Consider the following 144,179-nt stretch of genomic DNA (forward strand, 5'->3'; position numbering starts at 1 on the left):
GCATATTGCAATGGCATGGTGATACCATTGCAAAGCTTACACAGAGGTGTGTGATTATGGCATCTTCTTCCACTGAAATCCTTGATGATTGGGACCAAGAATATTTTCTTTGTTGTCTCTTCCATCACACTAACTTCATTATTCTCTTGCAATAATGAGAAAAAAAAGTGAGCCCCCCTCAATTACTTTTCTATATTGAACTTTCATTTAGTGGAAATTAACGCCCTGGATTAATCTCCAATTGTAGGCACTTGGTGATGCTTTTGCAGGTGGGAGGATGAGGACTGAGATGTTCTTTAGAGAGAATATGTGGGACCAGCACAAAGAGCACTGAGTTCCCACTGGAGAGCAAACCACGCCCATAAAATGATCACCAGATGGGCTAGGTTTTCGACAGATGAGCGCAGTAATAATTGCAAGTATTAAAAAAATTCCGAGAAATGGAAAGAGATGAGTGGTGGGAAAAGCAGAATAGGGTCACACTTAGCACCAAATAGGGATATGGAAGCAAATACTGGCAAGAGATCAGTTATTGCCACACCTGGCAGTGCTCAGGGCTTACCCCTGGCTCTATACTTGGGAATCGCTCCTGAAAGTGCTCAGGGCTTTCTCCTGGATCTGTATTCAGGAATCACTCTTGGCAGGGCTCAGGGGGTTTGTATGGGGTGCCAGGGATTGAACTGGGCTGGCTAGCTGCGTGTAGGCAGGCATCCTACCCACTGTACTCTCTCTAAAGCCCCAGCAATGTCTCATCTGATATGATTTTAGTTATTGATGGGGGGACTTGCAGGTGACTCCAAGGCTGAAGATGTGCTTTGCCTATGGGAGCCTTTGGTTTTATTCCAGCACAGCATGGTCTCCTGAGCACTGCAGTGCTGATCAAGTTTTGAAAGTGCACAACCATTTCTATTGGATGAAAGAGGTATTTGGGTATTTTGGCCTGAATCAAACACATGCACTTTGGATTTCCACCCACCTTTTTTTTGAGGGGGGTGGGAAGCACACCTGGTGATGTTCAGGGGGTCCTCCTGGGATGTGCTCAGGGACTGCTCCCATCACTGATGGGTCATGAACCCAGGGCCTCTTGTATGCAGAACATGTTCTGTCTCCCTGGAAACAATCGCCCTGCCCCTGTTCCTGTAATTTTTCTTGTTCTCGTCCTATGATCATCAGTCAATGTTTTGTATGTAGGCTGATAAAGAGAGATTACAGTGTCCTGCTTCTGGATAGAAACATTCATTTGTCTGGGATTTTGAAATTCATGTGAGCAGGGCCTGGGGGGGACTCACTCACGCTACATGCAGGAGACCTGGGTTCAATCCGTGGCTGCAAATATAAATACATAAAACAGGTGCAATGAGGTGTTCTGGGGAGTTGTCTCAACGGTGGAATAGCTGCCTTTCCTACCCAAGACCTTAATTTGAGCTTAATCTGACTCTGTCCCTTATTACCGAGAGCCCTCGCAAAGGACAATAGTGACAGTTTTGGAAAGCGGGCCGGGGGAAAAAAACCAGCGCTGTGAAAAAATGCAGTTGCTTGAGGTTGGTTGACACCATCAAGTTTCTATGGCCAAGATCAGACTCAGGAGGATACAAATTTATCACAGGAACAAATTGGATCCGGTCGTTTAGGGAGGGCTGCCACAAGGCTCGGGGCTTCTCCTAACCCAACACCAGCTTGGCCTCCTGGCAGAGTTTTTCCTTTTCAGGGAAAAATACATCATGTCGCACCTCCATTGCAGTAACACTCAACTGCACAAGCCTTTGCTCTTGCCACAGCTTTCACTCCCATACACAAACAGTGATATGATTTCCAAGAATTTCAGAAATGCCCTCAACGATTCCACAGCCTGGGGCCTAGGAGGGCATTAGCTGTGGAAGAGACCCGCTATGAGAGTGGCCTGCTGTGCTGAGCTGCCGGCCTCCTCCTGCTGGCCTGGTCAGCTAGGGCTAGCTCTACTCCAGCCTCCCACTTTCCATGTTTTTCTGATGCATTGATGGTTTCCTATGGCAGGAGAACAGGAAGATATTCATGAATAATCTGCCTTCAGCAAGGGCTGAGGCCCCTAGGTACTCCCATTCACACAGCTCCCAAGAAACACTGGCCAGAAAATTAGCATGAAAACATGCTTGAGGGGCTGGAATGATAGTACAGCAGGTAGGGTGTTTGCCTTGCACGCAGCCAACCTGGGTACAATTCCCAGCATCCCATATGGTCTCCTGAGTACTGCCAGGAGCAATTCCTGAGTGCAAAGCCAGGAGTAACCCATTTGCATCACTAGGTATAACCCAAAAAGCCAGAACAAAAGGGAGTGCCCTGACACAGAGGCAGGGTGGGACGGGGGGTGGGGGGGGTGGGGGGGGGTGGGAGGGATACTGGGATTGATGGGGGTGGAGAATGGGCACGGGTGGTGGGATGGGTACTCGATCATTGCATAACTGAAACCCAAGCACAACTTGTAAGTCTACAACTGTACTTCATGGTGTTTCACTAATAAAAAAAAATTTAAAACAAAACAAAAAAAATTAAATGAAAAAAATAAAAAAGAAAACATGCGCGATTCCTTTTTTTAAAAAATAGCTTTGATAACAATGAGCATATCACAGAAAATTTCTACAAAACTAGCTTTCAGGTGTCAGTCATTTCCCCAAGACCTTCCTCCTGCTGGGGTTGAAAAAAATCTTCTTGGGGGCCAGAGAAATAGTACAGTGGGTAGGGCACTTGCTTGGCATGTGACCTACCCACATTCAGTTCTTGACACCCCAGATGGTCCCCTATACCTTGCCAGGAATGATCCCTGAGCACAGAGCCATGAGTAAGCCCTGAACATACCTTGGTATGGCCCAAAAGAAAAAAATTCCTTTCACTTGAACTCCTTGGAAGGAGGTTCTTCAATAATATTATACACATTGGGATTACTTTCCTTTGGCTTTTTATGGTGGGGATAACCACAACTAGAGGTGCTTAGGGGACCACACAGTGTTGGGGCCCAATCCTGAAACTTCCTCATGTAGAATGTGCTCCAGCACCCCATCCCCCCAGAGCGAGCTCCCGGGCCCCAGGTTACACAGTGCAACAATGTACGGTGCAATTTGCCACCCAATGACGACATAATCCGCTGTTTGGTTTGAATGTGAGTTAGTAATAAAGAGTGCATAAGTCAAATCATTGTACTTTATAGGTCAGTAAAAATTTTTGTGATTACGAAATTAGATGATGCTAATGGTTAGAAAAAGTCAATAATAAAAAGCCTGTAAATTGAGGCCGGAGAGATGATTGTTCAGAAGGTAAGGTGCTTGGCTTATATATGACTTACCTGGGTTCAATCCCCCACATCACAGGTGGGCCTCAGAGTCCTGCCAAAAGTGATTCTTGGCAGAGGCAAAAGTATGCTCTGACAGCATGGAATGCGGTCCAAAACACCAAAATACTGTAGCACTGTCCTGTAGCACTGTTCTCCCATTTTTCATCGATTTGCACCAGTAACATCTCCATTGTGAGACTTGTTGTTACTGTTTTTGGCATATCAGATACTCCATGGGGAGCTTACCAGACTCTGCCTTGCGGGCGGGATACTCTTGAGAGTATTCTGGGCTCTCCGAGAGGGACAGAGGAATCGAACCTGGGTTGGTTTTGTGCAAGGCAAATGCACTACCCACTGTGCTATTGCTCCAGCCCAAATTAAACAATTAAAAAAAAACCCAAAATACTTTTTTAAAACTGTTTGTAAATCATTTTTAAAATTTTTGCAATACCGAGGATTGAACCCAGGGCACAAAGAAACCTGTACTCCGCTACTGAGCTATGTCTTTGGCCCGCTCCCAAAACACTTTCTTAAAAGTGAAAAAGAATTTCAGATTTTAAAAAAACCTACTCCCAAACCTTGATCTTAAAAAAAAAAAAAAAAAAAGAGGTAATCTGAGATCTTAGAATCCCTGTTTGTTTATTTTAAATTTTAAAATAAAGAGAAAGGACGTTAGAAAAGATTGTGTGTTTAAATAGTGTTCTTTGGAAAATGTCAACAACTTAAATATTTAAAAAGCTATTAACCACTCTGCAAAGAGACAGAAAACAATATCTTCTAGATCTGTGTCCTCAGCACACAGTTCGGAGTCAGAGTCTGAAACTGTCGCTACCCAAGAGACAGCACTGTTGATGTGTGCCTGGCACGGGGCTTGCCAGTTAATTTTGTCCCTGGAGAATGCTTTTGGGCGACAGAGTGGCGTCCTGGCTTCCCAGGTTGTTGCCCTGACAAACTGCAGTGGTGGTAAAGTCCAGGAGCCTGACAAAATCTCATTAATCATTTTAAATTAAATCCAACCTTCCTGTCCAAGCTGGCCAAGACGAAAAGCTCCCCACCCCCTCTTTCTAACAAATGAAAATTTCCTCAGTAAGGGCTTGGTATCTTTCTCTTGTTGGTCTTTAATTTGATGAGACAAAAATAAAATAAAACAATTCACTCTTCTAAGCCAGCAAACAAAACATTTGTCTAGATATGGTTTAAACAGATCAACCAAGTGTCTTTAAAAAATAAAACAAAGGTAGAATAAAAATACATGGAAAACTTTGGAGGAGAAACTATACAAGTAAAGCTTGGGACACCATTTATCTTTGTTTTCTGAAAAGTTCAAAGAATTCATTTTGTCTTATATATCTGGAAAACACATGATAGTCAACAATATTTGAAAGACAAAGTAAGAAGAGATTCCAGTATCTGTAAGTCTTTGAAATAGCTTCCTTTTTTTCTTTGATATATATTTGATATATTACATTCATATTTTTGCTTTGTTTTCCATAGTAGCTGTGTGTCTACAAATACATATGCAAACATTGATATTGTATAATATCATATCCTCTTAAATATACATTATTTATAGCTACTTTCCCATATAATTCATAAATATCAAGACCTCATAGTAATTGATCACGAGCATGTATATCTGTCTATGAGTCGGTGTTAGCAGGGTCTGGGATATGGTACATACTCAAAGATTCACTGGTTATTTGCTAAAAAATGACCTAATGTTCCATCTTTTTCTCTTTAACTAAAACAATAATGTGACGAAAGGTGTTCATGTTGCCTTTCTCTATTTTGGATTATTTCCCAAGGATCTGCTTGCAAAATGGATATATTCCTTTACAAATTCCTTTATAAACCTAGCTCCCAGAACCGCGCGGCCGCATTTGCAGCTGCGCAACATCTTATTATAACATCTTATTATCTCATTCCTACTTTGGACAAACTGGCAGGCTACCGAATGTAACCTGCCCACATGGCAGAGTTTGGCAAACTCCCCGTGGCGTACCCAATATGCCAAATACCAGTAACAATGATGGGTCTCATTCTCCTAAAGAGCCTTGAATATAGCACTTTTTAAAAAATCTCAGGGCTAGGATGAAGGAGACGTTACTGGGGCCTGCTCGAGGCAATCGACGAATAACAGGATGGTCGTGATTCATGATTCCCAAGGATCTGCTTGCAAAATGGATATATTCCTTTACAAATGATTGAAAAGAAGCTGCAGGAGTTATTAATAATGACACATACTTAATAATAAATTAGCACTTGATTTTGTTTCAGAACTTTAATTTTGCAGCCGCATCTGAAGGTGCTCAGGAGATACTCCTGTTACAGTGCTTAAAGTGGCTCTTGGCAGAGCTGGGGATGGAGGAGTAGGCACACATATCAGGGATCGAATCAGGCTCCTGCATGGAAAATATCTGCTTGAGTCCTGTGAGCCATCTCTCTGACTTCCTTAATATAAATAGTTAAGAAAAAATTCACTCTAAACACAGGAAAACAGATTCTAATTAGAATAAACAAACAAGCTATTATTTTAAATATTGAAATTCTGAAATAAGCTTAACAATAAAGTACCATATTAATGGGAAAACGCAAACATGTACAGAGTAAGATCATTAACTTAGATTCTTGAATTTAAAATGGTAGACAAGGCCGGAGCAAAAGTACAGGGGGTAGGGTGTTTGCCTTGTACGGGACTGATCCAGGTTCAATCCCCAGCATTCCATATGGTCCCCTGAGCACTGCCAGGGGTAATTCCTGAGTGCAGAGCCAGGAGTAACCCCCAAGCATCACTGGGTGTGACCCAAAAAGAAAAGAAAAAGTGGTATGTAATCTTAAAGTGCAGTGGCTGTGATTCATCCAAACATTTAAAATTAGAGATAAATTATTATCTAGAACATTAGCTGGAGCTTGATTTAATATCTTTAAAAGGGAACTCTGGATCTAGAGAGATAATACAAGACTTGATTGCAGTCTGATTGTGGGCACCACAGATGGTCTTCCAAGCCCTACTAAGAGTGACAGAACCAAGAGGAAGCCCTGAGCTAGTGTGACTCTAAAATCAAAACAAAAAAAGCAAACTCTAACATATCTTGATTTGTAAATTGTATACACTTGAAAACCTGGAGGCATTGATTTGGGGGATGTATTTTTTAAAAACAAAGAGTCTAGCTGTCTTTCTATATTCTTATATACAGACTGAATCACAACTAAAGGGATTCAATTGTGTTTACCGAGAACAGTTTCTCAGTAAACACAATTGAATTGGGCTCAGGTCTGTGTTAGATACTGAAAGATAGAAGAAGATTAAAGTTCCTGCCTGTGAAAACTAAGAAAACCATCCTGTGGAAGAAAAATCTGAGGCTTTTATGAGTTTGGGGTGCACTCTGCAGAAACCATGGGAAACCGCTTGCACAGTGTTTGGAAGTCATTCTGATATTGCTCCGGGGACCATGAGGTACCAGTGATGGAACCTGAACCTCTCACATGCAAAGCTATGTGTTCATCTGTTGAATTCTCTCTCCATCCCTCTGAGATGCTTTTAAAGGATAAATAGCATTTTGAGTGATAAATGTAGGAGTGGGGTAATCAGTCTACTCAAATATAACTTTATCAAGGCCCTCAAAGATTCTTCTCTCTAAATCATAACATTCTGTAATTTTTTATTATTCTAATAATCGTACTATATTTTCTGTATGTCTAACTCCTGTAATAGAACATGATCTTCTTAAGGTCAAGGACTGTCTCCAGCCTCCATATTCTATTGCAGTCTCACCTTGGCAAGTGACACAAGATGCACAGGAAATAAGTCAATCTGGAAATTTATAGGATTGAGTGATTTTAGAGTATTTCTGGTTACCCTATCAAATGGTAGTCCCAGAAGTGACTAGACATAGTGAAATAAAAAGAGAATGCCATTTCTTGGCTATTTTTGAATGTGAAAGCTTTGATTGGTGAGATAAAAGCAGATGCAGTCAAGAAATATCAGTGCTGAACAGGCGAGTCAGGGGAAAATATTAATATGTAGTGATGTGCAGGGGGTGGGGGGAAACTCAAACAAGTATGTTGAATAAAGTAATACTTGAGGGACTGGTGAGTCGGCGAGGGTAGTAAGGTGATGAGCTGCTTTTCATACAATACCCCAGAACCCCACAAGTTCCCCTAGGAACCACTAGCATTGATTCCTGAGAACAAAGCCAGGAGCCAGCTCTGAGCACAACTAGGAATGGCCTGGAGTCCTAAGACACTAATACCAAGAAACACAGGATTTCAGGTTTCAGTAGAGAAAAAGGAACAGCGATTCATCACGACGTAAGAGGAATGAAGAAGCATATCTCAGGAGCTTGAGAAGAAAAGCTTTTGGAAGGATGCAAAGCTTTGCTTGTGCTTGGTGCTGCCTAAGAAGTAGACTCCTCCCATGAAAGCTCAGGCATGTTTGAATCCACCTTTCTTCAAGGGGTTGAGGTCTTTGAGACCAGAAAATCACAGTTGTGCTCTTGATTTTTTCTTTGAAAGCCTGATCAAATACTGCCTTACCCACGTGTAAGCTGAGCTTTGCTGAAACCCACAAGAGGAAGTTATGGTTCAATCTGTCTACACCTTCCGTCCCACCTAAGGACCATGCTGTTGTAAGCTCAGAACACACCTCGTCAGCTGGGTGCTGCTAGAAATTCCCTCCCCCCACATAATCGTCAATTATGTGTTATGAGATCTTATTTTCTTTTAAAGACAAAATAAAAACACTTTAAAACATTTAGAGCCTAACAGAATCATCAATAGAGAGATTTCCTTGTACAAAATTCTGTTAACATTCTCACAGGTCAAATAGGGGTTGGGTCCAGGGTTTGATCTCCATACTGGGGTGTGTGGGGAAGAACAAAATTAGATACTTAATGAGTGTGGTTGACACAATACTAACATTCGCAAAACTCAACAAACCCTCTATCTTCATTCTTACTTTCATTTGCCATGTTTTCCTTCTGGAAAGCTGATAATCCCTTCTCTATATTTACTGGTAGAAGGATGATTTATATTACCCTTCAAAGTTCACTCAGAGAGCTGGAGGAAAAAGTACTTAGCAACAAGCTAGGTACTTTTCTGCACACTGCAAACCCAGGTTCAGTCCCTGGCATTGCCAGTGTGATCCAAGAACCAGAAACAAAAATCTCCTCAAGAAGTTTTTTTTCTCCAGGATAATTTTAACATATAACATGGATATTATATGATTATCAAGTAGGAAAATTCAGAAAAACAATGCAGAAAAAGATATTAAAGAATGCACATCCTGTAAAGGCAAACAAAGACTGACAACATTTGAGGAACGTTTAAAATCAGCTTAGGCCAGATGCAAAAGATCTTATGTGCCATTTCAAATGCATTTGAAATGGTAAAACCACCTTTATGTATTCTTGCAAGAAAACAGAATTAAAAATAATAATAAAAGTTTTAATTTCTTAGGGCCAGAAATGGGTTCAGTAGTAAATAAACCATGTTCCTTACATCCTTGAGATCTGAATACAGTCCCCAATACTACAAAAAATGAAGAAAAAAAAAAGAAAGAAAAATGGAATCAGAACTAAAGCAATGCAATTGCAAGTATTGAAAAATTGCTCTGGGCCACAATCTATATTGGATGTCAAGAGAGAAAAGAATTTAAATATACACCTTGCAAAAATTGAGAACTAGAACTGTTCATTTTTTGGTTGTTGTTTTGTTTTTTTTGACTATACCTGGTGATGCTTAAGGTTACTTCTAGCAGTGCTCAGGGGACCATATGGGGTGCCGGGGATCAAACCACGGTCAGCCACGTGCAAGGCAAACGCCCTTCCCACTGTACATTATTCCAGCCCCAAAAAGTAAATTTTTGTATAGTGCAGTTTTTATAACACATGGCATATGTACTGCATGTGACAGCTACAGGATGGCAGATGGGGGAACAGGTGCTCACTCCAACATGGCGACAAGGGTTGTCTATTTCATGTGACGTGGCATCATATTGGGAAAAGGATCGGCTAACTTGCCTCTCCTGATTTACACACGTGTCATTATAAACACACTGAAGCTCTGTACATTTCATTCCATGCAAATTTTATCTAAAATAGAAAATGAAGTATTTCTAAGTTCAATGATGTATTGGCTCCAAGTATCTGCATGGTATGTTTGATCCACAGCATACCACATTTGTGTGTGTGCTCACACATGACTGTGGCATACTGCAAACAAGTATGTGTGGCCCCCTGGGCACCATAACCAAGTGTGAGCCTTCTGGTCCACTAAAACACAGACAACAACAGGAAGGGAGCAGGGGAACTGGTCCTTTAGTAAGAAACACTTGTTGAGATCTTTAGGAAGGAAGCAATCTGATGTATGAAAGTATCAAAACACTGTGCTGACTGAAGGGCAGGAGGGTGAATTAACAAGTATTAAAATTAATGCACTAAAACTGAAGTCTATATAGGCTTGTCTATAAAAGATTTATTATCTTTTATGTGTTCAAAATAGGCATGGGCCAATGAGAGCTCAATAGGCAAAGCAGAGACAGGAAGGAGTAGCTCTAGAATGATAATGATGCTGGGTTTGGTCTGAAAACAGAAATTTTTTTACGGGGCCCCACCTGCTAGAGCTCAGGGCTTACTTCTGGCTCTACGCACAGGGATCACTCCTGGTGGGCTGAAGGGACCACGTGGGATAATGGAGATTGGACTGGGTTGGTAGCATGCAAGGCAAGCACCCTACTGGCTATATTACGGCTCCAGTCCTCAAACAGAAATTTTTATAATATTAAAAGGGCCAGAGAGAACGCATGGAGGTTAAGTCTCTTGTCTTCTATGTAGCCCATCTTGATTTTTTTTTTTTGCTTTTTGGGTCACACCTGGCAATGCACAGGGGTTACTCCTGGCTCTGCACTCAGGAATTACCCCTGGCGGTGCATATGGAATGCCAGGAATCGAACCTGGGTCGGCCGCGTGCAAGGCAAACGACCCACCCGCTGTGCTATCACTCCAGCCCCAGCCCATCTTGGTTTAAAGGCCAGCAATGACAGAGGGTTTCTCAAGCCCTACCAAGGAGTGACCCCTGAGCAAAGCCAGGAATAGTCCCTAAATGCCACAGGGTGTGGCACCAAGCAAAAAAGAAAAATGTTTTTAAAAATACTGACAATCTGTATTTGCAATCTATCAGAGCAGGAAAAGAACACAAAACAAAAATAAATAAATAGAAAATCAGAAATAAGAAAAAAAAAGAAAAAGTAGATTTAAAACATGGAGGTAGGGGTTGAAGTGATAACACAGTGGGTAAGGTGTTTGCCTTGCATGTGGCCGACCTGGGTTCAATTCCCAGCATCCCATATGTTCCCCTGAGTATCGCGAGGAGTAATTCCTGAGTGCATGAGTCAGGACTAACCGCTGTGCATTGCTGGGTGTGGCGGCCCCCCCCAAAAAAAATTAAATTTAAAAATAAATAAATAAAACACAGAGGTAGAAGGAATTGAGTAGATAAGAAAAAACTGATAAAAAGAAAAAAAAACAAAGACAGAAAGAAATCAAGAGGTGAGGACATGGTGCCACTAATTGGAAAATAAGAAAATAATAGTGTGTCATGACAACTTTGGCGTTTGAAACGGAATACATTAGTGTTTCAGGGGCTGGAGAGACTACTCAATGGGATGAACCCACGCTTTCCATACGGAAGCTCTGAGTTCCATGGTCACGAGGGTCCACTTGGCACTCGAGGTCCCCTGAACACTCCTGGGAGTGGTCTCCACAAACACCACTAGGTCTGGCTCCAATCAACAAGTTGTTTTGAAGTTAAAAATCAGATTACCATACAATTCAAAGTTCTGCCCAAGTAAACATGTTTTAGAATCATAGAAACTTTTCAGTTAAAAAAATATCTTTAACTTTCAAGAATTATAATTACCATACACTTAGTTCCTGAAAAACTGGTAATACATCATTCCCATGGTAATAGCACTAAATAAACACTGTCTGACACAGAATCTGATTGGGAAGGAACGGAAACTAGCAATCAGTATCTCAAGCAAGGGATTTTTTTTTTTTTCACTTTTTGGATGACACCTGGCGATTCTCAGAGGTTACTCCTGGTTCTGCGTTCAGGAATTACTCCTGGTGGTGCTTGGGGGACCATATGGGATGCCGGGGATTGAACCTGTTTTGGCCACATGCAAGGCAAATGCCCCATCGCTCTGGCCCTCGAGCAAGGGATTTCTACTCCCTAATTTTCTCCTTGACATTAGCAGTGACCTCTCATGTTGCGCCTCACTCCAAAACAGATGCTTTTCACTTACAGGAATTTCCAGGGCACTTCTGACTTCATGTAAAAATATTGTTCTTTATAATTCTGCTGCCAAGGGTTTTATTAGTAATGGTTCATACAAACATACTCCATCCATTTGCTCTGCATTAAGTAGTGTTTTCCCGTCACTCCCTTGGCAGAGGTAATGCTCATGTCTAGATAGCACAAGTCCTTACCACAATGCTTAGCACTTTAAGTTCCTTGGCAAGAATTTATGGGATGAATTAATGGACTAATGATCTAGAATTAATAATCTAAACAATCATTCACAGCACTCTTAACTGATCAGACATGATCAAAAATTATCAGACTAAGAGTTTAACTCATTTGTACATAAGCAAAGACCGATTACTGTTTGTTCTTATGGATGGAAATCTTACCTTAACGTATCTTGCCTTCCAAAATGATTTCAAGGATTTATTAAGATCAGGCTAACCCAGAAATTTAAAAAATGAAGAGCTAAGTATGAACATGTATGTGTCGGTTTTGCATAGTAATGTAGCAACAAATCAATACTCCTTTCAAAGTCCAAAGGAAAGAGACACTGGTATTGGTTTCATCTGAAGTTATTTGGTCAAGGACAATAATAATCATAGATCAGGATCAAATAAATTTCAGCACTCAGTTTGAGAGAAAATGAAAGATTTTAGTTAAAATCTTTACAATAAAATAATTATGATTATAAATCTCTTTAGTTAAATATGTACACATTACATGGAATTTTAAAAAAGAATGAAAATGAGTAAAGTTTTTCAGGCAAATCTAATGCACAAATATACCATCTCCTATCTTATCAGTTTAACATTCTTAAATAGCCATGTCAGACAATGGCTCTGCTTTGTGCAAAACATGATGAGCAAAATTAAGAATAATTCTGCAATATTCTTTAGTTCCCCAAGGAAATTATTAAAAAATAAAACGGTGAGAAGGAAAAAAAAAAGTTGTACACTCAAGCTTGATTGTATACAGAGGCTGGCATGCCCAGCACTAAGGGAAGCACGTATCTGCAGAAGAGTCCTTTAGTCTGAAGACAGAAGTCCAAAGTCCGAGCACTTGTGCTTTTAGGCAGCCACGTGGCCGATAAGGTAGATGTTGTCATAGAGGTGCCCTACGAAATCTTCACTGATGTTCTGAGCAGCGCGTCGGGTGTTTCGGATGAATTCTCTCTTTGACATTTTATTCTTCACGTGAGGGCTAGTGAGGTCTATGGAAAGGAGGATCAAGGAGTAGCACAGTACATAGACAGCATCTGCAAGAAAAAGGGAGGATTTCAAATTATTGGGAGGGGGGGCTTTAGAAATGTGGGCTGGGGCTGCAGAGAGATAGCCTAGCACATGCCTGGCACGTGGCTCGCCCCAGTTTCAACCTGGCATCAACTGGGCCCCTCCATGTGCAGCCCTGAAGATTCTTCCCCCAGCACCTCTAGGGCAGCCCCAGAAATTCCTGGCACACGGGGCCCTCCAGCACCTAATCCTCAGGCTCCTGGACTGAACATGTGGCCCAGCTGACTGAGAACTGGAGTGGCCCCGGGGCCACCTGAGCACCATTTATATGGCATCCCCTGTCCTCCCGCCCCAACTTGATTTTTAAAATACATACATTTGTTCCAAAGGCATTATATGGTGCCCAAAGATAAAGGGCCACCATTAAAATGTCCCCCATCTCAAGATTAGATCATGACTGAGTATAAGGTGTCCCTATGCCCATAATCTCACTTTGCCTGGGTCTGCCCCTGCTCTAACAAAGACAGTCAGTAGCATTGCACTGTAGCACTGTCCTCCTGTTGTTCATCGATTTGCTCGAGCGGGCACCAGTAACATCTCACAACAAATTGTGAGACTTGTTGTTACTATTTTTGGCATATCAAATACCTCACGGGTAGCTTGCCAGGCTTTGCCGTGCGGGCGAGATACTCTCGGTAGCTTGCCGGGCTCTCCAAGAGGGGCGGAGGAATCAAACTCGGGTCGGCCACGTACAAGGCAAATGCCTTATCCGTTGCACTATCACTCCAGCCTGACAAAGAGAGTCAGTAGTAATGGGCAAATGGATAACGAATCATTAGAATTCAATACGAACGTATTTTTTTTAATTCCAAAGAACTCTGTCTGTCTGTCTGTCTGTCTGTCTGTCTATCTATCTATCTATCTATCTATCTATATCATCTATTTTTTGGTTTTGGGCCACATCCAGCTGTGCTCTGGGCTTATGTCAGGCTCTGTGCTCAGGGATCACTCCTAGCAGGTCTCAGGGATCCCATGGGGTGCCAGTGATTGAACCCAGGCTGACTGTGTGCAAGGCAAATGCCCTCCCTGCTGTACTATCTCTCTGACCCCTTCAAAGGACTTTGAAACAGCTTTAGCAACTTATAACAAAAATCCATTCTAACACTTAGAATTTCTGATAGGCTTATTATTATCATTGTTTTCTTGGGGGTCTCCCCAGCAGTATTAGGGAACTTGAGGCAGGTCACTCCCAACTTTGCTGTTGGCAGAATGGGTTAAAAGTGAAAGTGTGAAAGTGTGGTGCTGAGGCCTGGAGAGCTACCCGCTGTGCTGGAGCGATAGCACAGTGGGTCTCGGAGAGCCCGGCAAGCTACCGAGAGTATCTTGCCTGCACAGCAAAGCCTGGCAAGCTCCCCGTGACGTATTCAATATGCCAAGACCAGTAACAAGTTTCACAATGGAGACGTTACTGAGCCTGCTCGAGCAAATCGATGAACAATGGGAGGACGGTGCTACAGTGCAGTGCATATTAATACTAAGTTGAGATCATCTATAATGGCAAGAAGTACTATGCTGGTAATAAAAGTAAGCTGTCAAAAACTCACAGGATTATTAAATTAAGATCTTCTTTGAGTCCTTAAAGATGCCAAAATATAAACACAATGAAACCCAATTTTTTTGTTTATCTATGGTCAGGACAATAGATCATGTGTAAGTATTAAAACTAACAAACATGATAATTGCTAGTTATACTTGTTATAGCTACTTAATACTTGCTACTTTTTTTTTGTCAATTAATGTTTTATTGAGGCACTTTGATTTACACAGTTATTCTTAGTTGACATTCAGGCATACAATGTCCCGGCACCAATCCCACCACCAGTTTCCCGAGGTTCCCTTCCATCCCAGCCTGCCTGTTTGACAGGAACATTTTTAGGTTCGGTTGTTGGAGTTTGGGTGTCCTGCTCTCAGCATTTCTGACTGCAGATTCTATATAGACATGCATCTCCCCTCTACACCCCGCGTGCGCTAAAGGCCCCCTACCCCCTGCTGCTTATCTTGGGTGTTCCACTTACTCCCACCCTTGGGTTTTTTTTCTTTCCCATCCTTCTTATCTCTTTTTGGTACTATTTTGGGAACTGGGAGTTGGGGGGTTGGGTCACACCTTGTGGGGTTTAGAGATTACTCCTGGTTCTGTGCTCAGGGATCACTTCTGGTGGGGCTCAGAAAGCCAAATATGATGCTGGAAATAGAATCCTGGTCAGCTGTGTGTAAGACAAGCACTCAACACGCTGTACTATTTCTCTGACCCCCTACTTGCTATGGTTTTTACTTAAAAAAATTATATTTAGGGGGCTGGGGGGAGTTTCTATTTCAGACTTTACTATTTTCGATATGGTGAAATGAGTAAAATTTGATTATGTGAAAGAAAATTTTAGGGGACCTGACTGTACCATACACACATACATAAACACAAACACGCAATAAAACTAGTTGTACTGAAAACACATTGTAGGTGAGGGAAATGAGCAGATGCAGAGCACATGCCCTACAGCTGAGGCACTGAGTTAATTCCCAGCTCCACCATCCCGAGTTCCTTCAGCACCCAAAATAATAAAGCACTTACAAAAATACGTATATAAAGTAAGCCAAAAAAGCAGTGTATAGAAGTTCGAGGTAGTTCTAAGTAAAAAGTGCCTTATCCAAAACATTGAAAAAAAATTCTCAAATTGTTAGTAGTTAGATTCACAAAAAACATCCGATACTCAAACAAGGCTAATTTTAAGGAACTGATAAAACTGTCTTTTCTCCCAAGGCAGAATGCTTTCCATAAATAAATGATAGCTAAGAAAACTAGCATCCATCATCACTGCTAGAAGTCATAAAACAAGTATCTGCAAATGCTGGCAGTGCTTTTCCCTGCAGTGAGAAAAAGAAAAAGTCTCCTATATGCCTATTTCTACCTGAAGGTGGAGTGGGAAAAGAAAATAATTCACTATTTTCTTACCAGGACTAAGGCCAAGTTCTCTCATTAAATCAGGGTTACAAGCACAGAATCGATGTGAGAACTTCGTTATAAGAGTTTCAAGATATTCCCCACGCTCTTCAGGGGCATGGATGTGACGAAAAAATTCTCTCAGTGCATTGGGTAAGAATTGATTTCTAAAATTATGCAACGTTACGAGGTCATCCAAGACATCTCTCCTAGGAGAAAAGAGAAAGACTCAGCTTTAGTTTACCTTTCTCTATTAAAAAGATTCATAAGAAAAGTCAGTCATTTTTTGGGATGGAAATATTTTATTATTATTTGCCACATTAGTCAGCATATAAGGCATACATAATTCTTAAATCTTCAAAAATTTCCCCTGGGTAAACTGAAATTAGTAGCTATAACCATAAATTAAAATAAAAATGAAGGTTTCAGTGTAAAAAAGAGTCATTTCTTCCTAAGCATCTGCTTGGCTAAATTAAGTAAGAAACATAATTCTTTATAATTTTTTTCATTATGAAAATAAGGAGAGTCCTCATCTTTCATATCAATCCACATAACCAGAAATAACAACTGCGATGTAACTTTTAAAAATTTATGAATACTTCTTCATCAAGAAAATTCTAATAATAATACTTTGTTATAAAATACTTCGACTCTTCTAAGTTCAACCATGATTGCATGAAAAATCTTTAATTTCTACCATTTGTTTATAGAAGGGATACAAAAACTACATTTAGTGGACCAGACAAGACTAGTACCTGTTTTGTAAACTATTAACATAAAGTCAAGCCAAAGCTGTTTGTTTACATCCTGTCTTCTTTTATCAAACAATGGAAGTTACAAGTGGCAGAAACAGAGAGAGAGAGACAGAGAGAGAGAGAGACAGACAGACAGACAGACAGACAGACTGACAGACAGACACAGAGAGAACAAACATGAAAGAGTTGGTTCTTTACTGAATCTTTACTGAAAAATGTGATGCTGATCATTTGGTACTTAGCATGTGGAGATAAAAAAGAGTGAATGACAGTATCTTTATGTATGTTTTTCTTTCTAGTTTGCTGCTGTGCTCTATCTAAACTCCCCCAAAGACAGGGCTTGTGCTTTAATGAACGGTGTACTCCTTATTCGATGGCAAATTCCTGGATTACAATGAATGTAAACAGTTGTTAAAAAGTCCTGATTAGTTAAATATTAATAATCACAATAAAAATGTAAACATGTGTTTGAACTATTCGCTAGATTAGCATGAGATCAACACTGAAATCAAGGTAGCTTAATGATGTGACATCCAAATGTTATCCTAATACTATTATGTCCACTTAAAACAATTAGGGAATTAGGGATTCACTCTATTGTACAATACACTATTAAATTACACATTCTTAGAAATTCAAACTTATATGTGGCACTTTGATGTAGTATCTACATGCAAACAAATACAAAAGTACCTTATGCCTTCAGGATTTATGAGTTTATGTCTGTAATTTGAATTAAATAAGACTTTTAAAAAAATATGAAGTTTCAGAATTTTTAGTTAACCTAAACCCAAATCTTTATGGCTAGTCATTAAGAAACAGGGTTTCCTCAAAAGTAGTGGATTTGTGTTTGCAATTACATAGATTCTGGGTTCCATTTTGCATCTGTACCTGGGCTAAAAACAACTTTTTTTTTTTTAAACAAAGCCAACTTCATCAGCAACTTAAAGCTTGTAAACAAATAACTTGAAATGAATAGAAATCTTTTCCTTAACTTTACTTAATTTTGCAGCTGGATGCCTGCCATGGAGCAGTCTTTTTTTTTTTCTTGACTGATGTGGTGCTTGAAACCTTCCCTCTGGAAGAGCCTGCCTCCCCCACCCCATCCCGACCTCCCTTCCAGCTTTTTAATTCAGTTTGACTGTTTACAACACACCAACAACCAAAATTCGAAGTCATCCTGCCACCAAAGAGTAAAACTTACTTAAAGTATCATTTAGCTACTGATGAAAAGTCAAAATACTCCTTACCTTTCATCAAGATAGATTCTCAGTTTTTTCCAATTTAGTGTTCTTGTACAGAAGATAAACTTTGCTATTTCCTTTGGCGAATCATCCAGGATACCCTTGGACATAAAGTAGTTCACTCCCTAAGACAGAAAGACAAATCTACATAAATGAAATTAGTCGTTATTTATAACTTCGACAATTAAGGCAACAGTGGAACAAAAGCTGATTTCCCTCTAGCATTAATAGACTTTTTATAGCTTCAACATGCACAACAAGCTCGAACTTGAACTGAAACTATTATATGTGTTGGATAGTTTACATGCAATGAAAGGTAGGAAATTCAAAGTTCAGTCTCTTAACAAAATCCTAATTCAATTTTCTGATTCATGCTAGTGAAAACTATCTATACAGACATAGGACCTAAACATGGGGGAGAAGGAGGAAAAGTAGACTTTAAAGCAAGTCTTGTCATAAGCATTCCTACTGTCTAGTAGGAAACATGATTTCTTGGGCAAGGGAGACCGGCTCACAGGGGTGATGAGTTTGCTCTGCATTGACCCCATGGCCCGGAAACTGGAAGGAGCAACTCCCAAGCACTGTTCAATGAGTAGTGGGGTATGAGCCAAAATAAAATTAAAAAAAAAAACAAACAAACAAAACACACCAAAAAACCAAAAGCAAACTAAAAAGGATCGTGATTTCTTAAATCTCATATTCTAAAATACAATTGCAAAGAAATAATTTCTTAGAAACAAAAGGAATCACCAAATGAAAGACCAATGCTTTTTATTCTATTAAAAAACAAATTTTGTTTTTTAAACATAAAGGGAACACAGTCACAGGCTAGTTTATGGGTAGTACAAACTTTGGCTTTTAAGCACTGCTACAGTGTAGCTCCAATACACTCTAGGGCACAAGAGAATAAGAAAAAAAAACAATTCAAATTTTTTTTTCAGAGGAGTTACCTTTGAATTTCCTTTTCTCTGCATGCAGTTTCCCAAGAAGCTTTATCTTAAGGTTTTACCTACTTTAGATTAAAATCAACAACAAAAACAACAACAACAACAAAAAAATCAAACACTGAAACCAATGTTTACTCAATTATGTAGAGGTCACATTCAAATAGATGTTGTATGCAGATTTGAATGTGTAGTTATTGAAATAAAAGTCAGGTGTGTTTATTTCAACTCAGTTATCCAGATACACGCATTCCCACAAATGCTCGTTTCTGGATAATAGCACACGGAGTGCAGGTAATTGGTCAAGAAAACAATGTATTATATACACACAACATAATGTTTTCATGCATAAGTTCCTTCAGTATTTTTTCTCTTTACACTTCCATAGTACTTAGGAATATTGAGAATTAAGAATTTTAAAAGCTGGAAGAAGTTTTAGCAAAGATGCTTCAATATAAAAATGCTCATAAAATTTTTAAATTAAAAACAGTTTAAAAGCACTTGGTACTGAGGTAATGCTTTTAAAAGGCTACAATTACCTGTAATTTATAATTCAAAGATAAGATTTTCTATATAAAGCTAATTTTATGAGCCATCAGGATTATATTCCTATAGCAATATCATCGAATTCTCATGTGAATTTTAATAGTAAAAAAGTAATGCTAGTGCACTGATTTTTTAAATACATATATAAAAAGAACAGAATGTGATAACATAAAACTTAATTGTCAACTCAATTGTAAGCCATATTTCAGACTGCATCCTGGATATAGCATGATCGAGATGGAAAGGCAAAGGTTTTGTTTGAAATGAGATTCTCAGCAACTGTCTGAGGGCACAGGGACCAGAGAAATAGGAATTTTTGTTCCATCCTTCCCTCCGTAAATTTAAATAATCGAGAGTTGACTGTATATTTATTGGATCTACTTAATAAAAAAAAACTTAAGTTAAAATATTCTCCCTCCAATTCTCCATTTTAAAGAATAACAATTTAAAAAGTTTTCCTTATGCTTAATTTTAACTGACCCAGAGAGAAGTCACTTAAGCATTATTTAATAGTTCTTTACTCATACCTATTTGTAAATCAGTATTTTAAGATACAAAACTCAGTCCAATACACTTTTTAAATATAAAAAATTTAAAACTCACTAAAATGATCCATTAAACAGTATAGAAATTCTCTAATCATACGATAACTGCCATTCTCATATCATTTGATATTCCTTGGTTATAAATGAATACTGGTGTTTGTCTCCTAGAAGCATTGTATGATACCTGTTTTTGAGAATTTAATCTAAAACTTAACTGCAGTTCTCAAAAATGAGTCAAAAAAGAGTCAGGATATGTAGGAAGAAGGTAAAGCTAAAACCCAATGAGATGATGGTTTGAAATAAGCCAACTCTTGATTTTATAAGGAAAGGAGGTACCAGATCCAAGACAAGGAATGCTCTTGCAAGGGATCACTTTGGTGGTGAACTAAGCGAAGAGCAAAGGAAGGAGAAACAGAAAAATGCACAAGCCAAGATTCAAAGGGCTGAGAGGCTGGGAAGCAGCTGAGCTGTGGTGTAAGCAAGGGAGCAGAGAGTCCCAGCCTGGGATCTGCCGACCAGCTGTACATTAATGCGTGGGACGCCCTGTTTAGTTTGGGGCGGGGGGTGGGGAAAGAATGAAGATCCCAGTGAGATCCCAGACATACCGAGTCAGCAACGTGTTTGTAATGGTGAGCGGAGGGGTTCCTCATGCAAAGGCAACTGTGAAGATGGGCCACCTTCATCCACAAGGGCCAGGAAAGGGAAGGCCGTAGCGTTCCCCATCACCTACTGAGTTCACCAGAACAACGTCCAACTCGAGATGAATTGGACAAAGTATATGGAAAAAGGAAATGAGGCTCTGGCAAGATTGCAGAGGAATCCAGGACTGACTGGACTATGTTAGGGAGCTCTGAGGGATGGAGGCGGATCCCTCTAAAGGAGAAACCTAGAAAAGAAGGGATGGGAAAAGGCAGAGCCACAAAGCTGACAGTCTGTGCAGCTTTAAGTGACAGTCTTTTTTTTTTCTTGCATTTTTGGGTCACACCTAGCGATGTTCAGGGGTTACTCCTGGCTCTGCGCTCAGAAATTACTCCTGGTAGTGCTTGGGGAACCATATGGGATGCTACGGATGGAACCCGGATTGGCTACAAGCAAGGCAAATGCCTTATCGACTATACTATTGCTCCAGCCCCCTAAGTGACGATCTTATGCTGACAAAAGCTGCACGACTTTCTCCTAGAAGAATGCACATATGCATTTTAAAAGTAAAAAGCACAGAGGGGAAAGAATGTTCCCCATGCTGCCCCAAGGTCCAAACTCCTCTGGGAATCCCCCAGGAGCACAGAAGCCTCTGAGCACTGCCGGATGTGTGCCCCTCTTGGCCTTCAAGGAAAGGGGGTTAATGCTTGGCGGGGAACATGGAGAGATTTGGTTTTGATGACTCAAGGAGACCAAGGTAGGCAGAGGGCACTAGACCTGGTGGCTGGAACAGAGAAAACAGTGACAGTTAAGGGTCTCTGACTGGAACTGAAGTCCAAGGAGGAAAGAAAACTAAGGGAACTGCTCAAGAACAGGAAACTGAGGATGACCCACAAAATCTGGAAATTGGAAAATGTATTAGCACAAAGGAGGAAAAGGGGCGGGGGCAGAGTTAAAGGGGGAGGAAAGGGAATGAGGGGGCCCAGGGAGATAACACAATAGGTTGGGTATGTGCTCTGCATTGAGAAATTCCTGGGTTTGTTCCCTGGCACCAGATGGTCCCCTGGGCCCCACTGGGAGCAACCCCCCAGAAACTGAGCCAGGAACAGCCCCTGAGTAACTCTGGTTGTAGCCCAAAACAAAACAAAAGAATCAGAGCATTGCATAAGAGCAAACTGAACAGGGCTTTGTCTTTTTTTGAGAGAGCACTTGTGAGTGTGGCTGAGGATTGGAGGATGTGGCTCAGTGGTAACCGACACGCTCTTCCATGTGTGACATCTGGGTTTGATCACCAACACCGCACAATACACAGATAAACATTTAAAGGCTAAAAATAGTCCTGGAGCCAGATAGGACAGCTGGTAAGGTGTTTGCGATTCATGTTGCTGGCTTGGGTTTGATCTCAGGCACTTTTTTGTGGTCCCCTGAGCCCTGGCAGGAGTGATCCCTGAGCACAGAGGCAGGAGTATGCCCCAAGCATAGCCAAACGTGGCTCAAAAAACAAACACAACATAATAATCCTTACATTTTGATAAATACAAAGCAAAATCATTCAGCTTAGACTTCTGATTTTTAGCCAAATGAGAACAGGTCTATTAACATCTATTAGCAAGTACATGTTCTAACCACAGGTACATGGACAACTAAAATCTTAGCATTTTTATCAAAAAACAATGCCAAAATTTGGATATAATACATGATACTCTCTGGATAAGGAAAGACAACCAACTTGTCAACAGACAGCCTCGCTACAGGTGAAATGAGAGCATCCCCATTTTTGTTGTTTGAAATCAAGAGTGACAGCATTTAGAATAATAGCCCTGATGCTCTTTTTTCTTTCTTAGAGCTAAGAAGAATAAAACCCATTTTTTTTAGATTTTTTGGGGGAGAGGGGGGCACACTCAGCAATGCTCAGGAGTCACTCCTGGTGGTGCTTGAGGGACCATATGGGATGCCGGGGATCGAACCCAGGTCGGCTGGGTACACCCTCCCTGCTGTGCTATCACTCTAGACCCATAAAACCCATTTCTGATTATTCTTGTCACCCTTATTTGCCCTTTTTAATCAAAGAACAAGTTCTCTATATGGTCGGGGGGGGGGGAACAAATAGAACTCGCACACATGAATGAACATTTATCTGGGGCTATATATTTTGGAAAACTGCAAGCCAACCCCCTTTTCAGCTGTACTGAGATGCACGAAGCTCTCATAGCAAGCATACTCAGAGAATGGCAGCATCCGTGGTGGGTAGCCACAGGCAGTAAGCAAACTTAGAACTATTCTGCTTGGTCCCTTGTACTTTTATTTCTTTTCTACCCACCAGGTTTTGCCTTATTTATTCCTTCCTGCCATTGTGTGCTTGTCATTCTACTATGGCCACATTCACCTGGAGTAGAACTGTCATGCAGAGCTTTCAATCAGAGAGAATTTAAGCTGTTCCTACTGATTAGACTCAATGTCCCAATATCGTGCTGAGGAGACAAAGACGCAAGCAGAAACTTTGGCCGTGCTTAAAGAGTTGTCTTGTTTTAGAAAGATAATTTTGCAAGATTTAAGAAACAAAGTGGGGGCTGGAGTTTGCCTTGCACACAGCTGACCCAGGTTCGATTCCCAGCATCCCATAGGGTCCCCGGAACATTGCCAGGAGAAATTCCTGAGTGCATGAGCCAGGAGTAATCTCTGTGCATTGCTGGGTATGACCAAAAAGAAAAAAAAAAAGAAGCAATGTTTCCTTTTTCTTGAGGAATTCCTATTTGGGCTATTCAGACTGTCTGCCCTTATCACCTAGAGGAAGGAAAAAATTTTCCCAAAAAAATTGGGAAAATTTTCTCAATTGGGAAAATTGGGAAAGAGAAAACAAGTGAAAATTGGGAAAGAAATGTGAAGATGATTTTGATGTCAGTCTAAAAGCTAAGCTGACAGGAGATTTCAGTCTTGTCTCTTTGCTAAGTACAAAGAGTACACAGTGTCTGGGCATACTTATGTAGGGGAAGTGACAGATGGTGTGAGAAGAGAGTGACAATATCCTGTAGCTAATTCACAAATACAGTGACTGAATAAAATTCAAGACTGAATAAAATAAAATCCACATCTTGTCTGGAGAATAATGATGAGTCATACTGTGGTTCTGGTTAATTGCTGTGAATGGGCAAGGATTTCTGCCTTCAAGAATAATTTATGGAGGATTTGCCAACAAATTCAGTACATGATGCTTAAGAGCTATTTAAGAACAGTCACACATATACCCCAAATTATTTGTTGCTAGATGTCAGTAGGTAATCTCATAAAAGAGAGAGGAAAAAGTTAGTCCTGGGGGCTTCCACTTGGAAATTCTGGCCAACCAGACCAAAGGTTCAATGCAAGAGCTGGAAGATGTCCTGTTATTCTGGAGTGAGAATGACTCAGCCCCAGGGGATGCTCAATACGCTTCAGGACCACAGCTGGTGGTGGTCACATGAAAAGGCAAGTGCCTTAACTCATGTACTATCTCTCTGGCCCTGTTTAAGATCTGAAATAACAAAAAAATTCCATTGATTAGAGTAATTCTAAATAGCAAGAAAGTCCTATCTGTGAGTTCTGATCTCCTCCAGAGTCACAATCAATGGGACAAAACAATAACTTGAATATGAAAGTACATCCTAAATAATAAATAATAAATAGCTATGAATAATGAAACCTGGCAATCATTTCAATTCTTACTGATAAAAGTTGCTGGTAGTTGAAGTCTAAGCTTCTACATCTACTTGTGGTTTAGAAATAAAAAGCAAACCCATCAAGAGATAGAAATAAATTATTGAAATACAAATAGTAATAACTGAAACCAAAGGAAAAAATGACACATCTAAACACTTGCTAATTTAGAATTCCTGCTTTTAACACACACAAGTAGTGCATGCGATAGAGTTCCATTGAGCTAAAGGATGAGGCTTACTGTGAAGACTGCAAGTTATAGTTTCATTGTATTACTAAGATCTCACATGCCTATATTTATAAATATATTTTAGCAGTAGCCCTGAAACAAGCAACATTAAAAACCTCCAAAATCCTGTCCCTGGAGGTGGTCCAGAGGAGAGATCTCATGTATGAGGGTCCAGGTCTGACCACTGGCATCAACAAATCAAACAACCAAAAAAGTTAACAGAGAAGCAAATAAAGACTGAAAAGGTGATTTCACTGCCAGTATTGACCCAGAAATTAAAATATCATTTATCCTGCCACTACTATAAGCAAGACACAATTGAATATTATTTTGAATTCCTAAGTATTACTTTAAATGTCCTCACAAAGATTAAACTAAATAGCACCATTAATGTGAAAAGCTACTGCATATGTGAAGGACTGTTTATCATATCTGATCACATTTTTAAAAAGTTTTTTCACTTATTTTGATGATGTCAGGAACTGAACCCAGGACCTCATATATACAGGGCAAGTTGTGTTACTGCTCAACCAAATCACTATTCCCTTCTCCCACCTCGAAATGAATTTAAAGGAAAAGGTATCCCCATTCGATGATAGAAGATTTGGTGTAACTAACACCTATTTTGCTTACAACTATATATTCAGGTGTCAAGGGCTTGCCAGAAGTTCAGAAGAGGAAGAACTGCAAGGTGCAGATCATTACCTGACTTTGGGGAGTGATAGTTCCTATAGTTGTACTGCGAGTCTAAGTATCAAGTAAGATATTTTTTGGTGAGCCCTGGGAGGCAATAAGCACTTAACATACAGTATTTCACTTCCTCTTCACTGCACCATCATAGCACTGTGACTGACTGCCTCCATTTTGCTGATGGGACAACTGATCCAAACGGAAGTTAAGTCATTTGTCCAATAGTCAGAACTACTAAGTGGAGAGCTACTTAAGGAAAAAAAAAAAAAACCTGGCGGATGAATGTTTGAATCTGTATAAAGCTTCCAACTGACTTTCAGGTGAAGCTATAAATTTGAAGATTTCCTGAGTTTAACTAAGGAGAAAAAAATAGTGTAGCAACAACTGCAAAAACCTGGAGTTGATAAAAAATTTGGCAGTCTGAAATGCCTCAAATCCTGAAACTCTCAGCGGTTTGAGTCACTAGTTTAATTAAAAAAAAAAAAGGAACATGTTAATTGACTAAGATTGAATTGCCAATGGCCAAGAGTGATCTAAAGAGATTTTCAGGCTTTGGTAGGATTCTAACTCGATTCTTTCCTCTAGTTCAATGTCCTAGAGCAATACGAGCTACTAATTTCAGTTTACTTTTTACCTCAGACACTTCAGATGTAAAATATTTACCTTAACATACTGATAAAAACAAAACATATGAAACAAGAAGTTTGATGAACACATTAGAATATTTTAGGTATGAATCTCTTTTTTCAATTAGATTCCGATTTAAAAAGGGTTCAAGGAATGTGATTCGCTTTGGAACTTCTAAAAAGTTTATTTTGCATCCACAATGTCCTTCAGTAGACTGACTCTAAGCTATATATACTGGAATGACTTTTGGAGATGAGCAGAGGGTGGACATGATACAGTACATTGTATAAGATACACTAGCACTGTATAAAAGCGGACCCTAACAGAGAAGCAAAGCTTTCCTTCTTCACTGTAAAAACCAACATATAGGGACCAGATAGTACAGAGGATAAGACACTTCCATGCATGAAGCCGATCCAGGTTCAATCCCTAGCACTGCCTACAACACTCTACCCTCCTGCCAGGAGTGATCTCTGATTGCAAAGCCCTGAGCACAGCTGGGTATGCCCTCTGCAAAAGTAAAGGAGTTCATCTCCTTGTATAATAAAAAGTTCCAACTCTCTAAAGCTCACACAATGAACGCATCCTGGATCCAAATGATTTGCTTCCACTGCATTCTTCTCGGTGTGCTATTAGCATCCCTCCACAACTGCAAGATGGCTGAAAGTTAGCCAAACATTCATTTCTTCATACATTCAAGTCCAGAAGTGTGTATGTGCTCATGTGAAGATATGGCCCCTTCAGTCACTATCCAAAGTGACATGATCTCCCCCAATCACACAGATCAGCGCTGGATGACATTAGCATCACTTGGCCCAAAGGGAGGAAGCTTAACATGAGTAACATGAAATGATATATAGGCAACACTTTTTTTTTTGGATTTGGATTTTGGAACCACTACAGTGAGCAGTCCCGGAGGTGATGGTGGGTGAGTGGCAGGGGAGTGCAGTGCAGGGATCAAACCTGAGCCTCCTACATGAAAAGAATGCTTTCCTGTCCCTTGAGTCATCTCTCGGGCCCCTGTATTCAACTCCTCAGGGTGAAAATGGAGTCAGCCGCTCTAGAGTAACACTCTGAAGTCTTGTCATGGCAGCTACACCTGGCAGAGGCTGAAGGCCACGCAGCACCCAGGGCCTGGCATATGCAAGGAATGCACTCGGGTCCTCGGGGTTATCAACCTGGCCTTGCCACTGTGGCTAACAAGAAATTCCCTTTTACTAGAGGATCTAGTAGTAACAAGGCCAGAAAGACAGCTGCTAGACAGGCTTTGTGTGCAGCTGGTTCAAGTTCATCTCTGCCACTGCCAAGAACTACTCTTGAGCACAGAGCCAGGAGGAGCCACTGTGCACTGCGGATGAGAACCAAACCAAAAACGAAGCAAAAAGTGAAGAGCGGTAAGGAACTCTCAGACCTCTCCCAACTTCTACCCATAGTCTTAATTTTTTTTTCCTCACTTGGTGCTAGGAATTATTTCCCCTGATAATGAAGCTTAATTACCAGAACTGCAACATAATTTACTACCATCATAACTTTTTTTCTTTTATTGTATCTGTCTGCTCCATGGTGGAACTAAAATAGAAAAATCCGAATTGGTCAGAGTTTTCAACACATTCCTCCTCTAGACAATACAACCTCTAAATTAGCAGAGTCAAAACATAAGGTAAGTGGGATTACAACTTTGCAAATAGCGGTGGTAGCCATTTTTTTTCACTTTCAACTGGACTTTTGCTTTCACTGGGAAGCAAAAGTCAACATTCTTTTTTTTTTTTTTTTTTTTATTTCTTGTCTATTTTTTTTTTTCCCTTTATTTTATTTTATTTTTTTTAAAGTTGTAGATTTACAATTTTTTGTGCTTTGGTTTCAATTATACAATGATCAGATACCCATCCCTCCACCAGTGCCCATTTTCCACCACCATGGATAATATCCCTCCCACCCCCATCCCCCCATCCCCCCGTCTCTGTGGCAGGGCAATCCCCTGTGTTCTCTCTCTCCTTTTGGGTGTTGTGGTCTGCAAAAGAGGCATTGAGTGGCAAACATGTTCAGTCCATAGTCTACTTTCGACATGCATCTCCCCTCCTGGGAGGATCCTCCAAACATCCTTTATTTGGTGCTCCCTTCTCTATCTGAATAGCCCTTTCCTCTAGGATACCCGGCTGGCCTCTAAGTTATGGAGTAATCCTCCTGGTGCTGATCTCAGCTATTCTTGGGTATTAATCTCATACTTTGTTACTTTATATCCCCCAGATGAATGCAATCTTTCTATGTCTATCCCTCTCTTTCTGACTCATTTCGCTTAGCATGATACTTTCCATATTGTACCACTTGTATGTAAATTTCATGAAAAGTCAACATTCTTAAGGCCTATGGTAGACACAAAAATAATGGTGATGCCCACCCTCCTGGGGTTCTTCTGAAAAAATATAAGTGTGTATGGTTGGTTTCACTATGAGATCCTTTGTTCTTACAAGCCTAAAACCCCCATCCTGATACAAGCAGGGAAAAACACATCCTGCAGGTCACAGCTCATTAAATATGGAATTATTTTAGGGAGAAGCAAAGTGGAGAATCTGAATAGTTCTAAATTAGCTGGCCTTCCTTTTGCCCCCCACCCCCCCCCCCCCCCGCCCCTCCGTCCTTCTCTTCACAAATTATATACATCCTAGGCTGGGCGAGAACTCAGAGACAGAGTGGTCCCAGTTTCAAGTATCACTAAATCAATCAACCATACACATCTTTTGCTAACCTAGAAAAGTTTTTTTTTTCCCATGGGAAACTGATGTACTTTTATTAGAAAGATAAAGGCAAATTTCTAGACTTATAGAACATTAAATATCAAAAGGGAACACACATTGGTCAAAAAAACCCAAAAAACCCATATAGCAGCCCATTGCCCTTCCCTGCGAATATTCCTATGTTACAGGAGATATTAAAATTTTATAGAGTTCATGTACAGCATGAGATACCAAGGATATAAAGATGAATCATTAGTTCTAAATTGCCTGGCATATATTTTTTGTCAATGTAGAAAAATAATTGCATTTACTGCTTCTTTCAGATGAGCTTCCACACTATACTTCTCTTAACATACTAAATGACCACCAAAATACAGAATATTAACGAATCATATCAAAACTCAACTCTCAGGTTATTAATTTTTGGTGATAAGTACTATCTACCAAAAGAAAGAAAGATTAAATGACTATAGGCCCATAGACTTTCACTAGTACAAAGAGCTGTCAGTGAACTCTCGTATCTTATTCACTCGGTATAAATGTCTGCTTATTTAAAGACACAAACTAACTTACATATGAGAAATATGAAGGAAATACACTAGTATATCTCAGAATACATTGCCTCAAGAATACTTTACCTCCCAATATTCAAAAAACACCATGTCAAATAAATTATTTAATAATACTAGACACAACATCTTCCTCTTGGAGATAATTTGCAACAAAAGGATAAAAAGCTCTGAAAAGTTACTCTGTAAAAAAGTCAACTAACCATAAGCTACCATGATCAAATGTAGTAGGTTTAGGAATTCCTTTGACTATGCCTATTATCCATAGAATAATTATACCGAAGGATACATTTGGGAACGGCTTATCTATTCATTTTGAAGATATCAATGAGGGGTTTTTATTCATGGGGTGGGGGGGGAAGTTTTGTTTTTCTTAATCATTGTTCTTGTGCTATAAAATAATGGCAATGAACATCTGGCTGCTATATGCTGGAGGAAAATGTCAGCAAGATTTAATATCTGAGATATTCAAAAGAATTAAGTAGAAACTCCTGAGTTACTTTTTCTAATGGAAAATTCCTACAAATTTCCTGTTTATATTTTAGATGGTCCAATAAAAAATGTTATCATGAAGATAAATTCTTTACATACTTCCATCTGATACATAGACATGGGTCAGATTTAAAATCTTTCTCATAATAGATTTTATCCCAGATTGTTAATCCAGTAAAACGCATAAAACTATATGCATGTGGTTCTATCTGAATGACTACAGGAAAAGAATACTTAAAAAAAGTTTTTACCTGACCCCAGTGATATTAAAAAAAGTAACTGAAAGCAATTTTGTACCACCAAAAAAAAAAAAAGAAGGAAAACAAAGAGTTAAACCATGTTCACTACCAATTTTTCACAGTCCAAATCTTCAAATAACTGTCAAGAAAATGTTCAATACCAAACAGAGCACAGGGCATAGAGCTTACTGATTTACAAGTAAAATTACTTTCTTAGACTTCTGCCAGAGTAATAAGACCAACACACTTCACTGGTACATGCAGGGGGAGAATACAGCCTACCGTCGACAGAGGTTTTAGCACATCCCTTTACCAGAATGTGATTGCCTGCCACAAGGTACACAAGCTCATGCACAAGATCAAGACTTGACATATAGCTGGGATCACAGTTTCATGCATATCACGACAGCGTGCCAGATAATCGTACCCCGAAGTGTGCAGGTGTTCGCCCCCACCCCATGAGCCACTGGCAGCAGCTGCTGTGGAGTTTGGTTACCCATATCCATGATATGCACGATGTCCTTTGGAGAATCTTGTTCCCTGTGGCTGTAAGTATTCTTATTTTTATAATATTTTAATGATGCTTTGCTATAAAAATGTTGTACAGAACTAGAAATTATGGAAAAGTAGACTGTTTACAATACTGAACAGTTATATACATAATCATCTCAGGTACTTACAAATCAACACCACTTACATTTAAACATATCATAAAACAAATTTACTTCTTAGGTTTAAATGAAACCAAAAATACATCTGATGACAGTGTTCCACTGAGTGGGTAAAAAAGGGGAAAAAAAAATCCTCAGAAATACTTTCTGATTTCCAAGCTTCTTTCAAAAATTTGGCCTGTCAATCTAGATGTGGTTAAAGTATCAGCCATATCAGTAAGTTCTCTATAAAAACAGATCTTAGGATAATTTTCACATTATTTCAAATTTGAAGGTCTGACTTAAATAAACAACTAAGATGATAGTGATTATTTATAACTGATTATACATGAATTGTATTAGTCAATGAAAGAAAGTATCAAATAGAATTATAACATACTTTCTTTTCCCCGTGCCTACATGTAGTTCACAATGCCTTTTGCCTATTTATATCCTAAGTGAATTTTGGTAATGATAGAACTCTATTTTGTTATCTGGCAACACTTGCTAAATTAAAAATGTTCTTGAAAGCACAGAATCAAAATTCTGGAACCACATGTCATTTTGAATGACTATGTCAATGTCTCTTGGCAGCACATATGGCCCTTTCAGAATGGTTCAATACTCCTGGAATGCTCCAGAATATTCTTTTAAGCAGGCCAAGGAGTGAAGAAACAGAAAATACAGCCAACTCTCAACAACCCTGGGAGGAAGGATGGAAAAGTAAAATCTAAAGATCTTGTTTTAATTAATAACCTCAATCTCCTCACAGTAAATATTTCAAAGTTTTAAAATCTTGTTATTATTTTTTTTTAAAAAAACCTTTAATTTTGCCTCTTTTCTCTGCTCCCCTCCTCCAAGCACTAGAGAAGATACTAAGAACTCTATCATTTGATATATGCAGCTGCAAAGATGGAAACCTACTTTGTCATCTACCTCTCTTCATTTAGATATTTAGAAGTACCCACATTAAATTTGAGTACATGATGATTTATCTATATTCTCATCTTTGCATTGAAAGGACAGTTCTATAGCTTTCAATGCTAAAGAACTGGGATTCCTTTCGCAACAAGTGACTACTTACCATAACTGATATCAGCAGTTACATCCAACTTTTCTGACCTTAGAAATCTATAACCCAGTACTTACCAAGTTACATTTTCCTTAGAAGGGAACATTTACGAGTGATATGCATTGAAGATGACAGTTTTACTAAATTTCAGTCATATCCATGACAGGAACCAGAACGCCTTTATAAATTGGGTATAATAAGAAGGGGGGGGGGGCTTGTAAGAGCCGCTGCCCAACTTGATCCTTTTGTGGCTCAAGTGAAAAACCGGACTGTTTTGTCTCAGTTCTAGTTCAATAACCATCATCCAATAAGCCTAAGAGATGGATGCAAAACTAGACAGCCTACTGTATACTGCCTGTGCTGTGGACTGTTTCAGTTAGTAATAAGTAATAGTTGAGTCTAATGAGGAACAGTGAAATCTCTGAAACCATGTGGTTGGATGCTCAGAGAACTGGAGCCTAATTTCTCACAGAGAGTAGGTATCACCATGGTATATGACTCAACACATCCCTACCTCCTAATGCTACTACCTCATATAGAAAGAACTTGGAATTGACCAAGAACAAGGTAAAAGCAAGGGTAATTTCTGACAAAAAGCATTACTGAAAAAGCCATTTACCGTAACATGTATTTATTCTACTTCTAAGGAAAACCTATTAAATCATATAGTATATTGGTTTTATGACTTAACACGTCCCTACCTCCAATGCTACTACCTAGTATAGAAAGAACTTGGAACTGACCAAGAACAAAGTAAAAGCAAGGGTAATTTCTGACAAAATGCATCATTAAAAAAGCCATTTACTATAACATGTATTTATTCTACTTCTAAGGAAAATCTGTTAAATTCATATAGTATATTGGCTTCCATTGCTTAGTTTGATCATAAATCATTTGATGTCACTGAAAGTATTCATCTGTTATTCACTGAAAGAAAACACTGAAACACAGATCAAAGGAAAGAATACTCTCCTTTGAACACTGTATCAAGCTGCATAATACATACTTTGCCGGGTTTAATTGATAATGTGTACCAAGACACCTTTGCAATGGTGTTACGTATAATTTTACTCCTTGATCAGAAAAATCTGATAAAGAGAAAAAAACTTAAGTAAAATAAAATCTAATGCTTATGTTTATTTATTACTTATTCTTTTGGATTTTGGGTCACACCTGGCAGTGCTCAGGGTTTAATCCAGGCTCTGTGCTCGTGGATCACTCCTGGTGGGGTTTTGGGGACCATATATAGTTCTAGGAACTGAACAGGTCAGTCGCGTGCAAGGCAAGCATCCTACCCACTGTGTAATCTCTCCAGCCCCTAAAATCTAATATTTGAAATATGCCATACTATGTCATAAAATCAATATTTCTGCTTAATGTTCCCTATTTTTCATGGGAGAAATTTTTCTAATAACAGTGAAAGTCAAGACTAAAATTTTTTTTTAATTAGGTAATTAAGATACTATCAGTTAAATTTCTCCATAGAAAATAATCTTCACAATAGTAGCAGTTTTGTACTATTGTGTGGTTTCCATCACACAAAGGAATTCCGGAAAACATTTAAACATTTGAGAATATGAACCTCTTTCAAGATGAATTGTGAAGAGTGAAATAATTAAAAAAGTGAAAGAATGGTCTTAAGATTTTGGTCATTCGTATGTAATTTGAAAAGAAATGCATTATTCAATATCCAACCCCAAACTTACTCGATTTTATACAAACAGTTTTGTCAGCACAGAATTAGGGTGTTAAAAAGCAGCACTTAGCATTATAATGGGTTGCAGACTAACATTTTCCCTGTCCCTCTCTCTAGTGAAAGACCATTATAAAGAGGATGTAGATAGTGGGAAGGCATGAGCTTCACACGTACAGTCAGAACCCCTGTACGACTGCCTCTGGCTCTCCAGCAAAGCAGCATCATGACTACAGAGAAAGAATAATCTAGGAAGTGAATACGGCAGATAAAATTCGGTGAGCATATTTTTTTTTGGGGGGAGAAGCCTCTCAGGCAGTGATCGGAAAGACTGAGCTGTTCCCGGCCACTGCTGGCCCAGGTGTGGTGGCCTGGCACTTCAGTGCTCAAAGTCCAGCAACGTGGGGCTCTCGAGGACTCTACGAGGCAGTGAAAGTTGGGGATGGGCCTGTGGTACCGAGGATCGTACTATGGGACTCCTGCAAGTCAGGCCCTGTGCTCCGGCCTTTTGAACTGTCCTCCCATCCTAATGAATGTCCTTTATGCCCTTTCTCAGTCTGCCAGGTAGGAAAATCTCAATCAGGTAGAGAAGAGCAAGACCCTGTGTCTGTGGAAAGATTAGAATGTGCCATGGCAAGGTCACAGAGAAATGACCGTCATGGAGACATACCCCCAATACCATGCTTCACAGTGACTGGAAGGCTTATTTCAGGGCTGGAGAGACGGTCCAGCGGCCCTGATTTGAACCCTGCACCACATGGTTCCCAAGCATCACCAGAGGTGACCACTAGCAGAAGGTGAGAGTAATCCCTGATTATCGCTGGGAGTGGGCCCAGATAGACTAACAAAGAAAAAAAGGTCCATTCAAAGCCATGTTCTTTTACTCTTAGGTTTATTATATTGGAAAATTATAGCAACAGCGAGATAAAGTTTGAATGTCATAAATATTCAGGTTCTTTACTTACCTCATCTGGATTGGCATTGAATGTGAGGCTGCCTTCATCCAACTGCATATACAATTTCCTAAAAGAAAATCCTAGAGGTGGATTCTTATTGTATATAGAACAGTGACCCCAAGTGGATTTACACAACCTGTAAAAGTAGAATAAATTGGTTACATTGGATAAGTAGGATAACATGGTTACATTTGAGTTAAAAATGCATATATGTGATAAGAAGTACATAAAATTATATAAAGTATGTTTCATAGTTATAAAATTAAGATTTTAATTATGTATTTATTTATAAAGTACTTATTTTTTAACTACAGTACAGTATACAAATACCCTTAATTTAGCAGCTTTGCTAGCACACAAAGACTAGTGTTTGTGAACATGGCTGAAGCTAAGCATAAGGTATTATATGGTATATAGAAATTATAATACATATGTTAATAAGAAAAAATAACATTTACCAAGTGTCCACACATGCCAGACATTATTTAAAGCATTAAATAATAACTGGCCTAATCTTTTAAAGAAATCCTGTGAGGCCAGATCTACAAATAAAGAATCAAAGAAAACAAAGTTGCCTAGTAAATTTATGTAGTGGTGAGATCTTTGAAATCTCAAATAAGATATGAAACATGATCTATAGAAGAACATGAGCTCTACTGTCCAGTGAACCTGAATGGGAGAACAAGACTTTGAACAGAGGAAGAAACTTTAGGACTTACTCCTGGCTCTGCACTCGGAGATCACTACTGCCAGTGCTTGGGGAATCATATAGGGTGACAGGGATTGAACCTGGGTTGGCCGGGTGCAAGGCAAACACCCTACCTGCAGTATGAATGCTCTGGCCCAGGAGAACATTTTTGTTTTGACAACATATATTAACAACAGGTAACAGAATTCCTAAATTATAGTACCAAGTATTTATAGTTACCTATAATTACCTAATTACCTTCAATAATTACCTCAACAGAAATTAAAACTTAAAATTTCAATGTGTACCACAAAAGCTGTGAGATTAAGCATAGGTGTTTTAAGGGACTGCCTCAAAACACTGGTTCTTTATAATATTCCAGTGCATTTTTGTTTAAGGTCTATAAAATCTAAAAGTCTATACTGCAGAATAAATTGTTGCAGATCAACATAGCAGCTCCTAGATCTTAACAGAGGTGTGTGGTTATTATTTAAAAACTAAAGGCATATTACATTGTTTAGAAATTCTAGATAGACACTATACATCACAGATCATTAAATGTAAGTACATTATCGTAAAGAGAATGAGAATACTAAAATTTTATTTTGATGTGATAGCACAGCAGGTAGGGCATTTGCCTTGCACACAGCCAACATGGCTGACCCGAGTTCGATTCCTCCGCCCCTCTTGGAGAGCCTGGCAAGCTATCAAGAGTATCTCACCCGCACGGCAAAGCCTGGCAAGCTACCCGTGTCGTGTTTGATATGCCAAACACAGTAACAACAAAGTCTCACAATGAAGACGCTACTGGGCCCGCTCGAGAAAATTGATGAACAACGTGAGGACAGTGACAGTGACAGAATGTCTCAAAGTTATCTGATTTTTCTATTAAAAAAATAAAGAGATAGGGCCAGAGTGATAGTACACTGGGCCTGGTGCTTGCCTTGCAGACGGCTGACTGGGGTTGGATCCCTGGTACCTCATATGGTTCTCCTGAGCACCAGCAGGAGTGATCCCTGAGTGCAGAGCCAGGAGTAAACCCTGAGCACAGCAGCATTTGGCCTATAAACCAGATAATTTTTTTAAAAAGATAAACATTCAAATAATTTCACTTTCTAATATTCATTATTGATTTCTACCACAAACTTCTTAAATTTTATTTATTTTATTTTTGGTTTTGGGGTCACCTCCAGCCACACTGAAGGCTTACTCCTGTTTCTCCGCTCAGACATCACTCCTGGAGGTATTTGGGGACCATATGGGGTGCTAGGGATCAGACAGAGGCTGGCTTATGCAAGGCCAGGGCCTTAATCCCTAAACTATCTCTTCAGCCCCAAGTCTCTCATTTTTATATGCAAACAACACACAGAAAAGCAAGAAAAATGTATTGAAACCACAACATTGAAAAATGTTAGGATTGGGTGTGAGAGATAGTATAGGAGTTTAGGTGCTTGCCTTGTATGCAGCTGACCCAGGTTTAAGCCCTGAAACTGTATATAGTCCCCAAAGTGCCACCAAAATGACTCCTGAGCATGGTCAGGAGTCAGTCCTGAGTACAGCTGATGTGGCCTCCAGCACAAAAAAGCAAAAACACAAAACCCATTGAAACCCAAACAACAGGAAAAGAAAATTGCTAAGAATAATGGGAAAATATATAATTAAATGAGACTATCTAAGTTGTGCATTTAGATTCTTAGATAATTTTTATTTCATCACGGTCACGGTCCTCCCGTTGTTCATCGAATTGCTCGAGCGGGCCCAGTAACGTCTCCATCATGAGACTTGTTGTTACTGTGTTTGGCATATTGAATACGTCACGGGTAGCTTGCCAGGCTCTGCTGTGCGGGCGAGATACTCTCGGTAGCTTGCCGGGCTCTCCGAGAGGGGCAGAGGAATCGAACTCGGGTCGGCCACGTTGGCCGCTTGTAAGGCAAACGCCCTACTGCTGTGCTATCGCTCCAGCCCAGATAATTTTTATTAATTAATAATATATTTTAAAACATCAAGTTTAATAAATTTCTTTCCTAATAATTTTCTTTTGCATCATTTGAGCAGCCTTTCAAATCTAATCCCATAGATGTTGATTTATTACTAAACTATGTGAAAGGAACAGAACGTCTCAAGACAAGTATTCAAAACATTCAAAGTTTAAGACCTAAGCTAGTCTTCACAACAACTTAGCTCTTAATTAAAAATAACTGCAGGAAAAACACACAGGAAAATAAACCAAATATAATAATGAGGTAAACAATCTGTATTTCTTTTAGAAAAGAGAAATGTAGATTTTATTCTCCATTCAAGTTTACATTCTGGTTGAGTTCAGATAAGCTTAGAAATAAACATTTCTTTTCTTTTCAAAAAAATACTAAATTGTTTTCTGGAAGTATTAGAATGAAGTAATTATAAAAAAAGAATGAATCAGTTTTAAAGTATTTCCATTTCTTCTTCTAGTTCACAGCTATAATTTAAATGCAACTAACAGAATTTCCTCACATTTCTGCAGAACATGCCCTATGACAAGACAATGAGACAAGAGACTTATGATTTTTGTTATTTAGTGGTTGAGGAAAAAAAAAACATATTATTAACATTATACTTCTGCAGGGCTAGAGCGACAGCAAAGCAGGTAGAGTGTTTGCTTTGCAATCAGCCAACCCGACCGACCTAGGTTCAATTCCTCCACCCCTCTCGGAAAGCCCGGCAAGCTACCCAGAGTATCTCGCCCGCACGACAAAGCCTAGCAAGATACCCGTGACGTATTTGATATGCCAAACACAGTAACAAGTCTCACAATGGAGACGTTACTGGGCCTGCTTGAGCAAATCGATGAACAACAGGAGGACAGTGACAGTGACAGTGAAAATTCTGCGGAATCATGAAGCCTGAGTGAGGAATGTCTTTGTCAACAAGACATTTTCACATTTGGAAATTTGGCAATTTAGATAATTCACCATCACATTTTCAGTTTGAAATTAAAGTTCCAAGAATATTTTTGTTTTAGTTATGTTGTACCTTCTTATAAAATCCCATTTTAAAATAATAAGACTTGGGGGAGAGCAGAGAGATATCAACAGAGGGTAGGCTGCTTGCAGATCCTTATTTAATTCCTGACCCTGAGCCCTTCTAGGAATGATCACCTAGCATGGAGATAAGAGTAATCCCTGAGTGCCACTAGGTGTGACACCCAAACCGAAATGTAAATAAAATAAAAAAAAAAATGAGACTTGGCAAAGATGCTAAAAAACAGGTCAGTTTTTCTATTGGGCAACATTTTCAAGATTCAATTCTATTAGTCTATACAAGAAATCACTTAGATTCTACAAAACAGATTATTTTCCATCTAAAGTTCTCAGATGTATAACTTAAATTTGAACTGTTAGAACAGCTGCTAAAATTTCTATATCTACTTTTGGTTCTCAAATCTCCTTAGTATTATTTGCCTACTTTATTGATGAGATGGCAACTAGAAGAAAAAATAAAGTCTGAAATATTTATCAGTTAACATTTTAGGCGAAGAAGTATACTTCTGATTTTAAAAAAAAGTATGTAAATAAATAGACACCATCCACTCCATTTACCACCAAGGAAACAGTGAGGTTTGGGGAATATTTTGTATCTGGGGACTGTTAATCATTTTCATTCTTCACACAGGAAACACAGCAGTGTGAATTGTCTCCATTTAGAATTCTAAATTCTCTTTTCACACCTTGCATTTTCAGAATAAGATGAAAAGCTATGCATTCTAGTGAATGGACATACCTTAATTGGTAACCTCTCTTCTAATTGTAAATCCCATCATTTTCTTTCTTCTGGGGCACTATCCATGACTGTGCTCTTAGCATATAGTTAAGTACTGTGGCGCTTAGCCTGGCCCATTTCAATGTCAGGGTAGCTCACAGCTTGCCCTGGGTCTATCAGTCACTTGCTGCGACCCTGCTTTTGGAGTGCTAGGAACTAAGGGCAACTGAGGCTTAAATCAAGTAAATATGGGTGTCCAGGAGTAAATATTATTTTGGAGTCACATAATCCCCATGTTAACATAGCATCAACTGTCTTGTGCCTATACAAAAAGGACACTGCTAAATAAACCATACAAATGAAATAAAGAAAAGAGAAAAGCAGGTTAGGATTATTAGTGCCTGGTGGAATTGGGTATACCTCAATTGCACTGTTGTGGGAGTGACTCAATAAACCTAAGCTCCCTGCAGGAGCAGCAAGAACAACCCAGTGCTATCCAATAGGGATCACTGGGCTCACTCCCAGCTCCGTGCCCAGGGATCACTCCCAGAAAGGCTTATAGATAGGTCCAGGTGGGGTGCTGGGGATTGAACATGTGTCTGCTGTATGCAAGGCCAGAGTCCTACCCTCTATTTATTGCTTGGGGCACTTGTTTACTTTTTCTGGTATCACATTTTCCTAGGAAAACTGCATCTTTACAGACTTCAAAAAAGAATTTTTTTTTAAAGCAATATAGTGAAACATCTCATACTATTATAGCCAAGTCTATTGAAGCACGAGGATGTCAAACAGAACCTGAATCCTACAGGTGAGCTCCACTTACCCTTGCCAGAGAAGTTCGTCGTTGGCAAGGTCCTGCCAAACGCATGAGGCTAAGCAGAGGTCTGTGGCGTTCAGGTAGGAGAGGATGGTGAAGCTAAGCTCGGGAGGCAGCATTTCCAAGTTGATGAACCCTTCCTGCTCCTTCGACTTCCTGGCCTTGAGGAGATGATAGAGATCCATGCCCCCTTGCACCTGCTTCCGGTGCCCGCTGCTGGGGATGGGGCCCGCAGCTAGTCTCCTGCTCTGTTCCCTGCTGAGGTAGCCTTGCTCGCTATAGCCGTCCTGCTGGAGCTGCTGGTTTCTGGCCACTCTCCACAGCCCCTGACCCATCTGCAAGCCTGGGAGAAAGAAAGTGTGGCAAGACATTAAAAAAAAAAAAAGCAATCCCAAACACACCCAGCAATTCTTGTAGGAAGCTTTCACTTAATTAAAATTAAAATTCCTTACTGAAACGTGTTTTATTAAAAAAAAATTTTTTTATTTGAATCACCGTGAGATAATTACAACGCTTTCATGATTGAGTTTCAGTCATAATAATCAAACACCCATCCCTTCACCAGGGTACATTTCCCATCACCCATGTTGTCAGTATCCCTCCCTACTGTACCACCTGCCTTTCTGACAGGCACTTTCCTTCTTACTCTCTCTCTCTACTTTGGGGCATTATGGTTTGTAATACAGATACTGAGAGGCCATCATGTTTGGTCCTTTGTCTACTTTCAGCACACATCTCTCACCCCAAGCGATCTCTCCAACCATCACTGACTTATGCTGGAGGAGAAGGCAGTTGGGATAGAGAAAGGATAGGAATAGTGAGACGCGTTTTAACACTGGTAGTGAGAGTCTAAAGAACACTTGGGATTGTGGAAAAACCAACTGTGAACAAAAAGAACTGGTTTGTGCAACACCTTGATCCCAGTTAGCCAGCTGCCTTTAAAATCCCTGGGGAACATGATCATTTTTGTCCCAAGTGGTAAAGATCAAAATGCTCCTGATGTCCCAAAGGCGCTTCCAAACGCTAAATTATGTGGACTCAGGCGCCAGAATAACATACAGCTCTGATCAGAGAATGCAGGATGTTAGTGAAAAGGCTTCTAGGCTCTGCTTTTTAATCAAGGTTCAGGGTAAGCTAAGCTAAGCCTTTCTAACCAAGCCCTCAGAAGAGGAACAGCTGTTCTACAAGCTTTCAGTTGAATTCTTGCCAGTCTACAAGTATATTGAAGACTGTAATAAAATGTAACATAGGCCCCGAAGTCTAATTCAGAAACCTTATAAATTAGACACCTAGGAGACAATGATAAATAGCTCAATACGAACTACTGAGTTTTGTGGTTACTTGAAATTTTAAAAAAAAAATCCACATTTTAGATGTATTTTTCATTTCTTTACCATACATCCCTAAAGAATGCTGAAAATGCTCGAGAGAAGGCAGGGGACAGAGTGCTCCAGGGTCTTCCAACATCAGTGGACCTGGAGCAGCTGTACATTAATCTGTTAGGAATAATGGACTACCTCAAAAAATCAAACATTTAAAGAAGTACTGGCTCGACCTCCTATTTGACCTTGGATCTAAAATAAGTAACTTTGCCTGGGCAAAGAAATCCACTGGGGAAAAAAAAAACAAAATCAGAGTTTCATTTAATGCAAGTGGTTATTTAGATAATACAATTATTTTCATGATCAAACACAATATTCTTATTTCTATATATCCAGCTAGACAACTAATGTGTGAGTGTGTGTGTGTGTGTGTGTGTGTGTGTGTGTGTGTGTGTGTATTTCAAAAACTAGACACTCTGGAAAAGTGAATCTCAATAAATTTTGCTGTACCTATCTCACCTGACTTTAAATGAAAATTTTGGGGGCCTTCGGAGATTCCTTAAATGGCGGACATGCATTGAACCCAGAAAACCAGATTTGGTCGCTGGCAATGTATGGTCCCCAAGTACTCTCCAGCAGTGGTCCCTGAGCAATGGGTCAGGAGTGACTGCTGAACAAGGAGCAAAACTTCATCAATTAATTACCGTTTAAAAGAGAGAAAGACAGATGGCCCAACCCATGAGGAGCGAGGTCTACGTGGATAACTCAATGAGGGACCCAATTCCTGGTCCAAATGGCTCCCTGAGCACCAGGATGGGTACTGAAAAAACAAACCACTTGGCCTACTTTCAGTGACTCCCCAGTTCTCAGGGGCTGGGACTGTTAAAAAGACAAACAGAGTTGAGGAGACAGGTCCAAGGCCATAGACACTGGAGCCACGAGTTGGATCCCTGGCCTGGCACAGTGTGCCCAATACCCAAGACTCATTATTCCCAAGCACCTCCCTGGGGATGCCCCTTGAGCACCCCCTGGTGCGGGCCTTCCAAAAATACAGGTTTAATGAGTTGCTTACAAGAAGGGCTAATGAGACAGAGCAAAACAAAAGGCAATCTAATGTGGTCAGTAATTTTGAAAAATATTAGGAATAATTAGAAAGCTGGGTTGAATTCCAAAGAATGACAATGTAATTATGAAAAGTATTTTACAAGGCACAGAGCACAAGTCCTAGCAGATTCACTGAATTACTGACTAGTTTGGAGGATGGCTGCTGTAGCAGATCACCTGTGGATTAAACAAACAAGCAAATGAACGAGCAAACAAACAAATGGAATGCAGATAAGTTGCTAACTTTTATTCCTGAGAGTTTCAACTGCTTCCACCTGAGCCACTTAAAACATATAGGGCTGAAGGCCTGGGGAAGGCGGTGAGTGGTGTATGAACAGAAGGAACTTATCAGTGAATTTCAAATGTGGGAAATCTGTTTTCACAAAGAAGTCACAAAGATAAGCTTCCTCCCTGAAACACATACCAAATTAGTGATGTCTGTCTCTAAACTTTGGTTAAGCTATAATTAAATTTTACATTTCAATATAGACTATTAAAAGAACAACCCAGAAAAATCAAGCCAGACTGAAAGAGCTCCTTGCAAAACACATCTGACTAAGAACGAGGGTTCAACAAGGAGCCATTGCTATACATCCATTTGAATGACTGAGATTCAAACCACAGACAACACCAGATGCCAGGGAAAGTGTGTGAATGTAAAACAGCACTGGCACTTTGGAAGGCAGTTTGGCATTTCTCACAAAACAAAACCCACTTTTACTATCTGATTCAGCAAGCAGACTCCTTGGTATTTACCCAAATAAATGGAAAACTTCTGTCTACAAAAAAACCCAGCATACAACTGTTTTAACAACGTTCAGTATAATTATAAAAACTTGCAAGCAACAAAAATTGCCTCCAGTAGGTGAGTAGAGAGACTGTGGCAGATCCACACAATGGACGACCTAGCAGTAAAAAGGATGGGCTATCACGTCATGAAAAGATATGGGGGCTCAGGAAGGGCATAGAACTAAGAAAAAAAGGAAAAGCATGACCTGAGCCGTAGTGGAGCAGGTAGGGTTTTAGCTTTGCACGTGGCCAACCCAGGTTCCATTCCTGACACCCAGTGTGATTCCCTGAGCACAGAGTCAGGAGTAAGCCCTGCGTACCATGGGTGTGGCCCAAGAATCCAAAAGAGAAAGAAAAGAAAAAAATCTCAAGAGATGACAGAAGGTATGATACCAATGCTTACATTTGAGAAAGGACAAAAATTACAAAAATAGCCTGCTTCGTTAACAGAAAGATACAGAATGTCAACAGAAATGTTTAAGCGATCTGAAGTTTGATTCATGTTCAAATGTACCATGTGAGGACTGGGGATCATTCAAAGGGCTGCACAGGGCCCTGGGTTATGAATTAGGGGCAATGCATGGCCGCCCTAACACCACTGTCTGTGGCTCTCGGGTCTCTCCACACAACAACCCCCCAAAATTAAGGCCAGGGATGCTGCTCAGCAGCCAAGTTCAAGTTCTGCAAGCATGAGGCCTGGGTTCCTCATCACGAACAAACAAATGCAACATGCCAAGTTTCCTCATAAGTTCTTACCCACACTTTACCTTTCAAGACACACAAGCATAGAGGTGTTTCATATTCATTGGGGCCATTTCTGTAACTGAGCAAGAAAATATCCAGAAACCACACTGACGGATAAGCATGCTGAACATCTTGTCCTTTTAGATAATACAAGCTGTTCTTCTCATTTGCTCTTTGCCATTTATAGGTGAATAATCAAACTGGGTAATGATGATGCCCAAAGACTCTGTATTTCATTACCAATTCCTATCCATTTCCACTGTAGCATCTTCCTGGCAGCAGATGGTTTGGCTTCTGTGTAACTCTCAGGGATGTTGCTAGGACACAGGTCCAGGGTGATTCCCCTAAGGCTCTGGACCATAATGGGGATTGCTTACACTGAGCACTCTTAATGTGATTCAGAAAGCCTCTGGATGGTAGAAAGGAAAGCCAGCATCCGATCCATTCAAACAGCAAAAACCAAACCCAGGGACTCAGCTGGGAGAAGGTAGAAATTCACCAACACATATTAGCCTAAATTATGTGTACAGCCCCCAAAAGCCTTGCCAATTACACATTTGAAAAAGTCCCGGTTGCTACACAATACCATGGACGGCGTCGAATCAGGCATGGAGGGAGTCTAGTGCTGGTCACTAAAGTCACACAGAAGAGCTTAAATCCTGAATCCGCTGCCAAATGGACAGAAGGAAATCTACTAGATCACTCCAAGCTCTAGTTTCTTCCTTAGTAATATGGAAAAATAATAATGATGACAATCAGTAAAATGAAAACAACAGTCATGGGGTGGGGCAAAACCATTCTCTTAAAGTCGAAAAATTAAGCACCTGGCAGAACCTATTGAACGATGCTTGAATTAGCCTCTGTTCTGCTGGCTGCATGAACTCATCTGTTCATGCTGATACTTGCTATGCTTTGTAGGGTTCGGACATTCTTCATAACCTTTAGTGACATGATCGTGTTGTAAGGGAATTCACTTTGTCAATCTCACCAAAACTATCTTCAAGCAACAAAGCAAAGAGATCCAATTACTGAATGTCAAAACGTGCCACAATTAGGTAATCACCTGAAATCGCAGCCCAGACTAGGAGTTCAGAGCACTTTGTATAGTTTTCCTGGCAATCACAGTAATGTCGAGACAGAAAGAAGGGCACCAGAATGGAGTTTCTTTATTGGTGACTTTCCCACAATACGCCGAGGTACAATGAGGCAGGAGAGGCCTCAGACAGGACTTTGAGAAGGCCCCTTGTGTCTGGGAACCTTCATGGTGGGTACATTCATTCTACATCCCACACAGATATTTATTCTGCTAATTGTTTTGGTGGCCTAGGTCCCCTTCCCGCCAAGGTAACAGGTGGGTTTGGAGCTTCCTGTTCCGTTCTGGTCATCTTTCTGATTTATGAACTCTGCCCAGCTCCAGGATGGGTCACTCCAGAGTTCCCACCTGTGGCTGCCTCCCTGCTCATCTGTGCTTAGCTTCGTGCTAATATTTTTGTATTTCCCATCACTGCAACAACCCAGCAAGATAGGGTGTTTCTTAATTCCAAGGGTGCAGGGAGAACAGAGCAAGAACTGCAATGTAACCCTGATGGATCACATTGTTATGTTTTTCCTCATAAATGAAGTTTTATGAAGAAAGTTTTACGATCGCCCGGTGCGATAGTATGGCGGGGAGGGTGTTTGCCTTGCACACGGCTGACCCAGGTTGATCCTTGGCATCCCACATGGTCACCCAGTACCACCAGGAATAATTCCTGAGTGCAGAGCCAGGAGTAACCCCTGAGTATTGCCAGGTGTGACTCCAAAAATCAAAAACAAAACATGAAGTTTATGTATATCAAGAATTAAACAAACACAAACATAAAGTCATGAAAAGCAACTTCTAGAGATGAAGAGACAGCTCATGGCTGAGCCAGGCTGTGCACCACACCAGACGCCTGGGTTAGAGACTCAGTACTGCATGTTCTTTTTTTTTTTTTTTTTTTTTTTTGCTTTTAGGGTCACATCCGGCGATGCACAGGGGTTACTCCTGGCTCTTCACTCAGGAATTACTCCTGGTGGTGCTCGGGGGACCATATGGGATGCTGGGAATCGAACCTGGGTCAGCCACGTGGAAGGCAAATGCCCTACCCGCTGTGCTATCACTCCAGCCCTACTGCATTTCTTTAGTAGTACAAGTGCAGGATTGAAAAGAGACCTTGAGAACTACTGGGTATGCCCCCTCCTGTTTCCCCCAACCAAATGCATTGAAAAGGAACTGCTTTATGCTTCACATTTCTTTCTTTTTTTTTTTTTTTTTCAAAACTCAGCATGCCTTACAAGAAATAGTGTTAATAGCAAGGTCTGACAGGCAGGTCCTTGTGCTATCATTAACAATCTATTAACACGGAGACAAAAGAGATGGAAAGATGCTGTGGTCTCATGTGGCATTTCAAACTCTGAAACAGGTGCTCAGATGGAACAAATCAAAATTTGATTTCCGTTTTAAGGGCTAGAGAGATACCATAGTAGGTAAGGCGCTTGGCTTACATATGGCCAATCACAGAATCACAGTTTGCTCTCTGATTGGTAACATTTGGCCCCTTGAGAACCACTAGGAATAATCCTTGATCAGAGACCCAGGAGTACGCCCTGAGCCCAGTCCAGGTGTGGTCCAGAAAAAAAAAAGCAATCAAATCAGCAAATACTTAATCAAATAAGGATACAAAAATTAAATTACAGTGTTTTAGGCAAAAAAAAAAACATTAACTTGAATCTAATTCTGAGATGCATTAGGCACCTGCTGGTTTTTGTCCGTTGATCGTATGGTTTTTTCTTCACAAGTGCTAGTGAGGGCCATTTTAAACTTAGGAAACTAAAATCCACAGCCTACAAATCCAATATGTGAACTGAATCTTATCATTAAAAAAACTTGCTATTAAAGGATATTAACTTAGAAAACAAATAAAAATAAGCAAATAAAAAAAGCAAATAAAAATCTCCGCATTGTGGGATCCAGAATCAAGAATTTTTAAAAATTCTTTGAGTTTAAGTCTGATGTGTACTTGCAAGTTTAAGAGCTATTCTGTATTTGTAAGTGTAGTTGGAATAGCAGATTTTTCGGAGAGAATAGAGTTCTGAGTGAAAGAAGTCCACAACATTGAAGAGTGGCTTGACCACTGTACAAAGCTATCCTCGGTACCAGTTTTGAAGAATGAATTTTAACTTTTATCTTATTTGTAGAGGAAAAATAAAATCTTTTCAATTAAAAACAGCAATACGAGAATTGCTTCCCTAAGGCTTTGGGCTTAGTGTAGTAAACAGATCAAAAAACATTACCAGATAAATGCTCAGAATACAATTAAGAGAAACAGCCGAGAGACAACACTATGGGTAAGGTGCTTGCCCTGTATGCTGCTGATCTGAGTTCGATCCCTGGAAAGACATAAGGTCACTCATATGAACACTGTCAGGAATGATTCCTAAGCATAGAGACAGGAATAAACCTTGAGCACCACCGGATGCGGACACCTTTGAGAAAAGAAAAAAGAGATATGCAGTTGGATGCCTCAGTCAAGAAAAACACCAAACAGTAGGATTTATTTTTGATGAGAATCTCTCTCTTTATTTGCAAGGCTGGGGATCAAAAACTACAGATCTCACATATGAGAGGTATGTGCTCTACTGCTGGGCGACACCTCCGAGCACTATTTGTATTTTAAAGAACTTTTTTCTCCCCCAAGGGAAAAAAATAAACCCCATCCCTCTAACTTCTGGGGTATGAAGATTTAAGGTTTGGCATTCCTGGCTGCTCCCTCCTTCTGTACATGGAACTATGCCCACAAACTTTATGTACTATTTGAAAACAAAAAACAAACACTGTCCTCCTGTTGTTCATTGATTTGCTCGAGTGGGCCTAGTAGCGTCTCCATTTTGAGACTTGTTGTTACTGCGTTTGGCATATTGAATACATCACGGGTAGCTTGCCAGGCTTTGCTGTGCGGGCGAGATACTCTGGTTAGCTCTCCGAGAGGGGCAGAGGAATTGAACCCGGCTCGCCCGGGCTGGCTGCATGCAATGCAAACGCCCTACTGCTGTACTATCGCTCCAGCCCATGAACTATTTAGTAAATCAAATTTTAAGCAGTATCACTTTTGTACTAGAAATGACCATACATGTCATACTTTATACAACCGCTCTAAGGTTTCTTAGATATTATTTCATGTTATTGCCACCACAACTCTCATAGGTGGAGATCAGCGTCCGAATCTTTGAGCTGAGAACAATTGAGCCATAGAGGTGTAGTGGCTGTGTGTGGAGTAACAGGGCTGGCAAATGAAACAGGCTGGTTGAAAATACAGGTTGGTCGGAGTCTGACGCTTTTGTTCCCGGTTACCACACCTTATGCCCAGAACTGTTAAGAGCTCCCAGATGGCACAGGCAGCGTGCCATCTGCTTCTTCATCACTGGCTCTCATCTCCCGTCACTGCTGCTCCCAGCTGTGGCCTCTCTTTCAGGCTACTGGGGAAAGCACCCAGCTTTGATGTGGAAAAAAAAATCTAGTTGAAACTAACACAGAATCTGATTAGCCTGTAGTATGCAGTCCTTATTTTCCGCTTCGGGGAAAAAAATGAATTCTTAAAACCCTGTGACTTAAGAGTGAGTAAGAGTTAAAGGGCTGGTCCAGGTGAGGCCCTTTCCATTGAGGTCATTTTACCTTTGATAGCCACCCGGCCAAGCCCCTTTTCATGGTCATTTTTACTCCTTGTGGTTTGCCCATTTCATAGAGAACCTGATAATTAGGGGGTTTATTATCTGAGTGGTCATCAGCCAAGTTCTAAACTTCATTCATTTGGGATCTGACATTTGGAGGGACGACATTTACACATGCTGGAAAAATACATTAAAAAGCAAATTGGTATAATTACTAATACTCAAAGTACATAAATAACTCTGTTTGGCTCTGTATTGCTGGAAATGCTATGGTATTTCTAATAAAGTCTGTGCCGTGGGCCCACTTCATCTATATGCAGTACAGGAGTTGGCTTCCTACCCTAGGAATTGGGAGGTGGGGGGCACACGGTTCTCAGGCTGAGTCACGATCGTGTTCTTTTCTGGAAAAGGAAAAGTCAGTCCCAGATTTTAAAAAGGATTTTCTAAATTCCTTGCAGAAAGGAATTCCAGGAGAAGAGGAATAGTAAAGTGAAGGTTTTATTGAGGAAATTAGGAGAGAGACGAAGAGTGCCATAAAGAAAAAGAAATAATACACTATTATAAAAATAATAATAAGTTACTGCTCAGGATAGCTAAGCAACTCCAGCAACAATCTAGGCACCCTGAGCTGGAATCTTGGTGCCCTCTGAATGGAGGGAGGGGAAGAGAGAGAAGAGCAAGCATGCATCCCGGGCTGGGTGGAATGTGGCGTTACAAAGCTGAAGGCTCTAGAATGTGGAGTGCGAGCGGCCCAGAGAAGTCCCTTTGATAGGCCCTTCCCAGTTACCTTAGGACTCTCGAAACATATCACGAGTCCAGAGCGCTGGCTGATACAGGTCCAACCCCGAATCAAAGTGTATTCTAAAAATCAAAATAAACCAGTTCTACTTTTGCGGCTGCAGAAAAAAGAGATCAGATTAGATTCTGCCCGGTAGCACTGTAGTGTTGTCCTCCCGATGTTCAGTGATTTGCTCGAGCGGGCACCAGTAACATCTCCATTGTGACACTTGTTGTTACTGTTTTTGGCATACCAAATACACCACGGGCAGCTTGCCAGGCTCTGCCGTGCGGGCAGGATACTCTTGGTAGCTTGCTGGGCTCTCCAAGAGGGACAAAGGAATCGAACCCGGGTGGGTCCAGTACAGTGGTGAAAATACCTATGGAAGAAAAAGCTCTTCTTTGCAAATGTCAATGTTTGTCTGGGGGGGGGGTTGGTGTTGGGGGCTACTATGGCTCAGTGCTCAAGGGGCTGCTCCAAGTACTCAGGATGGGCCCAAGGCCCTGGAGGTGCCTGCCTCAAACCCTGGGCTCTTAGCAGGCAAAGCACATCAAGTTTTTGTTTTCAAGAGTCATGTTCTTCTCAAGCGGGAGAAAATAGCTCAGAGGGCTGGAGTGCATGCTTTGCATACAGCAGTTCTGGGTTCAGTCAAAAGTACTCCCAGGAGCTAAACGAGCCCCTGAACCCCTCTGGGTGTGGTTCCAAACCCACAGCAACATGTTGAGTGTGAGAACAAATAAACAAAAACACTGAGTGTATACAAAAGAATAATAGACAGCATTTGATTAGCACGAGGTTTATATACCCATTATAAGCTCTTTTTGGTGCCAGTCGGTTCTGTGGGCTGAGGACCTGCTTGGCACCCAGGAGGTTTGGGTTCCTTGGCACCACAGTTAGTGAGCATCACCACAGGAGCAACCATTGTTGGAGCTGGGGGCAGAGCCCCACCAGCCCCCACCAAACCAAAAGCACCCTGCAAAATATCAAGAAGTTTTCATCAAAATGTCCTTAAGTCACAAGTGCAACATTAACTGAAGTACTATTGTCTAAGAAAAAGATCATTGTCCCACTGCTTCTCCTCATTCCAGGGCACTCAAGTATTCAAATATAACTGAGGATAGAAAATAATGGCTGTGCGGGGACCTCATGGGAAGGGGGGCTTTGTGGGCCGTCCCCCACGCCCCACCGAGGTCGCCGGCTGCCCCCCACGAGCGGCTCTCCGGCACGGCCACGGCCCCGGAGGCACAAGGACTTAGCACAGAGAACCAGCCGCTTGGAGCAGAAAAGCAAATGGACTTGTGTTGATGCGCACCACCAAGCCTGCCCGGAGGGGGAAGGGCGTTGACCGGCCCGCCCGCTCCTCTCTGGAAAGAAAGATGGCGGCCGCACGGGAGCCTTGTGGAAAGCGGGTTTGAGCCGGGCTCGGGGAAGTGGCGGGGACCTCATGGGAAGGGGGGCTTTGTGGGCCGTCCCCCACGCCCCACCGAGGTCGCCGGCTGCTCCCCACGAGCGGCTCTCCGGCACGGCCACGGCCCCGGAGGCACAAGGACTTAGCACAGAGAACCAGCCGCTTGGAGCAGAAAAGCAAATGGACTTGTGTTGATGCGCGCCACCAAGCCTGCCCGGAGGGGGAAGGGCGTTGACCGGCCCGCCCGCTCCTCTCTGGAAAGAAAGATGGCGGCCGCACGGGAGCCTTGTGGAAAGCGGGTTTGAGCCGGGCTCGGGGAAGCGGCGGGGACCTCATGGGAAGGGGGGCTTTGTGGGCCGTCCCCCACGCCCCACCGAGGTCGCCGGCTGCCCCCCACGAGCGGCTCTCCGGCACGGCCACGACTCCAGGGCACAGAAATCAATCTCTTAACTAGCTAACTTTTAATAGAAATTCTTCCAGGGTCAATAAGTAAAATAGCAGAAATTCAAAACCGCGCGGCCGCTATTGCGGCCGCGCGACATCATTTTATTCTTAAACCAAGTTCTAGAAAGCAAATCATTTCACAACGCTGTTTCAGCATGTCTGATTGGGGGGGGGGGGGGGTGGGTCGTAAACTCTAAACAATAATTGTGCATCTTCTATCGAAATAATCTATCTAGTCAAAGTAGATAGAGTATTAACTAGAACTCATCTGCCTCATAAGAATTGGGAGGGGTGGGAGGTGGGGGTCTATTGGGGTTCGGGGTTAAAAATGAGTATTGGTAAAGGGAAATGTGTTCGGTATCTACATGACTGAGACCTAAACCCGAAAGCTCTGTAACTTTTCCCACAGTGATTCAATAAATAAATAAATTAAAAAAAAAAAAAAAAAAAAAAGAAAATAATGGCTGAACATCCCACCACCATCACCATATAACCTCATCTACCAGTCTTGCTCAGAGACTCATAAATAAATCTCAAAAGAGATCAGCTAGCTGCAAAAATTTCACAGACACCTGTTCCCAGTGAGACCTCTGCTTCCATCTCATAAGTGGGAAGGCCAGTTCCCACCCTACCAAAGCCTATACAGCCACTTCCCACCCCAAAGCTGCTGACATGCCTCCAGCTGAACCCCAACACCTCAGGACTAAGGGCCATAGAGAATCCAATCTGCTGAAAACTTCAGGTACATGAGACTTTGTGGCTGAAAACCCCAGGCCTTCTCAGGGTGGGATGGACAATCTCCTACCATCTCCTCCGCATTTCTGGAAGACCCAGCAGTCATGCCCAGTAAATATTTAACTTCCCAGTTACTTGTATAGTTGAATATTCTGGATTTTCTGGAGCAAGTGGTCGCATATGCAGTCAAGCGACATGTCCAAACTCTACAACATTGACATCCCAGTAGTAGTAGCACACCAGATTGGATGGGATGTAACATAGAAACCAAGTAACAAAATCACAGAAGGTTGAACTTGCAGTAAGAGCTTAGTAAGTCCTCAGACAAGGACCTAATGTCCCATGGTGAGAGATAACAATTTTCACAAACATTCTTCTATGCAAACATTTTCTGATCATTCCATTAGCCATTTAATGATAACAAGCAATATAAAATAAATTATAGTGGGCTTGCTATCAGGGCAGGCTTGAGAGGGTGATTGGGAAAAGGGAGACAATGGTGGAGGGAAGGTGACAGTGGTGGTGGGACTGGTTGGAATATTGAATGCCTGTAACAAATCATCACGAGCAAATTTGTAAACAAAGCATTTAAAATAAAGTGTTTTAATAAAATGGAAAAAAAAGAGAGAAAAGAATGACTCACCATTTAGATACAGAATAGAGTGAAAGATGGGGAAAAAGGCTGGAGGTCTTCAAGAAAAATATTCTGATTTAAAAGTTGCATTTGAGGGCAGAGGGAGATAGGGCAGAGGTTAAGGTGTTTACTTTGTGTACAGCTGACCCACGACTATTGGTCCCCTGACCCCCTCCAGGAGTGATCCCTGAGCAAAGAGCTGGGAGGAACCCCCAAGCACTGCTGGGTGTGGCCCCAAATAGGGGAACAGGTAGAGTAACAGAGGCAAAACCAGAAATTTTCCTATGTCAAACAAAGAGCTGAGATGTGTACTAAAGAATAATCACTAAAGATGCGAACCCTATTAAAACTTCAGGTTGGAGAGATTGAGTTTTCCTTTTTTTCAGAAATTTCCTGTTTTTCTCCAGTAGAAATGAAAAATAGCCATTTGTTTACTTTAGGTCTTAAATTTCTCAAACCATGTGATCTGAATGCCATTAGAATATGGAATATGAGAAAATATTTTCTATGGGGTATTTTCTAATCCAATGGGCAGCCTGGGTTTTATTTTTCTACTGTCAAAAGGACAACCAAATTTGAACAAAGTACAGAAACTGATGAAAAAAGGAAAAGAAAAACCAGATAACCAATCACACCCCTAAAACTTCAAGGCCACAGATGCAGAGAACCAAAGAGGAGAAGGCACCCACAAGGAGGTCTTTCTGAGGGGAAAAGGGAAATAGTTCAGTACTAAGAGATCAGGAGGCACATTAAATGCATTAAAACAACAACAACAACAACAAAACTCTCATTAAATTTAAAGATCAGGTTCCAGGAAGAACAGTTTTTGTTACTGAAAGGCAAACCATTTGTTATTGTTTGGTTTATTCATTTCTTTCAATCCAAGAAGATTTACAATATTACTTTTTTTCTCTCCTGAAGGTTTTGCTTTTTGGTCAAATTTGATTTGAGAATGAGTGTTATCAAATGGCATCAAAACCAATGAGAATATTAGGTTGCCATTCAGATGTAACAGGAAGCTGAGACTTTGAGGCTCATTTGAGTTCTTCCGCTTATTATGCAAGTGATATTCCACTGCCTGATTCTTTCAACTGTTTCAAAAAAATTAAGAGCTCATGCTGCTCACAGGGATTATTTTTAATCCCCCGGTTTTGGACTGAACTGGTCTCTTTACTCACCCTGCTAGGGTCAGTAGCTACCATGGACGCAAACCCTCACCCCTCTCCTAGGAAAACAACAAACTACACGCCAACAAACACAGTTAGAGCCGAGCAACGGAAAACAAAGCAAATACCAATTCAGGCTCTGTTCTCTTCTCTTCTCCCCTCCGTTCCTTCCTCTCTCTGTCCCTTCCTCCCTTCCTTCCTCCATCCGTCCCTTCCTCCCTTCCTTCCTCCCTTTTCTTTCTTCCTTTTATGGTAGAGCACGAACCCAAGGCCTCATACATGCAAGGCCAATGCTCAACTATACCCTGGTCCCAGTCCACAGACAACTTTAGATGAGTGTTCACTTCCTATCATGGACAGACTCCTGCAAACTGTGACTTTAAGTGAAAGGGTGCGTGACAAACCAATTTCACCACAGGATAACTGATATTTAAGAATTACCTTTTTGGGGACCAGAGCAATATTATAGAAGGAAGCGTGTCTGCCTTGCACGCAGCCGACCCACATTGGCTCCCCAGCATCCCACATGGTCCCACAAGCCCACTACGTGTCATTCCTGAATATTGACCTAAGAGTAAGCCCTGAGCCCTGAGTGTGGCTCCCCCAACAAACAAACAAAAATCCTCAGAAAGAATTACCTTCTTGTATTTCACCCAGGAACCGACCACCTGCATCCCAACTTGAGGTGTGCAATTTCTTTCTTTTACTTCATGAACCTCTGTTTTCTCTCTAGAGACGGTGTGATCTCACTGGAACATGTTTCTTTCCTCCCGTTTTCATAGAAGTCCTTTCTTTTTTAAAAGTGACATTTGTGGGCTAGAGAAACAGCTCAGAGGCCTGGGATACAGATCCCCCTCCCCCGCCAGGGGTCTTCATTCCATCCCCAGCATCATAGGGTCTCCTCAGCACTGCTGGGTGTGTGTGGGAGGGGTAGCCCTGGTGGTCCTGGGTACCACTGAAGTTCCATCCTAGGGCTCTCCCCCCATGGGATTTATATTCCAATGGCATATATCAAAAGTTATTATGCATATTTTGGCTTACTGATCAGTTACTGCCAAAAGACATTTTGGGGGATGAAAGTAATCCATCTATGATCACCTCAAAGATCCATTAATAATTTTCCAGACATCCAATAGCCCAGACATACAATAGTTAATTGACTATAACCTACTAAGATAAAACTCAAGTTGATTTAAAAGTGATGTTTACAATTTGAAAACTAACACATTCACGCTGGTGTTAAGGCACCTGAGGTATAAAAAATAAACTTGGATAGTACTTTACTGATAAGGATCTACAATGTTTTTCAAACATGGAAGAAGCAGAGGCAACTTTACAATGGGTCATGGCCAAAACAGTGTCACAACAAATCCTGAAACCCACATCTTTCGTTTCCAATTAGCGCCTTAGAGTTCACTGACATAAATGATGGTGCTGATAGGCAGCAAGGTAATGGAGAAAGATGGTACTTGTCACCTAACGCTTAGACACATACATTCGAATGCCAGCATAACGGCTGCTACTGATATGATTTTTTCAAGAAAAAATTTGGGGTACTGTGGTAGTTGAGCCATACACAACTGTGCTCGGGCTTTCTCCTGGCTCTGTACTCGGGGATCACTACTGGTGGCGCTCAGGGGACAATTACTGGGAAGGAACCTGGGTCACTGATTTGCAAGGTTGCAAGGCAAGAATCTTACTCGCTGTACTTTCTCCCCCATCCCTGACTTGAATTCTTTTTAGATTAGGAAGGTTTATCTCTAGCCTTTCCTAACTTTTCTGCCTTAAATGTCATTTTTCCTTCCTTTTCTGTCAGATTCATCATCATGGGTAAGGAAGACACAATCTCTAGTCATGCATACATTCTCCCCATATGGACCCTAAAAACATACACATTCCTCTTTCTTACACACATTATTTCTCAGGCCGAAACTTCCCAACCGCCCTCCAAAAAAAAAAACCCCAAAAAACAAAAACAAGAAAAAGGCCTCCAGATGATTAGCAGGAAAAAAATATTTTTTCAATTGCTACATATATTTTTAAAAAATGTATTTTTTTTTCCAAGAAAGAAAAGGTCAATGCAACTTCATTTCTGTATAATCTGGCATATCCCTTCGCCGGGCACATTTCTCATATTTTTTTGTTCAGTTATTACTTTGGCGAGCGAGAGACAGAGGGGTGGGCCACACCTGTCTGTGCTCCGGTATCACTTCTGGAGGGGCTCAGGGCATGGCTGAGTGCAGGGATCAAATCAGGGTCAGCTGCACGTAGAGCAAACACCTCTGTACCATCACTTTCACCCCTGCTCCATTATTTCTATGTGGTAATCCCTACAGTTAACAGCCATGATGACCTCAGTTAGTGCCACCCTTTCCCCAGTGACTCTGGGTTGCAAGGCCTCACTGAAAGCAAATACAATAGGTCAGAGGTGATGTTTCTAGCTCTGTTGGGGTTAGACAGCCTTGGTTGCTCTTCTTGCACTGCTCACCATAAATAGTCCATGGCAGAACTCAAGGCTACCAACAGTCACCTTGTACCCCAGGAAATGGATCTTTCTCCCTCTGGGTAGAACCTTCAGATGAGACCCCAGTCTCCAAGTAGGGCTTGGCTATGAACTCAGGAGAAACATACCATCAGAGACCTTCGGCTAAGACACAGCTAAATTCCTGAAACATGGAAACTGTCAAATAGTGTTTGCTGTTGGAAGTCACAGGCTTTCACTGGGTGAGAAAGCGTTTACTCAGCAATAGGCAACCACTGTAACAGCTCATTAAACTGTCAGGGTGATTCTATGAAACTGGCAAGTTCAGGTCTGAAAAAAAGAAAAAAAGAGCCAACTTTATGCTTCCTCCTGAAATCTGCTCAATTTTGGAAACCATTTTTTTCATGGAGGAGAAACCTGCTTCCTATGGAGGAAACATGGTGAACATCCCTAAATGTGGAGAGGGTCCAGAAAACTGCCATGGAAACCAAATCAGCTTCACTGGGCAATGAGAAAGGTCATGCACCTATTACTGATCGGGAAACACTCACCTAAGGACCCAGGAAAAAGAAAAGCTGCATTTGTTAAGGCAAGTAAACAAAATTGTTAACCTGCTAGTTACAGACAGAACATAAAATCAAACTGAAACTAAATCTTTAAAAGACCGAGGGTGGGGACTCTTGTCTGTGATTTGGCCCAAAACAGCATTCTCCGTGTAGGAAATTGAGCCCAGTCAGAGGGACAGACAAAGAGAAAGCAAGTGAAGAATTTGCCTAATTTTACATAACTAGAGTCTGACAACTAAAGTCACCGGGAATCCACCGCGACCTTTAACTGTTAAAGCATTGCATTCATATTACTGGGAAATACGTTTTAAAAAGAGCCCCAAGAAGACCCACGAAAATTCTGCCTTTTGCAACACTTGCCCAAAGAATCGTAAACCTCAACGTTTCCTGGCTTTCCTTCAGGACGTGGCAGGGTCCTGACCCGGGGGTCCCAAGCTGACCTATGACCCTCCCTGGCCTAAGAAACACCAGGAGAACGCCAGTTCCCGCCTCCTGACACTGGTCCCGTATTTTCATAAGCCATCCCAGCTGTCACTCAAGACCCTTTGCGCTGTCATTGGCCCTAAAGTCCCGGGGCTGGCAAGTTTCTGCCAACTGGCGAGCACCGGCTGTGCCTTTATTTCCGAGGAAAGTGGAGTGGGTGTCGAGGGGAAAAAGAGAAGCAAGAGTTCAGAAAGAGTTACGCCGACCCTCGTACCTGAGCGACCTGCGATCCCCACCGCCGCCGCGACGAATCGGCCTTCCGGGCGGGGGCTTTCAGCCAAAGCGGAGGGAAAATAAGAAAAAGAAAATGGCTCAGCCGGGAACGGGGGCCCAAGCCATGGAGGAGCCGCTTCCTGGTGTCCCGAATCACACCAAAGGAGGGAAGGGCAAGGAGCGGCGCGGCGCGAATGCCAGCAGCTCCGGGTGAGCTCCGCGGCGCCGACGCAGCCGCAGCCAGAGCGCGGCCGACTGTGGGAGTTTTGACGTTTCCTATTGTTGCCGGAAGTGACGTGGCTCTCGGAGCGCGGAAGTGGCGGTAGCCGCGTCCCCGGCGCGGCAGATTCGCCGCGCGTCTCCTCCGCGCGTCGCGGCCTCCAGCGCGCCCCGCGGGGCAGTCAGCCTCCACAAAACTCGAACATTGTCGCCTAGGGGTCGGACTCGCGCGGGCGAAGGTGTGCAGGTGGGCCGGTGTCCTCCCTGAGGCGCCCTAGTCAGAGTGTGGAATCTGCGACGCGGAATCGCGGGCCTCCTGCCCGGCGGGGCTGGCCGCGGAGCTCGGCGGGCAACGCTCCACCGCTCGGAATACAAACGGCAGGCGCGAGAAGCGCGCCGGGACGCAGGCGTCGGGCTGCAGGACGAGCTGCAGAGGCGCTGCGGGGGTCTATGCTACCTCCCCCGGGCTGGGCTAGGCGGGACCGGGGGCTGTGGGTTCCGCAGGGGCTGCAGGTCAGGCTGGATCGCGCATCGATCGCTGCTCCGCGCTGCCTGCACGAAGAAGCGGCCGCACGGGCAGGTGGGCTTCTCCTTGCTTTGAAACCTGGTGAGGGGTCCGAGCCAGAGACCCTGCTTGCCTCGGATAAAAGAAAAGGAAAAAGAAAACGAACTGAAAAAAAAAACCCTCAAAAAACCACAAACCCTAGAGGGTATTTTAGGGCTGGGACCTAGCGTCGGGAAGTTTCCAGAGCGAATTCGCCCTTGCGGGTTTGGAGCGACCCGAGGCTTGTGAAAATACCGCATAGAAGGCAGAGAGGAGAGTAGCTCGCCTTTTCCCTATTTACATTTCTCTTTTTTTCTTTCCTCTCCGATTTCCTGGAGCACCGCGGAGGTTACACCCTTCTGGTTTTGGGGTGATGGCTCTAGAGCAAAATGCTTTATTTTTTTTTAATTATTCATACGCACGAGATCCAGCTTAAATGCTTCCTTCTTCCCGCCCCGCCTCAGCTTTCTGTTTTTCTTTTCTCCAGGCTTTAGTCCATACCTTTTAGATCAGTGGTTGTCTAGATCTGCGAGAAGTTGCATACAGTTCATCGCCCTTACCTTTGTCTAGATGCATGAGTCGTCATTATTATTATTTGTTATTATATAATATTATTTTGAGGGCTGGAGCGATAGCACAGCGGGTAGGGCGTTCGCCTTACAAGCGGCCAACATGGCCGACCCCAGTTTGATTCCTCCGCCCCTCTCGGAGAGCCCCGCAAGCTACCGAGAGTATTGGATATGCCAGACACAGTAACAACAAAGTCTCCAATGGAGACGTTACTGGGCCCGATCGAGCACATCGACGATCAACGGGAGGGCCTTTACCTTTACCTTGAGGTGTTTGAGGCCAAACCCGGTGCTGCACAGGGCTTACTCCTGACTCTGCATTAGGCATTACTCGTGATCAGCTCGGGGGACCATATGGGATGCCGCCTACCAGGCAAATTCCCTACCCACTGTCCTAACGCTCTGGCCCCTTCCATACGTGATTCTTAAATTAATATCCTGTGTCACTTACCCATCGACCATGACCTGGAGAGTGGAGTTGTTTTCATCATTATAAACCCCACCAATTTAAGGACCATTCCTTGGGGTGGCGGCATTGATTGATGGCTCGCTGCAACGCGAAAGGAACCTGGTTGTGTTTTAAGGGCCGTGGGCAGGAGGGCTGCCTCGTAGAATGAATTCTGGAGGAAATGAAGCAGGAAATGAAGTCCCATCTTAACAGGGGGGACCTACGTCACATCTAAAGAGCAGCTCTTTAGATTCCCCTTGATACGATTCATGTCATCAATTGGTAATCCAGATGTTGAGGTGTGAAGGAACTGGTAAAATGCGTGTGACCCTTAGCTGGGCCTGCTGAGCATTAGCTGGACATTTTTCAGACCTGTAAGGCCTTCTGCCACATTTCATCCTGCCATCTCCATCTCCAGAGCCACACTCCCTTCCTGCTCTTGTTCAGAATGTTTACTGAAGCAGCAGCTAGAGGCTGTGTTCCAAGGGTGTGTGCTTTATTGTCAGGAGTTCTGTGACCGGAAGTTGAAGTGATAGGAGACTGAGGTCCTGATCAGGATTTAGGTGGAAAGTGGAAAGATAGCATAAGGTGTTAAAGTTTTAAAAAATCATGTAGAATAAACTCTAGAAGGATGATAGGAAGTCTTTGTGTTCAGGGGCCGTTCCTGGTTCATGAGGATTTTCTCCTTTTCCCCATTGTGTTTGGGCTGCTGGGGTTGCTCAGGGATTACTCCTGGTTTTGCTCTTGGGGTGCCAGGGACAGAACCCTGGTCAGCCATATGCTGTGCAAGCACCTTATTTGCAGTACTCTCTCAGACCCATATACTGGGATTCTAACCAAAGTTAGGCTGCCACTTACTAGGCAAGGTCCTTAACCTTTGTACTATATCTTCTTGGCCCAATTTAAAAAAAAAAAATACTTTTTTAATCGAATCACACTGAGATACACAGTTACAAATTTGTTCATGATTGGATTTCTTTCCTTCCTTCCTTCCTTCCTTCCTTCCTTCCTTCCTCCCTCCCTCCCTCCCTCCCTCCCTCCCTCCCTCCTTTCTTTCGGAAGAGCATTCCACTCCAAGATCTGGATAACAGGTAGGCCCTTGCTACTGGATTGTTGAAGCATTTTTGTCACTCACTCTCAGCCTAGAGAAAAAATAAGTGAGTGCTCTATACATATCTGTACATATTCCAATATTCTGGTATGAAGCTAAAGAAGTTAACCTGTGATGCTCAGCATGAGCTCATATTAATATATATATATATATATATATATATATATATATATTTGCTTTTGTGTTACACCCGGCAATGCACAGGGGTTACTCCAGGCTTTGCACTCAGGAATTACACCTGGCGGTGCTTGGGGGACTATCTGGGATGCTGGGAATCGAACCCAGGTCAGCCACATGCAAGGCAAGAACCCTACTCTCTCTATTATTGCCTCAGCTCCCATATTAATATCTTAATCAGTCATTTAGGCCTGCTTCATTCTAGTCTCCTGCTCTTACTTCTCTGGAAATTTTCACTGTAGCAGTGAAAGACCTGATTCCTGCTTTTTAGTTCCTGGTTCTGCCTCAGTGTATTGTGTATGGAAGTCTCCAGGAACTGGTGATTTTTGTTGTTTTTTGTGTATGGTAGTGTTTTGTGTGGTAGAGCTTGTGTGCAGATGTTTGGCCTCTAAGCTCCTGTTGGTCTCTAGTTCTTTCCAGACTTACCTGGCCAGCATCTTTGTTCCCCCCCCCCCCCCCTTTGTCTTTACAAAGCTGGCTTGAAGGCCTGCCTACTCCCCAAGGGCTTTGTTCTATGGTGGCCCAAGGGAGGAGGGGCCCTGGGGCATCTTTTCCTTAATCTTAACCTTTGTTCTGTTTGAAGCTGCTTTTCTCAGGGGATCCTCCCCAGGTGGTGCCCTGGTTCCTCCATCTGGACAGTGCCATCAAGCCTTCAGAATTCAGGGCATGCCTTGGCAACTTCTTTGAATCCATCCCCCAAATCTCATTGCCAAGAGTGCTGCCGTGTGTCTGTCTGCCTACAACCTAGCAAAAAAGTGAGGGCCTGCAAAAACTAGAACAGAGGATCCCCTAGGGTTGCACCCAGTGATGTAGCAGCATGAGGGAGTCCATGGGGTCCTGGACCCAGGCCCAGCTTGTGTCCTAAGGGCTGTTCTGTCCCTGCCCCTGTTTTAGTGTTTGATGATGGCCGAAGCCACTGTAAACATCTCAGCAGTCTTCCTTGTATTTAAGTGTTCAAATCAAGTATCTATTAACTTACTTGCTGATTGTATTCGCAGACTGTTGAGCTTTGTGAAGATTTGTCTCATTCTTCCAAAATGACTATCACCATTTGCTTTTAACCAGCAATAAATACTAGAGTTCTTGTCCCATATCCTCAAAGCATTTGTAACATTAGTTGTATATATTTTTTTTTTACTGGATTCAAAACATTACAATAGGTCTACAGTATTTCATTCTGTTAAAATTGTGAAGTTATCCTAATGACATAAGTACTCAGCATCTTTTGTTATGTACTTCTTTGTATCTCTTAGGAGGTGATAGAAATGTTGACATATTTTCAATGTTTTTGACTGGGCTATACAAAGAGTTCTTTGTATAGTTTGGGAACAGTCTTTTATCCAGTATATGTTTTGAATCTACTCTGTGACTATCCCCTATGTACTTATGTCTTATAGTGGTTTGTAAATAGTTCAACTTAATAAATTTTTGTTTTATGGATCTTGCTGTGATAAGCTTGTTGCAGGGAAAGTAAAAATCAAGGTGTTAGTAGCTCTCTCCATATACATACTTTTTCTATATAATCATTTTTATTTCAGTTCCCGTGGCCTTACCCATCAGTTCATATGTCTTTTCTGAACCTACTTTTTGCCATTCATTTCCCTATAAATTGGTAGATTAGGGATTGCCTGATTATCGCTCATGCATCCTCTTTCCTAGCCCAGGTTGGTGTTGGAAGCATACTTTCAGTCATGTGGAATCCTTTTGAGTTAGTGTTGCTTTGCTGAGTGTTTGTGGCTTTTCATCATTTGCTCGTGTCTCAGTGGTATTTAGAAGAAGGAAACAAAAAGTAGCATCCATTTAATCAGCCATATGTAACTTGTGGGGAGGGAAACTCAACTCGCTGCCTCCAAGGGACCCCTGGGGAGGGGACAGCCAGGCGTGGGGGCAGGAGACTCTGGGCTGTTCTCTTTTGGGAGCTGGGTTTTATAGTCTCTGGGTCTTGGCCACTAATGGGATTACACGGCACGGGAGGGGTGGGGGAACAACCCTGCCTACTGGAAGATGGAGGATCTGGGTGGAGGATGCTCAGCCCTGATCTGAGCAAGCTTGGAGATCTCAGCCCCGGGACCCGCATGCCTTTGTTCCTCTGCCGGTACCTTCATGCGTGTGGAGAATGGTCTCAGCATGGTTGTGGTTGGTTCTGGAGGTCTTCGGCTGCCGGAGCTCTGCTCGGGGCAGGGAGGGAAACTCAACCCGCCCCCCTGCAAGGGGCCCCGACGAGGATAGCCAGGAGCGGAGGGCAGTTTAAACGAAAATTTAAACTTTTCTGTTTGGTCCCAGAGAAAGGCCAAAGGGATGAAGTCCAGCTTTCCATGCAGGAGGCCCGGGTTCGATCCCTGGTACTGCACAGTCCAGGCACAGAGCCTGGCTAGCCCCTGAGCACTACCAGTTGTGGCTGCAGAACCAAATCATGCCCAAACAAAACAATAACACGCCCTCCCCCCCCCCACCCCGCCGCCAAATGCACATACGGCTGGAGACAGAGCTCAAAGTGTACATGTCTTGTCTACCAGAGGCCTGCATGTCACCCCTGAACACCACTGGATGCGGCCCAATTCCCTTCGCCCCCAAAGTAATTTTATTTTTTTTAAGTAGCACTGTAGCACTGTCCTCCCATTGTTCATCGATTTGCTCAAGCGGGCCCAGTAACATTGTGAGACTTGTTACTGTGTTTGGCATATCAAATACGTCATGGGTAGCTTTCCAGGTTTTGCCGTGCGAGATACACTTGAGTAGCTTGCTGGGCTCTCCAAGAGGGGCGGAGGAATCTAACTCGGGTGGACTGCGTCAGCCTTGTGCAAGGCAAACGCCTACCCGCTGTGCTGTCGCTCCAGCCCTTTTTTAAAGTATCCATTTTTATTTTGTAAAGCAAAAAATCAGATTGGCATCTATATGAGGTCAGATCCATAAACTCTGAAATAAATATTATTAGCTATAATAAATCTTACTATTTATTAGATAATGAATAATACTCGATCATTAAACCTGTGCTAAATTTCTTTGTCTCCAATTCCTGTTTGCTTGGTTTCCACTCGCGGTGATACTCAGGGGCTTCTCCTGGTTGTGCACTTGGGGTCTCCCCCAGCTGTAGCTGGGAGTCATGCTGGCAATTAATGTAACTGGGAGATCATGCTGGAGATTAAACCCAGGCCTCTTGCCTGCAGAGCTGAGCTCAGCTGTTGGGCTTTCTCTCCAGCTCTTGGCTCCACCTGTAAGTAGTTCATTATAGTCCTAGAAGTGTCCTAGGAGCTGGAGCACAGCAGGTAGAGCATTTGCCTTGCACGTGGCTGGGTTTGATTCCCAGCATCCCACATGGTCCCCCAAACACTGCCAGGAGTAATTCCTGACTGCAGAGCCAGGAGTAACCCTTGAGCATCGCTGGGTGTGACCCACAAAGCAAGAAAAAAAGTTTCCTAAATTGTCATCAAAGGAGACTATTTTAGGATGATATATCTCCCCGAGTCGTACTTGGAGGAGGCAGGAAATCCATGTTAGCAGGAACCTAAGGCCATCTTATTTTTTGTAAGGAGAAACACTGGGGGGAAATGAAGTGCACCTGAAAACCAGGAAGATATAGTAGGTGCAAGAAAGTGAAGTCTAGTAAGAGAGTAAAGTTAGGGGAAAATAGCTAAGCTAAGGTTAACATGGTAAGTGAAAAATGAATAAATGAATGAAGTGAAAAATAAAGAAACTTCAGAAATATAGACTCATTCAGTGTTTCGTGCTTTTTTTTTAGGCGAAAAATTAGATTTTGATTTCAAGAGCTGGAACAAAATATTATGTTAAATGTTAAATGATGGCAACCGGTGACTTAAAGAGAAGCTTACGGAAGTTAGAACAAGTGCTTCGCTCACTAAATTATCCTAAAGAGGTGGATTGTCTAGGGTAAGCTAAAATTCTTGATATTTTACTTTTGCAGGTGTGTGATCAGAGGCAAATCATGGTCATAAGACAAGTTTTTTTTGTCAAGTACTTGAGGGACTGCATTTGTATTACTAGCAGGAGAAAATAGATTTAGTGGAAGAAGTCTGCGCTGGGAAAAACCAATCAATACTCTAATAGACTGTTGGTACTAAAGAGCTATATTCAGTGCAAATGAACAAGAGAATTTTAAAATCCTCTTGAGTGCCGAGGAGCCCGGGAGGAGTGAAATCTCAAGGATCTTGTGCGTTTGGAGCATCATTGTGACTATACTGCTGAGTTCTCTTAATACAGCATTTCTTATCTCTCGCTGATTTCCCACTTGGTGCAGTGATGCTCACTTGAAATCCTTCTTCCCCGACACAGTTTGGTAAAGGGTGATACGGCCGCCTCTCTGCCCATCATCAGCTATTCCCTTACCTCATACTCGCCTTATATCGCGGAACTCCTGCTGGAATCCAACGTAGAGCTCCTGGCCAAGAATGACTTGTGCTTTATAGACACTGTTTATAAGGTACTTTGAATTTATAAAGCCATAATTGTTTGAAAAGTTGTGGTTCTAGCTGAACAATTTTATAGCAGTTGCTTCCAGTTCTCAGTATGTTTAGATGCCCTTATCTCACCCAAATGCAATTCTGATTATAATCAAGATGTAACTCAAAAGTCTGCTTAGTGCTTCACATTTAATCATGGAACATTTAATCAATATTTGTCATTTGTTATCATTAGTTCTTTTTTATGTCAACTTTTGGTGATATTTAATAGACTCATAAAAATTAGCAATGTTCTTTTGGGGGATTAAGGTTTATGATTCAGAGAGTTGTGGGTTAATTTAGTCGTTTGCAAGAAGGAACTATAATTCTGATATTTTATGTTCCTAAGGTCTTAACAATATCCTATATCTACTCTAGTATCCCTATCTGGCTTTAATCTGCATGATTGAGTTTTTTTAAAAGTCCTAGTTGGAATCATTCAATGTTGTTCATATTCAATGTCTTTTCTTTAACTGTTTTAAAATAATAAAGCCCATTTATCGAAGCAAATCTTTTTCTCTTTAAATAGAGAGTGACAGTGGATAAAATACGAACTTTCACAGAGTCTCTGTTAAGTCTTTTCTTTCTTTGTCTCTTAGCTCAGAAAGCTCCCCTTGATTCTTAAGAAGCAATTTTAAGAAATTTTAGAGTTCTGCAGAGTAGGTACTGAAAAGTGCTATTCCAGTCTGTTTCATTCTACAAGGCAGAAATTGAAACTTGGGCCTACTGACTCGTCTGAAAACCATGCAGTAAAGAATTAAAAGCAAATAAAACTATGCTGTTGATTTTTTTTTTTGACTAGTGTGTTTTTTTTTTCCTCCCCCCTCCAGCCTCCAATCAGTCAAGTGTCTTGTAAGGATACTCAAAATTTTTGATAACTACTGTTTTTTCTCACTTTGAACAGTTTCTGTTATCTGGTATATCCCTAGCCACCTAGTTCTCTGCCTGGACACATCACCTGTGTAATTCTGACTGACAGCACTTTCTTCATAAGTCTCTTTATTATTCTGGAGCTAAGGTTTGAGGTTTTTCCTTAAGAAGACCTGAGTACCAGGTAGCTGTTTGGGTTTGAGAAAATCATTGCTTCTTTTCATGTTGATCTGTTCCTTCTTTGTAGCTTCTTCGTGATCAGTTTAATTATAAACCAATCTTGACGAAAAAGCAATTTCTCCAGTCTGGATTTGCAGAGTGGAAAATCCAGATTATTTGTGATATTTTGAATTATGTGATGAAAAAGCACAAGGAGTTGGCTGGTTCTGAGAAGGTAAAAGTATGATAGGGAATATAACTTCAGAGGTTGAGCAGCTTGTTCTGTACAAATGTAAGGCCCTGGTATTAATCCCTGGCACCAGAAATATTCAAGACATTAATGAAACACTTTCAAGACTAATGCAGTCTAAAGTAATGCAGGATTTTAATGTAGAAAATAAAAACAAACCTAGACAACTAAAGCAGAATGTAAATCTGTTTTCATACATTTTGGGTAATTTTATAATGCCTTATATTTGCTTTAAATGCAAGTCACTTGTTAAGTTTGTGATTTATAGGTGCTATTCATAAACACTTTAGCATGTTACGTGTAGTTTCTTTGAACTCATTATTTGGGAACCACGTTTTATATGTGATAATGTTAATGAAAGTAGAGTTTTTATACACATCAGGCTTTCACACAAATATATGTTAATACTTTTATTTTTAGGACTCCAACACAACAAAGAAAGAAAAGCAGTTCTAATAAGCCATATAATACTTTTTTTTTATTTTAGTCGCAAACACAACAAAGAAAGAAAAGCAGTTCTAATAAGCCAGAACCTGCAAAAACCAGTGAGATATTATCTGCAGAATCCGTTGGCATTGATATCACGGGCAGGTTTATGACTTCAGGGAAGGTAGGACTAAACAAAATATGTCATACAGTTTTAAGAATTATCTTAGTTATCTTAATGAAAGGATCCTTTCGTGATTAGATCTGGTAAATCAAAATTGAATGTGGTCTCTCTGTACCTCAAGTTGCTCCTCATTTTTGTATTCTGTAGGAAGGATACAGGACAGGCATGAAATGTGTTTTATGTTCACCGGAGGGTGCCACTGCAGGTGGTGCTCAGGGCCCGCTAGTACCAGCAATCGAACCTGAGGCTCTTGCATGCAAATCATGTTCACAGGCTCTCTGAGCTGTCCCACTGGTCCTGAACATGTATTCTTAATTGTCTGTGTGGTTCTAAAACACGGGAATATGTGAAAAGAAGTAAGAAGGATCCTGCATCAACGCGGAGCTGGACCCAATGCTGTACTCTCGGGGTTTTTGCCTTTTGTCACCATGAAGTTTGATTTGTTAACATAGAATCTGATACTCTGTGACATTTGAAACAAAGCCTAGACATCACAAAGGAGATTAAAAGAAACAAAACAAACCCTAAGATTGGCTTAAAGATTATAACCTTAAATATATCACTCCTAAAATGTGAATAATAGCCTGTATGATTGGTATATTTGTATAGAGGAAGGACCAGGGATGTGGTCAAAAATAAGAGTATCTGCCCAGTTCCACCGAGATTAGTCCTTATAGGCTGTATAGTATTGCATCGAGTGTGGTACTATAAATGAGGAAACTTCTGACAGCCTTAAAGGGAAGACAGGACATCTCTTTCGAAAAGTACGATGTTTATGTTGAAAAAGAGATTGTGTGGGGAAAACCTTCATGAGGTAACTCTGCTAACTTTTCCTCTGTGTAGAAGCAAGCTCTGGTGATCCGTCACTTGTATAATGAAGATGCTATTAATGTTCCCGATGAACCATTAGCACCTGTCATGAAGACTAGTGAAATCTGTGATACGTGTGATGCAAAAGCTTCTGAAATAAAGAAACCTGAAATGAAGGATGCTGAAGTCAATACTGACCAAGAAGTAAGTATTTGGGATCTACTTCACAGCCTTCATTCCCTCTTCCTCTGGTCTGTGTGGTCATTTCAGCATATAAAGTTTGGAATATTTTTAGCCTTTAGAATTTTTAATGAGAACATGTTGCTTTTATGACCATTAGTTAACAATCAGGAAATCTGACAGTAGAAATTCAGTAGGTAATTTTTGTAGCTTATGTTTAGGATGCTGGACTAGGTATTTTGGGCACTATAAATCTGACAGTGTAATTCAGCTACCTTTTGTAGCTTATGTTAAGATACTGCACTAGATGTATAGACCCTACAAATCTGATAGTATAATTCAGTTTGTAGCTTATGCTTAGGAAACTAGGTGTTCTGGGCACCACAGTAAGTACTCAGCTTTAAGGCCCATGCAATCTAATAAGGGCTAGAGCTGTTATTTTTGTGCAGCAAAGGTTTTCCACATCGGTTTCCTGTTCTGAAGAATGGGAAGATCACTACTGTAACATTTTAGTTTCCTTTAGCTCCCTCGCTGTTCTATTCTTTCTTGGAATACTGTTTCTTTGGCTTGATTGCCACCGATCCATTATGTGTCTAACCTCAGCTGCTAAGACTTGTTCCTGCCTTTTGTATCATGTGGCACTTGTATATTCCACATACAGCTGGATTTTTATTTAACTTTTGTTTAACATTCACTGTCACTGTCACTGTCCTCCCGTTGTTCATCGATTTGCTCGAGCGGGCCCAGTAACGTCTCCATTGGAGACTTTGTTGTTACTGTATTTGGCATATCGAATACATCACAGGTAGATTGCCAGGCAATATTAACAGCTGGTGCTTGTGAGGGTGAGGGAGACTGCAATGCTAGACATTGTGCTGGGCTTTGCTCCATCAAGGTGAGCACTCTAACCCTTAAACTCTCTGGCACAGTTGGTATTTAAAAAAACTACTCGGTAGCCATTAGGCTTGTCTCCTGTTTATGGCAGATGAGCAGTTTTGGTGTATTTCTTCTCCTCGACCCGTCACTCCCTCTCAGTTTTGTGCTAGGAGCTGTCTCAAGAGACCACTGATTGTTTCATTGTACCAAGTGCTCGAATACTATGCAATAAAAGTAGTTCTGATGCTTCTGCTTATTGCCTGCTGTTATGGTTGAGATGGTGCAATAAATGGGAGTATGTTGATCTATAAAGAAATTTTGGCTTTTGTGTATTACAATTTGTGATCTCTCTAATCATTTTAGGATTTAAAACTTGATCCCAAGATTATAGCACTGCAGACTATGCTCACTGAATGCCAAGAGAAGCTCGAGAAATTGGCTTTTATCGAGAGCAGAATAGACTCCTTAGAAGAGAAACTGAAAGGACAGGTGATGGTGAATGAGAAATCCTGGACCAACCTTATGAGTCGCGTCACCCTTCTTGAAACAGAATTGCTTTTGTTTAAAAAGGTATTATTCTCCCTCTTAACATTTATGGCATATCTCAGATGCAATAAAGTATTTTTACTTTTATTGTGATGTATATTCTTTTGAAAATGCTAAGAAGAGTGAGGTATAGTGGGAGGTGTTCAGTTGCGATGAAGTCCTACCTGAATTAACCTGTTGAAGCTATTGTGATCTACATCAGGTAACGTAGACAAACCTGGAAAATGCGGCTTTCAGAGCTGCTAGAAGTCTGAACTGCTTCAGATAGGTGAGACGATGTGTGATTTTATGAAAAAACCCTGAAGTCGCTTCATATACTTCAGCAGTACAGACGACCTGTTTTTGTAGAGTGAAGAAAGAAATGAGCAGGAGAAGAAAATTTTTAATTAGAATTTCCTTTACTCACTTCAAATTCTAAATGTAATCGAAAACAAGTACCAAGTGTATTATTGCCTCAGGAAATCTGACAAATGTGATTATTTATTTCTCTATATTTGTGCCGGGTGCAACTCCCAACAGTACTCAGGGAACCATGAGGTGCTGAGGATCAAACCTGGGTCTCCCAACGCAAAGCCTGCTTTTAGTGCGCTCAGCCCAACAGCCTGGCTCTCTCGCCCAGAAATGTGATTCTTGATTTACTCAGAATTTCACCTGAGCAAATTTCTGAATTTCTGTTCCTCGTCTACCTTACCTTTTTAGAAAGTCAGATTAACAATTCAAAACACTCACTATCTGCTTCTACTTTTAAAATGATGATTTTCTATGCATAGAAATATTTATTGCTTTAACAAGTAAAATGAGTATGCAAACATGCATCATTTCATGTTTGTATTTGGTGCTTAGTGTGTAAAATGAGAACAGAGCATATTTTGCATGCTGTAGGCCATGTTTGATCCTAGATACCTTTAGAGACCCCAGAGCATTGCTGGAAGTCACCCCTGAGCACAGTGGAGTAATCCCCAAGTGCCACTGGATGTGGCTCAAAGGCCCCGCAAGCAGAAGAGTAAGAACAGATTTCTCTTATTTATTTTTTTAATCAAATTCTCGATTTGTTTTTGCTGCCACACCCCACGGTGCTCAGAGCTTACTTGTGACTCTGCACTCAGGCATCACTCCTGGTGGGGTTCAGGGGACCATAAGGATGCTGTGATCGAACCCAGGTCAGCTGCATGCAAGGCCAGCATCCTACCCACAGTGCTGTCCCTCCAAACCAAGAGCAGATTTCTTTTCATTTCGTTCTAAATACTCAAATATGTTATTCCAGAAGGATGAATCTGAGAAGTATAATGAAATGTGTGAAAACTCGGCATCTAGAAGTGACATGGAAAGCCAGAGCCCTGGTAAGTTTTATGCTGTCGATGTTATAGCATGGTAAGGAGTTCCCAGAAAAAATGATGATTTTCATATTCTCATGCCTTAATTTTAGAAACTGCACTGCTCCTGGGAGCAACAACAACCACCGAAAATAAATAAATTAGTCAATAAATAAAGCCATTGATTTACAGACAAATGAAGGCAAGGATTAAAGGAGCCAGATTACTGTGTATTTGACATGGCAGAGTGATTTGATACATTTCAGCGAACAAAATTTAGGCTAGAGATGCCACAAAGGGCATGTGGGAGCCGGGGTTGATTGCCAGCATCACGTGGTTTCCCGTGGAAACGTTCATAGCTTAGACTTGGTGTGCACAACCCTTGGAAGACAGGAAAGCCCTGTCAGTGATTTCTAAGCCATTACAAACCTCTTGCATTTGGACAATCTTAGGATAATTACATGCAAAGGATCTAAAGTTCTGTCTCTCCCACGTTCTTTGAGACCCACTAGGATAATGACATTTTCCTTCCATTTGTTTGGGGGCTGAGTGTGGGGCCAGACTTCCCACCTGCCAAGGAGTTGAGCCAGCTCTTTCTTCCTGGGCCCTAGTTCCTCGTTCTTTTCTCAGTCTTCCATAGCACAGAGAAGAGGCCATTCTAGCTAAGCAATGTCCTAGAAAATCAGAAGGAGAATTGCCACAGAAAGTCATAGGCAGTTAACCCATCTGGCTGTCAGTTGTGGTCAGTGTTATGTGTCTTACCCAATCTGGAACTTCTGGAATGCCCTAAACGGTTTTCCCTGAAAAGTTCCCCAGCCAGCTACCTACCAAACTTTCTCCCACCAAGAAGTGGAAGACAAGGAAACTTGTTTCCTTGCACATGTTTCAGCCCTGGAGCACCTCAGGTCTAGCCACTACTCCATTTCCTGTTCTCCCCTCCTTTTCTTCTTTCCTATCCTGACACCTTAGGACAGCCCAGTTTTTTTTTGTTTTGTTTTGTTTTTTGTTTTGTTTTGTTTTTGCTTTTTGGGTCACACCTGGTGGAAGGCGCTGGAGCGATAGCACAGCGGGTAGGGCGTTCGCCTTACAAGCGGCCAACATGGCCGACCCGAGTTCGATTCCTCCGCCCCTCTCGGAGAGCCCGGCAGGCTACCCAGAGTATTCGATATGCCAGACACAGTAACAACAAAGTCTCCAATGGAGACGTTACTGGGCCCGCTCGAGCAAATCGACGATCAACGGGAGGGCCTTTACCTTTTTACCTTTACCTTACCTGGTGATGCACAGGGGTTACTCCTGGCTCTGCACTCAGGAGCTACCCCTGGCGGTGCTCAGGGGACCATATGGGATGCTGGGAATCGAACTCGGGTTGGCCGCGTGCAAGGCAAACGCCCTACCCGCTGTGCTATCTCTCCAGCCCTACAGCCCAGTTTTTTAATGGCATAAAAATATTCAGCACCCTTAAACGATACCCATCTTTATTCACACAAAATATCTCAAGGTTATACAGTTGTACAGTTTCCTCGTTGGTTATGGCTCCAAGGAACTCAGCTGTGACTTACTGTGGTGTGAGAGATTTCTCAGAGGTAAGAAAAACTGCCAACTGCTTCGATGATTTCCTTCCTGAGGTCAGGAGAACAAGCAAGCATTGGCTTTGGTTGTAGATGCCATTGGTAAAGTTGGGATGGAGTGAGAGTATATGGTAGGGCATTTTTTCTGTACACGACTGACCCAGGTTCAGTGGTCCCCTAAGCACCACCAGGAGTAACCACTGAGCATTGCTGGGTGTGACCCATAAAAGAAATATATATATTTATATTATATGCTGCAAGCTTAGAGTAGAGTCCATGAAACCCTTGCCTAATTTCATGTCATTGCTTGAGGTTCCGTGTTCCTCACAGTCCCCACTGAATGAGCGAGGTGTAACTTGTCTTCTGAATTGGGTCATAAGGTGGGACTTAGCATTCACTATGCTAGTCGTTACCAGTCAATGGAGCATCATACCAAATTTAAAGTTATATTTGAAAAAGTTTTAAAACAAAGATCTATCCTGTGATCGAGGCAAATCACTTTTGTCCTTTAGAACTCTAGAATTAGGGTGTTGAAAGTTAGTCTAGTGCTGTTGAGCCTGGACTGGCCATTTTTTCCATCAATAGCAGTGAGTAAGCCAAAGAATGAGCAGCTAGGCAAGAGGTGTCCCTGCGAGTTGAAAGCAAAAGTCTTTGTTGTTCTAGTCCTCATGTGGTAATACTTTGTTCCCTAATTGAGGTTGTCTGTGGAGGCTTACAATAAAACTCTATGTAAACCAGTTTAAATGGCTGTCTGATTTTCTCTCTCTCTCTCTCTCTCTCTCTCTCTCTATTTTTTTTTGGCTGCCAAATGTGCCGTGACGAAAACATAGGGCTCAGGAGTTTCTTCAGCAGGAGCAGGCTTTATTTGCAGCTTTCTGTCACTGATTCAGTTGTAGGAAAGATTTGCTCTCATTTTGTTGGTTGAGTAACATTAGGGTACAGGAAATGGATCACTGCCCAGTTCTTTGGGGAAAAGGATCTCTGGGAATGGGGAATGTGGCTCTGTGGCAGGATTCTTGCCTTATAGGTGGGAGCTTCCAGGTTTAATTCTAACACTACCAAAAAATGAGGTGGGGAGAAACAAAAATCGGTGAACCTGAATTTTGAACATTATTTTTAACATCTGCATCATTCGGGGTGGACTGTTTCTTGATTTTTGAAAATTATGTGTCAGTTATTACCATAATTTCCACTATTTGGGGCCATAGAGATAGCACAGGGGTTAGGCCCTTGCCTTGTGTGCTGTTATCCACCAGCCCCACATATGATAGTCCAGTACTGCCGGGAATGGTATTTGAGCACAACCACCACTGGTTGTGGCCCAACACCCACCTTCCACCAAAGAAACCCAACTGTTGCATCATCTTTTTTGTTTGAGGGCCATGTCCAGTGGTGCTCAGGACTTATTCCTGGCTCTGTGCTCAGGAATCATTTCTGGTGGGGCAAGAGGACATATGTGATACCAGGACATATATAGAAGCCAAGTCAGCTACATGCAATGCCAATGCCGTACCCTCGTTATGTCTCACTGACAGTGAGACAGTTCCCACCATTTACTTAAAAAAATATATTTTTTATATATTTTATATGTAAGTTAGTGACGTATATGTGCAAAGGAATGATCATCTTACCCTCTTATGCAGTTGATTGCTATCATTAAGTAGACATTACCTTTTATAATTTTTTTTTGGCCAGTTTTAACTTTCAGGTCTCTGAGGGTCGGTTATTTTGTTAAATATATTTTGACTTATCTGGATCTATCCTAGTCATTTTATGATCATCATACTCATTGACTCAATATAAACAATCATTTTCCTCATCTATACGTAAAGTTTTAAATGCTTGCTTCTCCAGGGAAAAGAAATAACATTCCAAAAATTACTTTCTCTACAAATAGGAAAAAAGAAAGGCTAACAGTTCTTCTGTTCTGTTGTACAGTTTCCCCATTGGTTATGGCTCCAAGGAACTCAGCTGTGACTTACTGTGGTGTGAGAGATTTCTCAGAGGTAAGAAAAACTGCCAACTGCTTCGAGATTTCCTTCCTGAGGTCAGGAGAACAAGCAAGCATTGGCTTTGGTTGTAGATGTCATTGGCAAGGGAAATAGTGAAAGTAGAAATCTTAATCTCTCCTAAAAGTTCTGTGTGATAAGTAAACAGTATTTCCTGAAGTTTTAGACTCAGTTGAGTATATTGGTGGTGCATCTGTGGTGATGGTTTGCTTTGCACAATCAGCTAAGTTTGTTGCTTTTTAAATTTAAGGAAACAGCAATCCAGAAAATGGAAAGGATGAAAAAAATGTAAGTAAAGGGATAGGGGCAACAGAAATTCACTTGTCTGTAGGGAATTGGATTGGATTACAATGTATGTGGGCTGTGCATGTGTGTTTCAGACCTTAAAAGGCCTCTCAATCAGGTGTGGAATTTCCTTCAGGACTCCAGTGCATAATAAATCCACCTCCAGTTCTGTGTTTGTGAGATGAGTCACTGTTTTGGTTTCTAACAAGGGATGTGAAACATTGTTGATGGAATTAACTGTGGGTTAGAGAGTGCAGAGATCTTTTTTAGTTGAGCAATCTCTATTTTGATCACCGATATAGCTATATACCAAGATGTTAAATAATACGTGTAGATGGATAATTTTAATCCTTTCAAGTTTTTTATAAGTATTACTAGTATTTTTCAGAAAGTTATCGATAAAATGAACTAAATGGCATACTCTAAAATAAACTAACATCAACTACTCTAAAAGTAAAATTACAAAAGAATGATTTGTTTAGAGAACAGTTAAAAGGAAATACAACATGTAATTAAGATTATTATGCCATGTACTATATAAAAATATTAATACTTTGAAATTTGGGGAATACTGAAATCACATGCTTCAAGAATTAAATTTTTATAATTCTAGTTGTTTTTCTGCCTACAGTATCATTAATTTATTATCACTAACTGGACCTATAAATAAAAAAATACATTTATCTTAAGGTCAAAAACATTTCAATCCTGTGATTCACTATGAATTATTAATATATTTCTTTTTATGTTGTAGGTTTGAGGAAACTGCAGAATTACTGAAATTTCCAAATCACTAATTATAGAAATTGCTTCATAGCTTCCCTGGGACTTTGATTTCTGTACATGTTGTACATTTTAATATAAAATTTTAATATACTACAATATTTTTATGAAGAATTTGAATTCCACTTGACATAAGAGCTTTTCCACCCAGTACTGAATAAATATGATCTATTTTTGTTCCAGGATTATTCTGTGTCACTTTTCTTGGGAAACCTGTGTCCCCGTCCATTTCTTTTACAGAACAGTCATTACAGTCCCGTTGTTTCGTGTTGACCTTGTTGGCAGTGTGCTAAGTAATAATGTTTTTTAAAGTCCAGACTTGAGGACCGTGGTTTACACCCTGTTGGCAACGTTTCAGCAGGGTCCTGTGTATTGTACCCTGGAGGCTCTCACACATACCATATTGCCATCTGTCCTGACGAATATGTTGTAATGAACAGTTCAAAACACTCATTGAAAATTCAAGCGAAAATACAGCTATTTTATGCTGAGTCAGATGTCAAAAAGCATCCCAATCTGGGGGGTAGAGTATGGGTCTGATCCTTCTTGAAAAGCCGGTTGGAGAGTTTGCTGGAGAATGTGTTGAGTATTGTAGTACCACACTCTGTCACACATTTTAAGACCAGCCCGGCCCAGCCGTCAGACACAGATGGTGGCTGTGCAGTATTACAAGATACTCAGTTAGGGCGTTGGATTTTTTTTTTCTTAAATGATGGGAGTTTACTTATTTGTCTCAAGAGAGAAAGGTCTTCCTGAAGTTAAATTAAAAAAAATAAAATTCATTTTAAAATCTTTTTTTTAACTTTTACATAAAATATTCAGAAATAAACCTCATCTTTGATCTGCATTCTATTCTTCAAAAGAAAAAGGAGTGTTTTTACAATGTCTGATTGCTATATAGATCATCTGATCATATCTGATTTATTCATGTATTTGTGTGCAAGTTTATATTTGCCACATTAAGTTGTAAGTCTAAATAGAAATAATTTCTAAGAACATTGAACCTTGAATTTATTAGTGTCAGTATTTATAAATTTATTAAACTAACTTACTTTTTTAATTACCAAAATATGTAACACTTAAGATTTAATTAGTGAAATGTCTGTCATCTCAGTTGACTTCTAAAATACCAGTATCATCTTGGAATTATAGCACCATCTTGTGGCTAATAGACTCATATTTTCTTTTATTTAAATAAATATTTCCCTTTAAGCAGAATCTTATTTCCCTTTTGAAAAACTGTTTCAGTTTTTAAAAGAATGTTTTGAAGTTTAAGTAAATTATGTATTATTTTAAATACTTTAGAAATAGAAAAAAATTAACTTTCTTCCCTTCTGTAGTATGACCTATAATCATCAGACAACTCATTTTTGTTAACTGAATTGCCCAAAGAAAGTGAGGAAAGAGCCAGGGAGATTCCTTTGTGACCAGTTGCTCCATACACTGGCACACAAGTCGATATCCTGGTACTCTGGCGACCCCCTGAGTAGTGCTGGGTGTCTCCCTCCTGCAAAAATATAATTGAGGAAGGGGAGCCCCAGGTAGAATATATGTAGCTACATAATTAAGCCCTTAGTTCTTTGGCTCTTTCACTAGCTTCAGTGAACGAAAGGAATTTATTTAATTTCTCCACCCTGGGGGAAAAGGTATTTATTATACCACCAAGGAAGCATCAGTAGCTTTTGCTGTTCTATCTTTACTGTTCTCTGTGAACAGGTATGGATAGAGGTCAGCTCAGAACCCTAGAAGCATCTGGGGATCAGAGAGCTAGATCAAGGAACTAAGCATATGCATTGCGTGTTAAAGCCTGGGGTCGTCTCCAGCACCCATCTTGAGCTTAATCAGGACCAACTCCTGAGCACAGAGTACGGAGTAGCCCTCCGTGGCTCTGGGTATTTCTCCCTATCAGTATTTGTGGTTCAAAGAAGCAGCCAGTCAGACGAATCAAAGGAGAAACATCAACTGTGCAAGCATTGCAGGCAAAGTTAAGGACTGTTAGAAAAAGTTATTTATTGTTTTTCGTTTCTCTTTCCACTCAAGCATTCTTTTTTTTTAATTTTTATTTTATTTTATTTTATTTTATTTTATTTTTTTTTGCTTTTTGGGTCACACCCGGCGGATGCACAGGGATTACTCCTGGCTTTTCACTCAGGAATTACTCCTGGTTGTGCTCAGGGGACCATATGGAATGCTGGGAGTCAAACCTGGGTCGGCTGCATGCAAGGCAAATACCCTACCTGCGGTACTATTGCTCCTGTACTATTGCTCCAACCCCTTTTCACTCACGCATTCTTAACAAAATGTTTTAACACGTAAAAATCCCCCCAAAATAAAAAATTAAAGACATTTCAACTAAAGCTTATGTTGTTCGCTGTGGCTTTGTGAAACTGACTAGTCTTGGTGGAAAGCTTTACAAAGTAGAAAGACTTTTTAGTTTTACAAGAAAAGTAAAAGAACTTGTTGGTTTTTCAGACTATACCTTTAGGCTATAGTCTGTAGGGTAACATGGATGGAATTTTGCTGGGTTTCTCTTGTCTGAAGGATATTGAGAGGGTTAAGAGGTGAAGGCAACCTAATTAGTTTCAGTCTGTAAATCTAAAATCAAATCACAAAATTAATGCTCTCTGTGTTGCTTGAGCCTGTCATACTAGTGAAAATGGCAAGTCAATAATTTGGGTTTGGGACCACACAGTAGTGGTGCTGGGGCCTTGGTGCTCACAGACCCTTCAGTGATGGGATTGATGCTCCCAGGCAGGGCGTGTGCTCCCTCCCTTTGAATTCTCTCCAGTGGCAAATGTTTTATTTTACTCAGAGTAGAGAAAAGTTGGAAAACCAGAACTGTAAGCAATAGTGATGTGAAGAACTAGCAATTGCCTGGGAGAAGAAGAGAAGGATATATATATATATATATATATATATATATATATATATATATGTGTGTGTGTGTATATATATATACACATATATATATGGGCTGGAGCGATAGCACAGTGGGTAGGGCGTTCGCCTTACAAGCGGCCAACATGGCCGACCCGAGTTCGATTCCTCCGCCCCTCTCGGAGAGCCCGGCAAGCTACCAAGAGTATTCGATATGCCAGACACAGTAACAACAAAGTCTCCAATGGAGACGTTACTGGGCCCGCTCGAGCAAATCAATGATCAACGGGAGGGCCTTTACCTTTTTACCTTACATATATATATATATATATATGTATGTATGTATATCGAGGGTATCTCACCCACACGGCAGAGCCTGGCAAGCTACCGGTGACGTGTTCGATATGCCAAACACAGTAACAACAAAGTCTCCAATGGAGACGTTACTGGGCCCGCTCGAGCAAATCAATGAACAACGGGAGGACAGTGATTTGATTTGTATATATATATATATATATATATATATATATATAATATATATATTTAAATCCCATACTCATTTTTGTTAGAATTTTCATTTATTTCTAATAATACATTGGAATGGGAACCCTAAGTTTGTCCTGTGTTTCTCCTTGGAGTCCATCAAATCACTGGTTAAAAAAAATTGATTTTTAAAAAAATCTTTGATAAAAGATGTTCAACTCAAAAAACATAAATTAGGAACACAAGAAGCATTCACTTTGCATACCAGATATTTAAAATTTTTTAAAAACTTTAAATTAGAGAAGGGTATTAAGAAGACAAAAAGCAGCTGGACATCACAGTATGAATGACCTGGGAAAGTTGTTTAGTGGAAATGAGACTGATGGAAAGGCTGAGGTGAATATTTTGGAATACGTCCTAACTTGTAGATTCAGTTCTTTGGTTTACTTCATTTGGTATCTGCTTTGAGCTCAATCAATTTATTAAATCATCACGTGTAACCCTTCAATTTGTTTGAAATCCTGAGAGATAAACTGTGAACACACACCAGAATTACCTGTTTGTTTTAGACTATAAGTTTCCTCATCCCCTAACCACTACTTCAGAGTTTGCCAATAAGATCTACCTCAAAAAGCTTCCTTCTTTCTGGGTTTTTATTATTTCTACCTTTAAATATTTTGCTGTTTCTTAAACAGATATTATAGGAATGAATCTGTTATAATATTTATTTTTTAAAAAATTTTAAAATAGCCATACATTAGTTATCAGGAGTTATAAATGTAAAAACTCTTTGGGCTGGGGAAAATGCCTCACCCCAGGACTCTGTGCTCAGGACTCTGTGCTCAGGGATCACAGGCAGGGGAACCATACACAGTGCTGAGGATCCAACCAAAATAGGCCACTTGGAAGGCAAGTGCCTTCACCCCTCAAATATCTGGCCTCAAACTCAATTCAGGTCAGAATGCAGCCAGCCAGGAATATTCAGAGAGCCACTTCACTGGCTTGCCATATTTCCTTTCTTCCACATTTTGAGGGAGCATTCGCTCAGAAGTTCCAATTCAGGTGGTAAGTAGCACGACCACGTACACAGTACCCTCTTATAGTGTATCCCTTTTGCACACTTTCTTTTGCTAAAAATGACTTCCCTTCTGTGTGACCAATTTCTGCATATCCTCAAAGATACTACATTCCTTGGGTGAACTGCTCTCAAAGACAGATGCTAAGCTTATACTTCTGTCTCCTTGCTCTAGTGCCCTGCTTATACATTTGATTTTTAACTTTGGGTAAGCTTTGCCTTCAAGAGCAAGACACACAGCCAGCTTACTCCTGGTCCCTCCTTCGTGACCCCATCCTTTACCCTATTTCACCCATTTTCTCTCCGCCACAAAACACTGCATTGTCTCCTTCCTTCCTTGCACTCCTCATGGTTTCTGTTTATAGCCTTACCTTTTTCTGTGTATCCACACTGTGTGTTCTTTGAAGTGTTGGGTGATTATATCAGCTGTTGTGTGAAAAACTGTCTTTGAGGTTCTCTTACTCCCAAGTGAAGCCCAGATTTCTTAACTCTGAACAACAAAGGCTTTTCCCTTTGAAGTCCCGGCTACATTATCTCAGCATTATCTCCTAAAATTCAGTAGCAAGACCATGTACACAGCACCCTCTTACAGTCATCCCTTTTGCACACTTTCTTTTGCTAAAAATGACTTCCCTTCCATGTGGCCAATTTCTGCATATCCTCAAAGACACTATATTCCTTAGGTGAACTGCTTTCAAAGATGGGTGCTAAGCTTATATTTCTGTCTCTTTGCTCTAGTGCCTTGCTTATACCTTTGATTTGATTTGATTTTTTTTTTTAAAAAAAGGGCGTGATGGGGCTGGAAGATAGCACAGTGGGTAGGGCCTTTGCCTTGCACGCGGCCGACCCGGGTTCGGTTCCCAGCATCCCATATGGTCCCCTGAAAACCGCCAGGAGTAACTCCTGAGTGCAGAGCCAGGAGTAATCCCTGTGCATCGCCAGGTGTGACCCAAAAAACAAAAAAATTAAAAAAAAAAAGGGGCGTGATGTTGGGCCACATCTGATACAATACTCAATGGTTTAATTCCTGACTTTGTGCTCAGGAGTGACCCTGGTAGGGGGACCTTATGTGGTGTCAGTGATTGAACTAAGGCCAGTTGCATGCAAGGCAAATGCTTTAACCCCACTACTATCTCTTTGATCTAATCTCTTTGAGTTCTTATCGTGATTTCATAGCTATGATATGATTTTAGTGTTCATTACCGATAGCACCGTGGTAGGGCATTTGCCTTACAAGCAGACAACATGGCCGACCCGAGTTTGATTCCTCCGCCCCTCTCGGAGAGCCCGGCAAGCTACCGAGAGTATCTCGCCCGCCCGGCAGAGCCTGGCAAGCTCCCCGTGACGTATTCGATATGCCAAACACAGTAACAACAAAGTCTCCAATGGAGACGTTACTGGGCCCACTCGAGCAAATCGATGAACAACGGGAGGACAGTGACCATTAGTTGTTAAAGCTTTCTTATAATGCTGGTGCTTAGTCTTGTTTATTCATTACAAATTCTTTGGCACATTATTATTTGCTGAGAAGTTATAATGAAATTGCTACGTGAGTATTCATGTTTAAGGGGTTCTGTGCCTTCTGTGGAGGAAATGTTGAAGAGTCTATGGGGTGTCAATCACTGAGCCACACCCTAGCCACAGGTAGAGAATGAGATAAACAATGATTCCTGTTTTCTGACCTAAAAGCTGAGCAGGAAGGACATGATGGAAGCAATAAAAGCAAGCGATGTGAATCCAAGTTATAAATGACAGCAAGGGAAAAAGGATCACGCCACAGGGCTGGCTTAAACAGAGGTTTAAGAAGGTCATTTGAAGGAAATCCTTCAAACTCTCGCATACTGGTGGTATATGTGTGAGTGTGGGACGATCAGGGGCTAAGCCAGTCATACATGACAGGCCTCAAGGACAACTTACATTATTTTACTGAAAAATCTAAACAGCTGAAAATGATAACCAGACGAGTTTTGGAAGGATTTATTGTGGTGTTTTTTTTTTTATAGTCCAGGAGTTTCTTTATTTTTAAACAACACTTCTCATGCCATGAATTCATGAGGAATGGGCTCCAGCAGCTCAGGCTCCTTTCCATTGATTCTTACAAAGTGTGCTTCTCTGGGTGGAGCAGGCTGGCGCTTCAGTTGAACCCAAGTTCCTTTCTCTTTGGCTTCCTTCTTTTTTTGATCATTTTCCTTCACCCGTTTCAGGAAGCTGTCTCAACTTTTAGAGTGCTTAATATGCTCAATGCGGACATTAATTCTCTTGGCAAGAATCTTACCCTTGACTTGTTTGTTAACAACAATGCCAACGGCATGCTGGGTAACATTGTAGACTCTTCCAGTTTTGCCATGATAACATTTGTGGGGCATTCCTTTTTGGACAGTGCCCATTCCCTTTATGTCTACGATATCACCTTTCTTGTATATACGCATGTATGTGGCCAAAGGAACAACTCCATGTTTTCTGAAAGGTCTGGAGAACATATAGCAGGTGCCCCTCCGCTTTCCCTTTGTGTTGGTCATTTTTGCGATTTACTGAACGCTGGCGGTTCCGGCCGAAAGGTATTTTAGTGTTTTAATATAGGGAATGAATAAGATAGAATGAGACCAGGGCAGAGAAAATGACTAGAAGGCTAAGAAAGTGATAATAATAAGGGTGATGGATTAAGATGACAGTAGAGATGGGAGACAGTAATGTTATTTTTCCCCCAATTTTATGGAATCTTAAGTAATAATAATTATATTATTAAATATGTATACGGGGAACAGCTGTCACACTAATATTTAGTCTAATAGTTTGTCTTATTAGACCTGAACTGGAATCTTATTAGATGTACAAAACCTTGGTTCCCATTCATGGCCTATTAAAATCAGATGCTTAATTATACCAAGAATTCAAATTCAGTTCTGTGGGAAGCATACGAGTTTATATATTTTCTGTTTTATCATCATAGTCAATGTTTGAGCCTTATGTCTTCAAATTCAGATTCTTTTGAATTGCTTCCAGCTAAAAAACACACTTTATAATCCATGCTCCATATCTTGGGCTTGTACAATTTCAAATAGATGATGGATGATTTTAGGGGCTTTGAATGCATCAAAATGATTTCTTTTTCAGCTGGTCAAATTATATTTAGAATGTAAAACATTTTTTTCCCATGGCAGAAAATCTGATTTTTTTCAACCTTTGCTTCTCATAAAAGATATTATACAACTCAAGCAAATTATATAATAGGTATCATTTCTGATGAACCTTTTGATCCAAAATCTGAACTTGCACAGACAATTTTATGATAAGCCATAAGATAATATGCAGAAACGTAGTGATGACTTTACGTTCCCACAAGCTTGGGAGTGTGAATCAAGATGAATGGTGAGATTTCAGGAAAGCTCTTCCCTCAAATACTCAAAAATTACACATTTTAACAAAAGTTCACAGTGTTCAGAAAAGTTGTTAGCCTTTTCCTTTTCATTTTTTTTTTCTGGTTTGATCTTCAAAGTTGTAAAGGTTATAAAGTAGTCAGATATATTTGGTAATTTCACATTAGCAGTTCGTTTCCAGGACAACGTTCTCACACTTTACAGCTTTAAGAATGTGCTTTACTCATGGGAACTAAAAACACTAGGCTATGAGAAACCCAAGGGGAAAAAGTTCAAAAGGTAGTCAGTGACTTTTTCTTTTCAGTTGTAGAGAAGGATGGGACTGTTTGGATTATGTTATTTCTGATTCTGCTTTAAAAATAATAATGAATATATGTTAACCCTCAGGTTATCAGCATTCTTGCTCAAAATAGATTTATGGTAAAAATAGATTACTGAACTGTCTTGTTAAATTTTTAAAGATGAGTTTGGATGAGTTACAAATAACATCCTCTACCCTTAGGTCAAAAGGAAAATGTAAACTTGAATATTTTAGATAAGAACACTTATTACTGCCTCAGCTTTCATACTACCTTTAATAATGACCATATAAGAATATAAAATCTTTAAAAATTATAGGTGTAAAACTATATATGTTTATTTAATATTTTGTTTTTATTCTGCATACAGCATATGTTCATATTTGGAGATATTTAAAGGAATATATGCTAATTTTATTTTCATTTTGAAAACCAAAATTAAATACAGTAGCAAATTGTGTTAAGAATAACATTAAAATTTTGGTATATATTTTTTATGGTATATCTAATACTAATCTAATTTTATGTTTTTCTGACAACATTTATGTGGATTCTGTGGGGTGTTAGAATGTGGAGATTATTATTTATATATATATATTTTATAAATTGTGAGGATTTTCCATTTCATTAAATATGCTTTGAGTGCAAGATATGCATTCTTAAAGTTACAAAATGTCCTCTCCTAGTTAAACATTTACTTTTTAATGCGCCAAGCATACCATAAACTTTTAAAATATTTGTTTTACATATTTTATATTTCTCTATGTTTTATAAGTCTCCTAAATTTATATTTTTTGGCACTTTTTATAAAGTGCCATAATGAACATTTCCACATGTAAACCTCTGACTCTAATTACTTCTTTGAGTTGTTGGAATATGCAGTGTGAAGTTTAATCTCTTGGGTAGCACATCGGGTAGGGCGTTTGCCTTGCATGCAGCTGACCCGAGTTCAATTCCTCCGTCCCTCTCGGAGAGCCCAGCAAGATACCGAGAGTATCTTGCCCGCACAGCAAAGCCTGGTAAGCTCCCCATGACATATTCGATATGCCAAACACAGTAACAAGAAGTCTCACAATGTTACTGGGCCCGCTCGAGTAAATCGATGAACAACGGGAGGACAGTGACAGTGACAGTGATTTTAATAATCAAAAAGAATTAAAAAGGTGTCTTCACCTGGGGTTCCCCCTTCCTGAAGGAAAACACTTTTCTTTTGACTGTTCCTGGTATCTCTGGTTTTTTATTTTTTCTTTCTTTTTAAATTGAACTTCCTCTTGCTTTGCTTGTTTTCATTTAATTTTAATTAATTTTTTTTTCTAAATCATGTTTCTAGGGCTGGAGTGATAGCATAGTGGGTAGGGTGTTTGCCTTGCACATCGCCGACCTGGGTTCAATTCCTCCGCCCCTCTCGGAGAGCCTGGCATGCTACCGAGAGTATCTCACCCGCACGGCAAAGCCTGGCAAGCTACCCATGATGTATTTGATATGCCAAAAACAGTAACAAGTTTCACAATTTGTTGTGAGACGTTACTGGTGCCCGCTTGAGCAAGTCGATGAACAACGGGAGGACAGTGCTACAGTGCTACATGTTTCTCTAAGTTAAAATAGGAGGATGGGAGTGCAAAATGAGGTCCCATAACCATGCCATCAGACTCTGTGCCAGGCTGTTTTCACTCAGGGCACCCTAGAGTGGGGTGGGTGAGAGCCCTCCCTGCCCCAAGGCACACAGCCCAGCAGCCTACCTCCACTACCCAACTGCCGCCATGCTCCAGGCCATTTCCCAGACACTCAGGCCTCACCTCACATATGAGCGAACATATTCCGGGACCGCATTATAAGACATTTCCTACCCATTTTCCATAATTATCACACCATATTTGATGGGATTCAGACAGTAGGCAACAAATCATAGAGAGAAATATATAAATATATGCCTCTCAGAGAGCCTGGCAAGCTACCAAGAGTGCCCACACAGGCAGAGCCTGGCAAGCTCCCCGTGGCGTATTTCATATGCCAAGAACAGCAATGACAACAAGGTCTTATTCCCCTCACCCTGAAAGAGCCTTCAATAGTTGGGAAAAGGTGAGTAAGAAGAGACTGCTAAATTCTCAGGGCTGGGAGGAATAGAGACGTTACTGGCGCCCAGTCAAATAAATCAATGAAAAATGGGATGACAATGATACAGTGATTTCTAAGTTATATAGTTACAGTTTTTGATTATTTGGTATTGGAATATAACTCTAAACATTTTAGGTTTAACATTGGTATGTCCATTCTCCTCTGCCACAAGGAGTTTAGGTTTATTGGGCAATACCCATCACAATGCTCCTGGAGCACCTCCATTCTTTTCTGTTTATTGGAATGTAGCTCTAAACATTTTAGAATAACATTAGTATGTCCTGTTTCCCTTGCCACAGGGGGCTTAGGTTTATCACAGTGCTCCTGAGGCATTTTCATTCCTCTGTGTTTATCAGTAAACTCTTCTCTGTGCTCTCTATCACCTTTTCCCCCTAATCAGACTCTGCTAACTTGTAAGGTCAGATCCTTCTAAGGACACTTGACTTGTATTCATAAGTGAAATATTGCCTTTCTCCTCTCCTTATGTCTTTTGCATAGTTTACTTTAAAGCAGTGTTCTTTTCTGTATAGACACAGAAAGACAGTTAATATTGTGCTTTTGTAACTTGGGAGTTAATTGACTCCAAATAATATTCACTCCTGGGCATCTGCTTTCTTGACTTAAAGCTTCCCTTGCATTGAAATGGGCTAGCCTAGAGTGCCACAGTACTTAACTATAAGTTAAGAGCACGATCAAGGGCAAATTTTGCAAATTCTGTCATGATCCAAAAAGTAACGACAAGATTAGGACCCTGAGAGGGTTAAGAAAGAATAATCTGGCCTGAGCAATGTAGTCTAAAATCTATAGCAAGATGGTCCCACGAGAGCATTCCTATAAGCTTAATATATCTCTTACTGTGTTCATACAAAATGATTAATATTATGAATGTATGTTGGTTGAACTAAGAAGAGGAGAAACACACCCATAGATGGAATTTCAGTCTTGGGAGAGTCGTCTTACTGAATGAGAATTTGTCCTAGAAGAAGCTTCCCTTGAGGGGAGGACTTTACCTCTGTTGATTGTATGACCACACCTATGGGTAATTATTACCCTAATGATTTGGGATTTAACTGAGTCTGTAAGAGTGGGCTGAGGAATCCAGAAGGAGAATGAAATAGAATGGGGAGGCAAAAGCGGGAAGAAGTATAAAGGAGCAGGATCCAAGAGGAGGATGAGGAGGGTAGGGGGCGGGGATAGAAGCAGAAGGAGAATCGAGGAGAATGGAGATGAGATTGGGATAAACTGCAATTGATACCAACCAGTCAGGCCCTCGCTCCTTCATCTACCCATGGCCATCAGTAACCCTAGGGCGGGGGAAAGCAGTGGAGACCACCGAACGCAGGCGGCAACAGAAAGAGCCACCACATGGCCTTTTGTAATTTATTTTTTGAATACACAGTTTGGCCTCTTTTAAGTATTCTCTTTGGACTGCCCATTATGGAAGAGGAAGAATGCTAATTCAAGCTTTAGTTATGCATCCTCTGAAGATGTTTATATGACATTTTAATCTGTCCTTGCTGCTTTCTTCCTAGCATATCCCTCTGTGGAAACGCCATCCTCTTTTTCACCCTGTGCTGCCTGTACTCTAGACCACTCGGAATAAGACTCTCCTTGCCCTTTCTCCTGTGTCTAATTTCATTGCTTGGGTCCCAGGTCTTCTTTTCCTTGCTGTACTCTGAGGTTCTAGTGAACCCATTCCCCAAATCCTGAGGCTCTTTAGTTAAATGCCTCTTCAGAGTTCAAGGTTCCATTCTAACTCGCTCTCCCCCTTGCCCCCAGCCTTAGCCTTTCTATTGCAAATGAATCACTTATCTATCTGATTTCCATTTTCCAGAATTAAAAAACAGACAAACACAAAACTCTGCTGATGGACAAGTAAATGAAAGATCATCAGAGAAAAGTTAAAACAGAAGTATCAAGGAACCCATCCTTACCATCACCCTACCACAGCCTTTTAAATTCATACAAAGTAGTCTCAGAATATAAGTGACGAAGTACATGCCTTGCATGCATGAGTCTTGGGTTTGATCTCTCTGGTAATGCAAAAATAAATTAAAAATTATATATACATAGATATAAAATGAATTCACACAAAGTTAGAGTGTTAAATATATAGAATAGTGTAAATGGTAAATACTAGCTGAGGGAGGTAAGAATTAAGACATAGTTTAATGGCAAGTTAAGAGCTGGGTAGAGTAAATAGTATTTTTCAGGGTTTTTTCTTGGGTTTTCTTTTGTTTGTTTTTTTGGTAGGGCTGATAGTGTAAAGGTACTGTATTGGCCCTAAAGCTGTTGATAAGGAAAATCTTTGTATCAGCCATTGTTTATTTACATATTCTAAGCTGTAGGCTATAATTTATTTCAGTAAAATAAGAGAAAGTAATAATGATGGGAAGATAACAAGGCCAGCACTTTCTTATTCTTTTAACATGGAATATAGCAAAAATTCTAGATTCATTCTAGCGGCGGAATCATCCATATCTCGTAGACACATTTCCACAGGCTTTCTGTAAGGCTTGGCTTTGTTGGATTTTTTGACACCTTCACTTACTATCATAATTTTTTTTTCAGATCATTTTTATCAAATGAAATTCACTTTAATTTTTATGACTATGTTTTAAATGGTAAATATTTCTCCAAACGATTTGGATCCCCTAATGGCAGAAATTTGAAGCATCTTACTGCCAAAAATTCCGGTGGTGCGGTGGTGTGTGTGTGTGTGTGTGTGTGTGTGTGTGAATCCTGGCCACGTAGTGTTCCGGTTCAAATGTCTGTTCAGTTCAGAGGGTTGGAAACAGAATATACCACAGATGGGCTGGAGCGATAGCACAGCGGGTAGGGCGTTTGCCATGCACGCAGAATATACCACAGACTAAAGAGAAAATTATTTCAGTTGATCAGATCCGTAAATTATGTTTTTTTTAAAGTAATAAACCTAGCTGATTCCTAATTGGAGGGAAATAATGCTTAGGACTCACTCAATTGCCTTCCTGGAATTGGAATCTAGAATAACACATGAAAACGTTCTTAACTGCATATACAGATAGAAACTGTCCACCAAGATGTTAAGCTAACACTTCTTGTGAAGGGTAGAGCTCTTTAGAATTTACCAAAAATGGAAAATTGATTACATTTTGCACAGAGGACATTTATATTTATAGAAATGCTCTGGATAAGACAAGATTCTTAAAAGCCAGAAACAAATCCCTCTAAGGGCATTTCAGAAAAAGGGTGTAACTGTAAAAAAATTTAATATTTATAAAAATGATTATTATATTGATACTGACAGAAATTAGATGTTTCATTGAGGAGTTTAACTTAAAAGGATGAATTTACAGGAACATTCTAATATTGGTTTAGAGTTTTTCTTTACTACATACAGTTCAATTTTGTGGTCTGGAAAACACCCAATAGTCATTTATCTGTAATGCATACCTTTCCACAGCTGGATTTTCAAATATGATTATGAAGTTCATGTGACAGAACTATCTCAAAATAAATATGTCAGCAGGCTTAGCTTTATTTTACGCATTTATGCTGTATATAACATAACTTGATACAAACACAAGCAACACTCTAGGACATTTTGTCAGAGTTGTTCAAGTAGAGCAGAGTTTGAGATTGTAGAAGGTAGTTTAGAACACCTGGGTTGAATATTTATATCCTTGCCTTAAATCTTAAAAGCCTTGCCGTTTTATAGTTCTTTAGGGGAAAGGCAGGAACTACATTAACACTTGTTAGTGTAACAGTTAATGTACTGCAGAGAAAGACTTTGTAAAGATTTGAAAATTATGCACAAAACTTTCAAAAGACGAAAAAGTGTTTGATTGGACTTCATGGATTTAGGAATATATGTTCAAGAGAAAACTTTTAAAGGAATTTGTCTCTTATGTTTTAAATCTCGAGAGCCTAAAGAGAAGATGCATTGGAATGAAAGTCTTAATATTATATGCAAATGAGTAGGGTGTTTGTGATAATAAATATAAACTTTAAAAAAAATCTTATTGTGAAGGCTATACCTGGTGGTGCTAGAGTGAGTCCAAGTAGAACCAGATATGAGGAGAAAAATCAAGGATTGAACCCAGATCCTTACACACTACTGAGCCACATCCCCTCCTCTTTTAGTAGCATTTAAAGGGTTGGATTTAAGAATTCCAGATAGCCTGAGTTTCATCCTTGGCACTGCATATAGTTGCAGGAGCATCTTCAGGAGGGATCCCTGAGCTCAGAGCCAGGTGTAAGCCCTGAGCACCTCTGAGCATGACCCCCAAACTGAAAGAGAAAAAAAAAGAATTCCAGCTAATAATGAAAATATCGAAACAATTAAGAAAATAGTTTGCTCAAACTTACTCTGTGTGGTATTCTAGGAGTCTCTCTTCCATGATGTTATTGCCACACTCTCCTTCCTCATCGCTATTGGCCCAACTTGATGCCATGCAAGACAAGAGTTGCTTAATTTGGTAGAAGAATATGACCCGATAGATTAAGTGGGAGAAGGATCATAAACTTTCTTTCTCTCTTCACCCATAATATACTTACATTTAATAGCTGTCATCTGCAGTCACCTCTACCTCTCTTGTCAGGAAGAGGAATTTTCAGCCAGTGCTGGAGTGTAGCAGGGCCACTGAGAATGTAAATATTTTTACAAAGTGGGATCTTTTATAAGTCTATTAGATAATACATCAGCCGCTCCAAGTGACAGATTTTTAAATAAGCCTTCTCCCCACACGGTAATCTTTACCAAGAATAATAACACGGGGGGATCCCGGAAATCACTCAGGGGCTTAGGGAGCACCTGTTGCAAGGCTAAGGCCACACGTTCAATCCCTGGTGACATCATATGCCTTGAGCAGGATTCTATGAGCTCTGCTCACTGCAGTCCCCTTCATCAGGCAATTTTTGGTTGGCCCTACAACAGCCAGCTGTGTGTGAGATCAACAGAAAGGGTGCATTCCCTGGAAAATCACACCATTAAAAGATGTGGCTGCCTGTATTGCAAACCCTAATGCCCCGAAGGGGAGACAGAGAGACAGAAAGAGACAGACAGAAGACACAGAGAGAGAGAGGAGAGAGAGAGAGAGAGAGAGAGAGAGAGAGAGAGAGAGAGAGAGAGAGAGAGAGAGAGAAGAGGGGAAAGGCAGGGACAGAGAAAGAGACAGAGAGAAATAGAGACAGACAGAGATAGAGACAGAGACAGAGAAGGAAAGTGCCTGCTGGGGGAAGGTTGGTGAGAGAGAGGGAAGGAAACTGCGGACATTGATGGTAGGAAATGTACATATACACTGGTGGAGGGATGGGTGTTGGAAACCCATATATACATGACTGAAACCAGATCATGATCAGCTTTGTAACTGTATCTCACTGTGACTCAAAAAATTTTTTTCAATTAAAAAGATGTGGGTGTGTCACATTAGGAAGTGCGACCCCTGGCGAGCACATGAAGAAGAACGGCAGTGCCCCAGAGTGCATGATACCCTGAAGGTGAGCGAGACAACTAAACTTAAGTGGCCTCTGCAAGCACTGTGTGTGGCCAGGTGTGTGAGCACCAGAACCTGATGTGCAAGCCCTGTGAGCAACAGAGCCAGGGTGTGTGCACATGTGAGGATGTGTGTGTGTGTGTGTGTGTCTGTGAGAGAGAGAGAGAGAGAGAGAAAGAGACAGAGAGAGGAGAGAGAGAGACAGAGACAGAGAGAGAGGAGAGAGAGACAGAGAGAGAGACAGAGAGGAGAGAGAGCAAGACAGAGACAGAGCAGGAGAGAACATACTGGGCATTGTAATAACAAAAAAGCAAAGGCAGAAAATTAAAAATAACAATAGCAATAATAGCAAGACTAGTCATTGCCAACGTATAACTCTGCAGACAAAGTAGATTGTTTTCATTTGCAATCTAAATCTCTGAAATCCTGAGACTTGTTATCCCATTTGATTGATGATACAGATGCACACACACACACACACACAATTGCACACATTAGCTTTTGCCCCTCCCCCGTGTGTGTGTGTGTATAGGTTTTTGGCCCACACCCAGGGATGCTCAGGGTTACTCATGGTTCTGCACTCAGGAATTACTCCTGGCAGGTGCTCAGGATGCCTGAAGCCAGATCCAGGGCATGCAAAGCAAATGCTCTGCCTGTACATAACACTGATCTATTGGGAGACACAACTACCTTCAACACCAGCGCTTTCAAACACAACCACTGAACTGAATTCCTGGCTCTGTGAATCGGTGCTTGGCGTGGAGCGTGGCTGGCGGATTCTTGGTATTGGCCACACTCAGTTGCTGGACCCCGCTCCGGGAACTTGTGATGGAGGGGGCGTCAGCTGGAACCTGAGTTCTCCAGGAAGGCCTTCACCAAGACTTGCTGAGATGTCGTGATTTTTAACAGTATTGAGTTTTAGGAATGCCACTCCAAGACCAGAATGCCAGTATCTCTCTACCAATCTCCGTAGATTTCTTGTCACCCTCCAGCACCCTATACTCCTGCCCTTGGCTTCCCCTTTCACCCTCACTGCTTGACAGGCTCAGTTCAGTTGACAAAATCCTGGTTTGTTTTCATTGGCTGTTGTCTGTTCCCTTGCTCTGTTTCTTCATATTCCACGAAGGAGTGAGATCATCTAGTATTTATCCTCATTCTGACTCACCTAGCATGACCCCCTTTAGCTTACCCAAGTTTTAGTAGAAAGCAAAATTGCATGATAGAGGCAAGTAGGATTCCATTGTATGCCATTATATCTACTGTTTTCTTTGAGGGGGATAAATACTGAATAAAAAATTATTTATGGGAGGTGGTGAGGAGATGGCTCAGAGAGTTGGAGCACAAGCTTTGCATACAGGAGTTCCAGGCTCCATCCCTGGCACTGCATGATCTGCTCAAGCACTTCTGGAAGCACCCCCATGGACACCACCAGGAGTAGCCCTCCTGCGATGCTGAGTGTGGCCAGAAATGAAAAAGAAATTTGGGACAGGAACTGTATTTCATGGGGTAGAGTCTCTGATTTTGATTGCTGGTTCTAAAGGATTCTGAGTACTGCAAGTATGACCCTGATGTCAAATGAACACCCAAAACACTAAAAACCCCTACCCACAAATCTCGCATTCGGTTTGATAGCATAAAGCTACTTGCCTTAACATAAAGTAATGCTTTGCTTAGAAACGAGTTTATCTGATGCTATAGGAGAAAGGCCTACATTTATTCCATAGCACAGAATTATACTCTTTCCCAAAATAGCAATTCTTGATGGCCCTGTGTCTCAGAAGTTAGAAGTAATTTCAGCACAAATAAAAGAAATAAATCTCCAAGTGAGAGTTGTTGCTCTTTCAGTCTCTATAAGGCATGATGATGAGGGCCTTCATCTTCTCTGACCGTTGAATATATTGTTAACTTTCTATTTAGCTTCAGCTAGTCACTGCCTTAAATATGTCTAAGCTACTAAGAAACCTTCCAGAATGAAGACCAGAACAGCTGAATATAAATGCAAACAGATGCTGTGGAGAAGAGGACCCCAAGCTGTCATCGACTCTTCATGAGCACTACATGTTTTCTCTAACAGGATCATATGCCCCTGCACATTGCCAAAGTTTTTCGACTTCTTCCAAAATTTCTGCATGAAATTATGATTATGATCTCACTGGGTTCAGGACTGCTGACTACAGAGCATGCCCCCACCCTTGAATTTTTTTCTCCAAGAACCTGGTGCCCCAGGACAGTTTGGGGACGGAGACATACATGGAAGTTGAGGACATGATGAGTCAAAAGCCCGTCTCTGATCTCAGAATCTTCCAAAGCTTAATGTCTTTAAATCTGAGAGTCTGGAATCACTTCATGATCCAGAGACATGAAGGCACATCCAAATTGGCACTCACTGATCTGTATCGGTATCCACGTTCTTTGCCTTTGAATAAATATTTAAAAGTTGGACCCAGTGGAATATGAATGGCCCATGTGATCTACAGAGATACTTGCATAATAAACACAGATATAGAAAGAAAGCTAGGTTCGTACAAGCCACGAAGCAGAAAATAATTTGCATAAAACACAAAAGGAGAGAGAGAGAGAGAGAGAGAGAGAGAGAGAGAGCGAGAGAGCGAGAGAGAAGTGCCTATCATAGGATCATAGAATCAGGTGGTGGGTGGGGACAGTTTCCCAACTGGAGACACTGGTGGTGGGAAATGGACACTGGTGAGGGAATGGGTGTTGGAACATTGTATGACTGAAATCCAATCATGAACAACTTTTTAACTGTGTATCCTACTGTGCTTTAATTAAAAAAAAGAGTTTTATACAGAAAAAAAAAATAGCATGAAACAAATGGCTCCTGCTCTAGCAGTGTTTGCTTTCGATTTAGTATCTGTTCAACAGTTAAAAATATGCTCAAAAATAATCACAGATTAGATGGTCTGACTGAGGCATATGGCTGAGTTGTTATTGAGTTGTTATTCCCTTTAGACAAAGATTGAAATTTTATTTTCTACCTTGCTTTCTTACACACACACACACACACACACACACACACACACACACACACATACACCCTCACATTGATTTAATGACTTGAATAATCCTTTGGGTTTATAGTTTATGGCTTTGGTACCACTGGCATTTCTTATTTTTCTCACTCGACCAAAAAAAAAAAAAACAAAAAATCAAAACAAAACAAAAAAAACCTGTTGATTTTCCAAGACAGCTTCAGCATGGGTAGGCATGTTGGGAAACACATGGAGAGTTGTTGGGACACACATACAGATGGCGGGGTGGGAGGAGAGTGGTGATAGTGAAGAGGGGAGGTCTGTGGAGACCTCTGTCGTTATTATTGTTATTTCATGGAAGCAAACACAGAAGGGCTAGAGGATGTGCTAGAGGGTAAAAGCTGTTGAGATTATACTGAATTTTATTTTATTTCTTATATTTAGGGGGTGTCTGGTCCATACCCAGCTGTGCTCAGGGTTTCCTTGTGGCTCTGTGCTGAGGGACCATTCCTGGAAGTGCTCAGGGGATGACGTGTGGTGCCAGAATCAAACTGAAGGGACTGGAGTGATAGTACAGCAGGTAGGGCATTTGCCTTACACACGACTGCCTTGGGTTTGATTCCCAGCATCCCATATGGTCCTCCAAGCACCGCCAGGAGTAATTCCTGAGTGCAAAGCCAGGAGTAACCCCTGTGCATCACCGGGTGTGACCCAAAAAGAAAAAAGATTCAAACTCAAGTATAAAGCATGTAAGTGCCTTAACTCTTGTACTATCTCTTTGGCTGCTGTGATTCATTTCAATAGAAAATGTCCTGATCAAAATCTTTCATTTCAGACAAGTTATAGCCAAGTTGAATCCTAATATGTATCTTTATGTGTGTTTCATTTATTTTTTCCTCATGACTGCACTGGTTGTATAAAGCAAGTAATAGCATTCTTTATAATGGATCATGACACTTGACACATATCAAGGCCAGTTGTGGGTGTTCTGAGAAGGTTTGAGAATTCATGCCTTCTTTTACAGTGGTTACTGGCTTTATCTCATCCGTGTCACTGGTTCTAGAATCAGCTTGTTACCAGATTTGCAATAAAATTCTTCAAGCTTATATCCTATGCAGGAATAGATTATCTTCACATACAATGTAGTGACACAAGATTTCTTTTAACACTCACCAACAAATGAAAACTGTAGTCTGAAAAGAATGACTTTTTGAGAGAACCCCACTTTTTCACTTATGCAGAACTAGAGGCCAGAGTGATAGGACAGTAGGTAGGGCGCTTACCTGGCACACAGCTGTCCTAGGTTCCACCTCAGGCACCACACCTGGTCTCCTGAGCCTCACTAGGAGGGATCCCTGAGCACAGAGCCAAGAGTAAGCAATAAGCACCACAGGGAGTAATGCCTCTGTCCCGCCAAGTGTGGCCCAAACCCAATCAAACAAATAAACCAGGGACCTTGTGCATGTGAAATATGTGTTGGAGGTGCGCATATGCTGCCTGAGCCCATGTGCTGCTTGTGCCCACGTGGCTGAGCACACATGTGGTGCCAGAGCACATGTGTTGCCTGCATCTTCCCTGTTGAGATATGTACTTTCATGCTTTTTCATGCTTTCGTGTCTAATGCTAGGATGTATGTAGGGGCGCTCTCCGCCCTGGAGAAGCCCTGTTCTCTCAAGTATGTTACTCTCTCACACTCTCTCCCTCCACACTTTAAAAATATTCCAAATAAAATCTATTTACTTAAAAAAAAAAGGTGTTGGCAAGGACTTAATGCATAACCCAACAGCTTGGAGCAGAAAAGTGAACGGGCTATGCGTTAATCCAGGTCATCATGACTGTCCGGAGGGGAAAGGGTGTTGCCCCATTCCCCCTCTCCTCTCTGGAAAGAAAGATGGCGGCCACATGGGAGCCTTGTGGACAGCAGGTATGAGCCGGGGGTGTGGGGGCGACTAAAACCTCATGGGAAAGGGGGCATTCCGGTCCATCCTTCACGCCCTAACGAGGTCACCAGTTGCCCCCCGCGAGCGGCTCTCCAGCACGGCCACGGCCCCAGAAGCACAAGGACTTAATGCAGAACCCAGCAGCTTGGAGCAGAAAAGTGAAAGGACTATGCGTTAATCCAGGCCATCATGTCTGCCCGGAGGGGAAAGGGTGTTGGTCCCTTCCACCCTCCTCCCTCTGGAAAGAAAGATGGCGGCCACATGGGAGCCTTGTGGACAGCAGGTATGAGCCGGGGGTGTGGGGGCAACTAAAACCTCATGGGAAGGGGGGCGTTCCAGTCCGTCTTTCACGCCCTACCGAGGTCACCAGTTGCCCCCCACTAGCGGCTCTCCAGCACGGCCACGGCCCCAGAAACACAAGGACTTAATGCAGAACCCGGAAGTTTGGAGCAGAAAAGTGAATGGACCATGCGTTAATCCAGGCCATGAAGTCTGCCGGAGGAGAAGGGGTGTTGCCCCATTCGCCCTCTCTTCTCTGGAAAGAAGGATGGCGGCTGCATGGGAGCCTTGTGGACAGCAGGTATGAGCCGGGGGACTGGGGGCGACTAAAACCTCATGGGAAGGGGGGCGTTCCGGTCCGTCCTTCACGCCCTACCGAGGTCACCAGTTGCCCCCCACGAGCGGCTCTCCAGCACGGCCACAGCCCCAGAAGCACAAGGACTTAATGCAGAACCCAGCAGCTTGGAGCAGAAAAGTGAAAGGACTATGCGTTAATCCAGGCCATCATGTCTGCCCGGAGGGGAAAGGGTGTTGGTCCCTTCCGCCCTCCTCCCTCTGGAAAGAAAGATGGCGGCCACATGGGAGCCTTGTGGACAGCAGGTATGAGCCGGGGGTGTGGGGGCGACTAAAACCTCATGGGAAGGGGGGCGTTCCGGTCCGTCCTTCACGCCCTACTGAGGTCACCAGTTGCCCCCCACGAGCGGCTCTCCAGCACGGCCACAGCCCCAGAAGCACAAGGACTTAATGCAGAACCCAGCAGCTTGGAGCAGAAAAGTGAAAGGACTATGCGTTAATCCAGGCCATCATGTCTGCCCGGAGGGGAAAGGGTGTTGGTCCCTTCCGCCCTCCTCCCTCTGGAAAGAAAGATGGCGGCCACATGGGAGCCTTGTGGACAGCAGGTATGAGCCGGGGGACTGGGGGCGACTAAAACCTCATGGGAAGGGGGGCGTTCCAGTCCGTCCTTCATGCCTTACCGAGGTCACCAGTTGCCCCCCGCGAGCGGCTCTCCAGCACGGCCACGGCCCCAGAAGCACAAGGACTTAATGCAGAACCCGACAGCTTGGAGCAGAAAAGTGAACGGATTATGCGTTAATCCAGGCCATCAGGTCTGTTCGGAGGGGAAAGGGTGTTGCCCCAGTCGCCTTCTCCTCTCTGGAAAGAAAGATGGCGGCCGCATCGGAGCCTTGTGGACAGCAGGTATGAGCCGGGTGTGTGGGGGCGACTAAAACCTCATGGGAAGGGGGGCGTTCCAGTCCGTCCTTCACGCCCTACTGAGGTCACCAGTTGCCCCCCACTAGCGGCTCTCCAGCACGGCCACAGCCCCAGAAGCACAAGGACTTAATGCAGAACCCAGCAGCTTGGAGCAGAAAAGTGAAAGGACTATGCGTTAATCCAGGCCATCATGTCTGCCCGGAGGGGAAAGGGTGTTGGTCCCTTCCGCCCTCCTCCCTCTGGAAAGAAAGATGGCGGCCGCATGGGAGCCTTGTGGACAGCAGGTATGAGCCGGGGGACTGGGGGCAACTAAAACCTCATGGGAAGGGGGGCGTTTCAGTCCGCCCTTCACGCCCTACCGAGGCCACCAGTTGCCCCCCACGAGCGGCTCTCCAGCACGGCCACGACTCCAGAGCACAGAAACCAATTTCTTAACTATCTGACTTTCAGTAGAAATACTTCCAGGGTCAATAAGTAAAATAGCAGAAATCCAAAACCAACAAATAATTCTTGAACCCAGCTGTAGAAAGCAAATCACTTCACAATGCTTTGTCAGCATGTCTGCTTCGGGGGGGGGGGGTAAACTCTAAATAATAGTGGTGAATCTTTTATTGAAACAATGAATCTAATCAAAGCAAAAAAAAAAAAAAGGTGTTGGACCACTGAGCCACATTCTCAGTTAAAATTTTATTTGGAATTGACTTCAGTTCTGATGGGCTGGATGAGCATGCATTGCTCTTTGGAAAAACTAGATCTTTTTCCACTTAAAATATCAGGGATTCTACCTCCTAAGACAACTTTTAAAAAAGTAGTTCTTTCTTTACAATAGCCAGAAACTGGAAGAAACCTGAATGCCCAAGAACAGATGACTGGTTAAAGAAACTTTGGTACATCTACACAATGGAGTACTATGTAGCTGTTAGAAAAGATGAAGTCATGAAATTTACATACAAATGGTACAACATGGAAAGTATCATGCTAAACGAAATGAGTCAGAAAGAGAGGGATAGACATAGAAAGATGGCATTCATCTGGGGGATATAAAGTAACAAAATATGAGATTAATACCCAAGAATAGCTGAGATCAGCACCAGGAGGATTACTCCATAACTTAGAGGCCAGCCGGGTATTCTAGGGGAAAGGGCAGTTCAGATAGAGAAGGGAGCACCAAATAAAGGGTGTTTGGAGGATCTTCCCAGGAGGGGAGATGCATGTCGAAAGTAGACTATGGACTGAACATGTTTGCCACTCAATGCCTCTTTTGCAGACCACAACACCCAAAACGAGAGAGAGAACACAGGGGATTGCCCTGCCACAGAGGCAGGGAGGGATGGGGGGATGGGGGTGGGGGGGATAATATCCATGGTGGTGGAAAATGGGCACTGGTGGAGGGATGGGTATCTGATCATTGTATAATCTAAACCCAAGCACAAAAAATAGTAAATCTACAACTGTACTTCATGGTGTTTCACTAATAAAAAAAACAGTAGTCCTTTACTTGTAAGCTATCTTTGGGATACATTATGTTAAATACATGTAACTCTGACATTCTTCTTTTAAAACTTTTTTTTGGCAGTGTTGAAGAATTGAAACAAAAATTACAAATTCTTGGTAAAGAATTTGTAACTTCACAAGGCAAGTGCTTACGGAGGGGTTATATCCTTGGCCCTTTAAATCTGCATTTTTAAACTGGAAGGTGAATATGTTCATCCTATAACATTCCCAAAGCTCATGCATGTAACTAGAAAAGTACATTATGTCAGTGTTCCATAATTACTTCAGTTGTTCCATACTGTTGAACTCTTGTATTTGGTTTGGGGGCCACACTAGGCCGTGCTAAGGTGCTGCTTCAACTTTGTGTTCTTGAAGTGCTTAGAGAACCAAGTGGTGCTGAGGATCAATCCCAACCCTACAGCATGCAAAGCACGCTCTCACCCCTTTGATCTATCTTTCTGGCCTTCAGCATATTGTACTTTTGGAGGTAACTTTTCCACCTTAGGGTTGACAATTGGAGATATTCCCTTCATCAATGGGAACATTGGAGTAGGAATTATTTTGCTTCTTACAGAACTAAATATTTCAGATGAGAAAGAGACCAAATAAATTTGCCTTCTGGGAACAACTTGTGGCATTTAAGGATAAAAAGAATCACTTGTATCACTTGTCATCCCGTTGCTCGAGTTGCTCTAGTGGGTGCCAGTAACGTCTCCATTCATCCCTGTCACATGCTAGTGTAGCAAAATGGTGTCTGCTTGCTCCAGGAACACGAAGAGCACCAAACCGTTCATTCAGGGTCTTGACAAAGAAGTCCAATCATTTCGGAGGTGGACAGCCAGGTGGTTTTTGATGTCCCATGGAATCCAGTCGGTAACAGCTCTAGTCCAGTGGTTGTCTCCAAATCACATTACGTGTTTGGCCCATCTGGTTTTTGATACCTTGGCGAACGGGGAAGCATCCCTGATCCTCAATCGTCAATGGAGGTCAGAACTCTGGATTACTTCTCTCATTTGAGTGATGCATGATACTCCAAACATAGCTCTTTCAATTCCTCTTTGGGAGACCTAAATAGTGTTTTCATCCTGTTTTCATAGGGCCCAGGTATTTGAGGCGTATGTTAGTGCAGGAAGAACAGTGGAGTCAAAAAGATGTGCCCAGAATCAGAGGTTCTTCATCCTCTTAACAACTTCTTCGATGCTCTTTAAAGCCTTCCACTCCACTCTTTTCCTCTTGCTCAGTTCTGGCGCCAAGTCATTTGTCATGCTGAGTTCTTGACCCAGGTATGCATAACTGCTGCATTTGGAGATGTTCGTTCCATTGAGAGCAAATGGAACATCAGGAACTAGTTTGTTTCTCATGAACATTGTCTCTGTGAGATTAAGCTGCAGTCTGACATTTCCACACTCACAGTCGAAGTTGGCCAGTATTCATGCCACTTGGCTAATGTTTGGTGTTATTAGAACAATGTCTTCAGTGAAGCGGAGGTGGTCTATTTGTTGATTGTCTATCTTCACTCCCATTCTTTCTCATTCCAGTCATAGCATGACATTCTCGAGGGTGGCACTGAAGAGTTTTGGTAAAATGTTATCACCATGCCGAACTCCTCTCTTGACATCCATGATAACTTCCTTGTAGAATGGTGAGATTCTTATGGTGAATCTGAAATACAACTCACAGATGATCCTGATGTACTGAGTTTGAATGCCCTGTTTGTCTAGGGCTTCGATGGTGGCTTCAGTCTCAACAGAAACAAAGGCCTTCTTTAAATTGATGACCGTGGACAGAGTGGCATCTTGAACTCTTGCAAAACCTCACTGAGCTTGGTCACCCTGTGGATATGTTTGATTGTGCTGAATCCTTTACGGAATCCTTATCTTTTCCATCCTTCCGGAAAAAAAAAAGGATAAAAAATACTGAAGGAAAAGTGAAGTCCAATAACCATAATCAAGCTGCCAGAGAGAAGGGGTAATCATTGGGCAGGACCCCCTCTCCTTTATTTTGTCTTATGTACAAACCTAAGACACATCATAAGACACTTAATACAAGATTACCGCACCATAGTTGATAGGGTTCAAATATGGTTTGAACCATGGGAACACCTGCAAGGGTGATTAGAGGATGCCCTAAAAGCCTCTATCCCTCTCAGAGGGCCTGGCAAGCTACCGAGAATATCCCACCCCCATGGCAGAGCCTGGTAAGCTATCCATGATGTATTCGATATGCCAAAACCAGTAAATACAATGGGTCTCATTCCGCTGACCTTGAAAGAGCCCCCAATACGGCACCATTAAGACGGATGAGGAAGAAGAGATTGATAAAACCTCAAGGCTGAATAGGCTGCCAAAAGGAAGAATGACAAAATTGACTGTACTTTCAATGCACGTATGCTGGCATTGGATGCATTCATCAGGACCTGATAGTACAAGCGCAAAAGATCATGTACGACATCAATGGTCTGAGACGAGAAGGCATCAATCACATTACGTCATTTTCAACACTGGAGAAGAACTATTCCTCGGAACATGCTACAAAAGAAGATTTGGTGGTGTCCGTGTCCTTGTCAACAAGAACTTGACCATGAGCATTGATTCATTCAAATGCCTAACAACCTGAATCAGACAATTACACTTGAATAGATGTGGCTCACTCCCAGCAGTTTCTGTCTTCGTTATCTTTGCACCAACGTCCAATTATGATGAAGGAGAAATTGAGAAGTTCTACATAGAGCTGGAGAAGTTCTATAAAAAAGACTACACTTTCTACAAGATCATTGTCAGTGATTTTAATGCCAAGATAGAACCGGGAAGATTGGCTGAAGAACTCCACATCGGGACCCATTGCCTAGAATGGAATGAACAGGGTAAGAGACTGAGTTCACCATGTTGACCAAGACCATCCATAGTAACTCACAATTTCAGAAGGCCAAATCTAAACGTTGGATATGGGAGTCTCCCAGTGGACGGTTCCACAACAAAATTGACCACATCATATTCAATCAACGGGCTTGCCTGACCGATGTTGCTGTTGTCCCAAAATTCCAAACGGGATCAGACCATCGTCTCCTTTGTGCAAAATTCTACTTCACGGAGCGGGGAGAAAGGGCTGCAAAGTTTAAGAAGAGAACTCCCAGAACGCCCACCAACTGGGAGCTCTTTGGCACTATTGCAGCAACATGGGAAGATGCCCTTGTTGACAACATTGACGAAGAATACGATTGGCTGGTTCAGCACCTCCATGATTGTGCAAGGAATGCTGAGAGAGAGAAAGCCACAAAAACATGCCTGTCTTCAAAACCTCTCAAGCTCATTCACCAACGTGGCTGGGAGCGAGCCTCAGGCAACCACAAGTGCAGAGAAGCGATAAAGGAAGATCTCAAAGAGAGAAGAGCAGCAGTGCTGGCAGATGGGGCAGAAGCCTGGAAAAGGATTCACAATCTACAAGCCCAAGATGACTGCCCTCCAACATCCTGATGGATCTATCACATCTTCCAGAAGGGCAATGGAGAAAATTATCCATGACTTCTACTCGGATCTCTTCAATAGCTACATCCACTTGCCCACATACCAAATTCTGCGGGATGGATAGGTTGATCCCAACATTCTCCCTTCTGAAATCTGACACGCATTTCGTCGGTAAAGAAGGGAACAGCACCTGGCCCAGACAAGTCAGACCCGAACACCTGATGAACCTGCCATAAGTACTCATCAATACACTGGCTGGCTCTTTACATGCTACCTGTCTGAATGCAAGGTTCCATCCCAACGGAAAAACAGCAGAACTTTACTACTGTACAAGAAGGCAGACATCCACAAGATTTGCAACTATTGCCTGATCTGCCTGTTGTCTGTCATCTACAAACTATTCTCTTGAGTCATCCTGAATTAGATTGGCAGAACACCAGATGAAGGACAACCATGCAAGCAAGCCAGGTTCCGAAAAAAATTCAGCACAATTGACCCTATCCACACAGTAACCAAGCTCATTGAGATTTCTGGACAAGCATGCGAGCAAGTCGGGTTTTGAAAAGGATTCATCATGATCGACCATATCCACACAGTAACCAAGCTCATTGAGGTTTCTTGGGAGTCCAAGATGCTGCTCTGTCTAACGTTCATTGATTTAAAGAAGGCCTTTGATTCTGTTGAGACTGAAGCTGTCATCAAAGCCCTAGCCAAACAGGGTGTTCAAATTCAGTATACATCAGGATCCTCTGTGGGCTGTATTATGGATTCACTATCAGGATCTCACCATTCTACAAGGAAGTTATCATCGATGTCAAGAGAGGGGTTCAGCAGGGTGATAGTATTTCACTGAAACTCTTCAGTGCCACCCTAGAGAACATCATGCGATGACTAGAATGGGAAGGAATGGGAGCGATGATAGATGGTCAGCAACTGCACCACCTCCACTTCGCTGATTACATTGTTCTAGTCACACCAAACATTAGCCAAGCAGCAGAAATGCTGGCTGACTTCGACCGTGAGTGTGGAAAGGTTGGACTACAACTGAATCTCTCAAAGACAATGTTTATGAGAAATGGTCTTATTTCTGACATTCCATTCCCTCTCAATGGAATGAACATCTCCGAATGTGTACCTAGGTTGAGAAGTCAACATGATGAATGACCTGGCGCCTTAGTTATGCAGGGAGAAGAAAGAGGCTTGGAATGCCTTCAAGAGGGTCAAAGAAATAGCTAAGAGGACGAAGAACCTCGGGCTCCAGCCACGTCTCTTCGGTTACACTGTTTTTCCTGCATTAGCATATGCCTCAGAGATCTGGGCCCTAGGAAAACAGGATGAGAACACTATTTGGGTCTCCCAAAGAGGAATCAAAAGAGATATGTATGGAGTATCATGTTTCACTCAAATGAGAGAAAGAATCTGGAGTTCCAACCTCCGTCTACAGTCAAGAATCAGGGATGCTGTCTCATTTGCGAAGGCGTTAATAATCAGATAGGCTGGACATGTAATGAGATTTGGAGATGACTGCTGGATTAGAGCCATTACCGACTGGCTTCCATGGGATGTCAAAAGATTGCGTGGCCACCCACTTAGAGATGGTCAGACTTCTTTGTCAAGACCCTAACGATCGGTTTGAGGCTCTTCGTGTTCCTAGAACAAGCAGACACCATTGGGCTACACTAGCACGTGACAGGAACGAATGGAGACATTACTGGCACCCACTAGAGCAAATCAATGAGTAACGGGATGCCAAGTGATCAAGTGATATACAAACAAACATGTACCTCCATCCAGGTGGAGTATGCATCTGTCGGCATGTGAACTCATCTGCTGCAAACTTATGGATGATTGGACTGTAGCCTCTCATATGTACATGGTGGGTTAATCCAGTGCATGCATAGTGTTGATTTTACTATGGAACAGGGATCAAGAACATTAGGATTAATAGGTTATCATCACAACTCCTAGAATGAGGAAATAGTCTAGTTTTTGAGCTCGAAGTAAAGAGAGCCCACATGGTATAGCCCAAGACTCAGAAATTCTTAATTCTAACACCTACTGAAGAGAGGACCATTTTAAGTAATTGATGCTTGTCAAAGCCTTCACTTTTTAGCAGGAATCTGCCCTTTTCCTTGATTCAAAGTCCACAGAATGATAGATGCAGTTTTAGGACATTGTACTTTTAAGTTTTTTGTTATTAGAGTGCTCATGGGAACATCTTACCATATGAAACCCTCACAAATTTGGGGTTGTTTTTGTACTTGATGTACTTGTTGTTTTTGTACTTGATGAGGGATGAGGGACCGGGGACCAATAGAAAATTATATTTTTAGAGACTTATAAGGAACTAACTCATGTGATGCTGGAGGTCCAGCAAACGTGGAGTCTGTAGAGTGTTTGTCAAAAAGATGGTTGAAATTCTCTGGAATGGATTGGTGCTGCCTTCCACAGCTGAATTCCTTCTCCTGGGAACCCTCATGGTCAATTGATTCTGGACTTCAATCACATTTATAAGTCACTGTCACAGGATTGCCTCTATCTGTGTATGTGAATTGCTGAGAATTGTGACCAAGTTAATATAGCCAATGTTTAGCAGGGCTGGGCTAGTGTTGTCCACACTGTCCATATGTGAAGCACTGGGCTGTGTGCTAGGGACAATTCCCAGCTGACACAACAAAACAACAAGAACAAAAAAACCCCATGGAGCCACTTTTTCAGAAATAGAAATTATTGAGTCAAAGAGAATAGCACTGCAGTACTGTTGTCCCATTGTTCATCTATTTGCTCGAGCAGGCACCAGTAACGTCTTCATTCGTCCCAGCCCTGAGATTTTAGCAGCTTCTCCTTACTCATCCTTCCCAACGGTCATATTGGAGGCTCTTTCAGGGTTAGGGGAATGAAGCCCATTATTTGTTACTGTTTTTGGCATATCGAATATGCCACAGGTAGCTTGCCAGGCTCTGCCATGTGGGTGGGATACTCTCGGTAGCTTGCTGGTTTCTTCGACGGAGGCTTGGTGACCTGGGTTCCTCTGCCAGTTCCCTCATGCATGAAGCTTATCCGAGCGGGTGGAGAGTGGCCTTGATCATGGCTGTGGCTGGATTCTGGAGGTTTGCAGTTGCCAGTGTACTGCTTGGGTGGGGAGGGAGACTCAACCCGCCCCACTCCGAGGAGCCCCAGTGAAGGCAGCCTGGCGCAGGAGCAGGAAAAGAATAATTAAAAAAAAAAGACAGTGAAATTTCTTTTTAAAATTATTGTCACACTTCTACATGCATTCTTGCTCTATTTCTCCTTTTCTGGGGTTCCAGATTGTCACCCCTTATTGCACTAGAAGTCAAGGTCACAGGTGCCAGTGTCTTAGATTAAAACAACTTAATATCTCAAGTATTTCATGGTGCTAAGTCCCCAAAGAGCCTGGTACAGGGTATGTTTAGACTCCCCCAAGCTAGTCCTGAAGACTAGATGAGGCTCACTGAATAACTGTTTCTAGGTGTGTGAATGTAGGTTACTGTTTATTGCTATTGTTGTTGTTGTATTTTCCTGGGTGGAGGGAGTTTGGGTCACACTTGGCTGCTCTGCTTTCAGGGATCATTCCCAGACAGACCAGGGGGACCCTACAGGGTGCCAGGGAGCAATCCTATAATGTTACTGACCATGCTATCTCTCTGGTCCTGTTATCACTAAGTTTCAGGCTTTAAGTAGGCCCGCTCAAGGGCTGCTCAGAGTTAAGTGCTCAGAGGTTGTTCCAGAGGTGCTTTGGGAACCACACACTCTCATGATTTAAGCTCTCTCCCTGGCCCTGATTACTTTTTTTTATTTGGTTTTGGCTTGGGAGCCACATCCAGTAGTGCTCAGGGGCTGCTTCCAGATAGTGTATTCAAAAAATTTTTTTTAACTTATTATTTTTTAATGAATCACTGTGAAGTAGTGACAGACTTACAAACTTTCCGGCTTATGTTTCAGTCATACAATGATTGAGTGCCCATCCCTCCACCAGTGCTTGTTCTCCACCACCCAGTATCTCTCCCATTCTCCTCGACATTTCCCATGCCTCCCCACCCTCGGCCTCTGTGGCAGGCGCATTCCCTTTCACTCTCTCCTTTAGGGTGTTCTGCAATGCAAGTATTGAATGGCCATCATGCTCAGTCTATAGTCTACTTTCGACATGCATTTTCCATCCCAAGCACACCCTCTAAACACTCTTTACTTGGTGGTCCCTTCTCTATCTGAGCTGCCCTTTCCCCCAGCATGTGAGGCCAACTTCCAAGCCGTGGAGCAAACCTCCTGGTACTTATCTCTACTATCCTTGGGTGTTAGTCTCCCATTCTGTTAATTTTATATTCCACAAATGAGTGCAATCTTTCTATGTCTGTCCCTCTTTTTCTGACTCATCTCACTTAACATGATATTCTCCATGTTGATACACTTATATGCTAATTTCATGACTTCATCTTTTCTAACAGCTGCATAGTATTCCATTGTGTAGATGTACAGAAGTTTCTTTAACCAGTCATCTGTTCTTGGGCACTTGGGTTTTTTTCCAAGATTCTGGCTATTGTAAATAGTGCTGCAATGAACATACAAGTGCAGAGGTCATTTCAACTATACTTTTTTTGCAGAAAGATGTGAGGTTTAACTTGCAATTTAACCTGTAAACCAAGTTGTGGGGAAGAAGTTTTTAGCTACTACTGATGTGAAAGAAACATTCTGGCTGGCCTCTCAGACCTTCATGCTCACCTGTGGACCCCATATTTTGGAGTTGAAGATGATTTAAGGATTCTTGAGTTGTCCTTCCCACTGGCATGTTAAAAAGGGACTGTTCTCATCTGACAAGAACCTTCCTTTTGTCTTCAATACAAGTATCCCGTGAAGTTCCATAGCCTTCATTTTCTTCATGGCTGCATCTTGTCAGTTTGTCAGGAGGTATCTACTTCCTTCACTGCCATACATTCCCCAGATATTTTATAATGACCTCTGGCAGGTCCAAACAGTCATACTTTGGCATCCTATATATATATATGTATATATATATATATTAATTTGTGTCAATTGTTTCTACTGCCAATGCACTAACAACAGAATGAACATCTCTGAATGCAACAATTATGTTTACCTAGGTTGAGAACTCAACCTGACGAATGGCCTGGCATCTGAATTGCCCAGGAGGAAGAGAGCAGCTTGGAACACCTTGTAGAGCATTGAAGAAATAACTAAGAGGACAAAGAACCTCTCGCTCCGGGCACATCTCTTTGATTCCACTGTTCTTCCTGCATTAACCTACGCCTCAGAGACCTGGGCCCTACAAAAACAGGATGAGGATGCTATTTGGATCACCCAAAGAGGAATCAAAAGAGCTAAGCTTGGAATTTCACGCTTCACTCAAGTGAGAGAAGGAATCTGGCGTTCTGACCTCCGCTGACTATCAAAGATCAGTGATGCTGCCTCATTTGCCAAGGTGTTGAAAATCAAATGGGCTGGACATGTAATGCGATTTAGAGATGACCGCTGGACTAAAGCTGTTACTGACTGGATTCCATGGGACATCAAAAGAATGCTTGGCCTCCCACCTACGAGATGGTCAGACTTCTTTGTTAAAACCCTGAACAAACAGGTTTAAGGCTCTTCGTGTTCCTGGAGTAAGCAGATGCCATTTTGCTACACTAGCACATGACAGGGATGAATGGAGATGTTACTGGCACCCATTAGAGCAAATCGATGATCAACAGGATGACAAGTGATACAAGTGAATTTGTGCTGAAACGGAGTACACCCAGCTGTACTTCGGGCTTACTTCTGGGTCTGTGCTCAGGGATTCCTCCTAGCAGGGCTCAGAAGACTCAAGAGGTCATAGGGGATGCTGGGGACTAAACTCAGGTCACCCTAATGCAAAACCCTAACCCCCTACACTTCTTTCCTGGCCCAGGCCTCCCCTTTAATCTTTGAGAGTGTTTAATGATTGATACCACTCCTATACCACGCCTATGCCACTCTATGTGTCCAAGATTTTTAAGAGTTTATATTTTGAATTTGTGCATGTATCTAAGTTTTTTTTTCGGTATACCCAGAAGTGTGCAGGCTTACTCCTGGCTCTGTGCTCAGGGATCAGTCCTGGTGGTGCTCTGAAGACCCATATATGGTGGTGGGATCAACGTGAGCTTGGTTGCATGCAAGGAAAGAAACTGAATCACTGTATTATTATTTTTCTGAGCCCCTTTGAACAGTTTTAGTGTATTATCAACATTAGGAAGAAAGAAAAAAACTTTTCCACATATTCTTTGGCTTAAAATACATGGCCCCCACCATGATTAACATGAAATGTTGACATCACTCATTTTGGTGCATTTAAAATTTTTTTTACATAGACACATTATGGAATGGAAAGGAATGGGAGTGAATATAGACGGACAGCAACTATAACACCTCCACTTTGCTGATGACATCATTCTAATAACACTAAACATTAGCCAAGCGGCACAAATGCTAGCTGACTTCGACCCTGAGTGTGGAAAGGGTGGACTACAGCTGAATCTCACAAAGACAATGTTTATGATAAACAGTCTCATTCCTAACTGAATGTTCCATTCGCTCTCAATGAATGCAATCTCCGAATGCAACAGTTACGTGTACCTAGGTCAAGAAGTCAACACGATGAATGAGTTGGCACCTGAGTTGCACAGGAGGAAGAGAGCAGCTTGGAACACCTTCAAGAGTGTCGAAGAAATACCTAAGAAGATGAAGAACCTCGGGCTCTGGGCACATCTGTTCGATTCCACTGTTCTTCCTGCATTAACATATGCCTCAGAGACCTGGGCCCTATGAAAGCAGGATGAGAATGCTATTTGAGTCTCCCAAAGAGGAATCGAAAGAGCTATGCTTGGAATATCACACTTCACTCAAATGAGAGAAAGAATCCAGAGTTCTGACCTCCATTAACAGTCAAGAATAAGGGATGCTGTCTTGTTTGCCAAGGCGTCGAAAATCAGATGGGCTGGACATGTAGTGAGATTTGGAGACGACCACTGGACTACAACCATTACCTACTGGATTCCATGGGGCATCAAAAGATTGCGTGGCCGTCCACCTGAAGATTGTCAAGACCCTGAAGGATCGGTTTGAGGCTCTTCATATTCCTAGAAAGAGCAGATGGCATTGGGCTACACTAGCACACAACAGGGACAAATGGAGATGTTACTGGCACCTGCTCGAGCAAATCAATGAGTAATGGGATGTCAAGTGATCAATTAATCAAGATACATTATTACCCAAAGACTATAGTTTATCTCTAGATTCATTGTTGGTTGTGTACATTCTGTGGGGTAGACAAATGCCTAGTGACAGTCACCCATCACTACCATATCACAATGAATCTTTTCTAGAACATAAAAGGGATATTTTTCCAATACAGGACTATAGAGGAGTTTCTTAAAATTGTCTCTGAACTACAGTACCAGCAATATTTATAGAGAATTGTTACCACTTTTTCCCATTTAAAATTATTTTATTTGATTTTTATAAAATTGTTTACAATGATTTATTACATTCAACATTCCAACACCAATCCCACCATAACACCTTCCCACACCACTATTTTGAATTTTCCAACCATCACCCAAGCCTGCTCAATAGCAGGCCCTAAATAATTTATTTTGTATTACTTGTTATGAATAATTCACTAAAAATGATAAAAAATACTTCCTTCGAAGAAAGTGTGTGAAAATTGTTGTATCTCACCCTGAAGCCATTAAGCCCTTGTAGAAGGGCTTAATGTTGTTACAGGTTCAGCCTTGTGTCCCTTGTCATCGAGATGGGTTGCCTTCTGCTCCCACTTTTTCTTGAGAGCTGCTTCAATGAGTCGCACTTCAGGTAATATTGCATTTACACACTTATTCTCCAAGTTTAAGTTTCATCTGTCATTATTCCTCTCTTTGTCTACTCTGCAGTCTAAGGGGATTCCAAATCCTCTTGCTTCTGTCCCTTAGTCTTACCTCTTCCTTCTGGCTTTTCACATGGGAAGCTCTCAACTTGTCTCCCATTTAGTTGATTCTTGCTACAGAACATCTATGCTCCAGTGATATCTCCCCATCAACCCACACCACGGACAGGGGTAGCTGTTCTATCAAGTTCTTGACTGTGTCTCATTTATGGTTTCTCCACTGTCTTCAGGAAGAAGCAGAAGAAACAAACACTGCTATCCACTGCTATCTTCATTTCTCATTGGGTGGTCCCGGGATACCAGAATCAGAATTCTGGGAACTCCTTAGCAAAGCCAAGTCCTGGGTCCCCTCCCAGACTTACTGAAAGCAGGATTCCTGTCCTTTCCTGTGATTTGTCACTAAGCAGACCTCTGGCAATTTGGATTCATTAGGAGAGTTCGAGAACCTCTAGCTCAGCTGGTAAGGGGCGAGTTTTGGTCAATACTGGTCCCAGATGCTGAAATCTCTTCTGCATTTGCCTTCCTTATAAATATTAGGCTGTTTTCCGCAGGCCTTCTCTTTTTGAAGATGCCAGGTCTCAGGACTGTTCTGGGCTGGAACATCACGTTGCATTTTTCTTCATTTCTTGAGCAAGGGCGTATATGTCTTTAGTATCCAACTCTGGCTCTGAGAACTCTGAGCTCCCTCCAGAAACATGTTCGTCCTGTTCTCCATCAGCTATTTGTTTTTTATTAATCTCTGCAGTACATCTTCCTCCCTGATGTTATAATTTATCTCTCTGTATATTATTTTCCTCCAAAGACTGTGAATTCCTTAAACATACAGACCATGTTTTGTTCATCTCTGTACCCCTAGTGGCCTAACTTTGTTCTCTTCTGCTTTTCTCTTCTGTCTTTTCCCCCTCTTTACACACAGGATTTAAGACAGTTGGGAAAAACATTCATGAAGGAAAATATTTCTACTCAGCACCACAATGGCAATCAAGGAGTTTGGTCAATGATCACAGCTTTACTACGGTCTACATCACATATGAGCTTGATGTGTTTCCTCTTCTGTCCACCTGAGTACATAAAGTGACAGTCATTATTTGAGAGGGAGAGGAATTCCTTTCACATTCCTACCATATGTTATTTCTATCCTTACTTTATCTGAGTGTCCCAGGGGTCTCTTTAGGCAACTTCCTATGTGACCCCAAGATTTGGACAAGATTATAATGACTCCCCAGTGCTTTCATTCTACTTTTTGAAAAACCTTCTTCCTTTAGGTGCGGTTATTTTAATTTCCTCTTCTGTTTGTTATTTAAAATCCCATCTCTTAGTCTCAGATGGAGGAAGCTGGTGCTAGGAAAGAGAAAACCTCAACAAGAGACTCATTTGCTACCAGCTCAGCACATGGGTTCTGATGGAGGGTCTTTTTCACTGAGCTATCTCCCATTCTCACATTTAATTCACTCACAAGAACTCTAAGGGGAAGAGGATTTCTGAGGTTGTGAAGGGGGTGGGGAGAGGCTGGAGAAATAGCACAGTGGATAAAGTACTTGCTTTGCATACAGTTCACCTGGGGTCAATAGACCTGAAAACAGCAAGGAATGACCCTGAGTGCAGAGTCAGGAGTAAGCCCTGAGCAGAGCTGGGTGTGGCATAGTCCCCAAGCTGGAAGCTGCTATTTGTAGCGCAGCGGGGGGGGGGGGGGGGGGGGGTAATCTTGGTATTCCCACTACACACACTTTGCAAGGTGCCTTTGCTCCTACTGCTTGCAAGAAACTGCAGAGTATATAATAGCATAACACAATAATGCAATGGCTTAAAACTTTCATGCAATGCCAACAGATTATTGTATTTTCATAGAGTCATGAGCCTTGTCTTCTTAAAAACAAAATTAAACCAGTAAAGTGAAAACAGATGATTTGAATGATCAATGAAGCAGATAGGAACCTTGTCATTAAAAAATATCTCACGGAACAAAGTCAATTCAAAAAAATTTTTAATGACCTTTTTATTTCATCATTGAGCATTTGAAATTCTATGATGCGTACTGCTTTATTTTCTATCTATCGAAAACAACACCTGAAAGTCAGAAGCAGAGTCCTTTTTTTTTTTTTTTGGTTTTTGGGTTACACCCGGCAATGCTCAGGGGTTACTCCTGGCTCTACACTCAGGAATTACCCCTGGCGGTGCTCAGGGGACTATATGGGATGCTGGGAATCAAACCCAGGTCAGCCGCGTGCAAGGCAAACGCCCTACCCGCTGTGCTATCACCCCGGGACCCAGTCATTCCTTAAATGTAATTTTTATCATCATTTAAAGTGACAGCTTTTTGATAAAACTCAGTGTTCACTCTGAACTCTAACAAAGCACTCTAGTTACCAACAGCAAGTAATTCCAACTCGACACAACGGTTAATGTGAACATTTAGTTCACAAACTAAATCTTCTGAACTCCTCACTGTTCAATTTCCTTCATGGAGGGAAACCCCAGAGTGAACCCACAGCCGTTTCTGATATAAAAAAGCAGAATTTTGTTACAGTACTTTGAACTCCAGATAAGTGAGCGTCATAAAATGGATGTGTTTCTGATGTCCCGTTTCAAGCTAATAACAACGGATCTATTCTTAAAGAAGCACATAAAACTAACGCTGTTTGAGTAAGGAAGAGGACACATTTGGAGACCAGTTGGTTGAAGTGCTGATGGGCTTCCCATATGTTTCGGCAGACTGAAATGGGCCACTGAGACCAAATTATACACTTTTCTCCCTGTAGACCGAGGATTCTCTTCCTTTCTATGACAGAATCTCATTCTACAACATTCTTCCTTTCAACCTTAGCATGTCCCAATGGCCAGAAGATGCAAACCAGCTATCATAAATCTGCCTTCGTTGAGAATATCCAAATGTTAGCCTCCAATCTTGCCTCATAGGTTGCCAGTCCTATTATGACTATTTTTGGTGTGTTTTAAAATTTTTTTTTTATATAAACACTGTGATGTACAAAGTTGTTCATTTTGATTTGTTAGAGGCATTCAATATTGCAACACCAATTCCACCACACTTACATCTTCCCTCCGCCATTGTCTCCAATATTCCCCATCCACATTATGGTTAGTTTGAAACCAGAGAATAATTATTCTCAGTCCGTACTTCCAGACATGGAGGTAAGGAGACCCAAAGGATGGCTCAGAGGCAGAGTCGCCTGCCTGAGGTGGTGAGTTTGACTCCTGGTGCTTCTGAGTATGGTCCCCATGCTCAATCTCTATGACTTCTGGTGCCAAAATAGTGTTTCATCTCCTCCACAACCATGAGTGTTCAAGCACCACAAAATAAGCGTGTCCCCTGGAGAGCATGTATGTGAGCACCACCATGACTGGTGAGCACCACTAGCCAAATGTGTTTGAGCACCCAAACTGATGGATGAAACCCCCAGCAACCATGTGTTGTTACAGCTAAAGCTCAGCCCTGGTGAGCACCACAGCTGAGTAGGTGTGTGACCTCAGGTCACCACACCAAAAGCAAAGGGAAGGGAAAGGGATGGGAGAAATAGAGGGATGAAATATACTGGAAGAGAAGGAAAGAGAGTAGCAATTTTCTTCTTCTTCTAACAGAGAAGCCCTGGGAAAGATAATTTAATCTTGCATCCATTGTCTTTCGCAGCATCTTGTAGAAGTGATCCATCTCCATGACAAGCACAGTCAAGACAACATTCCTGCTCTGATTATTTTCTTGGACCCCCAGGAAGTGGCAGCTTGGTGTCTAGGAAAGGCAGTGCGCCAAGGACGCCCACCTTCCTCCTGGGCTGTGGGAAGGGGTGTGTGACTGCTGCATGCATGATCATGGCTCTTTGTTATCTATCGAGCAGCTCTTCTGAGTATTGGGATCCTGCATGCAATGAACTCCCCTGTGCTTTTTGAGAGCTGGAGGTGTTGATACGTACCCCAGGGAAAAGATGGGGGAAAGTCCACTTCCTCCTCTGAGGGAATGTAACTGCCTTCTCTTAAGAGGGAAAATTTAGTGGCAAGTGTTCCCTGAAAGAAGTCTAGATTTTGGTTTGCATTGCATAGGGGTTGGCCATATTTTCATATACATTTTCTCTGGAGTTCTATAAGTGTTTGTAGTTGTTAAGTGTGAATGTACCCAAAGACACAGAGAAATTCGTGAATAAGTTTGGCTGTGTTTCAATAAAACTTTATTTACAAAAACAGAGAAAGTAGGAGAAAGAGGAGGAGGAGGAGGAAAAGAAAGAAAGGAAGAAAGTGAGGAAGAAAGAAAGGAAGAAAGTGAGAGAGAAAGAAAGGAAGAAATTGAGAGATAGAGAAAGAAAGAAACTGAAGGAAGAAAAGAAAGAAAATGCAAGCAAACAAGAAAGAGAGAAAGAAGAAGGAAGAGAGGAAAGAAGGAAAGAAGGAAATAAGGAAGAAAGAAGGAAGGAAAGAAGAAAGAGGGGAAGAAGGGAAGAAAGTGAGAAAGAAAAGTTGGGAAAAAATAAACTTACTCCAACTAAAAATAATAAACTAGTTAAATTATCAACAACTGTAAGACATCCAGATATTGAAGTTCTGTTTTAGCTACACTTTATTTTTATTTTTTTATTAGTGAAACACCATGATGTACAGTTATAGACTTACAAATTTTTGTGCTTGGGTTTCAGTTATACAATGATTTTTAAGTACCCATCTCTCCACCAGTGCCCATTTTCCACCACCATGGGTCCCAGTATCCCTCCCACCCTCCAACCTCCCCATCCCACCCTGCCTCTGTGGCAGGGCATTCCCTTTTGTTCTCTCTCTCCTTTTGGGTGGTGCGGTTTGCAAGAGAGGCACTTTGGAAAAGAAAATTACCCCAAGTCCTGCTCTTTTCTTTAGTGAGATCAAGATTTGGGTTGATTCTTCTCAAATAATTTTTCAGATTCTGTGAAAATGAGTTAGCTACTTATTTTAGGATTTCACACTCATCTGTGAAGCCTGCACCATGTAAACATATTAACATCCATAAAATTATGTCCTTTTTCTTGTTGATCATGTTCATTTAATTTTCAGACTTGAAATGACTAATCATAAGATATCAGACTAGAAGAATGAAATGAGAAACTCAGGCTGGAGAGATAGTACAGCATTAAACCACTTGCCTTTCACATGGCTGGCTCAATCCTTGACTCTGTGTATTTCCTTAAGAATCGCTGGGAATGACCTTGCTCCCCCTCAGCAGTGTTGAGAGTGAATCAAATCTCCCCTTGCCACCCCAAAATGAGATGAAATTTTGAAAACTTATTTGTTCCTTGCAAATGAATTTTAACATAACCGCGTTAAATTTATCTCACTTAAAGACATTTCTTATCATGTGTCACGTGGCCTCTTCAAAAAGCGACCTGGAGCGTGGCGGCAGCTGGGTAGTGGAGGTAGTGGAGGTGAGCCGATGAGGTATTTATCTGGCTCCGGCAGGGTGGATCTTCTGGGTGTGATCCCAGGGTCACTGAACACTGGTGGAAGCAGGCAAAGGATCTTTGTTTCCGGGTCCCTTTAAGTCTGGAGTCCAAGGTCACAACGTTCCACTTTACCTGGTTCTGTGGGACTTCACTTGTGTGAGGCTCGGCCTGAGTGGTTCGGAAAGCAGCCTGGAGCAACACATCGTAAGATACGTAATGCCCAATTTTCATTATTACCACACCATATTTGATGGGGTTCAAATATAGTTTGAATCATGGGAACACCTGCAAGGGTGATTAGAGGCCGCCCTAAAAGCCTCTATCCTTCTTGGAGAGCCTGGCAAGCTACCAAGAATATCCCGCCTGCATGGCAGAGCCTGGCAAGCTATTCGTGGTATATTTGATATGTCAAAAAACAGTAAATACAATGGGTCTCATGCCCCTGACCCTGAAAGAGCCCCCAATATGGCAGCATTAAGAAGGATGAGCAAGGAGAGATTGATAAAAACTCAGGGCCGAACTAGGCTGCCAAAGGACTAAAATCACTGTCTGTACTTTCAACGCATGTATGCCTGCATCGGAAGCATCCATTGAGAACCTGATGGTACAAGTGCAGAAGATCAAGTACAACATCATTCGCCTGACCGAGATGAGAAGGCATAGATCACATCATGCCATTTTCTACACTGGAGAAGAACTTTCCTCAGAACATGCTACAAAAGAGGTGTAGGTGGTGTCGGTGTCCTTGTCAACACAAACTTGGCCATGAGCATCGATTCATTTGAATGCCTAACAACCCGAATTGGACAATTACACTTGAATAGATGTGTCTCACTGCTGGCAGTTTCTATCTTCGTTGTCTATGTACCAATATCCAATTACAATGAAGAAGAAATTGAGAAGTTCTACATGGATCTGAAGAAGTTCTATAAAGAAACTCACACCTTCTACAAGATCATTTTTGGGGATTTTAATGCCAAAATAGAACCAAGAAGATCGCAGGAAGAACTCCACATCAAGACCCATGACCTATAATGGAATGAACAGGGTGAGAGACTGTCTGAGTTCATCATGTCGACCAAGAGCATCCATGGTCTCTCAAATTCCAGAAGGCCGAATCTAAATGTTGGAGTCTCCCGGTGGATGGTTCCACAACAAAATTGACCACATCATATTCAATCAATGGGTTTGCCTGACCGATGTCGCTATTGTCCCAAAATTCCAAACGGGATTGGACCACTGTATCCTTTGTGCAAAATTATACTTCACGGAGAGGGGAGAAAGGGCTGCAAAGATGCCGTTGTTGACAACATTGGACGAAGAATATGATCGACTGGTTCAGCACCTCCATGATTGTGCGAGGAATGCTGAGGGAGAGAAAGCCACAAAGACATGCCTGTCTTCAAAACCACTCGAGCTCATTCAGCAACGTGGCTGGGTGCGAGCCTCAGGAAACCACAAGCAAACATCCAAGCAGTGCAGAGAAGTGATAAAGGAAGACCTCAAAGAGAGAAGAGCAGCAGTGCTGGCAGATTCGGCAGAATCCAGGAAAGCATTTGCAACACCCACCTGTCCTTTGCCAACTATAAGACAAGATGACTGCCCTCTGACCTCCTGATGGATCTATCACATCTTCCAGAAGGGCAATGGAGAAGATTATCCACAACTTCTAGTCGGACCTCTACGATAGCCATGTCCACCTGTCCACATACCAAATTCCACAGGATAGATGTCAATCCCAATGTTCTTCCTTCCAAAATCTGACACGCCATTTTGTTGGTAAAGAAGTAAACAACACCCAGCTCAGACAAGGCCAGACCTGAATACCTGAAGAATCTGCCGTCAGTACTCATCAATACACTGGCTCGGCTATTCACACACTACCTGTCTGAATGCAAGATTCCCTCCCAATGGAAAACCAGCAGGACTGCTCTACTGCACAAGAAGGGCGACATCCATGATATTGGCAACTATTGCCTGATCTGCCTATTGTCTGTCATCTATAAGCTGTTCACTCGAGTCATCCTGAATAAGATTGGCAGAACACTTGATGAAGGACAACCATGTGAGTAAGCTGGGTTCCGAAATGAATTCAACACGATTGACCATATCCACACAATAACCAAGCTCATTGAGGTTTTTCGGGAGTTCAAGATGCCGCTCTGTCTAACGTTCATTGATTTAAAGAAGGCCTTTGGTTATGTTGAGACGAAAGCAGTCATTGAAGCCCTAGACAAAAAGGGCTTTCAAACTCAATACATCAGGATCCTCTGTGAGCTGTATTATGGATTCACTACTAGGATCTCACCATTCTACAAGGAAGTGATCATCAATGTCAAGGGTGATACCATTTCACTGAAACTCTTCAGTGCCATCCTCAAGAACATCATAAGATGACTGGAATGGGAAGGAATGGGAGTGAGGATAGATGGTTGGCAACTACACCACCTCTGCTTCGCTGAAGACATTGTTCTAATAACACCAAACATTAGCTAAGTGGCACAAATGCTGGCTGACTTCGACCGGGAGTGTGGAAAGGTCGGACTGCAGCTAAATCTCACAAAGACAATGTTTATGAGAAACTGACTTTTTCCTGATGTTCCATTTGCTCTCAATGGAAAGAACATCTCCAAATGCACCAGTTATGTGTACCTAGGTTGAGAACTCAACATGACAAATGACCTGGCACCTGAGTTGTGCAGGAGGAAGAGAACAGCATGGAGAGTTTTCAAGAGCATCAAAGAAATAGCTAAGAAGATGAAGAACCTCGGGATCCAGGCACATCTCTTCAACTCCACCCTTCTTCCTGCATTAACATACGCCTCAGAGACCTGGACCCTATGAAAACAGGATGAGATCGCTATTTGGGTCTCCCAAAGAGGAACATGATTGCCATTCAAAGACTCTTTTGCAAACCACAGCACCGAAAAGGAGAGAGAGAACAAGGAGTAATGCTCTGCCACAGAGGCAGGGTGGGATAGGGGGAACGGGGCGGGGGGAGGGATACTGGGATCAGTGGTGGTGGAGAATGGGCACTGGTGGAGGGATGGGAATTCGATCATTATATAACTGAAACCCAAGCACACAAAATTGTAAATCTACAACTGTACCTCATGGTGTTTCACTAATAAAAATCTCATTAAAAAAAAAAGAAAGTGCTATGCTTGGAATATCATGCTTCACTGAAGTTAAGAGAAGGAATCCGGAGTTCTGACCTCCATCGATGATAGAAAATCAGGGACACTGGCTTGTTTGCCAATTTTGTTGAAAATCAGATGGGCTGGACATGTAATGCGATTTAGAGACCACTGCTGGACTAGAGCCACTGCCAACTGGATTCCACAGGACGTCAAAAGATCATGTGGCCACCACCTATGAGATGGTCAGACTTCTTCGTCAAGACACTGAATGAACAGTTTGAGGCTCTTCATTTTCCTGGAGTGAGCAGACGCCATTGGGCTACACTATCACCGGACGGGGACAAATGGAGATGTTACTGATGTCCGCTTGAGCAAATCGATGAGTAATGGGATGTCAAGTGATCAAATGATCAAGTGAAAGACATTTCTAAATATAATGAACTTAGAAAATATTTTGTTAACATTTGGTTCAGAATTCCTCTCTGAGATGTTTCTGCTCAGAAAACATATTCATAAATCCTGGCAACATTCAGTCACTAGAGAGAAAAAAAAGGTCTGCACTATATTAGGCATGAGGATAAATGAGGACAGGGGAGAGGGGTAGAGTGAGGTGGGTAAGGAGAAGAGAAGAGACAATCCAGCAAAAAATAATGAAGGAGGTGCTGCTGCAGAAATAAAGCCAGGAGAGAGACGAGAGGGGGGCGGGGGGTGAATGGGGAAACGGCTGTAAGGAACGAGGCAATACTGTGAAGGTGTGCCTTTCCCTTCTATCTATCACTGAGATGTTTACAAGTGCTTTGGTACAATTTTTGTGCAGTGCAAAGTAAGAGTCTCTTTCTACCGGGTCAACCTGAAGCAGACTTATAGTCAGCAGCAGAACAAGAGCCATGAAGAAAAAGAAGTCCTAAAATTCTACAAGTCCTAAGATTCAGAAAACCCCCAAAGAAGTCCCAAGCTTTTGTTGCCCAGAAACAACCTGCATTGAATCTGGTGTTTTCCTTGGCCGCGGAAGCCCAAAGCCATCCCAACACTCATGGAATTGCTTTGAACTTCTGTTGCCATGGAAATAGGTGTTTCAATTCTGGGCTAGAGAGACAGTGCAGGGGTTTAGGCCCTTACCTTCCTACCATGAATGATCCCTAAGCATAGAGCCTGCAGGAAGCCCTGAGCACTGTTGGGGGTGGCCCCAAACCCTACTCCCCCTCTTAAAAATTGACAGGAAAAATACTTTAAAAGTATCCAAGATATCTAACTAGATAATTCCTGGAGAGGAATTATGGGTAGTCAGTAACTTAGATAGCAAATAAACTCATGTAGGAACACAAGCTGTTGGGGAAAGTGCTTAAAACTACTTTAAAATCAAAACCAAGCAAACCAGTGATAATACTAAATTGTTGGCAAAATGCAGAGAAACAAGATTTCTTATATACTGCTGGTGGAAATCTGAAATGGCACCATCACTCTGAAAAAAAGTGCTTGGTAGATGCTTCTCAAAAATTTATTTGGGGCTGGACAGATAACATAGTGGGTAGGGTGCTTGCTTTGCCTAGGTTAGGTGCCCGGTATCCTATATGGTCCTCTGAGCACTGCCAGGAGCAATTCCTGAGTGCAGAGCCTGGGGAAAATCCTAAGCATCACTGGGTATGACCCCTAAAGCAAAATCAATGCGGGGTGGGGTGGGGGGGGAGGAAAGCAAAAGGAATTTTAAAAGTTTTCAAGTGTGAAAACTTTCAAGTCTAATTCATTGAAAAGCCAAATCACACATCAAGCATAGCGAGATAGAAGTAGGATATGATTGTATTAATCATTTTGCTGCAGTGATAAAATTTACATTGTTAAAAATGCATATAGAAGTTGAGATAAGTCCCAGGAGTTCTGCTCCATGGCTTGAAAGCCAGGCAGCACACACTGGGGGAAAACGCAGCTCAGATAAAGAAGGGAACACCAAGTAAAGGGTGTTTGGAGGACTTGCTCAGGATGGGAGATGCATGCTGAAAGTAGACTATAGACCTAACATGATGGCCACTCAGTACCTCTATTGCAAACCACAACACCCTAAAGAAAAGAGAGAAAAAAGAAATGCCCTGCCATAGAGGTGGGGCGGGGTGGGGGGTTTGGGGGTGGGTGGGAGGATAACTGGGTTAATTGGTGGTGGAGAATGGGCACTGGTGGAGGGATGGGTACTTGCTCATTATATAACTGAAACCTAAGCACAAAAGTTTGTAAGTCTACTACTGTACCCCATGGTGTCTCACTAATAAAAAAATGGATATAGATACATATCGTTCTTTTAGTTTACTTTTTGGAGACAGGGGTGGTTGCATTTCACTTGGCTGTGCTCAGACCTTACTTCTGGTTGTGTGCTCTGTGACCACTTCTGGTCAAGGCTCAGGTAACCATAGTGGGGGCTGGGGTTCAAATCAAATTGGCCAGCAGACAAAGCAAGTGTTTGTGTTATATTATTGTTCTTGCTTCTGTTTGGGGGCCACATCCACTGTGCTCAGGGATTACTCCTGACTCTGCATTCAGGGGTCATTATGACTGGGCTCAGGGGTCCATATGATGATGTGTCATAAGGATCAAGCTCAGGTTGGCCTCAGGAAAGGTGCTTGTCACTGAACTATCTCTGCAGCCCTGTTTTTTATGGTTTTTATTTATTTTGAACATTTTCATTGTATTTTTTTGTTTTGGAGCAATTTCCTCTGGCTCTGTGTTCACTGCCAGCGGGCTCAGGAACCACATGTGGTACAGGAAATTGAACCTGGGTGGATCATGTGTGAGGCAAGTGCCTTACCTACTCTGCTATTGACTCCAGCCCACGTATTTATGGTTTTTGACTGAGGTATCTGTCATAGCTGATTCATAACTTACTTGTCCGTGTTGTTCACTGCCAAAGAACAAGACCTCTGAATTCAGGGAACTCCTTTATTTTTCTTGCTGTAAACAACCCGTGCCCAACTTTCTTTGATTGAACCATAACTGTAGCTCCTCAGCGTTGCTGTACTTGATGCCACACTGTGAATTCAATGACTGGTCCCATCTGATGCTACATAAGTAGTCACATGCAGGGTCGGAGCGATAGTACAATGAGGAGGGCATTTACTTTGCACGCGGCCAGTCCAGGTTCGATCCCCAGCATCCCAGACAATTTCCCTGGGCACTGTCAGGAATAATTCCTGAGTGAAGAGCCAGAAGGAAGCCCTGAGCATCACTGGGTGTGACCCAAAAAGCCAAAAAGAAAAAAAAAGAAAGAAAAACAAGTCACACACTGGCAGATGCTCTAAGTAAATGCTCTTCTACCTATGATCTCAGCCAATAGCTTCAGATGCCTTTGCCTAGCCCTGGACCCCTGTCTGGCCAGCTGGTATCGAACCTCCCTATTTTCCTGCCACGTTCTGTGTCAGCGTGCTTGGTCAAGCCAACTTCCGATATGACAGTACTGTTGATTTACGTGATGATATATGTTTTATAGGGACAATTTCACACCTCTTCAACGAGTCAATGTCCCTCTACACAGTGCAAGATTCCCCCTTTTTCTGTGGTTTTGGTACTGGGAGTCGAACCTAGAACCTCACATATGCAAGGCTAGTGCTGAGAGCTGAGTTAGATTTTGCAATGGCCGTTCACCCTTTCAACTATTTCCCACTCACTCTGGAAACAGTCCCAGATATTGTTTTGCTTTTTTTTTTTTTTTTAGTTCCCTTGTTTTGCTTGTGTATATCTCAATGAGATATGATGGTATTTGTCTACTTTCTTCTGCCTTACTCGGTCTAGCATGATACTGCCCAGTTCTATCCACATTTTTGAAAAAGTCAAACTTTTATGTTTTCTAAGAGTGATAATATTTCATGTGAGAACCAGTACACACACACAAATACACACACACACACACACACACACACACATACAGGTCTGTGTCCTGGTATAATGGTATAAAAAATCATACATTTTATTTATCTTCTCATCTGTCATTGAACACTTGGGGTCATTTTCATTTCTTGCCTATTGTAAATAACGCTGAGATAAGTACTGTGTGTTTATTTCTTCAAATGAATGTTTTTATATTCTTTGAATAAGTACCTAGAAGCAGAGTGGTGGATCCATATGGTAGATTTATTTGTAATATTTTGAGAACTCCCCATCATTTAAAAAATTTGTTTGTTTATGGCTCATCTGGTAGCATTCAGAGGCTACTCTGTTCAGCACTGGGGGTGAATCCAGGGAGTGCTACAGGGACAAAACCTTCAAGCCTGCAAATAAAGCAGGTGCTCCAATCCTTTGATCTATTTCTCCTACCCCACAGTTTAGTTCTTTAAGAAAGTTCACCCCTTTTGGACTGGAGCAATAGCACAGTGGGTAAGGCATTTGCTTTGCATGCAGCCGACCCAGGTTTGTTTCCCAGCATCCATTATGGTCCCCCGAGCACCGCCAGAACTAAATCCTGAGTGCATGAGCCAGGAGTAACCCCTGTGCATCGCTGAGTGTGACCCAAAAAGCAAAAAATAAAAAAAGTTTATCACTCTAATTTATTTAAGATTAAAAACTCTAAAACAGTCTAGTGATTAAGAATATCCTCCTTTGAAAATGTGTGCTTCATCTGCGCGGGACAAGAACTGAGGCGCATCTCGCGGAAACAAAGCTGATCGGCTCGGGCACTCTCTCCTCATTCAAGCAGGTACTGCCAGGTGCCCAGGGCCAGGGATTTTTTCTGGGCATGTGCAGCTAACTTGTTGCCCTAGAACAGCTGGTTTCCCCCCTTGATCTGTGTGGGATGGGAACTGAGGCACATCTTGTGGAAACAAAGCTGAACGGCTCCAGCACTCTCTCCTCATTCAAACAGGTACAGCCTGGTGCCCAGTGCCAGGGACCCTTTCCAGAACTGCGGCTGCTAACGTGGCCGCGAAGTATTCTCCTACCACATATCCCATAGGAACCATAAGTTACCCTCTTAGATGGAACCTTCTCTAGGTTAGCTCAACCACTAGAAACACATTAGCCAATAACTCGTTAAGCCTATCTCAATTCATACTGCATATCAAGCAGAATAGTAGCAGTGAACGTGAAGGTCTAAACCACACTGGTCACAATGGTAAAGCAACGCAAAAGCCCACCAAACTTTCTTATTGAAGAGGCTAGCCCAGAAGACACCAACAGTACCGTAGTGTTAGACAACCTCTCTGACAAGGAATTCAGAAGGGAGCTACTTAGGATGCTTAGGGAGCTAAAAGAAACAATAGAAAGCAATGCCAATAAAAGACAAGAGGATTTGAAGGCAGAAATGAGAAAAATGCAAACGGAAATGTCAGACCTGAAAAACCTGGTAAGCGAATTGAAAAACTCAGTGGAAGGCCTCAGCAGCAGGGTAACAGCTGCTGAGAACAGAATCAGTGAGCTCGAAGATGAAGTCCAGAGACTCTCCAGAAAAGAGCAGAAAATGGAAAAGAGACTCACAATTTGGGAAGAGATGGCAAGAGAAGATCATGATGAAACCAAGAGGGGTAACATAAGAATTATTGGAGTTCCAGAGGGAGAGGAAGAAAACCCTGATGAAGAAGAAACTGTCAAAGACATCACTGCTACAACGTTTCCAGAGCTGAAGAAAACTTGTGACCACATTCAGGAGGCCAAAAGGGTACCAGCTAGAAGAAATCCGAATAAAAATACCCCAAGACACATCCTGATCAAAATGATCAAAACCTTAGATAGAGACAAAATTCTGAAAGCAGCAAGATCAAAGAAAGAAATTTCCTACAAAGGAGCATCCTTAAAATTCACAGCTGATTTGTCTGATGAAACCCTCATGATCTGAAAACAGTGGTGGAATATAGTGAAAAAACTCAATGAAATAAATGCCTCACCAAAAATACTTTACCCAGCTAGACTCTCATTCATAATAGAAGGAACAACACACAGTTTCACAGACAAACAACAGCTCAGGTACTTCATAGACTCATAACCATAGTTACAAGAACAACTAAACGGACTACTTTAAGAGAAGACAGGCCCCTCAGATACACCAAATTTCAACAGAAAAATGGGACAAAACCCCATAACAATAATCTCTATCAATGTCAATGGGCTAAATGCACCAATTAAAAGACACAGAGTGGCAGGATGGATTAGAAAATTGAACCCAACATTCTGCTGCCTGCAAGAAACACATCTCACTATTCAAATTAAAGACAGGCTCAGAGTCAAAGGTTGAAAAACAATCTTACAGGCAAACAGCTCCCATAAAAAAGCTGGGGTAGCCATCCTAATATCAGACCACATCAATTTCAGAGTGAAGAAGGTCACAAGAGACAGTGAAGGCCATTTCTTATTGATCAAAGGATCTGTACAACAGGAAGAACTTACAATATTAAATGTATATACACCTAATGAGGGACCAGCAAAGTACTTAAAACAACTACTCATAGATTTGGAGAAAGACATCAATAGCAACACAATACTAATGGGAGTCTTCAACACTGCTTTGTCACCTCTTGATAGATCAAACAGACTCAAGCTTAGCAAGGACATACTTCATCTGAGGGAAACAATGGAAGAAAGGGACTTAGTACATTACAACAGAAACTACAGAAATTCAAAGGATCCTCAGGGAATACTTTGAAAAGCTTTATGCCACGGAACATCAAAACCTCGAGGAAATGGATAAATTCCTAGACTCCTACAGACTCCCAAGGCTGAACCAAGAAGACCTGGAATACCTGAACAGACCTATCACCATCAAGGAAATTGAAAGGGTAATAAAAAGTCTCCCCAAGCACAAAAGCCCTGGCCCGGATGGATTCACCAGTGAATTCTTCCAAATCTTTAAAGAAGACTTACTCCCAATCCTCTTTAAGCTTTTCCATGAAATTGAAATATCAAATACACTTCCGAACAGTTTCTATGAAGCAAATATCACACTGATACCAAAAGCAGACAGAGATAACACAAAGAAAGAGAACTACAGGCCGATATCCCTGATGAACACAGATGCAAAGATCCTCAACAAACTACTAGCAAATAGAATCCAACTACTCATCAAAAAGATCATACACCATGACCAAGTAGGATTCATCCCAGGGATGCAAGGATGGTTTAACGTTCGGAAATCAATCAACATAATCCATCATATCAACAAAAGAAAAGATAAAAAGTATATGATCATATCAATAGATGCAGAGAAAGCATTTGACAAGATCCGGCACCCCTTTATGATGAAAACCCTAGCCAAAATGGGTATAGAGGGGACTTTCCTCAGCATAGTTAAAGCCATCTACCACAAGCCTACAGCAAGTATCATCCTCAATGGGGAAAAACTGAGAGCCTTCCCTCTAAGATCAGGGACGAGACAAGGATGCCTACTCTCTCCACTGCTGTTCAATATAGTACTGGAAGTACTTGCAATAGCAATTAGGCAAGAAAAAGATATTAAGGGCATTCAGGTAGGAAAGGAAGAAATCAAGCTCTCACTATTCGCAGATGATATGATACTATACTTAGAGAACCCAATAACCTCCACCAAAAAATTCCTAGAAACAATAGACTTGTATAGTAAAGTTGCAGGCTATAAAATCAATACCCAAAAGTCCATGGCTTTCCTATACGCAAACAGTGAGAGAGAGGAAAGTTATATGAAAAAATCAATCCCGTTCACAATTGTGCCCCAGAAAATCAAGTACCTAGGAATCAGCTTAACTAAGGAAGTAAAGGACCTGTACAAAGAAAACTACAAAACGCTACTTCAGGAAATAAAAGAGGACATGAGGAAATGGAAAGACGTCCCCTGCTCATGGGTCGGGAGACTTAACATTGTCAAAATGGCAATACTACCGAAAGCACTGTATAAATTCAATGCAATTCCTATAAGGATACCCATGACATTCTTCAAAGAAATGGAGCAAACACTCCTGAAATTTATATGGAACAACAAACCCCCACGAATAACTAAAGCAATTCTTGGGAAAAAGAAAATGGGAGGAATCAACTTCCCTAACTTCAAACTTTACTACAAAGCGGTAATAATCAAAACAGCATGATACTGGAACAAAGGCAGAACTGCAGACCAATGGAACAGAGTTGAATACACTGATATCTCCCCTCAATCATATGATCATCTAATCTTTGATAAAGGTGCAAGAAATGTGAAGTGGAGTAAGGAAAGCCTCTTTAACAAATTGTGCTGGCATCACTGGACAGCTACATGCAAAAAAATGGGCTCAGAACTCTGCCTGACACCATGTACAAAGGTAAGATCAAAGTGGATTAAAGACCTTAACATCAGACTAGAAACCATAAGATACATCGAAGACAAAGTTGGCAAAACCCTCCATGACATTGAGGCTAATGGTATTTTCAAAGATGGCACGCCACTGGCTGAGCAAGTGAAAACAGAGATAGATAAATGGGACTATCTTAAACTAAGAAGCTTCTGTACCTTCAAAGAAACAGTGACCAAAGTACAAAGACAGTCTACAGAATGGGAAAGAATATTCGCCGAATACACATCTGACAAGGGGTTGATATCAAGGATATACAAAATACTCTTTGAACTCCACAAGAAGAAAACATCCAACCCCATCCAAAAATGGGGCAATGAAATGAACAGAAACTTTCTCAAAGAAGAAATCCGAATGGCAAAAAAGTACATGAGAAAATGCTCTACATCATTAATCATCAGGGAGATGCAGATCAAAACCACAATGAGATACCATCTCACACCTCAGAGACTGGCCCACATTCAAAAGAACAAAAGCAACCGTTGCTGGCGCAGATGTGGCGAGAAAGGGACACTCCTTCACTGTTGGTGGGAATGCAGACTGGTTCAGCCCTTTTGGAAAACAGTATGGACGTTCCTCAAAAAATTAGAAATTGAGCTCCCATTTGACCCAGCAATACCACTCCTGGGAATATATCCCAGAGAGGCAAAAATGTGTAGCCAAAGTGACATCTGCACTTGTTTGTTCATTGCACTCTACAGTAGCCAGAAACTGGAAGAGACCTGAGTGCCCAAGAACAGATGACTGGTTAAAGAAACTTTGGTACATCTACACAATGGAGTACTATGTAGCTCTTAGAAAAGATGAAGTCATGAACTTTACATACAAGTGGTACAATATGAAAAGTATCATGCTAAGCGAAATGAGTCAGAAAGAGAGGGATAGACATAGAAAGATTGCATTCATCTGGGGGATATAAAATAACAAAATATGAGATTAATACCCAAGAATAGCTGAGATCAACACCAGGAGGATTACTCCATAGCTTAGAGGCCAGCCGGGTATTCTAGGGGAAAGGACAGTTCAGATAGAAAAGGGAACACCAAATGGAGGGTGTTTGGAGGATCCTCCCAGGAGGGGAGATGCAGGTTGAAAGTAGACTGGACTGAACATGTTCGCCACTCAATGCCTCTTTTGCTGATCACAACACCCAAAGGGAGAGAGAGAACAAAAGGGAATGCCCTGCCACAGTGGCAGGGGGGGATGGAAGGATGGGGGGGATGGGGGGAGGGATATTATCCTGGTGGTGGAAAATGGGCACTGGTGGAGGGATGGGTATTTGATCGTGGTATGACCGAGATCCAAGCACAAAAATTTGTAAATCTACAACTGTACCTTATGGTGTTTCACTAATAATAATAATTAAAAAAAAGGGACTTAGTAGATATATACAGGACACTTCATCCTCAAAAAGCTGAATACACATTCTTCTCAAGTGTACATGGAACATTCTCCAAGATAGACCACATGCTGAGCCACAAAACATACCTCCATATAATTAAGAAGATAGAGATTGCATCAACAATCTTCTCAGACCATAATGCGCTGAAATTAGAAGTAAATCACACATACAAACAAAAAACTAAATCAAACACCTGGAAATTAAACAGTGCGCTGTTGAACAACGAGTGGCTTAGAAAGGAAATCAAAGAGGAAATCAAAAGATTCCTAGAAACGAATGAAAATGAGGACATGAGTTACCAAAATTTATGGGACACAGCAAAAGCTGTGTTAAGAGGAAAGTTTATAGCTCTACAAGCATTCCTCAGGAAGGAGGAGCGAGCCCACATAAATAACCTAACCTCACAGCCTAAGAGCTTGGAGAGAAGGACCAACAAAAGGAGCACAACCCCAACAGGAGGAAGGAAATAATAAAACTCAGAGCAGAGATTAACGAGATGGAAACCCAAAAAACAATCTGAAAGATCAATGAAACCAAGAGCTGGTTCTTCGAGAAAATTAACAAGATCGATAAGCCTCTAGCAAAACTCACAAAGAAAGGGAGAGAGAAAACCCTAATAAACCGAATCAGAAATGAAAAGGGGGTCATTACAACAGAAACTACAGAAATTCTAAGGATGCTCAGGAAGTACTTTGAGAAGCTTTATGCCACAGAACATGAAAACCTCGAGGAAATGGATAAATTCCTAGATTCCTACAGACTCCCAAGGCTGAACCAAGACGACCTGGAATACCTGAATAGACCTATCACCATCATGGAAATAGAAATGGTAATAAAAAGTCTCCCCAAGCACAAAAGTCCCGGCCTGGATGGATTCACTAGTGAATTCTTCCACATCTTTAAAGAGGACTTACTCCCAATCCTCTTTAAGCTTTTCCATGAAATTGAAATATCAAAAACACTTCCGAACAGTTTCTATGAAGCAAATATTATCCTGATACCAAAAGCACACCGAGATACCACAAAGAAAGAGAATTACAGGCTGATATCCCTGATGAACATAGATGCAAAGATCTCAACAAACTAATAGAAAATTGAATCCAACTAATTATCAAAAATATCATACACCATGACCAAGTAGGATTCATCCTAGGGATGCAAGGATGGTTTAACGTTCGGCAATAAATCAACATAATCCATCATATCAACAAAAGAAAAGATAAAAAACATATGATTATATCAATAGATGCAGAGAAAGCATTTGACAAGATCTAGCACTCCTTTATGATGAAAACTCAAGCCAAAATGGGTATAGGGGGGACTTTCCTCAACATAGTTAAAGCCATCTACCACAAGGCTACAGCAAGCATCATCCTCAGTGGGGAAAAACTGAGAGCCTTCCCTCTAAGATCAGGGATGAGACAAGGATGCCCACTCCCTCCACTGCTGTTCAATATAGTACTGGAAGTACTTGCAATAGCGATTAGACAAGAAAAAGAGATTAAGGGCATCCAAGTAGGAAAGGAAGAAATCAAGCTCTGACTATTCGCAGATGATATGATACTATACTTAGAGAACCCTATAACCTCCACCAAGAAACTCCTAGAAACAATAGACTTGTACAGTAAAGTTGCAGGCTATAAAACCAATACCCAAAAGTCCATGGCTTTCCTATACGCAAACAGTGAGAGAGAAGAAAGTGACATGAAGAAAACAATCCCGTTTACAATTGTGCCCCAGAAAATCAAGTACCTAGGAATCAGCTTAACTAAGGAAGTAAAGGACCTGTACAAAGAAAACTACAAAACGCTACTTCAGGAAATAAAAGAGGACATGAGGAAATGGAAAGACGTCCCCTGCTCATGGGTCGGGAGACTTAACATTGTCAAAATGGCAATACTTCCCAAAGCATTGTACAAATTCAATGCAATCCCTATAAGGATACCCATGACATTCTTCAAAGAAATGGAGCAAACACTCCTGAAATTCATATGGAACAATAAACCCCCACGAATAGCTATAGCAATTCTTGGGGAAAAGAAAATGGAAGGAATCAACCGCCCTAACTTCAAACTCTACTACACAGCAGTAATAATTAAAACAGCATGGTACTGGAACAAAGGCAGAGCTGCAGACCAATGGAACAGGGTTGAATACACTGATATCTCCCCTCAATCATATGATCATCTAATCTTTGACAAAGGTGCAAGAAATGTGAAGTGGAGTAAGGAAAGCCGCTTTAACAAATTGTGCTGGCAAAACTGGACGGCTACATGCAAAAAAACGGGCTCAGAACTGTGCCTAACACCATGTACAAAAGTAAGATCAAAATGGATTAAAAACCTCAACATCAGACCGGATACCATAAGGTACATTGAAGACAACATTGGCAAAACCCTCCATGACATTGAAGCTAATGGTATCTTCAAAGATGTCACACAACTGGCCGAGCAAGTGAAAACAGAGATAGATAAATGGGACTATCTTAAACTAAGAAGCTTCTGCACCTCCAAAGAAACAGTGACCAAAAGACAAAGACAGTCTACAGAATGGGAAAGGATATTTGCCGAATACACATCTGACAAGGGGTTGATATCAAGGATATGTAAAGTACTGGTTGAACTCCACAAGAAGAAAACATCCAACCCCATCCAAAAATGGGGCAATGAAATGAACAGAAACTTTCTCAAAGAAGAAATCCGAATGGCAAAGAAGCACATGAGAAAATGCTCTACATCATTAATCATCAGGGAGATGCAGATCAAAACCACAATGAGATACCATCTCACACCTCAGAGACTGGCCCACATCCAAAAGCAACCGATGCTGGCGCAGATGTAGCGAAAAAGGGACACTCCTTCACTGTTGGTGGGAATGCCGACTGGCTCAGCCCTTTTGGAAAACAGTATGGAAGATTCTCAAAAAATTAGAAATTGAGCTCCCATTTGACCCAGCAATACCACTCCTGGAAATATATTCCAGAGAGGCAAAAATGTATAGTCGAAGTGACATCTGTACTTGTTTGTTCATTGCAGTACTCTTCATTGCCAGAATCTGGAAAAACCCTGAGTGCCCAAGAACAGATGACTGATTAAAGAAACTTTAGTACATCTACACAATGGAGTACTATGTAGCTGTTAGAAAAGATGAAGTCATGAATTTTACATACAAGTGGTGCTACATGCAAAGTATCATGCTAAACGAAATCAGTCAGAAAGAGAGGGATAGACATGGAAAGATCGCATTCATCTGGGGGACATAAAGTAACAAAACAGGAGATTAATACCCAAGAATAGCCGAGATCGGTACCAGGAGGATTACTCCATGGCCTAGAGGCCAGCCGGGCACTCTAGGGGAAGGGGCAGGTCAAATAGAAAAGGGAGCACCAAGTAAAGGGCGTTGGGAGGATCCTCCCAGGATGGGAGATGCATGTTGAACGTAGACTATGGATCGAACATGATTGCCACTCAATGCCTCTTTTGCAAACCACAACACCCGAAAGGAGAGAGAGAACAGAAGGGAATGCCCTACCACAGAGGCAGGGTAGGATGGGGGGGGGGGGGGGGCTGGGGGTGGGAGGGATCCTGGGATCCATGGTGGTGGAAATGGGCACTGGTGGAGGGATGGGTATTTGATCATTGTATAATCGAAACCCAAGCAAAAAATTTGTAAGTCTACAACTGTACCTCATGGTGTTTCACTAATAAAAATAAAAGAAGAAAATGTTCAAGGAAAATTTTTATTTTAAAACGTTAGCTTCTCCATAATGCCCCAAAGTAGAGAGAATATGGGGGAAATTGTCTGCCATAGAGGCAGGGGGAGGGTTGGAAAGGGGAGCATGCTGGGGATATTGGTGGTAGAAAATGTGCACTGGTGGAGGGATGGGTGTTCAATCGTTGTATGACTGAAACCCAAACACCAAAGCTTTGTAACTGTTTCTCAATGGTTCAAAATAACATGCTAGTTTCTGATCACAGCTATTTTCGTTTGATAAATTTCAGAGTGACCACTAGATGGCAATAGATACTTGGATTTTTGTAATGATTTTTTTTTTTTTAAGAAAATGAAGCAAATAAAAGGGCACTTCTGGTTCTGCTCTTAACAAATAAAATTGGTAATGAAAGATTTTATTAGTCATTACGGCTTAAGCAAGAAGCCCAATGATTAAAAGAAACCCTGTAGTGTAAGTCTAGTAAAACCTACAATAAATAACAGACACAGGGCAAAACTTTGTAAAAATAAATCTGGCTAACAGCCTGAAGTGAAAGTAAATAATATTAGAGGGGAAAAAAATTAGACAGGGAGTACTGAGACTGCATTTAAAATTTGGTGGCTCCAAATCTTAATGCTTTTAGAAATTCTACGTGACTTCTTTGTTTCTGCTACCTCTCACTAATAATTACACAAAATTCAACTGTTCTTCATTTCTTCTTTGGAGGAAAAATATCCTTTCAGATTCTAGATTAAAGTACACCAGTCTATGAGACAGGCAGGAGAGCAAAATTAGGCCATGTTTGCGATATTACACTTCAAAGTCCTTACACTTTTCATCTAGATAAAGCTTGGGGAAAATTTCTATGTTACTTGCTGGGTTTTTCATTAAGTTTGCTGGCGAGGGACAAATTGGAACATTGAGGTTAATACTTAAGATTTTTGAGTGCCTGTTCTTCTCAGCACTAATGAATGATGTCAAATTCACCAAGGCTTATCATTCTAAATATATATTGTCCTCAAGGATATTTCTGAAGTATTTATGTGTCACTGTTCTTTTGTGTCATCTTGATGTCAATGAAATAAAACAATGAGTTGTAGGCCTGGGCTTCTCTGTCAGAGAGAGAAAAAGAGAGGCATTTGAAATCTTAGCGAAATATTGGAAGGGTTTATAAGCAAATTCCCAAGAAACCAGGCATCATACTAATTTCTAGAACCACTGGTCTAAGTTTTCAGCTGCCTTCTCTTTCTATTTTGAATGGTAAATGGTGTGGGAAGGTGGGGATGTGGCTGGATCCAGTGAGGCTGAGGAATAATACAGTACAGCACTGCCAAGGGCCTTGAGTAGACCAAGCTGTGCAACTATTGTTCCCGCCTTAGAGCGAATAGTTGCTCAGTAGTTCTTGCTTGCTATGAATACAAATAGTATCAGTACATAACGTAGAACAGCGGTTAAGATGCTTGCCCTTGCACTACAGTCATTAATTAATCACTTGCACCAGGAATGACCCCTTACCATTACAGACAGGAGTCATTCCTGAGCACAGCCAGGTGTGGCCCCCAATAAAACAAAACCTGCACTACCCATACCACATATTGCTTCCACCCACTGCCCTTCTCAAACCCTGAAGCTTCCTGAATTTCCAATGATCAAGATTCATGTCTCTCCCCCATCCACTTTCTTTGCTAATGTGGTTATTGTGAAGATCAGGGCACATACACACACACACACACACACACTCACACACACATATGCACATGTAAGCATGGGACTTTAATTATTGACAATGGGCCACGCACATGGTCCAGTGCTCACTGGGGTTTGCACACTATTTTCTGGTGTTTTGTCCATCCCACTCCCTTAAATTAAAATGGTTCTCAGGAGGCCCAGAACCTCCCCCCAGCAATTCTCAGCCAACTGGGCCAGCAGATCAATGATAGGACCTGAGCATGCAGCATTCAAGCTCTGAGGTCCCAGGGATTCCTCTAGCCTTGCTCAAAGGCCTCCAGGGTTGCACTTGGTGATGCTTGGAATGCCCTGTGGTCTAGGGATAGAAGTACGGCTGGCTGCCTGGAGGGCAAGCTACGAAAGCTGCCCTATCTCTTTGGCCCTTGTAGTTGTGCCCGAGAACCTGACTGAGGTATGGCAGGATATCACTTGCAGTACCAGGGATTGCAGAAAGCAGAGCTGCCAGGATCAGGCCTAGGACATGTGGGCAGTGCTGAGCACTAAACCTGCGGCCTCAGACTGGCAAGGCAGGTATCCAGCTGGGCTCTCATTCCCCCTTCTCACTTGAAAGTCAATCTTTGGGATGAAATCATGCCATTGGTTGTCATGTGGATGGAACCAGAAGATACCATGTTAAGCTAAGTAAGTCAGAAGTAGGACACAAGCAGGGTGATCTTGCTTATCTGGGGTATACAGAATGGCTGGATGATGGGATGCACAATATCAAAGTAGGGGATAACTACATTATCCCTGTCCACCCCAGAACACAAGAAGGAGAAGGACAGAGTGGTAGAAAATAGAGGGGGGCAGCAAGAAGAGAATCGGAATGGGGGAGTCTAGAAACCGTGCTATGTGGGCTCTATAGAGGAGCGGTAGAACTCCGAAACCAGAAAATCAGCAACACTGGGAGCATGAGACTCAAACTATAGTAAGCAAACCAAAATGTCATAGAAACAGGGTGGGGATTGAGGTGGGGGACAGGGAGGGAACCTAGGGGCACAGGTGGAGGGAAGTTGACATTGGTGTTGGGGCAGGTACTGGAATTTAATTACGCTTAAAGCTTAACTATGAATAATTTTTTAAATCACAGCACTGTAATAAAAACAATTAAAACGAAAGAAAATTAATCTTTTCAAAAATTTTTAATTTTTTTTAAATGAGTCACCATGAGATACATAGTTGCAAAGCTGTTCATGATCAGATATCAGTCATACAATGATCCAACATGCATGTGATATAGGTGGTAAGGCACTTTCCCTGCAGGACAGTTACCCTGGTTCCACCCCAGACACCATATATGGTCCCCTGAGCATTGCTAGGGAGCACTCCGAAGGAACCAGGAATAAGCCTTGAGTCTCCTGTCCCCATCCCAGAAAAGAAAACTGATCCTTGACTCCATGCATCTTTTGACGGGTATATGAAATACAGATGACTATGAAGATGCGTTCAGATAATTGGACCCTGGGGGTGATGTAGGTATTTCTTTTGTTACATGACAACTTGCTAGAGTGTGGTTAAATCAGTGAAAGCAACAGCCCCATGAGGCTGGGCCTGCTGAAGGCTAAACAGTTGCAGACATCAAGTTTCTGGGATGTATGTCTTATCTGTGTGACCACAGAGCTCTGTCATAAACAACAGGATATGTAGAGTCTAATCCTGAGCTATGGACAGAAACCATTGTCCACTTGATATAAGGCTGTAAGGGTGTCTTGTTTTCTTGCATTTCACCAGGATGTGTGGCAAAGTGTCTGTTTTTTAAACTATAGACAATGGGGCCTGCAGTTAATCTAGCCTTTTGTGGCTGGAGCGATAGCACAGCGCGTAGGGCGTTCGCCTTACAAGTGGCCAACATGGCCGACCCGAGTTCGATTCCTCCGCCCCTCTCGGAGAGCCCGGCAAGCTACCGAGAGTATTCGATATGCCAGACACAGTAACAACAAAGTCTCCAATGGAGACGTTACTGGGCCCGCTCGAGCAAATCGACGATCAACGGGAGGGCCTTTACCTTTTGTTGCTTTTAAATATAGTTTAGAACATAAGTGCAACCTTAGTTTTTGGAGTCTTTGGGTTGGAGGCCTAGGACCAATCCTAATCCTTGGACCCATCACAAAATAAACTAATATCCTACTTTCCTTCTGTGTCCTGGATATGTCACTCAGTTATGACAAACTATGGCATAACACTTATAATGAACTTAGATATATAACACTTATACATTTAAAATTCAGGATTAAACAGAATCAGTGAAACACCCCTTTGACCCCACCCAGATGATTGGAAGTTGCATCTTGTTTCTTAAAGTTGTCCCCTAGAAGATCCTGATAGCAACTTTTCAATTTCTTTTAAACCCGTTTAAGAAAGCACCAGGGGAATAGAGTAGTGGAAAATTGTAAGAGTTAATTTGATTCATGGGTTCAGCATCTGTACCCCAAAGCAGCACACTCCTGAGAAATTGCCTGAATCTTTGCACAAAAGAAATTTTCCCCTGCACATAAAGAAGAGAGCCGTGGAACTAATATCCCTGCAAATTCCAATACTTTCTGCTTTAAATATTAATAGATAAGTCAGTGCATTCTCCTCCGAGCAGGCTTGCAGAAGTGACCTGATTACCATGACTCCATGACTTGTCCTTTCCTGGGGGTTGACTTTTAAACATTCAGATTAGGTCTTAAAGGCATCTCTCATCCATCCACATATTGTCCCTCTCAGCAAAAGAGCCAGAAGAAGTACTGCTGCATTTTTGTTAATGGCAACTTAAAAGCTGTGTGATTAGAATATGCTGGAGTGGAAGGTTTCTAAACACTGTCAAGGAGTCTAGCCACCCATAAGAAACAGGTGCTATGCATTTTTGTGAGCAAATGCTTAATCGGCACTCCCCAATTCACAACTAAGTAAAAAAATCAAGCTAGGTGTCAGGAGAAAAGAAAGATACACAATTGTCTTTGCATGCTCCCCCCATCTCAGCTCTCCCACGCCTGACCCTAGGCACTGCTGTTGGCGGGGGTGGGGGGATAGGGTAGAGGGGGAATGAGGGGGCAGGGGAGAGTGATTCTCAGGTGACTGGATGCCAGAGCCAGAGGGTAGGGTGTTGTTCTGACCCTGTGGTGCCAGGGATTCTCCAGGACACCCTAATTAATATTTGAATACTCAGTTTATCTTATTTTTGTATGTTCAAAATAATTACAGACTTGGACAGCAATAGTCTCCGTTTCAGGTTGAAGCTTTTAAAATAGATATCAAATATGTTAGTCCTCTAGCCAGTCACAAGTTCTTTGCTCTGCATACTTTTCCTAATTCTCCAGAAATATACTTTCACAATGTTTTTGGGCCTGCATACAATTATAATCCGGGATTACTCTTTTTTCTTTTTGCTTTTTGGGTCACACCTGGCGATGCTCAGGGGTTACTCCTGGCTCTGCACTCAGGAATGACTCCTGGCGGTGCCCGGGGGACCATATGGGATGCTGGGAATCGAACCTGGGTCGGCCGCGTGCAAGGCAAACGCCCTACCCGCTGTGCTATCACTCCAGCCCCTGGGATTACTCTTGACTCTGCTCTGGGATCACTTCCAGTGGTGCTCAGGTACTATACAGGGTCTTGGGGATCAAAGTTGTGTCTGCCGAGTGCAAGGTGAGCACCTGAGCCCTTGTGAATAATGTTTTTCCAGCCCCAACATAAAAGGTGGGTTGGTTGTGGTTGGTTGCTTTGGTTTTGGGGGCACACCTCGGGGTACTTAAGAGCTTCTTGTAGCTTGTTGCTCAGGAAGTTCTTGGCAGTCCTTTGGGGATCGGGTGGTGTTAGAGACCAGTACATAAAACTTGGCCACTAGTCTTTTGAGACATCTGTAACTCAATTTTATTTATTCTCGGAGAGCCTGGCAAGCTACCGAGAGTATCTCGCCCGCCCGGCAGAGCCTGGCAAGCTCCCCGTGATGATATGCCAAACACAGTAACAACAAAGTCTCCAATGGAGACGTTACTAGGCCCGCTTGAGCAAATCGAAGATCAACGGGAGGGCCTTAGGGAATAAAAAGAGATCCTGCTATTGCAACAGCATGCGCAGATGAATCAAGGATATTCTGCTAAGTCAAATACATCAAACACAGTGAGGAAAATGGCATGATATCTTTCCTATATGGAACCTGAAATGTCCAACTTTGAGATATTAGTATTTTGATGGTGGATGTGGAATGGTGTGTTGTGGTAACATGCATTTTGAAGAGGTTGGAAATTATAGCTCTAACATACATATATAGTCTTGTTAAACAATGTTACCTTAATAAAGATAAAAATTGGGGTCAGGGATAAGTCAGGTGGTAGATGAGGTTCAAGCTCCTACCCCATGTGGCCCCAGAGTGCTGTTGGGCAACACTCTGGTGACTCTTGAGCACTGCTGGGTGTGGCCCTATAAGAAAATAAAATCAGTTGGTTTGTTTCAGCAACACAGGCACTAAAATATAAGACAAGAAATTAGAACATGTGAAATTAGAACATGTGAAATATAGAAAACAAAATCACTAGCTTTCAAAATTTTGAAGAAGCAAATAATTGAAGGTTGATCTTATCCCTCTGTAAATGTGGACTGCTCTTGTTTATTTTATTGTTTGCTTCTTCGGTTGGTTTGGGGGGGCCACACCTGGTGGTACTCAGGGGCTATTCCAAGCAAGTGATTCTGCCTTGAACTAGCTCCCCAGAACTACCTTTGCTTTTAAAATTAAAAAATATGTGCAAGATTTTCAAAATGTGTGCAACAGATATGCTCATAAATATTTTAAAAGCTCAAACTTAAGCAGAGAGTGGGCTGGTGATTGGCAGGGGCTGTGAAATGAGGGATGCAGGGAGATGTTGACCAGAAGGTCTAAAATTGCAGTGTGTAGGATGACTAAGTCTGGAGCTAATGCACAGCCAGATAACTGTAATTAACAGGACTGCGCTGAGTCAGTTTTCTGGTGCTCTTATCACATAGGCAAAGATGACAGCTACATGGGCCGATGATGTGTTAATTACCCGGCTGTATAATCACTTGACTATGGGCATGTAAATCAATCAAATAATCATGCCAAATGCCTTAAATACATAGAATTTATTTAAAGAGTAAAATAATTTTATAGTGAATGAAGAAATAAAAAAGGCCTAGTTTTTTCCTCATGAGAACTGTCCTTTGAGTGATGAAATTAACTCAAGTAAAACTCTCATTCTGATTTGATATAAATAGTGTGAGAGCAATATGACACCACAAGTCATTGGTCCTTAAATAATTTTCTCCTTGTTTTTTTCTGTTTGCAGTGTGGAGTCCCGGGGTCCACTGAACCTGGTGTGTGTTTTGGAGGTTACAGCCTGAGATCGGTTGATTGTAGGGCCTTGGATAATCCATGTAGCACCCCAGGTCTTGCTTTTCTCCTTGCAACACAGTTAACTATAAAATAATACAGACAAGCCTGTGAACAGGATTCCATATGAGATGGTGCTCATCATGGGGTACGTGAAATTACTACCTTTAACACTGTGTCTTGGTTTTATGACATTTATTGCTAGATTCCTTTATGGCTAGCATCTAGTGTTGGATATCTAGGACTTTGGTGTTCAACATATGGTAAGCGGGCTAGCAGAACTGGTCTTACTAACAGCTCGTTAATGTCAGAGGAGAGCGAATTTCTCCTCTTCCCTCCTGGGGTCCAACCAGTGGGACTGATAAAATCAGATGAACAACTTTAAAACATGGGTCACTCACAAAGAAAACAGTGTGAGTCAAAGAGGCAAGCAGATCTCCGAGAACTGCTCAAGTCACACGTTGCTTAATGATGGGTCTAAGTTCTGAGAAATGTGTCGGGTCAACACCATGGTTTGTTTGCACTGTCTGAAGAGGTATGATCCGTTACACATGGGTAGAGCATATTGACCATGTTCATATATGTGTTCTTTCAAGAATAAAATTTAATAAATTTATTATTTAATTATTATTATTTTTGGAGGGATGGTTTGGGTGACACCCTGCTGTATTCAGGGCTTAGCTCAGGGATCACTCTTGGGGGTGATGATGAGGATTAAACCAATTTGACTATGGACAAGGCAAGTGCCTTAATACTTGTACTATCTCTCTGTCCCCTTAAAATACTCTCAGTATCAGAGAGATCTGGCAAATCAGGAAGCAAAGTTGCTAACTTGAGACAATAAATATTATTATTATGTTTTGATCTGACAAAGGAAAGTGAATGGTTTTTGGTCGAATTACATGTCTGCATTTACTTTTGAATTGTGCAGATGTGAAAAATTCCTTTCTCTTATAGTGATGTTTTATTTATAGCAAAGCCTGAGGGCTATTTTGAGTATACCTATTGATAAGTGTTGCTCTCCTGTATTCTGTATTCTGCTCAGTAGCTACGCTATCACGTTATAAAATGACAGATTCTCTCATAATTCTTTGATGGAGGTGCTGTGTTTATCTCCATTTTTTCAAATGAGTAAGTTATAGCTCAATGTCATTTACCACTGGAGAATACAATTAAATCCTTTACTCCAAAGAGGAAGCATAGGCCAAATATTTAAACAAATCCAAGAAAGATTCAGAGAGGTTAATGAAAGGCTCTTTTTCCCCATCTGAAGAAAACAATAGGATAAATAGATTTTCTCCGGTAATATTTTATTTCCCACACTTTATTTACTAGTCCAGATATGAGTGCAGCATTTTGTTTGAGTTATATAGCACTAGACACTTTCATTTATTTTATTATTATTATTTTGCTTTTTGGGTCTCACCTGGCTATGCTCAGAGGTTACTCCTGGCTCTGCACTCAGGAATTACTCCTGGTGGTACCCGAGGGACCATATGGGATGCTGGGACCCGAGTCGGCTGCATGCAAGGCAAACTCCCTACCAGCTGTGCTATCACTCCAGCCCCACTAAACAGTTTTAATGTGCATTTTCTGAACATGAAATATTTATTTCCATTTTTATTTATTTACTTATTTGAGGTGTATGGGGGCATATTTGGCTGTGTTCAGGGATCGCTCCTAGCAGTGGTCTGGGACCATACGGGGTGCTGAGATGTAACCCAGGTCAGTTGACAAGGCAGCACTCTTGTCGCTGTGCTAGATTTCTGATCCTACCATTTTAACGTTTTGGTATGGTTTATTTTATTTAGACTTTATACCACCGTACTTAAAGTTAACCTTGAAAGCTATGTGAAATAGAATGGCTTATTTACTAGCGCCGGGCCTCCATTTGCTCATCTGGAAAGAATAATAACACAGACTTCACAAGCTTATTATAATGAGTAATGAATTATTTTTTTATGTGAATACAGTGAATCTTGGCTCATAGTAAGAGCTGTGTTTGCCCAGTAAAAATTATAGAGGAAGGGCCTAAGAGATTGTGGAAAAGGAGGTCAAGTTCTTGCCTCTGAGTACAACCAGGGGTCACTCCTGAGCACAGAGTCAGGAAGAGACCCATAGCCCTGAGTGGTGTGCCTCTCCCCTGCCCCCAATTAAGGAAGAAGAATGGCTGGAGGAACAAGTCTATTTTTAACGAAGCTTTCATAGATTTTCTTTCAATGAGGAGACATTGGAACATAAAAGAGTGTTTACTGAGTAGAAAACTCAGCATTGTGTGTTTTAGAAGTATTTTCAGAGGCAGACTTCCCATGCGTTTTGGATGATTGCATACCTATTCCTCTAGGCTTTCATTCTATTGCCAGAATACTAGGGACTTGGTATCCTTGTCCTCTTCATACCCTCATAGTGTAACAGAAACTTCTGGAAAGTTGGCGTCTGTGGAATGTGGGTGGAATTGACCAGCATGGTCAGACTCTCCTGATTGTGGGAAATTGACCACAAACTCACAGCGGTGGGAGAATTCTGACATGACAGAGTGCCTGGAAGTAGGTGATAGCACAGGACTTTCAGAACCTTCCTGCATTGTCAGCATCCTCTGCTTAAGTATTGTCACTGTCACTGTCCTCCCATTGTTCATCGATTAGCTTGAGCAGGCCCAGTAACGTCTCCATTGTGACACTTGTAACTGTGTTTGGCATATCAATAGGTCACGGGTAGCTTGCCAGGCTTTGCTGTATGGGCGAGATACTCTTGGTAGCTTGCTGGGCTCTCCGAGAGGGGCAGAGGAATCGAACCTGGGTTGGCCGGGTTGGCTGCTTGCAAGGCAAACACCCTATCCACTGTGCTATTGCTCCAGCCCAGCTTACAGCTTAAGCTGCCTGCTTAAATACAGTTTTTGAAAATGAGGCCCTAGCGTCTGCATTTTTTAAAAAAAATTTCTATCATCATGAAGAACAGATAATCAAAGTATCTCCTAAGAAAATAGATGTTTCATTGATCATGTTTGCAATGTTAGGTCCTTTGTCTGATACATAGACTATTTCTTCAGCTAGTATTTATTTGTTTATTATTGGCAGGGTTTAGGGCCACAACTAGCCAGTGCCCAGGGTCTGTTATTATTATTTGTTTTGAATCACCGTGAGATATAGTTACATCACTTTCACGTTTGAGTTTAATCATACAATGATTGAACACTCATCCTTTCATCAGTGTACATTTTCCACTACCAATGTCCCCGGTATCCTCCCCTCACCCACCTCAACTCTCCCCCTGCCTCTATGACAGATAATTTCCCCTATACTCTCTCTCTACTTTTGGGTATTATGGTTTGCAATACAGATAATAAGAGGCTATCACATTTGGTCTTTTATCTACTTTCAGCACACATCTTCAATCCCAAACGATCCCTCCAACCATCATGGACTTAGTGATTCCTTCTCTATCCCAGCTGCTTTCTCCCTCAGCTTATGAAGCAAGCTTTGAACTATGGAGCAATCTTCCTGGCCCTTGTGTCTACTGTACTTGGCTGTCAGTCTCATATTATGTTATTTTATATTCCACATTGAGTGCAGTCATTCCATGTCTGTCCCTTTCTTTCGGACTCATTTCATTCAGCATGATACTCTCCATGTTCATTCACTTATAAGCAAATTTCACTTCATATTTCCTAACAGCTGCATAGTACTCCATTGTGTAGATATAGGGTCTGTTCTTTACTCGGTGCTCAGGAGTGGCCACTAGTTGTGCTCTGGGATCAAACTAGGGCCAGCTGCATGCAAGGCAAGTGCCTTATAAACTGTCCTATCATCCAAATTTAGAACAGTTTGTTCACTTGCTTGGGGGTCACTCTTTGTAGACTCAGGTCTTACTTTTGACTCTGTACTCAGGCTTATCCTGGCACATTTGATGATGCGAGTTAGACTGGGTCTAAATGGGGGTCAGTTGCTAGCCAAGCAAATTCTTTCACTCCTTTTCTATCTCTCCTGTCTCTCTAGAACAATTTCTTTAAAAGGTGACCTCTAAGGAAATTCAATACTCAAAATTGTATAGGGAATCTCATTAAAAATCAGGAATATAAAATAACATTGTCCACCTTCAACCATTTCCTAAAAATTGCTGATATAATGTTTAAAGATAGTGCCATTGTCTCTGGACAAAACTTAATGTTGAAAGTAGGTAAAGGGAACCTGCCAGTATTTATATTGCAAACCATAACGCCTAAAATGGGAGAGAAAGAGAAAGAGAGATAAAGGAGAAAGGGAGAGAGAAAGGAGAAAGAGAGAGAAAAAGTAAAAGATAGAGAGAAAGAGAGAGAGAAAGAGAGAAAGAGAGGAGAAGAGAGGTGCCCATCATAGAGGCAAACTGGGGTCAGGAGTGGTTTGCTCTGCACCCTCTGTATCTTCTCTGAAGTTAATGGAAGCTATTTCTATGTTTGTGAGAGAGCACCGAATCCTAACCACTAGACCACCAGGGAGGTTTATTTCTATGTTTGTGGAAGGAAAACTATTTAAAAAGAGAGCAGAGTCATGGGTATATGAGAAGAGAAGGTTATGTTCAAGGTAAGGGGAAAGTTACAAATGAAGAGGAGGTAGGAGGGACTGCCTGGGTCAGTGGGTCAGTGATTTTTCTTTATTTATGAAGAAGAGAGAAATGCCTAGTAATGTTTTCCTGGGCAGTGGGCCTATTTCTCTTTAGCCTCTCAGCTTTTCTTCCCTTCAGTTTTTTCCCTTCTGTCAGAAAACTGTGAGGGTCACAAGGTCCATTTTTGTTTCTCAATATCCTTAGGTCTCTGGGCTGTGATGTTGGTGGAGGAAGACATAGGAAGAAAAAAAAAAAACAATTCCAAGAGTGACGGCACCTCGAGGGTGCTGTTTTGAGTCAGCAGTCTGACCCTGCGGTTGCACCCTGTGACGTAGACTGCATTGTGGAGAACAAAGGATAGAGGCAGCCCAACAGCCTGTTTGTTCTCGGGACAGCGTTTGTCTACGAGGGCTGCCACCACCAAATACCACAGGCTGGGTGACATAAACGACAGAAATTTTTGTTGTCACCTAGTTCTGGAGGCTGTAATGCCGAGATGAAGATGTCAGCTGGGTTAATGCCTTTTGGAGAGCTCTGAGGAAGATTCTGTCCCAAATGGCTCTGCTAAATTCTGTGGTTGCTGCCACCACTGGCATTCTGAAGCTTGGAAAAACATTACCCCAATCTCTGCTTTTCACCTCTCTCTCTCTCTCTCTCTCTCTCTCTCTCTCTCTCTCTCTCTCTCTCTCCCTCTCTCCCTTCCTCTTTCCCCTTCTCTCTCCCTTTTGAGCATTGTGGTTTGCAATACAGATACTGAGAGGTTATTGTATATATCCCTTTATCTACTTTTCATACTCAATTCTTGTCCAGCTGATCATTTCCAGCTATTATTGTCATACTTGTCCCTTCTCTAT

General features: G+C 41.7%; 2 protein-coding genes and 1 pseudogene across 3 annotated transcripts; 1 reads left to right on the forward strand and 2 right to left on the reverse strand.

Moving 5' to 3' along the window:
- Positions 1-11,681: 11,681 nt before the first annotated feature.
- FBXO8 (F-box protein 8) lies at positions 11,682-57,215 on the reverse strand. 2 transcript variants are annotated; one of them, XM_056114329.1, is made up of 7 exons: positions 56,952-56,970; positions 41,921-41,996; positions 39,400-39,736; positions 34,160-34,286; positions 17,841-17,959; positions 15,848-16,044; positions 11,682-12,866 (listed from the first exon to the last, which is right to left on the reverse strand). In XM_056114329.1, exons 3-7 carry the CDS (start codon positions 39,726-39,728, stop codon positions 12,679-12,681), a joined length of 960 nt encoding a protein of 319 aa, XP_055970304.1. In that variant the 5' UTR covers positions 39,729-39,736; positions 41,921-41,996; positions 56,952-56,970; the 3' UTR covers positions 11,682-12,678. The 2 variants fall into 2 exon arrangements, with proteins under 2 accessions (XP_055970304.1, XP_055970305.1); XM_056114330.1 differs by lacking the exon at positions 41,921-41,996 and having other exon boundaries at positions 11,685-12,866; positions 56,952-57,215.
- Positions 57,216-57,615: 400 nt separating this feature from the next.
- On the forward strand, positions 57,616-74,920 carry CEP44 (centrosomal protein 44). The gene is made up of 11 exons (XM_056114219.1): positions 57,616-57,749; positions 63,758-63,906; positions 64,309-64,456; positions 65,593-65,739; positions 66,242-66,364; positions 67,208-67,378; positions 68,594-68,800; positions 70,041-70,116; positions 73,599-73,666; positions 73,920-73,957; positions 74,709-74,920. Exons 2-11 carry the CDS (start codon positions 63,815-63,817, stop codon positions 74,749-74,751), a joined length of 1,113 nt encoding a protein of 370 aa, XP_055970194.1. The 5' UTR covers positions 57,616-57,749; positions 63,758-63,814; the 3' UTR covers positions 74,752-74,920.
- Positions 74,921-81,174: 6,254 nt separating this feature from the next.
- Positions 81,175-81,726, reverse strand: LOC130023620 (60S ribosomal protein L21-like; annotated as a pseudogene).
- Positions 81,727-144,179: the final 62,453 nt, after the last annotated feature.

This window comes from Sorex fumeus, unplaced genomic scaffold, assembly GCF_029834395.1.
Source record: "Sorex fumeus unplaced genomic scaffold, SorFum_2.1 ptg000024l, whole genome shotgun sequence".
Classification (NCBI taxonomy): Eukaryota; Metazoa; Chordata; class Mammalia; order Eulipotyphla; family Soricidae; genus Sorex; species Sorex fumeus.

Bases quoted from the DNA above. Each gene is read 5' to 3' on its own strand.
- FBXO8 (XM_056114329.1), bottom strand. From the start codon at position 39,728: ATGGGTCAGGGGCTGTGGAGAGTGGCCAGAAACCAGCAGCTCCAGCAG. The intron at 34,287-39,399 runs GTAAGTGGAGCT...CTACTTTTACAG, and splicing joins GACGAACTTCTCTGGCAAGG to GTTGTGTAAATCCACTTGGG. The intron at 17,960-34,159 runs GTAAGTAAAGAA...TTTCTGTCTTAG, and splicing joins TCAATGCCAATCCAGATGAG to GGAGTGAACTACTTTATGTC.
- CEP44 (XM_056114219.1), top strand. From the start codon at position 63,815: ATGATGGCAACCGGTGACTTAAAGAGAAGCTTACGGAAGTTAGAACAA. The intron at 64,457-65,592 runs GTACTTTGAATT...CCTTCTTTGTAG, and splicing joins TTATAGACACTGTTTATAAG to CTTCTTCGTGATCAGTTTAA. The intron at 67,379-68,593 runs GTAAGTATTTGG...TAATCATTTTAG, and splicing joins AAGTCAATACTGACCAAGAA to GATTTAAAACTTGATCCCAA.